Here is a 144,179-nt window from a genome sequence, read left to right as displayed (position 1 = left end):
TATATGTAACATGTCAGTTTTTACATCGCGGCAGATGATGCAGCCAGCAGCACCTGCTGCAATGTAAAAGATAGGCACGGCGAACGCCATAGAGACGGTCGCATTGTAATGCCTATCGTGGGGCTGCCACCTTCAAGGCCAGCGGTCCCATCCCGATTCGATGGAGGACGGACTGAAGTCCGCCTGCCTTCGTAATCAGCCCCTAAGTTTGCAAACTTCATGGTCTCTGCTTCATGCACAAACACTTTTAACATGTGCAGCCTTCTTTCGGGCCACTGGAGTTATGCAGCAATGGAGGACAAAATTATGTTGCAGTGTTGACTAAATGATGCAAAAAAAAAAATGCTTCAGTGTGATGCGGTGCATTTTATGATACTTTATTATTTTAACATATTTATACATACTAACAGCCTCTGCAAAGCTTTTGCCTCATTAGTACCTATGTGACATACAAATGCATAAGAGGGAAAGCTGACCAGTCAATCTTTGCAAAGAGCCCTGCACTTCACAGAACATAAGGCACATTTCTTTTAGTAATTTTTGATCCGTTTGAGCTACAAAATTGTTTTGGGTCAAATTGTTAGATTATGCAGCAGATGATGTATTATGTGGCAAATATGATACAGCCATAGTTAAGTTGAAAACATTTTTCCACCTAACTTAATTTTGCCCCAGCATTGTAGTTGATCAATTTATAAGTTCCCCAAACCCAAAAGTCGAGTTTGGGCACAATTTGCATTTTAAAAGCAGCCCTACAACAAGGGCTACTTTTAAACTGACCTCAGGCTTCAGCAGTGCACACATGCAAACGCAGAAAGGGCTACTGGCCTCTAAACTGCCATGCCCTATTATATTCTAGGGACTTAAAGGTAGTTCTAATCTCCCTGCCCTATTATGAACTAGGGCCTTATAGGAGAGGTCAAGCCAATCATAGGGATACCCTAATCCATAGTGCACCCTAGTGTATGTAGGTGTTTCACAGTATCTTTAAGTGTCTCTTTCAGAACAGCACTGGCCCTGTGCCTGTTGAGGCAGAGGCCAGGGTCAGTCAGAGTCAGGTACCACCAGTACCAGTCAGGAAAACGTTGGGGAGGGCACAGGATGGCTTTGCAACACTAAAGAAGCACAAACTCAGAATCTAAAACATAACACAATGGTTGGGGGGGTTCTCTTTAATAATCAGAATTGATTTCTATCCTAATGAACCCATTTCCAACTTTAGGATAAGGAAAGACTGGGGAAAAATCATAATGTTCTAATCTATACCTTGAAGTTTTCATGCAGCTCTTTGATGACGGTTAATAGCTCACTGTTCAATGTTAGGATTTTAACTTATAAACTGCAAATACCAAAATAATCTCTCAGACAAAAGCAGTAACTCACTGAGCAATTCACATGATATGCATTTTGTGATCTGCGTGCTACACATTCTATGCAGCAGGCATATTACTGTGTTTACCTTACCAAGAGTCAAAACTTCCACTAGACAAACCTCTGATCTCTCTCAATAATGAATATTAATCACCAATGTTATCTTCACATTTTTATTGTTGCCTGAAAATTTCTGGAGACCAGGAATGCAGCAGCAGGTACTTTTCAAATCATAATGCACTTGCAAACACGACGCCCTCAACCTAAGTCAGCGACCTATGTTTGCTTGGTGCCGCAAGATTCATATACATGGTTCTTTAACATTTGGTCTGATTACTATATGAATGTAAATAACAATAAAGCATACATGAAAACTGTGACAACATGCCTGCTTTTCTCAATATTTCACTTCGAATGTATGCGATTGTATTTGTTTAACGGGCAGTGATTTGTACAGGATCACTGGAAAGTCCACAAGGTTGTCTCTGTCCCCCCCCCAGAATTTTAGTGTCTCCTACGCCCCTGGAGACTTGCACACTTTGTACTCTATGTGCACGAAGGAATTGCACATCCGTGCGCAGTGTAGCGTTTTTTTTAAACGACCTAGGGAAGCACGGTCAAGACACCTAGCTCCCAGAGGCCTCGTGTGCCCTCTGAGGCACTAGGTGCCCGTCTGTTCATGTTGGATTTGTTTTAGTCCCAGGCACCTACTGCGCAAGAGCCTGTAATCTTCAGTGGCAGCGCTGGGGGGCACCCACCCTCCATACCTCCCCTCCACTGAGGTGTGAACATTACAGTGACCGGGGATTGGCAGCTCGCCCGACCCTCTGCAGAAGGGCCACGGCCTGGAGGGAAGCATTGGTGAGGTCACTTACCAAGGTTCAGGCGCGCAACATCCATTGGGCTGAACGGGCTTCAGCCACCCCCCCCCCCCCCCCCCCCCCCCGTCGGCATTTTCAGCCCGGCTGCCAAGATTCAGATGACAGCCCGACACACTTTCCTGATTTACAATGATGTAAAACCGTTTCTCCAGTTTAATTTGTATTGAAGGCTCCACTTTCATTCTCGGATGCTTTAGGATTGTGATTTAATGACCCCTTCTAAGAGGCCCAGAACCATCCCGAGCCAGCCGCCTCCGAAGGTTTCAGTGACCCTCCCTGCCCCCTAACTTTTGTTTTCTTCAGAGGGTTGCCACCGAGGTGATTTCCTTGCCTGAAGCAGGGATTTCACCTAAGCACGTTTGATGTGCGGGGCAGCATGGAGTGTGAAGATGTGCACAGCAGGGAGATATGACGCCAGCAGGAATTCCTTTACAAAGGAAAATCGTCACCTGCACTGGCCATCCCTTTCCCCCTGCTGTGCACATCTCTGCTCCAAGAGTCCTGCTGTGTGAGCTTGTGTTTCATGACTCGCCTCTAAAGTGAGGCCCCGCCTGCCCTGCGCATTTTGGACACAGTTTTTCGAGGAACACCTCATCTGATTTTTTTTCTCAGGAGCTGTCCTTACTTGTATCCAGTCTGTACTTGGAGCGTTGCTCAACCTGCAGATCTGCACGAGGAGAGGAGACACATTGCAATGGTAAATGTTAGAGGGCTGTGTTAAGAGCACCACACTTGCGTCCTGTGGGTCCTGTACGGGCATTCTTCATGTGACCCGCCGCTGTGCGTAAAGTACATCCCAGGTTTGCACGCATCAGTTTCCCGACTGAACACAGTGAATAGGGGCGCACGATAGTGCTGCTCATTGCGTCCTATGGCCCCTTCATTGGTTGGAAGTGATTGTTGGGGTGGAGAGGAGCTGTGAATGTGCGTAAGCACGGATATAGCACCTAGTGGGTTTTGGCATTGGTGACAGTGCTCGTGCTGGCTATGAAAGCGGCACATTGAGGTAGGGTGCATGAAGCACCTACAGTTGGTACCTGGGGTTGCACTGTCGCCAGATGCTGGCAACAGTGGCCCAACTTCTAATAGGCAGGCGCTACCAGCTGAGAAGAAAGCAACTCTAATTTAATGCTTGTCTGGTCCGTTCTATAATCAATCCGATTTTATTATTTTTAACAAATCTTGCCACTGGAGGGCGTTACTTGGTTGGAAATAACATGTTGGGCCGTGGTACCCCACAATTTTTAAGCATCGATGGATGTAGGTGCTTGGATTCGGTTTCTGCACTCCTGTGTGGGCTGTAGGGTCACATGGTGAAGTGAGAGCAGAGATCCTGCGTTGAGAATGATGGCTGTGAAGTTGTGCGACACCTGGTGTGTCCTCACCTTACACCAAAAGTGTAATGGAGGTGGTGGTCAGGAGCGCGTGCTAGGCCTCAGTTCAGCTGTGTGGGCTTGGGGCAGTGATGCCTCAGATACCTGCCCCCTTGTCTGCTGAGTGGGCTGGACAGTGGTACCATGGAAGGGAGGTACTTGCAAGTGATGCTGTAGCAAAGCAGATCGTAGCCTCATTTTCAGCAAGTGGCCTTGAGGCGGTGGTGCCCCTGGCATGTCCTTGCAAGAGATGAGATGCTGATGTGAAGAAGAACAAGTCCCCTTATCTGCTGAGTGGCCCGACCAGTGGCGCCACAGGTGGGGGTCCCTGGGATGTTGTTTGAAGCATATGGGGCCCATTTCTAATACATCCAGTCAAGGGGTAGGCTGGCCTTATTAAAGTAGTCCGGAGTACTGTAACAACAGATGATGGCCAAATATATCTACCATGTCCTTGGTTTGGATTGGTGGTATGTGTATTGTAATCAGTTTCGTAAGTTTATTTGTGGATTTTTTGTATATTTTCACTTTTTTCTTCGATTTACCCTCTATCTCAATAAAGACCGATAATACCTGCAAATCTTAAACATTCACTGTGTAGTAATTCAATTGTTACACCATCGTAATACACAATTTAAGAACATAAAAATAAATAAAACAAATTTTGTTGCATGCACTGCATCGCATTTGGCGATGCAGTGCGCGCAACGAAATTCGTTTTATTTATTTTTATGTTTACTTACCTGTATTTGGCTGTATTCCATAGTTTACTACCCCCCACCCTGCTCCTTTCCACCCCACGTCACCGCCCGGCAGCACTCCCACCACTGACCGCTACTGGTTCTTTGTAAGAATTTCCTCCATCTGGAGCCAGGCCCAATTTGTTAAGCTAATATATAACACCAGGCTTGTTCGCAGGCCATAAGTCTAGACTAGGATAATTACTTTTTCTTTGTTTCATTTCATATTTTGTTTACTAGACAATTTGACTTGGTTGTGGTCTCATTTTGTTATTTTCTTCATTCTTTAGTATTATTTGGCCATTTGTTAAACATGTACGCCTGGAGCCTCTTGGTGCTATAGATCTGAAACTGATAACAGATTCAGCTTGGTGGAAAGAATTATAGAGTGAAAATACAGTTTTTTTTGCTTTTTCCTTTATTTCAGACGGGATAGTGGTCTCTAATGGTACAGAATAATCTAACACCTTACACAAACACACAAGTACAACACCATTTGAAAGTCTTAGTTTATTAAATGCAACTTTATTCTACATAGATTCCCTTCCTTATGCATTTAGATACCTTTCATGTACTTACATATCTTTATATTGAATACTTTGCACTACCCTAGATCTCACCATATATCTCTCGCAATATATTCCCTGCCTCCACTCGGACTCATCTCAAACCTCTCTTTGCTACTCTCTCCAATGCACTGCCCTATTTCTAACCCTATACCTCTATCAGTATATTCTCTACCTACACTCTTTCATTCATCCTAAACCAATACTCTTCTCTCCTCTACCCCTCCTTCCATCATCTCATACCTCTTTTACTATTCAGATCTGCCAAACAAGCCTTTCAAAACCCTTCCCTCTGACTCTTCCACCTCCATCCCAAACCCCTTCCTACTGCTATGAACTCCCCCAAAAAGCACATTCTAGACCCTTCCTTTTTCTATCCCTCCACTATTCCTTTTCAATACAAATAAAAGACTAAGATTTCCACCACTCAGATTAATTTCATATTTCCTTATATCAGTCCCCACTAATTCTGTTTGGGTTCCAGAGTAGCGTGCTACCCACCAAAAAGGGCTTCAACACCTCATATGGGGTAGTAAGTGCTATATAAATGCAAACCTTTTCCCTCTTCTATCCCTGCGCTATCCTTCTCAATCCAAATAACAGACTAACATGTCCAGTGCTCAAATTACTTTCATATTTCATTATACTAATTCACCACTGATCCTCTATGGGTCCTAGAGTAGCGTGCTACTCACCGAAAAAGCGCTTTATCGCCTCATCAGGGTTAGTGAGCGCTATATAAATGCAATTATAATAGGAGCTGCGCAAGCCGAAGAGGTGAGGACTGGAACTTTGTGACAGGGATGCAATTACCAAGTTCTGTGTTTTTGCAGTATCAACAGCCTGGCAATTGACCTGTCTTTTGAAGAACAGCAAATGTAACATGATATTATCAAAATGTAAAGGCTTTATTATTTCTCATGCACCCTCTGAATTCCAGCATGGTGATGATGATGGGGGTGCTGCTGCACAGCATCCCACCCACCACTACTTCCACTGCCTATACATTAAAGCACCTTGCTTTAATGTCTGTGCTGCCAATAAATTAATGTTTGTTGGTGCTATAGTTTGTAACAACACTTCAAATGGACACATTGCAAAATCTCAAATTCCTTCTCTGCCTTCGCGGGGTGGACAGAGTCCCCTTTTTTGTGTGAATTATATCTGTGAACAGTCTAGGTTTTTCAGAGAGTAGCATGTTGTTCTGGGCTCTTTTGACCCAGTTTCATGGGCATTCCATTAGAAAAAAGGGTGTAATTTTAACCATCTACATAATATCGTTGTGAGACAATTTAACGTATTTGAGTGACACTTTATTGCAAGATGAACACATCCCTTGTCTGTTATATAAATGGTTCACATTACCCTCTGTTCTCCAATTGAATTCTCATAAAACTGATTGTTGTCTAGTTTTGAATGCATAATTTGCCATTTCTTTTTCTTAGCTTGGCCTGAGCATTACCCGATCCGGATTGTCTGCCATTTTATCCCCGCCCCCATTGATTAACATGTTAACCACGCCCCTTTGTATGTCATGTTAGCCCCCCCCCCCCGAACTTAAGACCTAGTTGCGCCCCTGCCAAGGTTAATGCATGCCCTGACCCCGCCCCGGGCAGAGAGACGGCTCCAGCTTCAGAGATGGAGTGAGGCCACAGAAGAGACACATTTTGGGGGCACCGGTTCGACAGTTCAACATGTCTCAGAAAAGCCCGCCCCCATAACTGAAAGGGAACTTCTTGCGGGTGCTTCATCCACACCTCTTGTGCACTGGGCTGCCGTGGAGTGACGGATTGTGCACTGCAAGCGCGTGCACCTCTCAGGTCAGTACAGTGAGAGCTACCCAGTGGCAGATCGAACAGAGGCCAGAGGGGGTCGTTTTCAGGTTACATACGCATTTGATAGGACGAGTCCTCGAATATTGATTGACATTTGTGGCATCTTCCGGGTTGAGGTGGGACTTGCTGCTGTGGAGTAGGCGCGGGCTCGGCGTCACCATCAGAGGGCCCATGCCGCATCTCACGGCATCTTTCGAGGGCAAGCGACTGGCCGTTTCTGGAGAGCAAAGGGACTTCTTTCTCGGAAGCTTTATGAGACTCAGTCAGAGAGTGAAAGCTATGCATCCGATGACCGTGTACAGGCCAAAACAAACAGCCTTTAAATCATGAAAACGTATTAATGCGCTGTTGTATTCCATTGTCTGGTCCATTCAGGCAGCCGCTCATCCATCCTCTCACTATCACTAGCCTCATAAACGCCTCGCATTCACCAGCCCATACACACGAACTTTCCATTAGCGGTACACGTAAGTCATTTCACCTGTAAGCGCTCATTCACTTGAAGCTGTTCCTTGGCACTGTAACTCAACCGCAGTGGCTGCCCTCAGAAGGATGAAAGGCTGACTCGATATTATGGGATCCTAATTTGTGACCACAGGAACACACAGTGGAAAATACTTGAGTTCACATTCACAACATGTTATAAAAAATATACAACTGGACGCTAAGAACTGTATTAAGCGTTTGGCGGCCCCCCTGTCGGCCTGCCACCGCTGCATCAACAGGTGGATCACCAAACCAGAATTGCACGTGCTCGCAGGATTACGAGTGCAATCCATGGGGTGGGCGGGCTGCGGCGGTCTCATGGAGATGATTAAGATCAGAGAAGAGCCTTACATGCAGACTGCCAGCATTAGAGCGCTGAATGCACGTCCCTGCACAGAATGGCATGCAAAGGGCTCGAGTCGGGGTACCACGCAGGTGGACGGCGCCCCCCTACTTATTTTACCGGGGGGACACCGTCCCCCCTGCCAAACAGCTGGACTTCACTCTTTGGCCTCTCTGGGACGAGGAGCTCGGCACCTTCCGTGACGTCACTTCCGGTGACAGCGTCCCCCCACGCTCCCCCCACTTCTTTTTTTACGACTTGTGCCCTGCGCATGCATTATGTTGTACATGCCACAAATGTGATAATAATTGTCCCTCTGGTCATTGCATATTTTGCCCCTAGCTCTATTATGATCAACGTGATATTTTATGAATGTATAGTTTCCCAAGATTTTTGTGTGCATTCTTGGACATGCCACACCGTGCAGGAACTGGGGCACAATTCTAGGGGGGCACAACATATGCCCCCCCTGCATGCACCCCCAAGGCCAGGAGCGGCAGGGGGCCCTGTTAGAGCACCCTTAGTTGCCTCTCCATCACCCTTTTTCATGGCGGACTCACCACCATGAAATGGGCAGTGGACAGGCAACTCACAACGTGCTCGGCAGTGCCATTGCCAGCATATTACTGCTCCTGACCACTGCACTACCATTACGGGATCTTGGATCCTGGCGGGAGTGGCAGTCCGAATGCCACTCTCAGAATACTGCGGGTGGACCCGCAGTGGCGGCACCATAAGTTTACAGCCCTTTTTTTTTGTGGACCTATTGCAGCTTTTATTGGAAGCTTGAATTGTATAATTGCTTTTCTGCAATTTATTTCCACAATATCATAGATGATTTTAAACCTTTAATTGGCTCTGAACATGCGGCTGGCTTGGAAGAACACGAACGTGTACATGCCTGGTCTGTAAATACATGTACTCCCCCTTGTGCGTTATTCACTCTGAGTTTCCATTCAATAAATGTTAACATTTTCACAAAGAATGGAAGTTTTAACTAGGAACCATACTACAAGGTAACTAGGAAGCCCGTTAGTATGATGCACACAAACTATGTGAACTCTTACGAGGAGCATTAACCCCTTCAATGCTAGGCCTTTTCCCCCGTGCCAAGCCTTTTTTGGCTATTTCGGGTAGTTCGCGCTTAGGCCCCTGTAACTTTTTGACCACATAAGGCATCCACGCCAAATTTGCGTTCTTTTCTTCCAACATCATGGGGATTCTATATTGGAAAAAAGTGCTGCAAATGAAAGTGTCTGTTTTTTCCCCTGCAAATGGTATCAACAAAGGGCTTGTAGTGCTGAAATCACCTTCTTCCCAGCTTTCAGGGACTGACATACTTTCATCAGAAAACCAGCATTACACAGTTTTGTCATTTTACTGGGACATAATCTATTTTTTCTAATGTTTGTCCTGTCAACCTTCTTCCAGTTAATGGTAGAAATGGGCATGAAAACAATAATGGATCGTGGAAAGCTATTAATTTTAGAAAAGTAGAAAAAATTCTGAATTCAGCAAGGGGTCATTTGTGTAGATCCTTCAAGGTTTCTTTATATAAAGTAACAGTTGACAATAGGGAAAATTGAATACGAGTTGAAAAAAACAGCCATTTGTGCCAACGTTTTCACCTGTAACTTCTTCTAAGTATAACACACAAGATGACGGACGGAATGTTGCACAATGGCAAAACATTCACCCCCAGTCACTGATCTGGGTTTAATCCATTGTTATTTTGCTCCCCCAAGCCACCCCAGTTCAGACATGGCCATATGCAAATCAGTCTTGACCCTGTGCCTCATGGGAACAGTCCAGCCAGAACTGCAAAGCCATGTCTTCCCTGGACCGGAATCAAGCATCCTAGGACCGGTTTCTGGCTATCAGCCGTCTTCAGCCAGGATAGCTTGACTTCAGTGGCTTAGTGAGCACGGGACCCACGTCTGGGCATACCCTTCCCACATAGGGTGAACAGCAAAACACACAAGATGATGAACAGAATGTTGCACAGTGGCAAATCTTCTAAGTATAACAGATTTTTTAAAGCAAAATACCGTTACATCCACTGAACTTTTTTGGTTGTGGGGATATATAGGACTTGTAGGTTCATCAAGAACCTGACGAACCCAGAGCCTATTACTGAGCAACGTCTTGCAATGTTTTTTTATTGTGTACCGGGTATATAGCAATTCATTTGGGAAAATTTATACAGTAAAAAATCGTGATGAAGACACCTATGTATTTCTGAAATTGGAACAAAATATAGAGTTTAGAAACAGTAGCTATTTGCATATATCCGAAATTGTGAGTACCCATACTAGCATGAGAATTATAGAACATTTTTCAAAGTGACTTCTTTTTTACACATTGTCTTTCATTTGGAAGGCAAAAATGCATCAAAAGTCAATAGGTAGTAACAGCTGCTCTACAATTCTGTGTTACCCTAAGTCTACCGAAAAAATAGTACCTCACTTGTAGTATGGCCTAGGGCCTGCTTTGCGTGCATTTTATGTTAGCATGGCTTATTAGAAGTTCAAACGCCATTTTATCTTTTGCTGCTTTTGCACACGAGACTGCATAGCTGTTTTTGTACGTTAGCCTTCGTGAAGGTCTACACATGAGAAAATGTTTGTTTTCGACATCTCTAGACTTACATAGTGCCCCTAGTCTGAACAGTGAGAGCTGAGCCATCAAGGTTATCAAAACATGTTAGCTGTTTTTCAACATGTTTGTGTAACGCTTTCTAGACACAACATTTTGATAGCTGTGAGCCAAGTAAGATTCTGCCGCCTTTATTATTCCACACTTGCCATGATTTCACACTTGGAAGATTTCCGTTTCCAGGGATGCAGAGAGCGTATGCTGATCCAGATGTAATTTACTCTTACTGAGCCTGAAGGTAATGGGGTCCCCAAAACAAGCCTAAGAGACCTTCTATAGTTTATAAGACATAGTTCCTAGATAGGGAGGGTGTTCAAACTAGGCGCTATAGACCTGTTTTCACCATCATTGTAATCTGATTTTTCCTTTTGTATTTTATGGAATTGTAACCATGCTGACCATATTATTTTTAATCATATGTCTGCTTATGTTGGCTAAGATACTGCACATATATCACGTCGTTAAAATAAATATTTTAACCTTACAGTGCCTTTTATTTACTCCTGTTGTGGACTGGTAAGAGAGTATAACAAAAGAGTGTTCTCACTTCCCACCATTCCTGAGATGGTCCTACGTCGAATGTTCTAGGTTGTCTAATCATTGGTTACTTTGCTATAGGACGAAGAGCTAATGTGACACTGATGCTAGCTGGTTGGGGGTTTTCTAGGTACTAAGGTGAGTTTCTGGTACACCACAATTCACTGATGTCCTAGGTCTCTGTGCACAGTTCTGTGTATGAGCGGGGTTCTTGCAACATGAAGCTGCCAACGAGTGTGGTCTTATTGTGAGACATTTGAGTAGTGCTTATATCAGTCTACGCCCCCCTCACTATTGTTTCCGGTTGACAGTAGTGACGGATAAAACCTACCTATAATTACATAGATCGTTTCAAGCTTGATATTTTAAAATGTTTTTCTATTGAATTACTACCCGGTTGTGCCTTAATATACTGCTTTGTACTTATCTTATACTGTGTTATTACGGCTGCGGTTGAGATCGCGGCACACAGCCGCTTGGCTGTGTGAAATCATTTGCAGGATTTCCTGGTCTCTACGGAAGGACAGGCAGTGGTTTTTGTTGTATCTGCTGACACAGCGTACCCGTTTGGCGGTTTTACTCATGGGTTACGTTTCCTGCGGTTGATGCTGATGCTGGGTTCTCTCACTCTTACACTCCGTCTGCCGTACCTCCAGTGTACGCACCATATAGAACACAGGAAGTTCAGATTTCTGCTTGGCAGCATGCAGTTTGGTTTAATGGTGCCCTCCCACACGTAATAATGGCGGTCAGACAAGGACCGTTGTCAATAGCGGGCACTTCTTGGCCTGTTTTAGCTGCTTATACCCCTCATGCTAATGTGCCGCGGTTGACAGCTCCTGAATTAAGACCCCTTTATGCCTCTGCGGTGTCAGTGATAAGGGGTCTGGTTGATTACATTACCCGCAACCTCCCGGGTGGGGCCCGGGTGGTGCAGCACATCCAGTTGAAGCGGGCGGGCTGAAGCTTTGTCCCGTCCTGGTTATTGCTGTCATGGGCAAGCGTCCACAGGATAAGAGTGAGATGCCTTTTTGGTTTGCCGAGAAATTTGACCAACTGGAAGCAATATTCCCAAATACTACTCCTGTGGAAAAACACAGGATCCTTACCATAATTTTGCAGAAAGACTTAGTGCCAGATGTAAACGACTGTACAACTTGGGGTGTAATTTTTGTGGCAGTCAATACTAGGTGCTTCGGCATCCCGTCAATGGCTGTCCTCCCCTCCGTCATTAAGTGTGTTCAGGATGAACATGGGCCGGAGGCAGCTGTGGAATTGGGAATGCGACTCGTGGGAGTGTTTGACAAGGTTCGCGATCTCGGCCTTGCTAATTTCAAGGGGGATGAGGTAAGTTTCCAGGTGTTTAATGCTTTGCGCGACATTCTCGAGGCCGAGAAACCCCATCAGTTACCGAGAATTATTACGGAGACTTATAAAACTGTTGGCCGTAATAGTTTGGGTGTTAAGCCTTTTGCTAAAAAACAAACTCAGCAGGCGTCATCTGATAAGGATGACCGCCTGAAAGTCCCGAAACACTATTGGAGTAAAAACAAAAAACAGGGGAAACAGCAGCAGAAACAGGGGTCTCGTCCTGCTTCACCTACACCTGCCTCTACTGAGCGTACATATGAGTTGCGCGACCACAGTACAATTAAGTCACCTGATAGATTTCAGGTTCCTGAACAAAGTTCTCCTCACTCTTTGCAGGAAACATCGGTCTCACCCACCGGTGGAGGAGGCGGCGGTAGAGGTTGACGTGCCTAATAGAGCCATGAGCAGCCTCGATAAGGCTGACGGAAAAGGCAAGCAAGACGAGTCACCACGACAGAGACCCCAGTTTCAAAAGAAGAAAGTTGCTGCTGTAATAGCAAGATATGTATTACGAAAGCATTCATAACAAACCGGAGGGAAAGATGTTGCAAGAAGAAACCTACAAATTTATTTCGATACAAAAACTCTATTCTTTTTAATAAATTTTCATGTTAAAATCATACATCATGTACATCAAAATTACATAAACAATAACAAAAGAAACAAATTATACAATACTAATAACATTTAATCACGCAATATTAAAAAAGAGGAAAGTGGTGATCAATACTTTCATAGTAATTTTGATGTACATGATGTATGATTTTAACATGAAAATTTATTAAAAAGAATAGAGTTTTTGTATCGAAATAAATTAGTAGGTTTCTTCTTGCAACATCTTCCCCTCCGGTTTGTTATGAATGCTTTAGTAATACACACACAGTCTTTTTCCCTGTCCTAGGAATTATTATTTCTGATCAGTGGGTCCTTGTTGTTTACACTATATGAAATAGCAAGATATGCCACAGATAGTGAGAACCCAGCTTCGGAATCAGACATGGGCGCTGACGCTGTTGGACAGCGTGGCAGAGATTACGATAGTGGGAGAGGCCCAGCGTCCACTACTGAAGGTGACAGCGACTGACACCTTCGTTGTAGTTGAGACAGCTGATGCTAGAGTGGCTCCCCCTTACAGACTTTATGATATTTTCCTTGTAATTGAAGGTGACATAGAACGTACCATAAGAGGGGTATTTTGGGAAAATCTTAGTACTACCTATGACATTTTGTTGGTGGAGGTCGACTGGCCCCCCACCTTTTGTCTTAGCTGCTCCCCAAGTGGAGGAGGTAATCATCCCTAGTTTTGCGCACACAGTGCTGAGAGAGCAGGTGCTGTATTTTGCAGAAGATTGGACCAAGGCTCATGCGCCGGCTTTGTACAGCGCTCACTGTGGATGGGACAAATGTTCCCCTCAGCATGAGATTCTTTTGCGGTCAATGCCACAGCCTCAACCCCAATGCCCCATGTGGGGAGAAGCAAAAGCTTCTGCTGCGGAAATCCTTGAACAATTAGAATATCAAGGTGTAATTGAAATGTCTGTGTCTCCGATGAATAACCCTCTTTTTACTGTGACCAAGCCAGATGGTTTGTACTGTTTGGTATTGGATTACCACCACTTAAATTCACATTGTCATACATGCGCGGTGCAGAATACTCACAGTGCTGTTCTTGTGGATAGTCTCATGCGTAAAAGGTTAAAAACCACACTTGAAAGATCCAATGGGTTTTTTGCCCACAATCTGTCCCCTCTTAGTAGTCAATGGACAGCATTTACAAGTGGTGGCAAACAGAGGCAATTTCGCCGTTTGGCTATGGGCTATAAGAACAGTCCAGGCGTCTTTGCCGCCCGCGTTGTCTCTCTCTTGGAGGGGATCGACACAGATGCATGTTCGTATGTGGATGACATCTATCTCACAGACGACGAATTAGGGCCGCATCTGTGCCGAGTTGACCCTATTGTTTGAAATTTTGTGGATTTTGGATACAAATTTAACTTTGCAAAATCTCACATTGCTGAGTACACAGTGTTGTTCCTGGGCTACGAGCTCAACAATGATGGTTGAGGTTTAGCTCCTCACTTCTTTGAGAAATGCACACTTTTCTGAGCTCCCACAACACTGAAGAAACTACAATCTTTGCTGGGATTTTTGAATTTCGGGCGTACTTACATTCCCGATAATGCCCTGCTTATCAAGCCTCTCTACGCCTTGATACAACCTTCTTTTTCCAAATCGTGCTGGCTGCCTGAGCATACAGCCATCTTGCAATCTTTGCAGGCTGATCTGCTAGAATCTAAATTCTTGCTGACCCTTGATAACCACACCCACCTGGTAATAAGAATCGTGCCAGGGGCGGTTGGTTTCACGTACCTCACTTTTAATGAGGGTGACACAGTCCCTATCGCTTACAAGTCACACTTGTATACTTTGGCGGAGTTGCGGTTTTCCACTGTGAAAAAGTTTTGACAGCAGTGCAAATGCCGATTTTAAGGAACATGCACTGTCGCAGGAAAACACATTTTGGTTGTTACTTCGTATCCTGCCTTAGAGGCAGTTACGAAAGCCAGTGTACCAAATTCCAAAGCTTTGCACCCTCAGTGGATACAATGGGCCACGTCCTTGACATCTCCGGATGTCACGTTCATTCTTGATTCCTCACTGCAGACTCAAGAGTTCTTGCAGTATGAATTTGTTTATCCTGCTCCTCTGACAATGCGCCCACTTGAGGATTTCCATTGTATAATTTACACTGACGGAAGCGCGCAAGCTGCTACGGTGTCAAAACATGCATATTCTTTGGTCTGGGCAATTGTGGATGGTACTATGGTGGATGGTGAATTCAAGTCCGATGTTGTACATACTCAGACATTAGGGGACTGTAATGCCCAATTGGCAGAGCTCTGATGCTTGCATTAGAGTACACGGACCCCAATGGGACCACTCTTATTGTAAGAGACTCTAACTACTGTGTTCAATCCTACAATGACAATCTACCCTTCTGGACTCAAAATGATTATCGCGACTCCAAGGGGCGCAAAATAAAACATAAAATGATCTGGGTTCAAAGGGCTGAGCTTAAAGAAAGGCTGCCACTTGTCTTTGTAATTCATACTCTGAGTCACCAGCGTGTTGGGGTTCACGCTGTTGGCAACTGTCTCGCGGAGAAAGCTGCGAAGACAGCAGTTGCAACATATGCAGTAGTAACGGTTACACGTTTCAGAAGTAAGATTGATGATGCCATCTTGGCAGCAATTGCCGCTACAGAGAAGGGAGGTAATTACCCTAGAGGTTTCCCTTCTAAATACTCTTATCATTTAAAGCCCTGATAAAGTTCCTTATGTGAGAATTAATGACGTTGGTGACAGGTTAATACCCAACGCTGACCGCAGACAGACTTTGATTACACCAGCCCACACTGGAATGGCCTCATCGCATGCTGGCGTGTCAGCTACTGTTTCTCTTCTCCAGCAACGATATTGGTGGCGGGGTTTGTACAAACAAACGCATGATTATGTCCTTTAATGTGGCATTTGTCAGCAAATTAAACCATCTACTGCTGCACGCCCGCCCCAAACTCAGTTGTACATACCTAATAAACCCCTGCGTGTGTTTATTTAGATTACTGCGCTCCTTTCTCATCTGATACTGCGTACATCTTAGTAGCAGTTGACTCTTGCAAGCGCTTTGTGTGGCTATAGCCTCAAAGGAGTGCTGATTTCAGAACTGTCGTAAGGGATTTGCGTGTCTTGTTGGAATTTTTGCGTGTGGTGCCTTCCATTTGGACCAGGGTCCATCGTTCGCCTCTAAGGCGTACAAGGATGCCATGGCTTAATTGGGGGTTCAGGTCAAATTTTTGTCTCCTTACCGGCCTGAGGGTAATTTGTAAATGTAAATGTAAATTGATACTTGTATAGCGCACTACTCACCCGCAAGGGTCTCAAGGCGCTTGTACGAATACCGCTGTGGAACCCATCCTGGCTTTCCCTGTGAGGCGTCCACTCCTGGGCACCCCCATGGTGGAGGCCAGGCATCCTTAGCGTTGTGGAGGCCGTTGTGGAGATTAAGCAAGCTATTGCCCAGAGTTGCAGAGTGGGACTCCATAATTGGAATAGGCACCGAGGCGAGAATTATCAGGCCCGGAAAAGTTTTGAGCCCAAGACCCGCCGAGGCGGGGAGTTGAACCCTGGTCCCGGGCTAGACTTCTTCATCAGGGTCTGCTGCTCTAATCATTGAGCCACACTTCTAATAGTGTTGTGGAACGGATGACCTGTGACTTAAAGCAATCCTTGACAGCTAAGGTATTAGGTACTGGCAGAGACTGGCTTAACACCTCAATAGCGTACAGCGTGCACTAAATAATCTCCCTAGAAGGTCTCTGGGTGGGCGGACCCCATACGAAATGCTCTTCGGCATCAAAATGTTTCTCCCGGATCTTGATGGTCTAGACATGGCAGCGGCCGCCGCATCCTTTGACCTAGATGAACATTCTAGTGTTTTGCAGAACCTACAAAGGACCAGAGACAGTCTTGCAAAGGAACACTTGCCCTCCACATCTGATGCTGCGTTGCAGATTCCGGTAGTCAGCTGGCTACCCCAAGTTGGAGAACTGGTCCGAGAGAAGAACGACAACAAGAAAGAATTCGGCCCTTCCTATCGAGCTCCAGTTGCCGTGCTTGGCGTGCATGGTACAAGAACAGCCATTTTATCTCCTCTTCCTGGTCGAAAGGGCAACAGGTACATCTCCATTGACAATGTCAAACTATACAGTGTGGCCGATTCTTCATAGTATGACGCCTGCGGTTTCATGTCCAGCAATGGTGCGACACTATGTTTTAGTTCCCGATCCTGCCATTAGGCCTGATGTTGCCATTGAGATGAGTACAGTTACGAATCCTGTATAGAATGCACCTGCTGGTGATCCTCTTAATGATACTGAATATACTTATCCAACTGACTTGTCTATGCCTGATTTGGAGACCCGTGTGGCTAGTGAATCCCGTTTTTCCTTTCACTCTGGCTCGTCCACATCTAAGTCCCCTTCAAAAGTTTTGATTTTTGCTACATGGTTTAAAAAAAAAATTTTGATTTCCCCTTGGACTTACATTTAGGTGGTACTTTTTGCAATTTTTTTATTCATGTCCATCGGATTTGTGGGGTTTTTTTTTGTGTTAATAATGGACACTACGTTCAAGAAAGAACTTCAATTAGATGAATTGATGGAACTTTGGCCCCCCACTCCTCTTCACACATCATGAAGAGGTCCAGACATTTATGAATATAACTGCTTGGCCCCTTTTAGATGGGATTGTATGGGATGCTGTAAACTTACAGATTCATGGTCCCACAGAGGTTATTAATGTTCCCAATGTACTCTGTGTTTCTATGGGGGATGTGGTTAAACAGAATATTCACTCTTATGATTGGGATGTCCAGGCCGTAGAGGCTTTGTTTTCTGATTTGAAATATTATGCTGCCTTTGATGCTGAAGATTTATAATTAGAGTCCGCAAACTATGGTGATTTGTACTGTTACCAGCATTTTGGCAATCACTTTCTGCATAAGACAAATTCATTTAGAAATGTGGTTAACTACACATAGTGGGAACACTTTCCCGCACCAGTGGAAGGCAGCTCAAAAACACTTTAGAAAAAGTTTTCTTACTTTACTGATTTTAATCAATCAAACCCTAATGCATTTTATTTTAAAATGACTGAGAAGTCCTCTTCAAAGGTTAGACTTACCCACTCTAAATTACTGTATTCGAAGTCCTTTAGTGACCAGTTGGCTATTGGGGGTGATGAATTGTGGAAAGATACTATAGATCACAAATCTGTTTGGGGTTCTAAAAGTTTGCAAGTGCAAGGCACTTAGGCTTTGCAAGTGCAAGGCACTGGGGCTTTGCACCGTGCATGTCTCATCCCAAACCATATGTTTTTTCGGAATACTACTATTTCACAAACCACCTGCTTTGGATTGGCTACTTCTAAAAAAATAAATCCTCCTTCATTTCCTGATTTGAGTGAATTTCCCCATTGGAATACTTACACCAGTAATCCCCTAAGTGATTTACAAGCCCTGTTGGGAAATTCCTCTTTTAATGTTTCCAGCATTAATCCTGAAGGCTGGTTGCTATGGCAAAAAAGTGCAGATTCCTGCCAGCACCGTTTTCTAGGTCTGACCCCTGGCTATACAGAGGTTAGAGTAGATCCCCGTTTTCAGACTCAACATTCGGTCACTACCTGTTCTGTAGGCAAATTATGCCAGAGTTGGCTTAGACATTCAACCTTGGCATCTGTTAAGCTGCATTTATCCAAACTCACTGACGCCGTCGATTTATATGATTTTGTTAAAGGTCCTGCCGCAGGCAGATCAAAAAGATGGATATATGCTGCTTACAACGAGGTTTGGAAACTGTCCCAGATTAAAGCTGCTTCTAGGCTTAGAGCTATAGATCAGGCCAATTTAGAAAAAGTGCTTGCTGTTGTAGATAATAGCATCAACACCCTTTCATCCCGCATTTACACATTGGATAATATTGTTTCATCTGTTGTTGATATTGTGCAAGAAGACATTGCAGTACTGTACCATGGGCAGAATCAATGGCGTTCAATTATGCAGTTTGCTTGTACTCTTCAAACGTTGAAAAAAGGAAAGGTGCCTTGGGATTACATGAAAACAAGTTTGTTATTTTTGCCTTTTAATTTGGCTGTTTAACAACAATTTATGTTAATGAAGGATGCCACATTTTCACTGTTGCATATTGAAAAACTGGAACCGTTACTATTTTCAGTGGCCAAGTCGAATTCTGAGGTATGGCTCATCCATGGGTTGATAACTCTATCTTTCCCCCTGTTTAAATTTGAGTCTTGCAGGCAACACCATGCCATAGGTAGATATGAACCTTTAGGTAGTGCTTATCTCCATGAAGTATGGAATCTCCCATTCACATATAGATGCTTGAGATTTCTAAGCTTAGTCTGTAGAAATCTGCAATTTTACGGTACTTTCAATGTACAGGTACCAAATCTTGTGTGTGTTTTGAAAGGCACACCCACCAAGGCTATTACACCAACTTTCACATTGCTTGCAAACCGCAGTTATTTGTTATTAAATAATGAAGATTGCTGTGGTATGCTTACTGGTATTCCTTATATCGTTACAGTTTCCCAGCGTGTAGTTTGCTGTAAGAATGTCTTGTTTCCTCCTCCACATGGGAGGCTCGATGTTTCCATCTGGCCTTCTATCCCGACCTTGAAAGCAGAGTTCAACAAGATGAGTCGAATAATAGCACTTTTGTCCCAGAAGGAGGTCTCCCTTACATCTTTACGTGAGACATTCGTCCTTCACGTTGCAAATACTCGTACTGAAGTGAATGCTTTATTAAATACAGACCTGCCCCTACATTTCGGTGCTTTGATTCACCCAATCTTTAATGCCTCGTCGACCACGGGCCTGGCACACTTTTCTAAAGGAGTATGTTCTGGCTTTGTGACCTCATATCAAACTATATTTGGTGTGATCCTTGCATTTTTTCGGTCGATTTTTTTCGAGTGTCTTCGGCGGTTTCCCATTAATTCTCGCTTTGGGGTCGGGCATACTGCTGTTAATTTGTTTACTCCAGAATGATTGCACAATCTGTGCCCCACGACGATCCGCCCCAGCTGCTCCAGCTTCGTAACCGGATGCTAGAATACTATGGATCCCTACCTCTGGCAACACTGAGTGTGGCGTATGGTTTATCTTTCTTTTTCTCATTTTTCACTTGTGTGCAGCCTGTTTTCCATTGCCTGGATGGTGGATTTGAATTGGCTCTGGATTTGTGTCTCTCCAACACGGTGTCTCCTGACCTGGATTTTAATGTAGTAATGAGTCCCTTAGTTGCTCATGAAATAGATTGTTCTAGTTTTGGGATTATGGCCTGCGCAGTGGCTCATGGGGTTCTAGGCAATTGGATCATTTGGACTGCTGCAAATGACTTTCTGGCGCGCAGTTATCTTGAAGTAAGCCCGAGTAGTCCTCTGATGGTGCTAGAGGCTCCGGCAGGTGAAGAACATGTATGTTCATTTCCATTACTTAATTGGATGGCTGAAATGTTCATGGATGATGACAACGACTACCTATTGGAGGCGGTTGCAACGTACAGTGCATATACGCTGTTGGATTGAAGTGTGACTTTTTTCCTTCATAGACACGCATTGGACTGGTGAAAGTTCTTTTTCTATGATGTCTTAATGTTTTTCTTAAATTTTTTAAGTCTTTTTCACACTATGGCCACCCGTGATTGTTTTCACTGACTTGGTTTCTTTTTTAATTCGAATTTTTACTCCCAATTATTAAGTTTGGCAAAATTCCTGAACTTGGTTTTGTCTCACTCGAACTTGAACTCTGCATTCTATGAATCTTGCCCCCTTTATTGTGCGTTACCCGATCAAGGGAGTGTGTATTATGGCCTAGGGCCTGCTTTGCAAGCATTTTATGTTAGCATGGCTTATTAGAAGTTTAAACGCCATTTTACCTTTTGCTGCTTTTGCACACAACACTGCATAGCTGTTTTTGTACGTTAGCCTTCACGAAGGTCTACACCTGAGAAAAGATTTGTTTTCGACATCTCTAGACTTACATCGTGCCCCTAGTCTGAACAGTGAGTGCTGAACCGTCAAGGTTATCAAAACATGTTAGCTGTTTTTCGACATGTCCGGTTAACGCTTTCTAGACACAACATTTTGGCATTTGTGAGCCAAATAAGATTCTGGCGCCTTTATTATTCCACACTTTCCATGATTTCACACTTGGAAGATTTCTGTTTCCAGGAATGCAGAGAACCTATGCTGTTCCAGATGTAATTTACTCTTACTGAGCGGAAAGGTAATGGGGTCCCCCAAAACAAGCTTAAGAGACCTTCTATAGTTTATAATACATAGTTCCTAGATAGGGAGGGTGTTAAAACTAGGCGCTAAAGGACCTGTTTTCACCATCATTGTAATATGATTTCTTCTTTTGTATTTTATGGAATTGTAACCATGCGGACCATATTATGTTTAATGATATGTCTGCTTATGTTGGCTAAGATACTGCACACGAGATCACGTTGTTAAAATAAATATTTCAACCTTACTGTGTCTCTTATTTACTCCTGTTGTGGACTGGTATGAGAGTATAACAAAAGAGTCTTCTCACTTCCCACCAATCCTTAGATGGTCTCAAGTCGCATGTTCTAGGTTGTCTAATGATTGGTTATTTTGCTATAGGACAAAGAGCTAATGTGACACTGATGCTAGCTGTTTGGGGTTTTTCTAGGTACTGAGGTGAGCTTCTGGTACAACACAATTCACTGATGCCCTAGGTCTCTGTGCACAGTTCTGTGTATGAGCAGGATCCTAGCAACACACTTGTGTGGGTAGGCCTAGTGCCCGCCATAGTAAATGGCTCAAAACGCAACGTGGACACTTCACATTTTTACAGTGAAAATTGACCCTTTTTTACCATGTGCCTAGCTGTGGATGTTGAACTCTAGCTCTGCCGGCACCTAGGGAAACCTAGCAAACATATACATTTTCAAAAACTAGACACCCAGGGAAATCCAGGATGGGGTGACTTGTCTGGCTCTTACCAGGTTCTGTTACCCAGAATCCCTTGCAAACCTCAAACTTTGTTAAAAAAAAAACATTTTCCTCACATTTCTGTGATGGAAAGTTCTGGAATCTGCGTGGATCCACAAAATTCCATCCACCCCGCATTCCAAAAAGTCTTCAGATAAAAATGGTACCTCACTTTTGTGGGTAGGCCTAGTGCCCGCAACAGGAAACGGTCCAAAACTCAATGTGGACTCACCACATTTTTACAGTGAAAACTGACCCTTTTTTTGCAGTGCCTGGGTGGATTTCGAACCCTAGCTCTGCCAACTCCTAGGGAAACCTAGCCAACCTATACATTTTTGAAAAACTAGACACCCAGGGGAATCCAGGACAGGGTGACTTGTCTGGCTTGCTCTCACCAGGTTATGTTACCCAGAATACCTTGCAAACCTCAAACTTCCTAAAAGAAAACACATTTTCCTCACATTTCTGTGATGGAAAGTTCTGGAATCTGCGTGGATTCACAAAATTCCACCCACCCCTCATTCACCAAAGTCTTTTGATAAAAATGGTACCTCACTTGTGTGGGTAGGCCTGCCCGCGACAGGAAATGGCCCAAAACTATGACTCACCACAGTTTTACAGTGAAAACGTACCCTTTTTTGCAAAGTGCTTAGCTATGGATTGTGTCCCTAGCTCTGCCGGCACCTAGGGAAACCTAGCAAACCTATACATTTTTGAAAACTAGATACCCTGGAGAATCTAGGATGGGGTGACTTGTCCGGCTCTCAACAGGTTCTGTTACCCAGAATACTTAGCAAACCCAAACTTTGTAAAAAAAAAAAACACACTTCCCTCACATTTCTGTGATGGAAAGTTCTGAAATCTGGGTGGATCCGCACATTTCATACCACTTAACATTCCCTCAGGACTCCTGATAAAAAATGGTACCTCACTTGCATGGGTGGGCCAAGTATCCACTACAGGCAAGGTCCCAAAACTTATTGAGGAGACATCAAAATTACCTATCACAAAAAAAACCTGTTTTTGCAAGGCGGTTCACCTGGGTTTTTGGCCCCGGGATCGCTGGCCATCCTAGGAAACCTACCAAATGTACACATTTTTGAAAACTAGACACCAGGGGAAGTCCAATCAGGTATGGCTTGCGTGGATCCCCTAACGTTTTCCTACCCAGAATCCCCTGCAAACCTCAAATCTTGCTGAAGAAAACACATTTTCACATATTTCTGTGTGTGATCACCGTGGCAATACAAATGTCCTACCCCTCAGTGCCCTGCTCACTTGTGTGGGCAGGGCAAGGACCTGTGATTGGTAAGAGCCAAAAACACAGGGATTAAGGGTATAGCACCCCAAATTCTATGCGCTATATTGCATTGGACACCCACACAAGTGAGGTATCATTTTACTCGGGAGACCTGGGGCAACGCAGGGTGGTCGGAAATTTGTGTCCGCATGGTGATTCCACAACTTTCCTACACAGACATTTGAGAAAAATTTGATTTTTTTCAGCTAAATTTGAGGTTTGCTGGGGATTCTGGGTAGGAAAACATTGGGGTGTCCATGCAAGCCATACCTTGCTGGACTCCCCCGGGTTTCTAGTTTTCAGAAATTTGTGGGTTTGGTAGTTTCCCAAGATGGCCGCCGAGCCCGGTGCCAAACACCAGGTGACTCCCCTTGCAAAACCAGGTTGTTTTGTGATAGATAATTTTGATGTCTCCTCAATACGTTTTGGGCCCTTGCTAGTCGCGGGTACTTGACCCAACCACGCGAGTAAGGTCACATTTTGAGGTTTGCATGGCATTGTTAGTAAAATAAATTGTTGGGATCCATGAGAGGCACACCACCCAGCACTCCCCATTTTTTTGGTTCACAGAAATATCTAAAGTTGGAAAAGTTTCCATAGAGACAGACTACACCTTAGCACAGAAAGACAGATGAAACAAATATGACTGCCTATCCATCTGTTTCTCAAGTACACACACATACTGGTTGGATTTGGCACGAGGGTGAGTGAAAGGTTCAAAATTTATATTTTTTTTAACAAGAGATTTCACAAAAAGGAAATGCACTGTTAATAATTAAATGGTTAAAAACCTGAACCAATGACTCACAGCGCGTGAGCTGTAAAGCCACAAAGGCACAAAGCTCTTTACAGGCCATTCACACACCTATCATAATTGACACACACTTTCACACCACCAGCTGCGGCCCCAGCACATTACAACACTCACATCCACAGACAATGTGGAGACAATTTATACCCTGGCAGAGAGAGACAGAAAAGACAAATTTTACTTCAAATTAACAAATCCTTAAGTACTCACACATACTGGTTGGATTTGGCACAAGGGTGAGTGAAGGTTCAGAATGTAAAATTCTATTAACAAGATATTTCACAAAAAGGAAATTCACTGTGAATCACCGCCTGCTGCTGGCCCAGCACATTACAACATCACTTTTATACGCCCACATGACTGACACAGCAATCACACTGGGTGGTAGTTGACATAATTGTGTGCAGTGGCATTTGACTAGCAGAGTGTGTAATGACCAGCAGCAAGTCACTAGTCACACACTGCCAGCCAAATGTCAGCCCACGCACACCGCCAGCCAAGCACCAGCCCACTCACACCGCCAGCCCACACATACCGCCAGCCAAGAACCAGCCCCCACACACTTCCAGCACACTCACACTACCAGCCAAGACCCAGGCCAGCCACACCCCCAGACCACGCACACCGCCAGCCAAGCGCCAGTCCACGCGCACCACCAGCCAAGCACCAGTCCATGCACACTGTCATCAATTTTTTTTTAACAAGAACGAAAACACAAACCAATTGGAACTAGATACAAATCTATAACTATAACTAAAAACACAACAGCAGTAACTAGACATCTAATGCCAACCGTGAAACTATATAAAACCATACAGACCAGGCAGTACCTTATTAGACTCGCGGTTGCTCCCAAAATCTCTTTTGCGTGTGATACAATCTGAAAGATGTGGGCATACACAGCCCAGAATTAGAAGGACAATCAGCACAGTGTATATTACTCTCCTTCCGCACACCTCTTCACAATCAGACTCTACATCTATTACAGGGATTGTTTTTTTGGGGTTGGGAGGAATTAAATCAGGAAAGTGGCAATTTTTTAATCTACACTCCAACTCTAGGAACACTTGCCTGTTCCACTACAACAAGGCAGCCTATCACAGACTCCTGAAAACTAAAAAAAAGTCATCTTTGATGCAAGCGAACATTCCTTGAACACAAAAAAGCATTAAAAGTTGGTAAATTGAAGAGATGAATGGCCGACTTCTTATACCAAATAACAATAATAATTCCAGCATTTGTAAAGTGTGCAGCTACCTCAGTTGAGGTGTCCCGGCACTGGGGGCCGTCGGGAAGATTAAGCCAGCTGTTGCCCAGAGTCACAAGGTCCTGGGCTAACCTGCCTCCGGCCGTGGAGATCGAACCTTGAGCCCCGTGTACTGTAGTCAGCCGTCCTGGCCGCTGCACCAAACCTCTTCCCTGAATGTAAGCCTTACGAACAGCAGTATAAGGTTCCAACCTCTGATTTACTCTATTGTCATCACCCATGTGCTTATTGTAATCTACAATGCACACAGGTTTGTGCAATTCAGCAACCTGACCCCAAACAGTCGCAGGTGAAGTACTGTCATCATGGATGGTAGTCGGCATGTTCACATCCCTCCTGTCCACAAATTTCACAGCTAGCAATTCCTCCCTACGCAAGGCAATGCACTGTTCCCTCTTGCAAATAATCTCTCATGGGTAACCTTTACAGTTAGAGCGGATTGTGCCACAAGAAAAAGTGTCCACTTTGAACAATTCCTTAAACAATTGCACAGCAGTGTAGAAGATATCAAGGTACAAATGGTGACCTTTGTTAAACAGTCCTCCAGCAAGTTCCCGCACAATTTTCTTTGAAACTCCAAAAGTGGATGGACAACCAAGGGGTCAATAGTGGAATCCCTACCTGTCCTACTCTCAGACAACATATACATCTTAATTCCATAACGTGCCCTCTTGCTAGGCATGTACTACCTAAAAGCAAACGGCCCTTGATCAGGACCAAAGACTCATCAACAGCTATTTCTTTTCCTGCAGTATAGATCTCTGAAAATCAATCTGCAAAGTGATCAAGAACAGGACGAATCTTAAAAAGATGGTCACAGTCAGGGTGATCTCTTGGCAACGCCAAACATTATCAACAAAATGCAGCATCCAAAGCAAAAGTAAATACCGATCACGACTCATAATTGCAGAAAATATGGCCGTTGCCATCAAGGGACTGGTAGACCACTATGAAGCCCGGGACGGCTTCCTTATCAAGCCCATCAAAAAAGTAAAGCCCAAAAACTTCTTCAGCTCATCTAGATTTGTGGGAGTCCACAGGGTAGCTCTAGAGCAGAGCCTGCTCAATCTGTTCAGCATACAAATTAGTCTGCTCAACAATCTTAGACAAAAATACATCATCCATAAACAGTTGAAAGAAATGTATCGGCAAAACATTTTCACAATCCACTCTATACCCTACATCATCACTAAAGGCAGGCAACACTGGCTATACCCTCTTTGGATCAACCCAGAGTCCAGCACTGAAGACTTGCAGCCCCAGGCTGCAATCCTGATGTCTCTTGCTGCACCATTGAGACATCAGTGTCCTCATCTAAAATAGGCACTTCACTGAGAGTAGCTTCATCCGCACTGAGAGAAGCTTCATCATCAGATGATTCCTCATGGACAGAAAACTCACTGGCAGAATCTTGCACTCCTTCCTCTCCCTCAGACACACTGTCAGTTTCATAATCCTGCTCAGAGGAAGATTAAAAAAACATACCAACCACCTGCTGAGCAGTAATTCTACGGTTAGTCATAATCCTTACTAATAAAGGTAACTTGTCAAACAAGTCAACGACAACACACACTTTGTAAAATAAGTAATAAACAAAATGCGGCTTTATCACAAAGACCTATTTACTCTAAAACTATACCACTCACTTGCCAGAATCAGCTAGACTCACCACCACCACCTACTCTGCACAGACACAGTTAAGATCAACAATATCCGGAGGCGTGGCCAAAAGCGTCAAGATGGCGGTCGCACCGGACCCCTCCGTCATCCGCTCTGCAATCGCCTGCCATCGGGACCCTGGTGACCTGAACATCATCCGCCTGCTTACCTGGAATTCGGAGTGTTCTGCAGAGGTGCTACCTGACTGCTACAGGCGACTCCACAACCTCGAACCTGCACCACCGCCTTCTGAATATGGTGGCCATCACCACATTTGCTGGATCTCTGCCCGGCCCTGGGCTTTGACTGTTCTGCCCGGAGTGTGCTGGGGCTGCTGGCCTGTCGGGGCTGCCTTGCAGGATTGTGACTCTGCCTCCCGTTGCTGCCTGCCATTCGACTCCGACGTGGCGGTGACCTGGGAGGCCCCTTGCCCTGTTCCGGTGTGCTTCTGCCCGCGGGGGTTCCCGGGGCCTGAGCGTTAACGCTGCCGGCCCCCACACTGCTGCCTGACAGGACCGTGGGCAGGGCCGGACTGAGATCAGCAACCAGCCCTGGCAGGTTGCTTCTCCACCGGCCCTGGTAACGGGAGGGGAGGGGGTTGTTACCCGCTAGGCACTGCTCCCGCTTTTCTTACCGAGGGCCGATTTTGCAGCGCTGCTACAAAACCGGCACCTTGTAAGAAAAGCGGCCCGCTGGGACCACAAAACCGGCCCCCACCCCTCCAGCCCACCGGGGAAATGCCCGGTGCCCTCAACGGCCAGTCCGGCCCTGACCGTGGGCCCGTCTCCCTGCACCTGATTGCCACCTGGCTCCGCTGCGGATGGGACCTGGGTGAGCTCCTCCCGCTGGTGAGGCCGGGGGCCTGTCCAACGTTCAGTCAGAAGTGGAAGAGCTACCGTAGTCCCTGCAGCGCTACGCTACAGGAGCTGTGACCGCAGGATTGATTCCGCCTGCCTGCCCGCTGCGGAGACCTCCCAGGGCCTTGATCCGCTTTGGTTTGGTGTCTGCAGGTTCCCAGACCCCCTGGGCATCCTTCCATGTGCATCTGCACAGAGGTGAGGGGGAGTGTGTATGCAATGCCGGCCCGCTGGGTGCTTACTTGTAGGGGGTGTAGCGGCTGTAGATCGGACAGCGGCGGGTAGTGATGCCCCCCTGTGCAGATAACTTGCGACCCCTTGGGGCTGTCCCGTGCTGTGCCTGCCCCCTCCCACCCCACACCCCCCGGGGCCGCAGTGGTACCGGCGCACCTCAACTGCCATTTTGGGCAGTGGCGCTCCTGGTGTCTGGTGGAGACCAGTGGACGCGACCCCCTGGGAGCCTGTGACCGGAACTGCGGCTCTGCTCTCGCCATGAAGAGACCTTCTATTTATCTGGCCACCTGGAACCGCCCTAATTGCTTGGCTCACTTGGCTGGGGTGACGATCCTGGGCTGGGGGCCACTGCCTGGGGGACAGAATCGGCCGCACTGACCAGGCGATGTGGGGTCCTAGGGTGTGGGCCCTATCGACCCTGCATTGTCCTGCAAACACCTTGGGCCTCTGCCTGAAGGGACCCGTATCTCCAACGTGGAGGACGATGTGCAGCAGCTCAAGGGCACGTGGCCCGCCTTCAGTCACACACACAGGAGCTGCACCGCCAGGCCGAAGATGCGGAAAGCATATCCCGGCGCCATAATCTTCGCTTGGTGGGCTTCCCGGAGGGGCGAAGCAGGGAAGCACGGCAGAATTTCTGGAGAAATGGCTCAAGTCGTGGGTCCCTGAGGGCTCCCTCTCTCCCTGGTTCCATCGATCCCTGGCCCCTAAGCCCCCTCCGGGTGCAGCCCCACGACCAATCATAATGCGGGTCCCTAATTTCAAAGACTGGGATGCCATCCTGTCTGAGGCCCGCAAACAGCAAAGGCTCTTACACGAAAATGACGTCATCATGATTTTCCCGGATTACACCCTCAAGGTCCAGAGCCAGCGCCGCGCCTTAAGACGACGTTAAACAAAAGTTGAGGGCGCCCAATATCCAATACCGGCTCCTCTTCCCTGCTCGTCTGCGTGTGATATTCGCCAATAAGATCTTGTTCTTCGATGACCCGATAGCAGCATGGACCTGGGCATCGGAGGACCGCCCGTTGCACACTGATGATCGAACTCCACACCGGGGAGGGCTGGAGGTGGACCATCTCGCCTCTTGTCTCCCGCTCCCCGACCCCAATGTAACCTCTCATGCAGGTGCCGTGGCAGAGACGCATAGGATCATCTGACTACTTGGCCCAGGGGGGCGCTTCGCCCCTACCCTCCCTGCATGTTCTCCCGGACACAGACCTCTCTTGCAGCCCGGTGCTTTTAAAAGAACCAGCTTGAACTCACCTCTGCCCGCCGGGCCTGACTCCGCGGCTGTGCGATGCATCTGTCGCCCGAACAACAAACCAGAGTGAACAACCAAACTAAAAAGCTTGGGAATGGGAAAGCGTGGAGGACCCCTCCTCTTTTGAGGATGTACATAAAGGAGTCCATCAGGAAGGAAAGGAATAAGGTAAGACCAGGCACACCCTCCAGCCGCGGAGTCAGGCCTGAAGTGTAGGGTGTGGGTTGGGGGTGGGAGGGGTGGGACCGTTGTCCGAGTTTTTTCCTAATTTTTTGTTGTTGTTATTTTTTAGTTCTACCACACCAGTACTCAAGAAGCACCCTGACATATACCCACAAGACCGGCAGATCTGACCTCCACTTTCAGGCTTGGGGCCCCACCAATATCCCACTCACCATGTCCGATGCACCATTACTAAACGCCCCCCTACACATCATGTCCTGGAACGTCATCGGCCTACTAGATCGCTTTAAGCGCATGGCTGTCCTCAGATACGCGCAGCGCCTGGGGCCGGACGTCTTACTCTTACAGGAAACCCACCTGCTGGGTAATCACTGGGTCTTCTTAACGCGGTACGGCTACTATAGGGTGTGGCACTCTGGGTTTGCGAGGGTTTCCCCAGGGGTGGCAATCCTGGTGAGACGCTCCCTCCCTCTGGTGATTGTCCAAGCCTTTTTTGATGCCCAGGGCACTTTTGTGGCCCTCAGCGGCACACTAAACGGCAACCTGCTCAACCTGGTGTCCCTTTACTCTCCCCCTCGATGCTGACGACGACCCTAGCTAAGTCAGTGGACCTCCTGGCATCTCTGCCCCCTGGTCCCACTTTCCTTGGGGCGACTTTAACGCAGTCTCCTCACCTGACCTCGACACGACAGGCCCTCCGTCCCATGGCAGAATTGCACAAGCCAAGCAACGGAGGTCTTGGTCCGCATCTCTGGGCTTGTGCGATGCCTGGCGGTTATGGCACCCTCACTCTAAACAATTCACACATACCTCAGCGGCACACCAGACACAGGCATGCATTGACGCCATCTTCGTCCCTTCAACGGATTGTCTTTTGATTCAGGACGTCTCGCTTCTCCCGAGGGGTATCTCTGACCACTTGCCAGTGCTGCTCCGTACAGCCCCCCCGCCTCTGTCCGGCAAACATTGAGGTTAAATGCCTCGTTTCTTCAGGACAAAGATTTCAAGAAGGCGGTGAATTGGGAATTATAACAATACTTTCTCTCTAACGAGGGCTACGTGTCCTCCCAGGCACACTATGGGAGGCGGGCAAGGCCACGTTCAGGGGTGTCGCCAAGGGCAAACTAAGCTCCAGCGACAAACCCAACTGGAACAGATTACCTCACAGGAGGCGCCTTGAGCGTGTTTCGGCCAGATCCCCGGATGCTTCCGACACAAGACTACTGACCTGGCTTCGTCGGAGATCAAGCAGCTGTCGCTGGACACGGCCAAACTCCTTTGGCGCTTCTCTGTGGCCAGGGTGTATGGATGGGGAGACAAAAATGGCTTGCTACTTCACCGCCTGGCCACGTACCCAAGGGCAAACCGCATAATACCTGAAATAGTGGCACCAGATGGATCACTATGCCGTGTCCCCATGGAGATGGCCCAGGCGTTTGCCGCCTACTACCGCAGGCTATACGAGGCCCGAGCCCCAACCCTGTCCCTTACGGACCTGATGGACAATCGCTCATGTTTCGTCTGGCAAGACACTGGGCCCAGATGGCTTGCCTCAAGAATACTATGCTCACTATCGGGAGGTTCTCATCCCCCACCCAGATGCACTGTTTTGCGAAGCTGTGGAGAAGGGCTCCTTCCCTCAGGAAACGGACATAGCCACTAGTGTGGCCCTTCCGAAGTACCAACCCCCTCGCCACAGTGCTCTGAGTACCGCCCCATCTCCCTCATAAACACAGATGTCAAACGGTTTGCCATCCTCCTGGCCCAGCGACTCAAAACCACTTAACTACGTTGGTCCACCCTGATCAATGTTGGTTTATGTCCTCTCGCGGCACCAGTCACTGTCTTCGCAGATTGCACTCTGCCTTGGCCCATCACCACTTCCTCATGCTTCTCCTGGTAGACTTTGAGAAGGTCTTCGACTCTGTGGACTGGGGCTTCCTTCAGGATATTCTTGATATGATGGTACTTGGTCCCCGCTTTCGGGCCATCGTCAAGGTTCTGTACACCCTCCCGAGGGCTTGTGTTCTCGTGAACGGTTTCCTGTCGGAACCCTTCCCGGTCTGCAGAGGGACGAGGCAGGGCTGTCCCCTTTCCCCCTTTGCTTTACTGTTGGAGCCTTTGGCGTCCTTGATGCGGTCTTGCGATCAGGTGTGGGGATGGGAATGGCCCAGCGCCGAACCGGATAAAATCGCCCTCTACACAGACGACGTCCTCATCTACTTGGCAGACCCCACCCTGTCTGGCCCACATTGTCTTCGTATCTTGCAGTCCTTCGAACAGGCCTCAGGCCTCCGCTTGAACCCTAACAAATCGGTCCTGGTTCCCCTTCATCTCTCTCTGGAATGCTTTGACTGGCAATCCGAAATACCTCTACGTCGTCAATCATTTAAGTATCTGGGGATCTGGGTGGCCTTGCTGCCCGAGCTCAGCTGGGCCCTTAATGTCACTCCACTGGTGAAGCGTGCCAAAGTGGACCTCCAGCAGTGGCAGTCGTTGCCCCTCAACCCCATGGGGAGGATGGCCCTCTTTAGGCTGATGGTGCTCCCCCGCTTTCTTTACACGCAGAACACCATTGTGTGCTTTCCCAGGGCCTGGTTCCATGAGCTCGACGGCTTGGCCGGCAGGTTCTTATGGGGGAAGGGTAGGTACAGGCTGGCACTCAGTACTTGCAGGATCCCTTTAGGCTCGAACTGGGAGAGTTGGGCCTTGACAGAATCCAATCCTATCTATATGGGACCCCGATCCCCTCCCGTCTTCTGGAGGTGACGCGCTCGTGTTACTGACCTGGCGGGCAGCGTTGCGGCACACCAACTGGACACATACACTGACCCACTGTACACCCCTGTGGCATGGGACCTGGCTAAAAGAAGTGACTGGGCTTCGGGGCTTTGAAACTTAGGACCTCATATGTATTACGCAGTTGGGGACATTTGGGTGGGGGATCACATGCTCTCCTTTGACGATATCCAAAACAAATACTCACTGAACCGTTCGCAATTCTTTCGCTACCTTCAGCTACGGCATGCCCTACGTTCACACCTCACAACAGGCACGCGGCTGCCAGATCACTGCCCGCCCGAGGCCCAGTTTATGTTTGGGGACCTGGGGAAGGGTGGCATTTCCCACATTTACCGTGCACTGATTACCAACACCCCGAAATCCTTGGACCGACTAAGGGCTCAGTGGGAGGACTGGGTGGGCCCCTTAGAAGAAGAAGATTGGTGTGACGCTCTTATGGCCCCCAGTACGGTCACCGCCTCCGCCAGGCTGCGCTTGGTGCAGCTCTATTACCTACATGTTGCATATCTCACCCCGTACGCCTTCATTGTGCGGGGCTTAGTCCGTCCTCAGCCTGTAACAGGTGTGGCTGACTTCCTTCACATGGTTTGGGCCTGCCCCCTCCTGGTGGGGTTTTGGAGGGGCATCGAAGAAGAACTCACAGAGGTTCTCGGGTGGGGGGTTCCGCACGACCCTAAGCACACGATCCTAGGCATCACTAATGGACTGTATGGGTCTCGCAATAAGTAACTGTTCTTCACTACAGCTATGGGGTAGCTAAAAGAGAAATTGCGGCCTCCTTGAAATGCCCTGAACCCCCAAGTGTAGGGCCCTGAACCCCCAAGTGTAGGGCATTCGCTGAATGGAGTTGACTGGTGTGCCACACAGGAGAAAGTTATGTATGTGGCACGTGGTTGCCCTAAGAAATACCATAGAATTTGGGGGAAGTGGTTGGGGGTGGGATCTAATCATGTGGGGTCTGACTGTCTCCTTCTCATTTTTGTTTCATTAACGTCTGTACATTGGGTAACGGGTTTTGATGACTGTAATTCTCGACTATTGAAACAAGGTGTTGACTGGCTGGTGCTTTTCTTTTGTAAACTGAATAAAAATGTGTTTATCAAAAAAGATCAACAATATCCCACTAACAAAGAAATGAAAATTACACATAAGACAACGCAAAACACATCACAAAGAATTTCATGCTTAAAACACTAACTAAATATGCTGCCATTGTGACACCACTTAAAAAAATTCATTCATGCATGACAATAATACTCATTTGGAGTAAACACAGCAAAAATGTTTTTCTTACCAAATAAATGCAACTACGCAAAACTGCAGAATAACCACTGCCGAAACCGCAAACAAGAATCAACATTTTTGCAATAGAATAAAAAGGAAGAATAAAACATTACAATCACAAGACCACTGACGCATTGTCAATGTAATTGATCTCCCTCCCTCGCAGCTCCACCATTAAGTGAGGCCTTCCCCCGAGCCCCTGCACTCTCGAGTGTTGGTGTTCGAGGCCCTCCTCCTCCCGTAGGTTTCACCTGCACCTCATCCCTGGTGGTCCAGTGGACCTCTGTCTCCATTCTCTTGCTACGCTTTTTCTCTCCTTTTTTATTCGTTTTTTCCCTCACTTCTGTCTCCCCTCTTCACTCTCCTTCTGGGTCTTAACCTCCATTTTCTGTCATTTTCCCCTCATTTCAAGCTCCCCCTTCACTCTCCTGTGTCTTTCCTCCGTTTTTCACTTGTTTTTCACCCTCATCTCAATCTCCCCCTTTCACTCTCCTGTGTCCTCTGTGTCTTTCCTCCACTCTTTCTTGCACTATTGCTTCCTTTTTTGTACTTTTCTCTCTTTTTGCCTTTTTTCCATTCCCTTTTTTAGCCTGTTTTTCCCCGTCGCTGCTGCCCCCGCGTCTCCTCCCCCCAGCATGACCAGTGCGACCGGCCCAATCCAGCTCCCCTCCTTGCCTCCCAGCTGGCAAGCCCTCCCTGACCCTTACTTAATGGTGGCCGCACGGCGGCCGCGCCACCGGGGCAAGCCCGTCCACGACCCGAATGAGACCAGCGCCAGAAAACCCGAATCTCTGCACCGCCATCGGCACTCCACGCTCTCAACCCAGGCCGCAACAACAACTGCAAGCTAGCATCACCAGCCAACACCCACGGACCCTTCAGCTGTCACCGCTGCCGGCACACCTGCAGCAGTGCCAAGACCACTGACCCAGCACAATCTGCCCGCAAGAACACAACCGAACCGAAGACCCTAAAATGCATTCTCCTCAACGTCCGATCCCTCCAAAAACACACCACCGAAATCTGGGACCTCCTCGACAGCACTACCCCAGACGTAGCATTCTTTACCGAAACCTGGACCAACACCACCTCGGGACTGGACATCGCCATTGCCTTTCCCCAAGGATACAAGATCTCTAGGAAGGACCGCCCCTCCCGCCCTGGTGGAAGAATCGTCATCGTCCACAAATCCACCCTCCGCCTGAGCACACTCCCCGACGAGCCCACATACCTGATGGAACACCTTCACTTCAAGATACTGGCCAGCCCTACCTCCACCCTCCGTGGATCCCTCATCTACCGACCGCCTGGACCCCGCGGACTTTTCACCAACTCCATCACGGACATCATCTCCCCGTATGCCATCGTGACCCCAAACTACACCCGACTGGGAGACCTCAACTTCCACCTCGACAACCAACTGGACTCCAGCACCACATCCCTCCTGGACAACCTCCACAACATTGGACTCCGCCAGATCGTGACTGAACCCACACACTAAGCAGGACATACCCTCGACCCCCTCTTCACAACCGGAAACTCCATCACCTTCAGCCACACCACCGAACTCCCATGGACTAACCATCGATGCTTCCACTTCACCTTTAGAACACCCACCATATACAGACACCAGCACCTGCTCCCATGAAGAAACTGTACCAGAATCATCGACGGCCAGCTAACCTCATCACTCAGCAACTCCACCCCAACCATTGCGGAAAACGACAACGCCAACCCCGCAGCCGGAACCCTACACAGATGGATCTCCGACAACGCCAACACCATAGCTCCCTCAAGAAAAACAACATCCATGCCAAGAAAGCTAAATGGCTCACCACTGAACTTCGAGAGTCCAGACGCCCTTGCAGCCGCCTCGAAAAGGCCTGGAGGAACTCCAAATCCACAGAAGCCCACAACAACTTCAGAGCCGCCTCCAAAGCCCATCACCAACTCATCAGAAAAACGAGGAAAAAAGCGATTGAAGATAGAATCTCTACTCATGCACACAACAGCAAAGAACTCTTCAACATCATGAAGGAGTTTGCCCAACCCACCAGCGAGTCCACTGACATCCCTCCCTCACAAGACCTCTACGACAAACTTAGCACCTTTTTCCACCACAAAATCAAGAGCATCTACGACAACTTCGACGAAGACAACCAACAAACTGAACCCTCACCAACCATCCCGACACCCTGAAGCCAGCGATCGACAACTGGACAGCCTTCACCACCGAAGACACACTGAAGACGATGTAGTCAATCCACTCCGGGGCCCCCAAGGACCCCTTCCCCACCACAGTTTCAACAGAGCCGCCAACACCATCGCTCCCATGCTCTGCCACACCATCAACTGCTCCCTGGCAACCGCCTTGTTCCCTGATGACTGGAAACACGCTGAGATCAACCCCCTCCTGAAAAAACCCTCGGCAGACCCCACCGACCTCAAAAACTACAGACCCATCTCCCTGCTCCCGTTCCCAGCAAAAGTCATTGAGAAAGCCATCAACAGCCAACTCACCACATTCATCGAAGAGCACAACAGCCTCGACTCCTCCCAATCCAACTTCAGAAAAAAAAAAAGTACGGAAACCACCCCCCTTGCTGCAACAGACAGCATCCGTACCTTACTGGACAAAGGAGAAATAGCAGCCCTCATCCTCTTCGACCTCTCAGCGGCGTTCGACACAGTCTCTTACTGCAACCTAATACGCAGACTCCACGGCGCAGGGATCCAAGACAAGGCCCTCGACTGGATCCGCTCCTTCCCTTCCGGCAGAACGCAGTGGGTCAGACTCCCCCCTTTCCTCTCAGACCCTACACCTACCACCTGCAGAGTCCCCCAGGGGTCCTCCCTCAGCCCTTCGCTCTTCAACAAATACATGGGTCCGCTCGCCTCCAACGTCAGAACCTACGGACTCAACATTGCGTCATATGCAAACAACACCCAGCTCATCCTCTCCCTATCCAACAAACCCAGCAACGCCAGACACAACTTTCGAGAAGGCATGGAAGCGGTTGCCAAATGGAAGAAAAACAGCTGCCTACAACTAAACACAAATAAAATGAAAGTACTCATCATGGGCCAAAACCCAGATGCCTGGAACGACACCTGGTAGCCCCCTGCCCACGGAAGCCCACCCACCCCCACGGACCACACAAGCAACCTAGGAATCATTCTGGACTCAAAATGGACTGCCAGATCAACTCCATCTCGTCCTCCTGCTTCCACACCCTCCACCTCCTACCTAAGACCTTCAAATGGATCCCCCTCGAACACAGAAAGACCGTCACTCACGCTGTGGTCACCAGCAGGCTCGACTACGGCTACACACACACTCTATGCCAGAATAAACAAAAACCTTACCCGCAAGCTACAGAACATTCAAAACGCCGCCGCAAGACTGGTTCTCAACCTGCCAAGCCACTGCCACATCTCCCAGTACCTGCGCGCACTCCACTGTCTCCCCATCGAAGCTAGAGTCACCTTCAAGATGCTAACCCACACTCACAAGGCCCTCCATGACACCGGACCAGCATACCTGAACAGCCGACTCAAATTCCACGCACCCCAAAGGACCCTACGATCAGCCCAGCTCTCCTACGCCGTGGTCCCCCGCACCAGAAAGACCAGATCGGGAGGCCGCTCCTTCTACTTCCCCGCGGCCAGTGCCTGGAACGACCCTCCGATCCTTCTCAGACAGATAACATTGCTCCCCATCTTCGCAAGAAACCTCAAAACCTGGCTCTTCAACAGACCCCCTTTATGGACTAGAACCTGCGAACTCCCCCCCATGCCCGTAGCGCCTTGAGACCCTTACGGGTGAGTAGTTGCGCTTAACTAACACCTGATATATGCAAATAATGCACCAGTCCACACACAATCCACCAGCCAAGCTAATGGTTAGGTGGGCTTAAGAGTATAAGGCTGATCTTCCCCCAAGGGTGGCAGAAACAGCCAAAATATTCACCCCCCCCATAAAAGGGGAGCATCCCTTGCCAAAGAGGACACTCCCCAACACCAACATTTAAAAAACCCTGGTGTCTATTGGCTTCTGCCCCCCATGGGGACAGATGGGCCTAAAAACCTATGGCTGATCTTCCCCAAAGAGGGCAGAAATGGCCTCAATCACCCCCTTAAAGGGGAGCGACCCTTGCCTAAGAGGCCAGTCCCCAACAACATTAAAAAAATCTCTGGTGTCTAGTAGCTTCTGAACCTCTTTGGGACGAATAGGCCTGAAAACATATGGCCGGTCTGCCCCCAAAGGGGGCAGAAACAGCCACAAGAATTACCCCATAAAGGGGAGCGACCCTTGCCCAAGGGCCCGCTCCCTAGTATTCAAAAACAAAAAAACAGAAATCCTTGGTGGCCTAGTGGGCCACATAAAGTCTTTAAAAATCAGCCAACCTGCCCCCCAGGGGCACAGAAACAGCCAAAATGATGCTCCACAAGGGGAGCTACCCTTGCCCAAGGGGCCTATTCCCACTAGTGGCCCGATTATTAAAAAAAAAAATGGCAAGATCTTCCCCTCAGGGGGGCAGACACAGCCAAAAAAATTGCCCCCAAAGGGGAGCAACCCTTGCTTAAGGGGTCCCTACCAGCAAACAGTTAATTCATTACAAATTGTTTTTAAAATTCAGCAAAAATGCTCAAAAGAGGTGTTGGAGGAAACGAAAACCCTTTCCTTTCTCCCAATGCCTCTTTTGTTAAAATCCCCCCTCCCCGAGGAGAAACTCACCTCTTCTTTGCTGGACCCGTTGGAAGCAAATGGCTTCCAGTGCGTCCAGTATCATGTAATGACATCAGAGAGCGAGGTGCTCTGACGTCATTAGATGATGTGCGGGGGGGGAGGCAGGGGAAGGGATACCCTTGTCTTCCCCGGTGGGGCAACATAAAGGGCGGCCAATGGGGGTGCGCCAGCGCTTACCCGGTGGGTGGGTTCTAGGACAGCCGGGAGCCGTCCGATGCACACGCCCATCGTGACATTCGACGGCTCCTGGCAGTCTGACTCATTGAGAGGGTTAATGCAGGTCACAGCTCTCAGAAATTGCTCGAAAAGTCAAACAGCTTAAAAAAAACAGGAACCCCAGGATTTCACACTTTTTCCATACCATCAGACTGGTGGCTCCTGGCCCCACATACAAGCTACAGTCAGTATGGTGTCACAGGGGACATCGGAACTGACACACCAGGGTACTTATCCAATATCTGCCACTACAGCCGCCCGCCCACATTTTGGAGAGGAGGGATTGACTTTAGTGGGCATTGTAGTGACTGACTGGTCACTACTACACTCTGGGCCCGATTACGGGTTTGAGGGGCAGCAGCGGGACCGCACTGCCAAACCCATGTGAGGACCGGCCACCCTATAATGACTTTTTTAAACATTGGCGGGCATTTAGTTTGCCGTTCCCATGGCGGTGCCTTTAAAATAGACACTGTTAACGGGAACGTCAAAGTAAGTTCCAGCACAGCATGGACTGAAAAGTGAACTTCTGTTGTGCCCCTCTGTGTGCATACATAATGCGTGAGGCACAACGGTGCGCTGCAGGGTCCTCTTTCTTTCTTCACCAACACTGTTCTCATTGAGACCTCCATGAAATCAGTGGCTGTGATGAAAGTCGTATTATGCTTGGCTGGACCTCGGGGGTCCCACCAAGCATATAGATGCCTCTGGACCGCTGCGCCACCGCCAGGGAATGGCAGAGTCGGCTGTCCTAGGGCAACACGACCACTATGGGCGTAGTATTCACAAGCCCGCCACGCCACCACGAGTCTGACGGTTCTCAGACTGCCAGACTCTTAATCAGGCCCTATGTGTTTCTACCTACCACTCTTCGAGGGCCGTCTTGCACACTCACCCCTCACCCATCCAGCACAGGTGTCACGAGTCAGGTGACCCTTCTGATAAAGGAGGCAGGGCGCACATGTCCTGGGCCAGTTCCAGATCCAATAATGCAGCGTTGTGGCCCGAATTCTTACAATGGCGAGGAGCGGGTTGACCAGCAGGTTCAGCGGCCCTGAAGTTTGGCGAGGGAGAAGGAGCCTGCGCCTCAGGCACCTCTGACAGCATGCTACCACCTGATCAGAGAGAACAATGGCGATCGCATGGCTGATGCTTCCTGCACTCACAATATTAAACGGCCCTGCAGGTGGGGACCCAGCATAGGAGGAGATAAGCGCAGCCCTGCTCTGAGGAAGGTGCCTGCCATCGTGAGGGTGCCAGGGGTTGGGCCATGAAAATCTTTGCCTAGGCAGGAGGTCGGAGGTGGGTGCAGCACGTGTGCGAGTCACACAGTGTTTGGAAATAGTACTGGCCCCTACTGTAACAAGCATTTACAATGCAATGGTCTTGCCATTCTTAAAGTTAGAGCTATTGGCATTGCTCATGACATTATTTTTATATATGTTTTTTGTTTTTAAAACATAAATAAATGGCATTGTAATTTACAATGCCAATAGCTTAATCGCTCGCAAATGCGAGACCTATTGCATTTGCACCCACACAGAGCCACACACACAAAGCCAGCCACACACACATACAGAGCCACCCACACAGAGTCATTCACATAGAGCCACCCACACAGAGCCACCCACACACAGAGCCACCCACACACAAACAGAGCCACCCACACACAGAGCCACCCACCCACCCACAGAGCCACCCACCCGCACACACACACACAGCCACCCACACACACACAGAGCTCCACACACAGAGCCCCACATACCGAGCCACACACACACAGAGCCACACACACACAGCCACACACACACACACACAGACACACACACACAGACACACACACACACACACACACACACACACAGAGCCACACACACACACAGACACAGACAGGGAACAGAGGCCTGAAAAAACGCTCACAATGAGGGAACAAGGGGCAGGAAAGCCAGCACAACCAGGGGGCAGGAGAGCAAGCACAAACAGGGGCCATGAGAGCAAGCACAGCCAGGGGGCAGGAGAGCAAGCACAGCCAGGGGGCAGGAGAGCAAGCACAACGAACGAGGGGGCAGGAGAGCAAGCACAAAGAACGAGGGTGCAGGAGAGCAAGCACAAAGAACGAGGGGGTAGGAGAGCAAGCACAAAGAACGAGGGGGCAGGAAAGCAAGAACAACGAGGGGGCAGACGCCAGAAAACGGACACAATCAGGGAACAGAGGCAAGAAAAGCGAGCACTCACCGGAGGACTCAGCAGCTTCTCTACTTCTTCCGGCAGCGGTCCAGCAGAAATGGCTCCCGAAAATGCCCCGACATTTTAGGACTGGGGGGCGTGTTTTTCATTCTCTCCTCTTCCCATTGGCTGGAATGTAAAATTCCAGCCAATTGGAAGAGGAGAGAAAGAAAATGGAAAGAACATAAAAAACACACCCCCAAATCCGGGCTTGAACGGAGTGATGCCCCTCTACTCCAATGGCTGGCCTCCGTTTAGGAAGCCAGCCAATGGAGAAGAGGGGCGGGTTCAATCCCCCATACTGTAAAACAAAATGTCTCACCAGCGAGACTGCGCAAGCGCGGCCTACGCAGGCAGAGACCTAAAAACGGTCAGTCCATGATCTAGTGCACTCACATCAGAAAATTGTTACTCTAAATTGCTGATTTAATCCTGCCTGCAAAGTGAACATGGCTCCCATCAATCGTTATTAACTCGCCTTATTGAAAACGTACTTATCCTGCTCCCTTCATAGACCTTAACAGATATCTGGTCCTCTTAGGACTAGATCCAATCCAATCCAATCCAAAAATTCTTTATTTCGGCCATATAGACCATAAAAGATGCAGTACAAAATACAATACATACATTTAAAATACAATTTTTTTTATTTTAAATACATTATATAGGAATCTCTTCTCATCCAGCGAGGAATAGGGAGTGGCATAACAGTACCATGGTTCAGAGGACTAGACTACAGCAATATTACTGAGCATACAACAGTTTCAGAGATACAGACTCAAGTGGCTAGCATATACATTAACTGAATTAACATATACACTCAACCACTACCTTGATGTTAAACGATTGTAGAACCTGCACAAGACCTTCTAGGGCAATTATCTTCAAAACCTTAATACATTAGCACCAATAATTTGAGATCAAGTACAATTGCTCAGATCAACTACAGTGAACTCTGATAAAAAAAAAAATATAGGAACGGGGCCAGCCACTAGTCATTCACTTCATGACATGCTTAATCAAACATTGAGAACACAACGAATTTACCAAATGTTCAAGAATTACCTGAAATGGAATGAGCCCTATTTAGACAGGTTCTGCCTACTACACTGTCACAGAGGTATTACCCACCCCTCCTTCATACCCCTCCAATGGCAGGACTGATTATCCTTCTTGCATCTGGTTTATCAAGCTAAACTCATGCCACCAAGCACATAACCCACCCAAGAGAAGTTCAAGTCATCCACTAGACACTAATTCAGCGATCCTATGGATCTTACAGTGCTCCAATTATTGTGAATGTTAACTGGCAGTTGTATACCACACAATATGCTGCTATAGTGGCATCTCTGTGCCCTTTGCTAGGCTAAAGAGAGACTGTGAAAATATTTAGACTGTAGACAAGCAACTACTCTGGTTTTGTGGACACTGCAAATCTCAAAAATCTCAAATGCTCATTAGAGCAAAGGAAGGACATGTACATCTCTCTCCTATTTTTCAAAATAAATACTTACAAAATTAGAGAAAGACACTCACTGTATTCCATAGAATTTCCTTACAAAAGTGTCCAAATATTGATACTGTAATCACAGATGGGAAAGCCTCAGGAACCTGAGCTCTAATTTTGTATAAACTAAATTGTCAAAATCTGGCTGCATGGTAAAGTTCCAGATTAACATGAATATGAAAATGTCTTTCCAAATACAGAAGGCAACAATGACCCAGCAACTGATCCAGAGGTCAGAGATATGACAACTATTAAGGAGTGACTAGGAAATAGACAACAATCTCTAAATGTTGGACTAAAAACAAAATGGCTGTATTAATTCATACTTGAAATTATACCATTTAGACAAGGCTCCAAAACACCAGCGAGTGGTTTAAAAAGGCACCATAGTGTGTTTTGGACCATACATGGGTGAAAAACAGCAGATTGTAAACATACATCTGGATCCTCCACAACAGAGTGAAAATGTATCACATAAGCATACTCTATTTCTCCCATTAACAATGACCGACAAAGAAGCTGCTCATTTCATTGCTGCTCATGTCCCTGCAGTTGAGAGGATGATGGGAACGAAGTTTAGGCGAAACCCCAATTTAGCTAAATAATAAGGGCTGCATGTCACGAAGGGGTTGACTATAATAGCTGATTTCAAAATGATTCGAAGTCACAGCAATATAAATTTGACTTGATATGACAAGCCTGAGAACAACTGGGGTTGGCTCTTAGTCAGTAAGGCTGAGCCGAAATCAATAATCAACAAAAAAAAAGTGCCAATACTGAACGTGTCTTTTTAGGAAAAGTTCAAACACCAGAACAAAGGCAATCCATCAAAGCTGGGATATACTAATTAATAGCTTTTTATTATTCAAACTGGGTTTTCCAGAAAGTATATTTATTTTAGTCATATACTGTTAAACAAAACATTTTTTATAATAAGCACAAAAACAATTTCGGACAAAAAAACGGTGAAACATTAAAATCAGACAAGCATTCCATACTCAATCATATCTCAATCATACCTTCCATTCATACACAAGATACATACAAGTGCATACAAATACTATACCCTATTGAATACGTATAAACAAAAGGGTAGAGTATGAGGTCTGCTGCAAATATATACAATTATATACAAACAATTTGTACAATGAATTCATATATGTAAGTCTGAATCAATATAAATTATCAGAATCGGATGATATTGTCAAACAAAGTATATAAAGCAATTCTGAACCAATAGTGTGGCAGTGTAGTCACACTTAAGGAAAAAGAAACAAAGGAGCAGACACTAGACATAAAGGGGCCTACGCGTTTCGAATCCCTAAGGATTGGAAGGGATTCTCATCAGGGCCAGGTAACTCTGTAAAAAGAAAGGGAAAAGAACTCAGTGTATATCTATAGAAAAAAGGGAAGAATCTAAAGGGCGAGTGCCACCCAAATTGTCCCATGCTTACCACTATGGAGAATATCCAGAAAGTAGATCACACCTGTGTCAATGACAGAAAAATAATAATAAACAGGTAAATATGGGGGAGTGTATATATAGCCTCCTATCCTCCATTGTTTATGGAGTCAGCACCGGCAAGAAAAAGGGGGGCGTTTTTACCTTGGGAGTGAGAAGAAGCCAAGCCTGTCTGGATTCAGGTGGGGGAAGCTGGGTGGCCTGCAAGAAAATTATGTAATTAAGAGTCTAAACGGTCAAGCCTGAGCCCTAAGTTATTTAACCCAGGGGACATTGTTCTTACCGGAGGATTGTAAAAGGTGGCGTCCAGGCACAAGGATCGCTGGGAAATTAGTTCGAGAAACTGAATTTCCGCCTCTGTAGGAGGAAGGGGAGCAGACTGTTAGGCCGGCGGTCGCGAGGCAGGAGAATGTCAGTCTCAAGAGTTTACACGGTCCGGACGGGGGCTTACCGGTAGAGGGGCAGAGTTGTTCAGGACAAAGTCGCCGGCGTCTCCAGGAGCGCTAGTCTCTCGCGCATGCGTAGAGTCTCGTCAGGCTTGGAAGGCTTCTCGGTATATGAAGCGGAATGGCGCATGCGTGTTGTGCATCTGCTGATGTTGTATCGAGGGTGCATCACTAGTTTCTTGCGCATGCGTAGAGTATAATCAGGCTTTTTAATGCTTGTATGGGTGGAGCGTGGTAGTGCTAGTATGTCGCATGTCGGCTGCTGTACCTACAATGTTACATGGAGATATTGAGCATCTAAAACCATAAGTGTGACACAGGCAAAAGGATATCTCTAATCTGATGGCAAGAACGAACAGTTGGTCACATTATGTGATAGAACAGAATTAAAGTTTGTATATCTCTGATATCTCATTAACCGCCATATTCATGAAAATCGGCATTTGCGATTCTGAAATAGCGAAAAATAGCGAATCGCTATTCAGAAATCGCAAATCCGAATTCATGAATAATTGCGATAAAAAAAAGCGATTCGCACGCGATCGCAAAATTCGATAGCGATCCGATTGAAATTGCGATTAATCGCAGATTAATCGCAATTTCGGCCTACCCGCGGCTGGACTGCGATCTCACAAATAGCGATATCGCTATTAGCGATATCGCTATTTGCGAGATCGCAAACTCGCGAGATCGGGAAAACGGGAAGTCGCATTTCGAGTCCAGTGATGACATCACAACCAGGAAGCTGCCGGTTCCCAGCACCATTTTGCACATTGAGGCACAGAGACAGGGAGCACATAGGAGAGCTGCTGCACATCTTGGCTAGTAGAGTGATCCACAGATCCACAACCCATACCATGGCTGAGGAAGCTGCACCTGGGACCAGCAGCTCGTCTGGGAGAAAGCGAAAGCTCAAATTCTCCGAGCAGGAGCTGGAGCACCTAATCGAGGGTGTTGTGGCTAACCACGACCAACTGTTCGGTGCCAATTCGCGGAGGGTCCCAGAAATGGAGAAGAGGCGCATATGGCAGGGGATAGCCTCAGCAGTGAACTCGGTGGGAGTGGCGTCCAGGTCCCTGGAAGAACTTAAAAAGCGGTGGTACGACCTCCGAGGCGGTGCCAAGGAGAAGGTGGCGGCGCGCCTTGGGGAGTCCTCGGGCACAGGAGGAGGAGGTCCAACAGTACCACCAAACACCGCCCTGGAGGACCAGGTTGAGAACACCCTGGAGAGGGAGGCCTGTGTGGGTTTCACCACACTGGACTCATCCCGCCCCACACAAGACACCCAAGGTAAGTGGCATGCGACTGCGACCCTGCCCCCTATGGATGTCCATGACCAAATAGGCTCCCCCAATGTCCCATAGGCATGTCATAGTTGCACATCAAGGAATGTCCTGAAGCATTGTGGGAGATGTAGTCTGGCCACAATGTTGTAGTACCACAATGCAGCCAGTCAGGTCCCAATGCACACAAAGCCACTGCCATTCAGGGAATGTCACCCAGCATGCATGTAGCAACTGCACGTCTGCCAGATGCATGCAACTAATGGTCCACCACTTACCCCCACAGGTGGCGATACCAGTGACAGTGACAGGCTGGAGATCGACGAGGGCGTCCCGGAGGTGGAGGTGCAAACACCTACCCAGGCACCAGCCCCTGCCGCTGCATCACCAGCAACTACCACCAGCAGCGTCCCACCTGCAACTGGTGCAGCGCCCACATCCGCTGCCATGGCAGCCCCCATTGTGCCTCCTGCCACCGCTGCTCCTCCCAGAGCCGCAGCCAGGTCAGTCACTCCTGTGGCCCCTGCTTCAACTGCTACTGCCACACCAGCAGGCACACCCCCTGCGACTAGCCCACCTGCAACACCGGCGGCCTTACCCCCAGCAGCTGTCGCCTCAACATCCGGGGCTGCGCCACAGTCCACTCAGCCACCAGCCTCACAATCAGGCCAGCAGGGCAGGCGTGGCAGGTCACGCCAGCGCTCCACAGCTGCTACCAGGCGGGCCAATGCTGATGGACTGGCGCGGCTCAGCATCGAGAGACGGATGCTGCGCATACACCAGCGCCAGGCTCAGCAGCAGGGAGCAATTCAGCTCCAACTACACAACATTGGCCGCAACGTGGCATCTGTTGCTACCCACATTGAAGGCATGAGGGCCGACCTGGCCGGTGTGGGTGTTGGAATGGCCCGCATTGCTGCAGCCGTGGAGGCCAACACCCGTGCCATGTATAGAATGCGCGGTGGCCAACGCCGGCACCACCGCCAACTATTGACCCAGCTTGGCACCTACAGCAGGGCAAGCTATGTGTCGGCAAATGCCACATCTCTTTTGGCGCGGCGCTGTCTCACCCAGCAGCACACTATCATCCAGTGCAGTGTGGACATGACGAGGGTGCTGGAGACCCTCACTACGGCCGTCGTGGCTCTTCACCCTCCACCTATTCCATCTGTTGTGGGGGGTGATGATGCGAGTGAGGGGGCGTCCAGCCTGAGCTCACAATCAGCCTCACAGGCCCCACTACCCACCCGCAGCACCAGGACCCCCCCATTGCCTGAAGCCCCAGAGGAGGAAGCCCCTCAGAGGCGTTATGGAGGAACACGCTCTAGGCACACCTAGAGAACTGTACGTCACCACTGCCACAGGCTGAGGTCAAGCCTGCCATGCACAGCAGTATGGCGTAATACTGTTTGTTGGACTAATTTGGCACAGGACCTTATTTTCATTTTGTGAATTTAACACGTACTTTTATTTTGCAATTTGGCACAGAACCTTATTTTCATTTTGTGAAGTTAACACGTACTTTTATTTTGCAATTTGGCACAGACCCTTATGTTTCATTTTGTGAATTTAACAAATACATTTTTTTTCCTACACACATTAGCGTTGTGTCATCATTACATTTTGCATGCATTGTTGATTTGTGGGGTGATGGCTGTGGTTGTACTAGAAACTGTTCACTGTGATGTGGTTGCGACGTCTGTGCCCTTCTGCTGGGTTCTCCCCTTGTGCATGGCGCGCATGTGCAGGTGGCCGGTTGTCCCCCTCAGATTCACTGCCAGAGATGTCAACAGGTATCCGGCGCTTGGTTGAAATGTTATGTAGTATTGCGCAGACAGCCACTATGCGGCAGCACTTTTCAGGACTGTAATACATGGCCCCACCTGTCTTGTGCAGTATGCGGAACCTGCTCTTGAGCAGGCCAAATGTCCTTTCTATGCAATTCCTTGTCTGTATGTGTGCAATATTGTAGCGCCGTTGCTGGGGTGTTGCAGGGTTGAGGTATGGGGTCAGGAGGTATTCACGGAGGGCGTAGCCACTGTCACCTGAATGAGAGGAGCGGATGGTGATTGCCTGTGCTGCGCTGTTACATCTTTGCAATGTGACTTTTCAATCAAAGTGTACTTACCAAGTAGGTGTCCTTCCCCAAACTCTCCCCTGACCAGTCGTGTGTGGAGTCCGCTGTGCCGGAAAATGAAGGAGTCATGGGTACTCCCTGGGTACCGTGCGACGATGTCAGTGATGTATGTCTTGGCATTGCAGACCATCTGGATGTTGAGGGAGTGGTAGCACTTTCTATTGCGGAACATATACTCCATGCCAGCTGGTGGGCAGATGGCGACGTGGGTACAGTCTATACATCCGAGCACATGTGGAAAATGTGCTACATTGTAGAATTGTAGCTTTGTCATGTCCAATTCCTGTTGGCTGGCGGGGAATTTGATGTGACGGTGTAGCTGGGTGAGCATGGCGTCAACAAAAGTGTGGAGGCAGCGTGACATGGTGGGCTGGGATATTCCCCCAGCAGCTGCTACTACCCCCTGGAAACTTCCGGAGGCCAGGAGGTGCAGGCTACACAATACCTGCACATGTGTAGGCACAGCATTGGTACGGCTTGTTGGGTGCTGCATCAGGGGGTCAAGGTCCTGTATTAGCTGCATTATCATTTCCCCATTCAGCCTGTATTTCGCATATATCTGCTTCCTGGTTTGGCCCAGCAAGGTGACCCGCTGGCGGAATATCCTGTCCTGGATCCTGCGTCTCCTCCGTGCTAATCGCTGTAGCCTGCGACGCCTCACCACCATGTACATTCCTGGCATTGTGGGACTCCTAATGCTGCTGCTGCTGATGGTCCTTATGTGTGATTGGTCAGGCCAGTACCTGTTGGTGATAGGACAACGTTTTTTGAAAGTTTTTTTTCAATGGCTTTCATGGTTACCACCTGCTTTGAGTTGTCCTTATTTTGCGCCGTGCAAAAAGCGATTTTTGGGTTTTTCGCTAATTGCGAATTTTCTTGAATGCCGATAGCGATTTTTTTTTGCGATTTCGCTATTATTTTCGCAGATTCCGTGGTGTGTCGCTATTTCCGATTCGCTAATGCTCAGCGGCAGGGATTCTGCGAATATATTAGCGAATTCGCAAATATGTGTTAGCGAATTCGCTATTTTGTTGTTGAATGCCGATTACGGAAATTGCACCCGCAATTGCGTTTTCGCAGCGATTGCGGGCGCAATTTCACTTCATGAATCAGGCTGTAAGTCCCCTAACAGCTGTGTCAAATTTTACAATCAGATAAGCTTCTCTCTTTGACAGTTTTTGGTCCATATCTCCACCTCGTGGATCTTTTTCAATGCGAGAAATAACAGTCCATTTGATATCACTTATAAGATGTTTACAGCGTTTCCAATGATTAACCAATGGAGCAGTTTCAATCCCAGTTTTTATTCTGGATTTATGTTGGGTGATTCGGATGCAAATTTCTTGATTGGTCTTTCCTATATATAGGAGTCCACAAGAACAAACAATGCCGTAGACTACATACTTTGTTTTACAATTGCTGAAAGTTTCATGTTTCCTTGAGATGCCGCGATGTTGAAACAATGATCCTTCTATTGTCAATTCACAGCATAGGCATGTCCCACATTTGTGGTGGCCGACAATTGGGGACAGTCCCAACATCTTTCTCAAGGACGGTTGTGCCTCTTTTTGTATTCCTGCTCTTATCACGTAGTTGGCCACACTATTCTCCTTTTTAAAGGCAAAAAGCGGGGGGGCTTGAAGGCCTTTGTCCAGATTTTTTACGAGATGCCAATTTTGATTGATGATTTTTTTGAGGTTATTGGCGTTTGGGCAGTAGGTGGTTACACAAACTTGCCTGTTGGGATTGGATTTGGTTTTTCGTTCAAGGAGACTGTCCCTCGGGGTCCATCTAGCCCTTTTCATTGAATTGCGGACCAATTTTTTGGGGTATCCCCTGTCACATAACTTGGAAACTAAGTTTTCAGCATGAAATTGGTAGTCCTCATTCGAAGAACAATTTCTACGAATTCGCAGAAATTGCCCAAAAGGCAAATTTTCTTTTAAACTCCGCGGGTGGTTGCTGGAAAAAAGTAATGCCTTGTTGCGATCGGTCGGCTTTGTGACCAGAGAAGTTGCTAATTTTCCTGATTTTGTTGATTATTGATATGACAAGAACCTTCTTAATATATTCCAATACGAATTGTGCAACTGCCCTCAAGTACAGAAAATAAATATGCATTTTAGGAAGTGATGCAATTGCTACTCCTGCAGCACAAAATATAAAAATATAACTTCCATAAATTGTGTTTTATTATCATTTTATCCTACATTACAATTGAGGTACATGCTCAAACAAGACACCTCAGCAGTATTTCTGAAGCAGAAACCCGTCTAGTCAATTTCTGTATATTCTGTAGTTTTTCTAATCCGCTCTCCCTGTGGTTGAGCAAAATCGAATTGCCTCTCACATTTTCAGCCAGCTCTGTGAAGGTGATAATAGAGCTGCTCCCTGCTGTCATGAGGCAGAAAATGGCATATGGGGCTAGAAAGAAATAATACAAGCATTTGCAATGCGATAGGTGTCGCATTTACGCTACTTTGAGCTATTGGTATTGTAAATGACAATGCCCTTTATTTATGTTTTTAAAACCAAAACATAAATAAAAGGCATTGTCATTTAAAATGCCAATAGCTCAAACTTGCGTAAATGCGAAACCAATTGCATTGCAGATGCTTGTGATCTGGTGGTTTCCAGACAGACTATCGGTGCCTGCCACGAAATGCCTCTTCTACCACTTCTCCCCTCCAGATCAGTAAGAATGCAAGATATGTGGGATGGGGGTGTCTCCTCCCCCTCCCCCTCACTTTCGTCAGCCCTCACAGTTCCTTGACAGGAGTGCCCTGGTCCTTGGAGCGCTCCCCTCCCACCTGCACTATCTGAGCCCCACACCAGTAAATCACCAACTCCCTAACAATACAAAACGGAGCCACTGAGCTCATGTGTGACCCGAGGCACAATGCCCACCTCACACTCCTGATAATGCTCCACTGTCGTCGGATTAGAAGAAAGTTTCAATTGAGAGCATGACGAATGTGCTGAGTGAGGGCAGGAAGCGATGTACAAATACCTGACCCCTCCTCAAAGTCTTGCACGGCCACGCTCCAGGGTAAATGTCCAAAAGCTACCGCCCCTCCAAAAGGCAGAGTTTGCCTTCTTAGAGCCAACTCACCACATGACTGTCCAGGTGCAGGCGACCCACTGCAGGGTTGTGTTGCAGCTGCTTCACACGGGAGCCCATCACACAATATTCATCAGGCGCTTGTCAGAATCCTTTCCCAAGTGCATTCTGGTACTTGCGGTTCAACATGGTTTTCCTAGTGGTAGTTTGCCTGGCAGTCACTGAATGCTTGGGCCGCATCAGTTACCAGCACTTGATAAACATTGTTTGAGGAGGCTTCATGCCAGGGGGCACCTCCTGCTTCAGTGATGTGAATCTACCTGCAGCGTCAGAGCAGCACGACTGGCGCCATCTTGATAAAGGTAAAGAGATGTGTGCTGATGCACACCAAGGGTTGTGCACCTCTGGTGTGGAGACACTACTGCAAAGTCAAGAATGAAAAGTACAACTGTGGAAAATAGTAAACGGCACCGCCCGGGATGCACTGAGAGCACATACATGACGGTGGAAAGAGAGGACCATACACATGACAACAACGATCCTGGTGATGTCACACGCACAGAACAGGGAATGTCGAACGTGAACTACACCAGGACGCCTCCCTCTCCAATCGTATTGGATCACGGCGCATGCGCAAGCACTGTGCTTTAACAGCACGACGGATGAGGTGCGCTCGCTAAATTACAGGTTTCTAAATAAAAAAGCACTATCCGTCCACGCTTGTGCTGTCATTCTAGGCATGCTTCTGGTCATCGGCTGACCACGCTCCACACGTCAATGGTTGTGCTTTTTGGTCAGGTTGGTGCAACTGTGGAAATGGTAATGCCGGCGCGAAAGCAGTGGCAGCGCACGTCGCCGTGAGCGTGCACATCGGATCGCCGGAGAAGACACGCCGACCTCCGAGGCTGCCTGCTGCCTACACTGACCCGCTGCAGAGGGAGATGGACACGCAGGAAAGAGCCAGGTGAGTGGGTGGGGGGCAGAGGGTGTGTGTGTGTGTGTGTGTGTGCGTGTGCACGCGCGCGTGCTTCCGTGTGGCTGTGTGCGTGCGTGATTGTGATGTGCACGGCTGGGGGGGGGTGCTGGCTGGCTGGGCATGCGCGTTCACGATGTGCAATCGGCGCTCGTGCACTAGTCGATCTCCCTTGAGGAGCATCTCCGCGACAATAGGTCGAGAGAGCTCGACCTAAAAAGGGCAGAGGAGAGGCTGCAGAAGTGCCTAGAACTAAACTCACCGTCATCGTGGTGAGGTAGGCTGAATCTGCGGAGCATCTGGAGAGGTGCACGAGAGCCACTGCGCAGCCCTCAGCTCAGACGAGGGAGGCGTGGTGTGCAAGCCCTGCCGCACCTGCAGTACATGATCTGGGCAGTGTCTTCTGTTAAAGTCCCAGCGCAGTCCCCAGGTACAGAATGACTGACACAAGCCCGGGAAGAGAATGCCAATCAGCTGCCTCCCTCCCCCCCTCGGGAATAGGTGCATGCTCCAGTCATTACTCACCCGGTCCAGGTGAGAGGTGAGCCGGCGTGAAGAGGTGCTGCTACCTTGCTGGAGGTCTCCCGCTGCTTGTGTCTAATTTCAGACCTGGGGACCCTAAACCCAGGGTCCTGCCTCTTAATTTTATTATTAAATGGAGGGAGGCTTTTTTGTTGTTGAAAGGATTGAGGCCCCGCAGGCTTCCTACCGGGCTGAATTTTCGGGCCAGGCCTCTATTTTGGGTGTCCTGATCCCATCCAGGGCGCCCACTCTTATCTGTTGGGGACCGCGTGGGTAGCCTCAAGGCTCCCCGCAGTCCCTGCCTGCTCCGCGTGTCCTGCAGGAGCCGGCATTGCTTTTGGACAGAGGAGAGCTGCTAACAGTCAGCTCCCTCTGTCCGAAAGCACTTCTGCTCCGCTTTTAGCAAGCAAGAGCATTTATGACAGTGCTGGCGGCAGAGGCAACGATCGCCCGTGGGCGCCCAGCGGCGGCGCAAAAATTGAGACCCCGGCTCCGGGCCTGCGCGGCGGTACGCCGGAGTTTAGGTGCGGATCCGGAGCAGCGAGGAAGGGGTGGCCGCCGATCTCTGGCCACGGGGTCCCACCGCGGGGTAGCAGCAAATAAAGGGAACAACCAGCGTGAGAGCCGAGGCCCGGAGCAGGAAGGTGGGTCCCGGTAAACAGAGTATCGGGCCGTTGGTGGAAGCAGCGGCCATCAGTGGCCTACAGCGACTGAAGAAGTGCGGTCCTGCTGCGGCCCTGGGGATAGTGGTGGCCTGTTGGTCGGGCCCCACACAGCAAAAGGGTCCGGGGCTGGCCTGCATCGCTCACTGATCGGGCAGACGGTCTCCAGAGAGAACTGAGATCGACACTGACGGCGCCGAAAGAAACGGACACTGAGGACTGGGCTGGTGGAACGTGGGACACAACAAATCAGGTACCCCGAGGGAACCTCCCCGTCCGGTGTTTGGGACATTGGCCACCCAAGGGTTTACGCTGCTCGGGAGGAGGGCCAGCACCGGAGGGGTGAAGAGAGGCACAAAGAGAACGTGAGTGCCTGGCCGCCCTACTGAGGAGGCAGCAGGCGGGAGAAAGGGCGGCCGCTGAGCTCCGGCGGAGGACACAGCAGGGACCCTGTCGCAGGCCACATGTGGAGCAGCGGGGGACATCAGAGTAACCTGGAACACAGAGAGTGGAGGTGGGTGCAGCGCGAACCACGAGGGGAAGACGGTAGGGGCCCAGGAACACCTCGTGGGGACCACGGTATTGGAGGGCCCGGTGTCAGACCTACGGGAAGCAGCTTGGTGGGCAGCACAACGCCACTGACATTTCTGATGGCACATTCAAGACATTCAAGCAGGCCCCCACACCCAACTCCGACACAGCGGTGGCGACGTAGTGCCCCTGGGAGACAGCGCACGGGGTGCTCATGAGCCAGCACAGGTGACTTAACCCTGCACAATACTCTGGGCCCGGGCTCTGGAGCCTGCGGCGTGGCAGCTGCTGGAAGAACTCAGTGACAACAAGCAGCATAAGAGGCCCGGTTTCCAAAGAGGGACACTCAGGGACGGTGGAGAGGGCCCTCCATTGTAGTCACACAGGATACGACAAGAGCACAGATGAAGGGGTGACCCGCCCTGCCACTTGGGGAGGCGCTGTGGGTCGCCACAGACTCGACCCAGAGGAGTCCGAGGTCGTGATGGCCAACATGGGGCGTAAGGGGGCCCGCATGATCCCGGACATGCTTACTAAGGGTGCTGCCAAAGGAGACAAAATCCAATCCTCCCCAGTGTCAGCAAACGGCACGAGGCAGGAAGATAGCGAGGCGCCCATCACCAAGTCCTTCCTTGAATCCCTCTTCAACTCCCTCAGGGAGGATTTTCAGACCCTGAAGCAAGACCTGTCCGGGGAGCAACGCGAACTCCACCGAGATGTAGATGCCCTAGGAGAAAGAATAGCGACGGTGGAGGAGGCGGACCAGGCATGGAGCGAGGAGGTGGAACTTCTCGTGCAGGAGGTCACCCGTCTCCTGGAGCAGCAGGTGGACCTTCAGGCACACGGAAGATCTTGAGAACCGCTCCCGGAGGAACAACATCCGCGTCCGGGGAGTGCCATCTAAAGCGGAAGGGAACAGCGTGACCACATATTTGCAGGGATTGTTCAGAGACATTTTAGGGGAAACTGCCGACTTTGAGATCCGCATAGACAGAGCACACAGAGTTGGCCCGGCGCTGCGTGCATCTGCTCCCTCGCCAGATATCCTAGCTTTCCTGCCTGATTTTCCCCTAAAGGAAAGGATCCTGCAAGAAGCCCGGAGGAAACAACCCCTCCACTTCCAGGGTCACCCGGTGGCCTTGTACCACGACCTTTCCGCCATCACCCTGCAAAAGCGGAGAGCATTTAGTGTAGCCACGACATTCCTGCAGGACAATGGGATCCCCTATTCCTGGGGCCACCCCTTCCGGCTCGACTTCAAATGGAAAGGGTCCTTGCACCAACTTCGCTCCCTCCGAGACACCTGCACATTTCTGGGAATCGACCCTGGGGAGGACGAGAAAGAGGGCACCTCGTCGCCACGGGACACGCAAGACAGACCCAGTCGGAGGTCTGGAGGAGAATGGCAACGAGTTGGGCGCCGACGGTCCCCCAAGGCGGAAATGAAATTAGACCCGACGACGGTTGCCCTAGAACAGGCGGCGGCCATACAAGAAGTATCCAAGGACACGACAAACGCGCATTGAAGCAGCATCAAAATGGGGTTTTCATTAATCGCTCCATGCCCACACAGGCGGGGGGGACGAGCGGGGGGGCCAGCGGGGTCGCCACTGCCACCCTACCCTCTGGACGTTTTCACCACAGGCCTGAACTGGTATCGAAAGGCCTGGGACTATGGTTTGCATTTTGGGGTTTCTAATTGGGGTTAGGGCGAGAGGGGAGGTGGTGGGGAAGTATGGGGGGGAGTAGGAAGGTTGGGAGGGGTGGAGTTTAGAGATTGGGAGGGGGGCGGGGAAGGTGGTTGTTCAGTTGCTATCTGCAGGAGGGGAAGGGCAAGGGGGAGGGTGGGTTGTCCAGTGCTCCATTCCGGTCACTCTAGTCTAGGTCACACTCCAGCGTCTCACACCTCCCCGGGTGTGGGGACTAGCAGGTCTGATCCCAGTGTTAACCATGCCGCCTACAACCCTTAGGACCTTAACCCTTAACGTTAACCCTTAACCTTAACCCTTAACCCTTAACGATAGCTAGGCAGTGGGGCCTTACTTTGGTCTCATATGCCGACGACACACAGCTGGCGGTTACTCTCAGCGGGGACGCGGAGCACGATACCCCCAGGTTCCAGGATGGACTGAAGGCGATGGCAAGCTGGTTGACGGGGAACTGTCTCCAGCTCAATGCCACTAAAACGGAGGTAATGATTGTCGGAAGGGGAGTGGAGCTGTGGGGAGACCAATGGTGGCCTCTACCCCGACGTCGGAGTTGAAAAATCTGGGGGTCTGGCTGGATGCTGGCCTTACCTTTGTAGGACATACCAAAAAAACTGCAGCCTGTTGTTTTGGTCTATTGAGAGGTTTAAGACCAGTACTCAAATTCTTTGATGTCCCAACCAGACAGCTGGTAATCCAGGCAACTATCATCTCTCGCCTGGATTACGCTAGCTCTCTTCTGGCCGGGGCCAACGAGGCTGAGCTAACTCGCCTGCAACGGGTGCAAAATGCTGCGGCTAGAGCGATTGTCGGCCTGCCCAGATTTTGCCCGGTGGCGAGTGTTCTTCGCTCCCTACACTGGCTTCCAGTGAGGAAGCGTACTCTCTTTAAGGTCCTTTGTTTGACCTTTAAGATCTTGAGAGGCATAGGCCCTGAAATCTTGTCCAATTGTCTTTCTTTCTATGTCCCCACTCGCACCCTCCGCTCTCAAGGTCAGGCCCTTGCTGTAGTCCCGAGATTTAGACTCAGCCATATGGGGGGTCGTTCCTTCAGCGTAAAAGCTGCACTAACCTGGAATTCTCTCCCGGTTAAAATCCGTTTGCTGGAGGACCTTTTGGCTTTCCGGAGAGCAATAAAAACCTTTCTGTTTTAGCTGCCCTTTTTAGTCTTATTCTCCCTGTTGTGTTATGTTCCTCCTTGTCTATGCGCCGGGACGCTCCTTGGCTGGAGTAGCTGTGCTCACAATAAATTATAATAACATAACATAACATAACGTAGGGCGGTTAAATAACCCTGTTAAGCGGCGTGCGATTTTGTCCCTATTAGAGAAGCCCGGGCAGACATCTGCTTATTACAGGAAACCCACCTGATGGCCCGCGACTGTCCTAGGCTCCGCTTCCGCAAGTTCCCAACTCAATTCTTTTCCCCAGGCCCCAATAATACTGCTGGGGTGGCGATCTTGGTGGCACGGTCATTTAAAGGGGAGGTTCTACATAAATGCGCAGAACAGAGAGGGAGACTATTAGCGTACCGTTTTGCCCTAGGGGGACTCCTGTTTACAATTGGGTCCATATACAGTCCTAACGAAGGCCAGGAACGCTTTCTACAGTCAGCCCTTACTGATATCACAGCACACCAGATAGGCACATCATAATGGGGGGATATTTCAACATGGTGTTTGACACGGTCCTGGATAGGTCTGCACAATGCACCCCCCAAACCAGAGAGTTCGCCTCCAGCTCCACAGACCGGATGGCAGAGCTGGATCTCCACGATCTGTGACGCCGCACACATCCGCACGACAGGGAATACTCTTACTATTCCAATGCACACAAAACTTACGCCAGGCTAGACCATCTCTTGGTCACTAGCCCGGTCTGCTCTCTGTCCACCTCGACGGAGATAGGGTTGCTCTTGCTCTCGGACCATGCACCAGTTACCACCACCCTCACCCTACCGCCTGCCTCGTGTCCCCCCAGGGTCTGGCGTCTTTGGGATACTTTACTGCACAGGAAGGATGTGGTGAAACACATTCAGGACACTATCCAAGACTACCTGACCCACAACGCTAACAATGACACGACGCAGGCGATACAGTGGGCGGCTATGAAGGCGGTTATCCGATGGGAATCTATGGCTCTCTCTTCCGCGGAGAATAGGGACAGACAACGCAAGCGGGGTGAGCTCACAAAACGGGTGCAGGAGCTGGAACGAATACACCAGCGAACTGGGGCTCCTAGAATATGGAAACAACTATAAGTAGCAAGACACCTCCTGACAGCGCTAGATATGGACCGGGCGGAATATGCAGCCCTGCGGCTGCGACATGCATATTACACTGGAGGGGACAGATGTGGCCGACTATTGGCTAGTAGGCTCCGAGTCGCGCGCCAACAACAGATAGTGAAAGAACTCTCCTGCCCCGACGGGTCCACAGTCACAGACGACGCCGAGATTGCAGAAATTTTCCACGGATTTTATGCGACTCTTTATACCAGTGACCCCCTAGATGGCCAGGCTGCGGCCGAGTACCTGGACTCTATCACCCTTCCCTCTCTAGCACCTTCACAGTCGGAATACCTTGACAGGGATATCCGCATTGAGGAAGTGATCTCCGCCATTGCCAAACTTAAGCAGGGGAAGGCTCCGGGGCCAGATGGCTTCACAGCCCTTTTTTACAAAACATTCTGCACAATATAAGCACTGATTGTCACGCGTCTCTTTAACACCTTTTCAGAACCCAGCGCCATCCCCCTTGACCTTCTGCATGCGTCCCTCACGGTCATCCCCAAGCCTGGAAAGGACAGGACCAAATGCGGATCGTACAGGCCCATATCACTACTTAACGTGGACCTTAAATTATACACAAGCATCCTAGCAGCCCGAATGAGCCCCCACTTGCCGGGCCTTATACACCCGGACCAGGCGGGTTTCATCCCAGACCGCCAAACGGTGGATCACACCAAGAGGGTTGCCCACCTCATAGAAAAAATCACCTGAATCCCTGGAGAGAGTATGATGCTGGCGGTTGACGCCGAAAAGGCATTCGACCGAGCTCACTGGCCGTACCTGGAGATGGTCCTGGCGAATGTCGGTATCGGAGAGAAGTTTCGCACCTTCATTTTTAATTGTTATAAATTCCCTACGGTAGTGGTGCGAGTAAATGGCTATAGATCGCGGAGCTTTGGCATCGAGAGAGGCACAAGGCAGGGGGGCCCGCTATCGCCCCTGCTCTTTGCTCTGTATATGGAGCCATTCGCTCAGAGGATCCGCCAAAACAAGGCAGCAACGGGGATAAAGTTTGGTGGCTTTACACACACCATTAGTCTCTACGCAGGCGATGTCTTGCTCTCGATTGATAACCCGCGGACAGCCCTGCCTGCGTGCATCGCAGAGGTGGATACCTTTGCGGAGGCGGCCGGGTTTAAAATGAACACGGACAAATCGATGGCCCTCGATCTGTCCCTATCTCCCTCCACAAAAGCCTACTTACAGACCCTCTTTCCCCTCCAATGGTCGGCGGACACGGTGCCGTATCTAGGGATTCAGTTGACCCCCACGCTCACGACTATGACGACAGCCAACTACGGTATGCTTCAAGGGAAGATACGCAAGGAGCTGGGACGATGGAAACGCCTCCCCCTATCTTGGCTGGGCAGAATCGCGGCGGTCCAAATGACCGTTTTGTCCCAAATCCTCTACCTCTTTAGAGCGCTACCGCTACAGCCACCTGCAGGTTGGAGTCGGCAAACACAGGCTGACCTTGCCCTCTTCATTTGACAGGGTCGGAAGCCGAGAATGAAGAGGGCATTGTCTACGTTAGCTCCGGAGGCGGGGGACTGGGGATACCGGATTTGCACAAATACTTCCAGGCAGCGCAACTACGTTATTTGGTGGAATAGAGTAAATGGGAGTCAGAAAAACACTGGCTATTCCAAGATCAAGCAGTGGCAGGGCGCCCGCTCCAGGAGATCCCCTTTCTCTGCAAGGCCTTCCGACCGGCTAATCTTTATGCTCATTTATCACGCGGGTTCCACTAAAGGTGTGGGACGCTACTAACACCGTACATGAACTTACCACCTTCCCCTCGCCGCTTACGCCCTTGGTCGATAATCCAGACTTCACTCCGGGCATAGCTAAAGGAGCCTATGCCCACTGGTGACCGGCGGGATGCCGATGCCTCTGTCACATCTATGGCCCAGACGGTGTACTCACCTTTCCACTCTTCAAGCAGGAATATAACTTCCCCGAGACGGAGCGGATGCGATATCTACAAGTCCGCCATTGGGCACTGCAGCCACAGATAGGAAACTTCAGCCGTATGAAAGATGGCTGCTATCCCGCACCTCTGACACCAAATTAATTTCTGATCTCTACAAATTTCTACAACCACCAACAGCACATCTCTATAATCCGGGCAGGGAACGTTGGCAACGGGAGCTAGGCAGGACTCTTAGCCACAAGGAATGGGACCAGATCTCCTATAGGGCACGCCATTTGGCATACCACACCGTGCTTACAGACGCTAACCAAGATATCTACATACTGGTACTACACCCCGGAGCGGATACATGAGATGGATCGCAGCAAAGACAAAAATTGCTGGAGGGGGTGCGGAGGCACAGGCACACTTTTGCACCTCTTGTGGGACACTTTTGCACCTCTTGTGGGACTGTCCCCTTCTACATTCATACTGGACGCAGGTGATAGACAAAATTGATACTCACTTTCAAATAGAATTACCCTGTTTCCCCGCCCACACCATACTGGGGCTCCCTAACCCCTTGATATACTAGAGGACGCCAGATGGCCATCGCCCTAGGCTCTGCAGTACAGAACATCCTTATGCACTGGCGCACCACTACGGTCCCTTCCACTACGGGTTGGTTGCATAGGAAGTGGTGTGTTTTGGGGATGTAGAAGTTGTCACTTACCTTAGCCGGGGATATAGAGCTATATGATGAACTCTGGCAGCTGTTCCGCTCACTGTTGGTTAATGAATTCAGAGAACTTACCTGCCCGAGATATCTCCGCTTGTTACGACTCACAGGACCCAAAGAGGAGGTCTCCTAAAGGGGTTGTGGATGACGAATACATCATGACCTAACAGGGCGAGGCGGGGGGGGGGGAACGGATGTGAGCACTAGACGGGTGGACGAGGGGAGGGGATGGAACGGGGAGTTTGAGGGGTGGGAGGTGGGGTTTCCAATTGGACGGGATTTCGTAGCACCTTTTGTATATCTGTGTCGTCACGGGTCGGACTGGTATTGGACTGCTATGCCCACCCTATTTAGGGTTATATGTGCCTTTCAAATGTTGTTATTATTAGACGTAAAGCATTTGCAATGACTAACTTGTTTTCGAGGGGCAGATTTCAAATAAAAAGATTTGAACCTAAATGCTTTGCATAGAATAGGTTTTGAGGGTCACAAAAAAGAAAACATAAGAAGGATGATAACAGATTTTAGTTACAATATAAGTCATTGGTTCATGGTACCATACTACTTTTAGGAGTTGCGGTGTGTTCTAAGGTAATTTTACGTTGTGAAAAAGCCTTCGGCTGAGATTTCATCAGTCATTTTGAGAGAAAACTGTTTTCTCGTGATTTTGTCATAGAGGTTATGGAAGGTGCTCCAGAAGCTAAAACAACAGCATATTTTCTGTGAATTCTATATCAGGACCGGAGGCTCTGATTATGCTTCTCTTTTCTTTACCACTTTATTTTTCAGCAGCCAATCACAAGAAACTTTGAAAAAACACTGCATATTCCATGATACTCTAATCACTTGATCAACCATTGAGTAGTGTCCTTTATAACACCTATCTAACATAAACGTATCCTCTTTCTTTGCTGCTTTGCAGCCAGTTAAGTGGACTTCAACTTTATGACCTTTTGTTACGTAATGCCTTATAGCGTTGTTTAATAATGTTCTTTAAGGTATTGCTTATATTTATGCAAATGTATGATGGCTTTTGTTAGATCCTTGTCAGGTAGAACCCTTCCGCGTTCATTTCACGCATCATGGGGCTGCGCTGAGTGACCTCAAGGGAGCGATTAGCAGCCCCCGCTTGACTGGAGTTGAGCGGGAGTTAGGGAGCGAGGCTGCGCGTCTGCCAGATGCGCGGTCCTCTTATTATTACTGCCACATGCTGGGCAGCCCACGCATGCGCAGTGGTCATTTTAAATGCCTCAAGTCTTGAGAGGCTTAAACTGAAGGCGCGAGGAGACACGTATAAATTGCTCCTGGTCCCTGGCCCGCATGATTGCTCCCTGCTGACGTCCTGTAGCTAAAACTGCTCAGGGTTGGAAAATTGTAACAGGCTTGGCCAAGAACAGTGTAAGCAGGCACTCCCTCCACAAATATACTTAGGTAAATAATCCTTGCCTGCTTTAGCTGTATATATTAACTGCTCCCTCTTTACTGTTTCTCTGTTTGGCAGCACTGAGTATAATGGCAAAATATTATGAGGAAAATATTTACTATGATGACCCTACTGAGTCACTGGAGCAAGACCTGGTTGAGGCACTAGATATGGCGGTACAACACTCAGTCACAGGGCACTGGTTAAAGCCATTGGACCCCTAAAATGCCACCTCTGTGGCTACGCAGAGCAACAAGGGTGGTTGCCAACCCCCCTCCCGCCCCCCCGGTGATGACCAAGTCTTGGTAGCAAGCCCCCCAATGGCCCCCACACTGCGGACTTTGCGAAACTGACCGATTAACTGGACTCTGCACACACATAGAGTGTCCCTAGTGAACCTTTTGTGCTAGGCCCCTTGCAGGAGGATGAAGCCACATCTTCATCTAAGCAAGATTCAGACCAGGAGGATACCCCTGGACCCAGCAAAACCTGCCTCACTGAGCCCCGCCCACAACCGAAGCTGCTCACGTTTGAGCCCCCCGACATTATGCATCCTAAATACTCAGCCTTGCTTCCGCCTCAGGAGGTGGCGGACTATGTGCAGGCCCATTTGCACCAGGCCTTCGATAAAGATTGACGGGCGAGGCTTGCTCGGAGTGTCCCAGACCTGATTTACCAAAGAAAGTCACAGAGACCCGCGAGGTAGACCCTACCCTGGTCACATATCTAAAAATTCACAAAGAGGCCAAAAAAGGGGTTTGCAGGGCCTGGGGCTCCTGCCAAAACAAGCTACTGGATAAGTCTGGGCCGCTGATGAAAATCCTGGAGCTAGAATTCTGCGTGAAGGAATCAACCAGGAGTGAATATTAATGTAGGCAAGTAGCTGCTAGTGAACTGTCACGGTGAACCTTTGTTTTAAATCTATTTTTTTTTATCTTAAACTTATATTGCCAGCTTTAATTCATTGCTGTCTGCTTTGCTCGTTGAGCTGCCCTTCTCGCCTCGCTCTCTGGTCCATCACGGCTTTGCCGATTGTTGTGGAGAGAGCGGGCAAATTCCTCCTCACTTCCGCGACCTGGGGGTTAACGCACTAGCTGCCTTATACAATTTCCTATACTTAGGAGATGGCGGCGTGCATCCCCCCCGTAATGTCTTTTTTCAGTCACAAGTAAGATTTTATCTCCTCTGAGGTTCAAACCCTCATACAAAATGGGGCGTTGGTTAGTACAGACCCTCATCCTCATGGATTTCTCAGTTGTGTCTTCCTGGTGGAGAAGAAAGGGGGTGACTCACGATTGGTACTAAATCTAAAGGAATTCCATGGCTGGGTGGTATAGCGTCAATTCAATTTAGAGGGCATCCATCTGTTGCAGCATCTTCTCCAACAGGGAGATTGGATGGTCCGGCTGAATCTGAAGGACGTATATCTTTCCGTCCCCATTTTCCCACCCCACCGACGCTTTCTGCAGCTTATGTGGCAAGACGTCTGCTACGAATGCAAAGTCCTCCCCTTCGGCCTTTCCTCCGATCCGTGGTGCTTCACAAAGCTCCTATGCCCGGTAGTAGTGCAGTTGAGGGTTCGGGTGTCCGGTTAATTGTTTACCTGGATAACATCATCATCATGGCACAATGCCCCATCTAGTGGTCACTCGCCTGCAATGGCCGATCCTCCTGCTCCAGGAATTGGGCTTCCTTGTAAACGCACAGAAATTGGTTCTGACCCCTGCCCAAAACATAGAGTTTCTGGGATTTTAGATCAAGTCAAGTCAAATGATCTTTATTCGGATTGTAAAACATCCATAAAAGTACAGCATAAAATCCAACAATAATATAAAACACAGATTCCGTCCCACTTATACAAACTCATAACAACATACAATTTAATCATGTGCAAAAGTACAATTCCCAGTGCTAAGTATGCGTTGTGCAATAAGCAGATGTGCAAGAAATAAGCATAGTGCAAATATTTTAGTTAATTAGCAGAGAAGCACGTGATCGTACAGCTGCTTTAAGAAAGCTGCTCACTCTGAGGATGGCCTCATCCGTCTTTAACATTAAAATATCTTTAAAAGCTAGATTAAAATCGGTCAGAGCGTTTTTCCTACAGTACGGCATTATAAAGTGCAAAGTGTGCATTCTGTAAAAACCGTAAAAGAAAATGAAATGGAGCAGACTTTGTGTACCACCAAGATTGCAGGGACATTTTAAGTTTTCCACACATTTGTTAAAACCTAACGGAAAACAGAGTAAGTTTATAATGCTTCCGTCCCTGAATCGGAATAGTAGACTCCTATTCCATCTTAGAAAATAACAGACCAAGATAAGGGAAAGTGCAAGTGCATTTTAAAATATCATCCCCTGATTGAATGTGGCTTATTTTGTAACTTTTAGGGCCGCAAGACATTATAAATGACTTTTTAAAGTTAGTACAAAGGCCCAGGTCTGCCATGAATTTAACAAAGCCAGAAATTAAAATTCGCAAAGCATTAGGGGTGCGGCCCATAAGGACCGCATCGTCCGCATACAGTAATGCGGGAACAGGATTGCCGTTAACTTGCGGAACATCATTAGTTAATTTGCTCAGACAAACACTCAGATCATTTATATACAGAATAAAAAGTAGGGGGGCCAGAACACAACCTTGTCTGACCCCCCTGACGATTAAAATGTCATTAGAGACTTCACCATCATTATTTATACGAACACGAGCTTTCAAATCGCTATGATGGTGTGCCAGAAAATAAACTAAAGATTCGTCTAAACCATAATTTAACAGAACTGACCATAAACTGGAGCGATTAACAAAATCAAACGCAGAACTTAAATCCATAAAACCAAAATATATGGGTGATTTTTTGGCAATCGTATATTTAGCCATAAGTAGGTTAAGGTTCAAACACTGTTCCACCGTACCCACTTTACTCCTGAACACTAGCTGGCAGGGATGTAAGATGGTATGTTCTTCCGCCCAAGTGCTAATTCTATTAAAAAGAACCCTGCCTAAGACTTTTAAAGTATTATCAATTAATGATATTGGGCGATAACAGCCAGGGTCAAGTCTGTTGCCTTTTTTAAATATGGGTACGATGGTACTACAAGACCATGTTTTCGGGGCAGCAGTGGTGGATAAATTATTGAAGACATTGCATAACAAGGGTGCCCAAAAGTCAGGTTCAGATTTGATTTAATCGATGGATAAACCATCTGGGCCAGGAGCTTTGTTGCCAGCACTTTCAGTGATTGCGTCCTCAACCTCAGACAACAGAATATTTAAAGGCTGTGTAGCAGGGATAGTTATAATTGGGTTGCCAATCGCAGAGGCGTCATAGATCTTAGAAAAATGGTCAACCCACGCATCCCCTGTGATATTGCAATTAATGGGACAGATGTTAGAGCCCAGTGACCTAAGATTCTTGACAGCCCTCCAGAATCCTCCAACGTCTCGTAGGGCTGCGGTATGGACAAGGGAATCCCAGTGATCTTTTAATAGTTCGTCTGATCTAGTTTTTAGACAAAGTTTGTATCTGAGTCTCAAGGTCCTTACCAGAGACGAGTCTCGTGGTACTGCAGTAAGGGCAGCCCTGAGTTCCCGGTTGGCTTTGGAGCAAGAAGGAGGGAAGGCGATTAACCCCGGAGCGTATTCATGCTATTTCACAGATGTCTACCTACCACACAGAGAGAAGTGTGCGCCTTTTTGGGCATCACTTCCTACTGTAGACAATGGATTCCCAATTTTTCACTTTTGGCGAAACCATTGGTGGCACTAACATTGAAAGATACACCCCATCCGCTCCCTTGGACGAATGAATGTCAGAAAGGTTTTGTTGACTTACGTACTGCTCTGTGTTCTGCTCCAGTGTTGGGAACCCCGGATTACAGTAAGTCCTTTATACTGTACGGTCACGAGAGAGAAGGTTGCGCGTTGTCAGTTCTGACACAGCAATTTGGAGATAAGCAGAGGCCATGTGCCTATTTCTCCCCTACACTAGACCCAGTAGCTAAAGCTTTGCCCAGTTGTGTCAGAGCTACGGCAGCTGCGGCAATTTCTATTAGACAGTCTGCTGGATTAGTGTTGGATAACACACTCATTGTTATGGTTCCACATGCAGTGGATACTTTGCTGAATAGAACCAAGACGCAGCATCTCACGAGTGCTCGTTTGTCTGGTTACGAGCTGACAATTCTAGCGAGCCATGTACACATTAAAAGATGTAACATGTTAAATCCAGCTACACTGTTGCCACTCCCAGATGATAAAGACGATCAGGAAAAGCATGATTGTTTTCTTCGAACAGAAGAAGAAACAAAGGGTAGGATTGATTTAAAGGACACCTATGTGTTACCGGTCGTGACTATGGCTCATGGTCCAGCTCACATTAGTGCAAAAGGCATATGTAAGCTTTTAGCTCCTGTGTGGCAGAATGAATGAATTCCGAAATGTGCAGAAAATGTGGTTAAGCATTGTATTGTTTGTTTAATGCATAACCCAGGAAAGGGTACCCCAACCCCAGCAGGTCATTTTGCTCCCCGTCATAACCTTTTGAAGTGTTGCAGATCGATTACATTCATATGGATCGCTGCAACGACCTTAAGTATGTTCTGGTGGTGGTATGTGCCTTTTCCCGCTGGATAGAGGCCTACCCCTTGAAAGATAACACTGCTCTGTTGACTGCTAAAGTATTGATTAAGGAGTTCTTCCCCAGATTTGGTTTGCCGCGCATTGTTTGGAGTGACAATGGAAGTGAATTTGTGGGCCAGATTATGCAGAAAGTATGTTCTGGTCTTGGTATTAGACAGAAATTCCATGCGGCAAATCATCCACAATCAGCGGGCTTGGTTGAGTGTTATAATGGTACACTCAAGCTTAAACTAGACAAGGTTCAAGCTAGCACAGGTCTTGCCTGGCCTGATGCCTTGCCCCTAGCTCTTTTGTCTAACAGAACTACTGTTCACTCTCGTATGGGACTTAGCCCATATGAGGTGGTATTTGGACATCCGGCTAATGTTTGGGGCGTCCCCCGTCCCAAAATATATTCAGACATACCATACCCTCTGCTTTGTAAATGCAACAGGAGAGATCGCATGTCCAGTCACCTAAAGGCGTTCCACTGGCTAAAAATCGACAACAGGGTCAAATTTGAAACTCTCAGCCTCATGCATAGGATAAAGTGGGGTTGTAGGAAGGTGGACATCTGACTATGGTTACCCCCAAACTTTTTACCTGGTGTTTAGCTGGTTTTTGACATAGTTGGCCTGGGATCCTGCTATTCAGGGCCCCAGGCTGATTGCTCTCTCCTTAAAATGGACTCCATGTACCTTAGGTGCATACACAATTGGAACTGGTTCACCTTATTGGCCCCTGTAACAGTGTACCCTAGGTACCCAGGGTATAGGTGTTTCCAAGGCCTACCAGGGGCTGCAGCATGTATTGTGCCACCCCTGGCCTGGCCTCCATATTTGACACAACTGGCCGATCACTCAGCTGGGGTAAGTTGGTGTAATCACCTCTTACTTAGACCTTAACTGGACACATGTGTTCCTATCAGCCACTCCTATGGAAGGCCTCATCAATCATGGAGGCAGAGTGCTTGGAAATATGTGAGATTGTGCTCTAGCATGAGCTGAGCCTGTCTGCAGCTGTCGGGAACCATTCCCTTAGCTGTTCCGGGATATTGCCATACCATATACTCTTAAGTGCATTATAATCCTCGCGGTTATATGCTAACTTGGGTTTGGCTTTATCAAAACATGTCGAGTAAGGTGTCATTACATTTTGGAATACTATCCCCTCGACAGTTCTGTCGACGGGGATAGCATTCCACCCTTCTAGAGGGACACAACATGTACATAGCCTTAACCCCGGTTAAAGTTAACCAGAGCCTCAGCATCACAAAATGGACGCTGCCACCACAGACACAAGTCTGACCTCCTGCTGTGGGAGTCCTTCCAGCGAGGGAGGCTTGGACAAAGGGTTTCCTGCCTTGGGAGGTGCGAGCACCACCCCAGACAGGATTTTGTGTATTGGGTAGGACAGGGCTGAATAGATTGAGACATGCCCGGGGCACACAAGGTGTCCCCGTGCATAAGCCAGTCCAAACCGGTCCTGGGACTTTCCAGACCCAGGCCTGGCGAGGAGCTGGACAAAGGAAAGGGGGTGTAACCGCCCCCCTTCCTGGTCCCACCCAGAGGAGGGACCTAGCAGGTGATCCACCCCTCAGATTGGGAATAAGAATGGGAGCAGTGGCAGAGCACCTCAGATCATCCTGAATCAACTTTAAACGAAGAAGACGACTGGACTTCGACATTCTGCTGCACAGAAGACTGAAGAGAATCTCCCTTGTGGCCTAGGAGTGGCCACCCTGTGAACACAGGTACCAACCAGCGAATCGATGTCTGCTTTGCCGCCACCTCCCACCGGAGCCAGAGCCCAGAGCCTGACAAGACCCAGACTCCCAGACTTCTCACAGCCTGATCCACAGTCCCTGCAAAGAAGGGACCCGTGGAGGCACCGAGAGACGTGGGACCGGACATCCTGGAAGACACCCAAAGAGCTGACTGCGCAGCATCAGAGGCACCCTTGACGTTGTGCTTTGGGGGTTGAGAACCCCCACCACCGAGCAGCCCTTGCACTGAAGATCAGCCCCCCAGCATCTCCACGATCTGCGTGGGGCCCTTTTGCATTGTGCCACTCGACGCGCCATCCCGGCCACTAGCCACGTGGTCAGCGGCCATCTTGGCGACGAAACCGAAGAACTACACTGCGGGTCTGGTTGCTCCAGACTTGCCCTCGCTCCTGTAAAAGGGAGCACCCGCTCTGACCTTGCTGGTCCGAGTGGTAAGCCTTTTTTGATTCCTGCGTGGCTTGCATTAGCCAAGGCCTGTTTGCTCCGATCAAGTTGCCGACACCGCCAACAGCGAGAAGCCTGCGTGGGACAGCTTGTGACCAACTCCTGGACGTCCTCAACCCCCGGTGTCCACGTGGCTGCAGAGAGAAGCTACACCTCAACGCCTGTTTGCACCCGACATCGCCTGGTTCCAATCTGGTTCCACGGTAGTCACTGGCTAGTGACTTTGAACATTGTCCCCTCTGCTTTCAGGTCTTCACATCTTCAGATCCACCCTTGGATCCACCGGAACTCTTCACATCGAGCCGCCTGCAGCATCTTCAGCTCCAAGCACCATCGACCAGCGTGAAGAAACCCGACACTACTTCGACCCTATGCACCCGCTTCCTGTGGGTGAGGTAACTCAGCAACGCCGGTGTTCCCACACTGGTACACACCTCTAGGGCCTGTGTCTCTCGTTTCAGCTTTCTAGGTCACTCGGAAGGTTCCTAACTATCTAACTTTCTAACTTTTATGCCCCATAGACTTTGTATTGGTGAGTGCGTGCACTTTAAACACTGCACCCGAGTCCCGCGGGCCTTTCCCGACTTAGTCACTGCTAGTCCCGAACAGCTCCAGCGATTCCCAAGGCCCTAGGCCTGTTTCATTTTCGATTGGTATCTCTTATACCACTTTCTTAGTATATGGTTTAGGTGGCCCCTAGGGCTCATCCATATTGTGCAACTTTTGTGTATTTTAAACTGTGTTTTGTTTAACGCTTGTGCTTCTGTGCTCATAAAGAGTTGAGGGGATATGTGTAGTTCATAAATATATATATATTTTCAATATATATCTGTGTGGTGTCCTTTCATTTGGTATTCAAGGGGGTTGTGTATGGTAATACAGCTGGCTTCACATGCCTTTCAGAGTTTAGCCTAAGACTGCTTTGTCCACATTACCACTAGGATAACTGGTCTATAAGGTTGACTTACAGCCAATCATCATAAGGGTTGCTTGGCATGGTACAAGGTGATCACTAGAACTAGTGAGCATCATATACCAGGCCAACTTCTCACAGGGGTAATGCACCCAGATATCTTCAAACCCTCGCACACACCTACACGCTTGCCCAATGCCTGAGATCTGCCCACTCAAGGTCTTTTTTGTGTCCCTAAAACATACCGTGCGAGGATGGGAGGTAGATCCTTCTCTCTCTAGGCCCGAAGCTTTGGAACTCCCTCCCGCAATCTCTCCGTCTAGAAACTCGGTACACCCATTTCCGTAAAGCCATTAAGACCTGGCTTTTCAACCAGTGACCTGTTCCGGTTTTCCTCCTGTAACTCTTTCCTGCCTCTCTGGTTCAGTTTCTGTTATAGCGCCGGGAAACCCTTTTTGGATAGCTGTCGCGCTCAACAAGCCCAATAAATAAATAAAAATAAATAAATTGACTATTTGCATGATTTGACTACTAAATTAAGTGTTATTCGCCAACAGGTACAAAGTGTTTTGCCGGAGGCCTCCACAGATCCAGGTCACACCATCCTGCCCGGTGACTGGGTCTGTATCAAGAATTTTCAACGGACTAAGAATTTGGAGCCTCGCTGGTCTACGCAAGTTCTGCTCGTCACTCGCACGGCTGTGGAAGTGGTTGGCAAGTGTAACTGGGTGCGTTGCGTGCACTGTCAAAAGGTGCCTCTGCCATTACCCTTCGACCAGTGGATTTGCAGTGGTGTAAGGGAATTGGACACTGCAGCGGTTCCTTGTTTTGTTCCTTTCGGTGATGCTCAAATTTATGGGACTCAGTCTGAGAAAGCAGATGACGATATTCTTCAAGCCGCTGTGCCTGTGCATCGTCGAATAGACACTACCAATCCAGAAACACTATTTAAAGACCAGACCGTGCCGAGCAAAACACTTTACAACTTAAGACCTAGCGAGGAGAACTGAATATTTTGAACATTTCTTTTTATTACTTAAAGACATTCCTTTTTGGGTCCTTTGTTTTTGCTTCCTTATTCTTTGATGTGATAGTAGTATTAGATGTGACATCTGTCTCCGTCGCAGGGTCACGGTAGGAGACTCAGACTGTAACCTGATTTTTGTTCTTTTAGTAAGTGGCTAGTGGCTCAGGATATACAGAAGTGAGTAGCTGAGTAATTAAGGAAGAATGCTGTGAGTGACATTTTTTTTAGATAAAGATGGATGGTACAACAATTGTAGGTAGGGAAAATAGGAAGCAGGAAATGAGATCAAAATATTGTAAATTATTGCGTAGTCGATTTGGCGTAACTTTGTGTGTTCGTATGTTTTTGTGTATTTTATTAGCTTGTACAGGATGGATCGTACATATTTTGCAATCAAGAAATGTTGCTAATTCTACAACTTCTTTGCCCTCTCGTCTTTCTGTTTTTTCTCACAAAATGCATACTCTACCCCCTCATGAACAGATAAGGAGAGCCAAATATATGAATAATAATTTATTCAGTTGTTGCACCAACATCAGTTGGCTATTAATATGACTGATTGTTGGGTGTGCGGACTCATGCAACACAACACACAAAAGGGAATGCCATATCTGGTTCTTCCTTTCTCATACGAAGGTTCTGCTTGGGCCTATTTGACTATGTTTTCAGCCGCATACCACAATAGACTCAGAAGCCCTGTAAGAACTTCTAGGAATGGATTAGACTTCAGTCACAGCTTCTTGATTAAAGGTACAGTGGTAATGGCTAAAATTATAGAGAAGAATAAGATTCCATTAGATGAGAAGAGAGCTTATGACGGATGGAATGTTACCCACTATGTTTCTATCCTTGGAGACAAAACTAAGAAGGGTGAGTCTTTTCCAGTATGGACTGTGCCCCATCAAGGTAATTTTTGTCTCCAAGTCAACAGCAAGAAAACTGACATCAAGCAGAAATGTTTATATAGGTACATTTTCTCGTCTCCTGATTTCCCTCCGTTAGTTCCCTCTCAAGGAACATATTTTGTCTGCTACGACCGAGCGTATACTTGTCTCCCTTCTAACTTTTCTGGAACTTGTTACATAGCTTTTCTCCTTCCCCCCACATATACGGCTCCGTCAGACCACCACAGAGTTAGACATAGTAGAGGTGTATTCGATGCCAAAGACACAGCAGAACAAGAGGGAGGAGATTTCCTTAAAGGATTCCTTCCCTTTTGGGGCCCGATGGTCAACAGCAGACACATCAGGCAACTGGTTCGAGTGGTTGAGACCACTATCAATGTTACTGCAGGTGCGATAGGTAACGTTACAGCAGAGCTTCAGGCCGATCGTCTTATGACGTTGCAAAATCGGATTGCGCTAGATGTGATCTTAGCAGACCGAGGAGGTGTCTGTAGATTGATCGGATCTAGTTGCTGCATTTATATTCCAGATGACGCTCCGGCAGTATACCAAGCCATTTCCAAGTTGCACACGGTCTCCGAGTCGATTCATCAGGACGAAGGAGATTGGTCTTTTATGGGATGGTTTTTGGGAATATTTTCAACCTGGGGATGGAAGATCCTAACATTCCTTGGAGCAATTTTGGCCAGCATATTCTCTTGTTGTTTGTGCGTCCAATGTGGTCCTGCAGTATGTGGCCTGCTGGCTACTTTATGTGTTCCACAATCTGCGACTCAGAAGACAGAGAATATTAGAATGATGGTGCAGCAACAGCTTGAGGATTTCATGAACATCAGTGTTGATTCCGACTCAGATTAGCATGAGTTGGTTTGTTATTGCCTGAGTAATGGCAAAAGGGGGGTTTGAGGTTCTGTAAATGACGAATTTGTTCGTGCTCAGCCTCCATTTTGTGATCGCGGCCATTTTATGTTGCCTTCACTCAGGCAGCTCGGTGAACGCGAAGTTTTTGTCATTTCTGCCTTTGCGTGTCAGGTGGCTTCCTCGCCTATGTTTACTAACGAGTGTCAGGGTTTGGCTGAGTTCACTAATTCCTGTCTGAGCTGATTAATCCCCGTCCGGACTACATGTCGTTTCACACCATTGTTTCCTTTAAGTTATCTTATCTGCTGTACTTCACTACATGTCTCATGCATTCTCCTGTTTCACAACTGTCCTTCTATAACACGCAGCTGTGTTTTCTCTACTTGTATATCGAATTGTGTGGATTCATTTGTAATTTACTTAAGGGGTCGAGTGACAAACAGAACCGGGAATTTGAGTTGCTTTGGTCTTAAAGCATTGTCTATAACGTTTGCCTATACCTCATGCTCTTGTGTGATTGCATTTTGCATTGTATTGTATCGTATATAAGCCTGTGCGCCACGGAGTTGAGTGGCAGTCTCTTTTGAACCTCGTTATACTGACGACTTCTAAGACCACTGTACTAGCTGCAGCTAATAAATACCATCTTCTACCCCAGACGAAGAGTCCGTGTCTCTGTTTTTGACAATGCAAACACAACAGGTGATGGACCGAATGTGGATCAATGTCACACACTCACCCCAGTCCAAATATCTGGGTCCAAATCCATCGTTTGTTTGCACTCCACACCACCCTGGGTTAGAAAATGGCGATATGCAAATCAGCTCTGACCCTGTGCCCCATGGGAACAGTCCAGTCCAAACTACAAAAGCCATGTCCTTCCCAGAACGGAATCAAGCATCCGAGGACCGGACCGGTTTCGAGGTAACACCTCTCATCAGCCCGGCTAGCTTGACTCCAGTGGTGTGGAGTGCCTGGGACCCACGTCTGGGCATCCCCAGCGCACTTAGGGCGGAATATGCAAACACAACAGGTGATGGACCGAATGTGGATCAATGTCACACACTCACCCCAGTCCAAAGATCTGGGCCCAAACCCATCGTTTTTTTGCACTCCACACCACCCTAGGTTAGACAATGGCGATATGCAAATCAGCTCTGACCCTGTGCCCCGTGGGAACAGTCCAGTCCGAACTACAAAAGCCATGTCCTTCCCAGAACGGAATCAAGCATCCGAGGACCGGACCGGTTTCGAGGTAACACCTCTCATCAGCCCGGCTAGCTTGACTTCAGTGGTGTGGAGTGCCTGGGACCCCCGTCACTTAGGGCGGAATATGCAAACACAACAGGTGATGGACCGAATGTGGATCAATGTCACACACTCACCCCAGTCCAAAGATCTGGGCCCAAATCCATCGTTTTTTTGCACTCCACACCACCCTGGGTTAGACAATGGCGATATGCAAATCAGCTCTGACCCTGTGCCCCATGGGAACAGTCCAGTCCGAACTACAAAAGCCATGTCCTTCCCAGAACGGAATCAAGCATCCGAGGACCGGACCGGTTTCGAGGTAACACCTCTCATCAGCCCGGCTAGCTTGACTCCAGTGGTGTGGAGTGCCTGAGACCCACGTCTGGGCATCCCCAGCGCACTTAGGGCGGAATATGCAAACACAACAGGTGATGGACCGAATGTGGATCAATGTCACACACTCACCCCAGTCCAAAGATCTGTGCCCAAATCCATTGTTTTTTTGCACTCCACACCACCCTGGGTTAGACAATGGCGATATGCAAATCAGCTCTGACCCTGTGCCCCATGGGAACAGTCCAGTCCGAACTACAAAAGCCATGTCCTTCCCAGAACGGAATCAAGCATCCGAGGACCGGACCGGTTTCGTGGTAAACCTCTCATCAGCCCGGCTAGCTTGACTCCAGTGGTGTGGAGTGCCTGGGACCCACGTCTGGGCATCCCCAGCGCACTTAGGGCGGAATATGCAAACCCAGGGTGGTGTGGAGTGCAAAAAAACGATGGATTTGGGCCCAGATCTTTTTACTGGGGTGAGTGTGTGACATTGATCCACATTCGGTCCATCACCTGTTGTGTTTGCATATTCCGCCCTAAGTGCGCTGGGGATGCCCAGACGTGGGTCCCAGGCACTCCACACCACTGGAGTCAAGCTAGCCGGGCTGATGAGAGGTGTTACCTCGAAACCGGTCCGGTCCTCGGATGCTTGATTCCGTTCTGGGAAGGACATGGCTTTTGTAGTTCGGACTGGACTGTTCCCATGGGGCACAGGGTCAGAGCTGATTTGCACATCACCATTGTCTAACCCAGGGTGGTGTGGAGTGCAAAAAAAGATGGATTTGGGCCCAGATCTTTGGCATGCGGTGAGTGTGTGACATTGATCCACATTCGGTCCATCACCTGTTGTGTTTGCATATTCCGCCCTAAGTGACGGGGGTCCCAGGCACTCCACACCACTGAAGTCAAGCTAGCCGGGCTGATGAGAGGTGTTACCTCGAAACCGGTCCGGTCCTCGGATGCTTGATTCCGTTCTGGGAAGGACATGGCTTTTGTAGTTCGGACTGGACTGTTCCCATGGGGCACAGGGTCAGAGCTGATTTGCATATCGCCATTGTCTAACCCAGGGTGGTGTGGAGTGCAAAAAAACTATGGATTTGGGCCCAGATGTTTGGACTGGGGTGAATGTGTGACATTGATCCACATTCTGTCCATCACCTGTTTTGTTTGCAATTGCCGCCATAAGTGCGCTGGGGATGCTCAGACGTGGGTCCCAGGCACTCCACACCACTGGAGTCAAGCTAGCCGGTCTGATGAGAGGTGTTACCTCGAAACCGGTCCGGTCCTCGGATGCTTGATTCCGTTCTGGGAAGGACATGGCTTTTGTAGTTCGGACTGGACTGTTCCCATGGGACACTGGGTCAGAGCTGATTTGCATATCGCCATTGTCTAACCCAGGGTGGTGTGGAGTGCAAAAAAACGATGGATTTGGGCCCAGATCTTTGGACTTGGGTGAATGTGTGACATAGATCCACATTCTGTCCATCACCTGTTTTGTCTGTTTTTGACAAGGCAGGCGAATCCCGGGGATTTCAGGCGTACCCTGCGCCGCCGGTCCTTAAGGCTGCGGTTCTCCACCCCATGGTTCGTGGCGGTCGCCTCCTTGGTAACTGCAGCTGGTATATGGTTGGTGATTCAGCTGTTGATCGTTTTTATGCGTGTGCTGAGCCCACCCGAGCCGACTATAGTATCGTGGTCCTCCGGATTGCTTCAGGGCTTCAGTTTTCAGGTCCCCTCTGTGTGTCCCAATCTCCGGCATCCACCCCAGAGGTATCACCACATACAGAAGGATGGCGGCCGCCCACTGCGACTGCCAGGCAGGGGAGGCCTTCAGTGTGGATGCACCCAGGGTTCACGGCGTTTGGATACCTGCGTCTGGGCCCCAGCAACTGGCATGGTCACCAGTCTTACCCCACCTTGTAAATATGTCCCCCTACGCTGCAGTCCTCTGTCGCAAAGGGGCATGCAATGGGTGTTGCTGTGGGCAATCCACCACAACACCCATTGCTTTTTGACGCTTCCTCAGATTTACAAGTAGGTGTAAATCTGTGGCAGCGCCAAAAACTAATGCCATGCATGAGCAGGAGTTAGAATGATGCACAAGAAGAAATACTTTTATTTCTCCTTGTTTTGGCTTTTTCTTTGTGTGCTGAATTCTTCATTCAGAGGAAAAAACCCTTAATGATTGTTTATGTGCAGGAAGGGACACCTTTTCCCACATAAACAATCATTAAATAATGATTGTGTGCTACTTCTATGTGTGCTGCATAATGCAGCACACATAGAAGTAACAGATGGCCATTATGGATTGTTTATGTGCAGAAAGAGACACCTTCCTGCACATAAACAATAATTCCCTGCAACACAGACACCGGCGTTGGCGCTAGGCTGCTAATTTTAGCACCAGCACTAGCGAAAACACAGGGGTGCCCCGTATTGTTGTAATTTCGGCACATGCCTGCATTTTTAAAATGTCGGAGTGTGGTGCTGTCAGATTTGGCGTTGCTCCGCACTCCAACATTTTCTAGTAAATATGCTCCAGAATCTCTCTGAGTAAGTGCATGAAATGCCGACAGCTCAAGTTGGAAATAGTGATATGGGATGGTCTCTCACTCTTTTCAACTTGCTGTGTCTGAAGATAGTGCATTAATCTGGGGGTTATCTGTATGAATATTAGACACTTCAAAAGCAAAAAACAGGGGCTTGGCTCTGCACTGAGCTATCACAACTCTACATTATACGGCCTTTGTAGTTTTCTTTGCACAATTGTAATTATAGATGTACAAATCCGGGCACATGAAGTGCTGTTGTACAGAATTCTATAACTGGCAAATGGTGTCACACTTGACACAGAGCAACTGCGCAGTATTGACTGCAATGCAGAAGTGCAGGTACTCTCATTTAAAACAAATGAAGTGCAGGTGCTCAGTACCAGACAGTACCTGCCCAATAAACGTATATTTTTGTCTGGTGCTCGCACCAACTGGTCCTGAGGCAGCAGTTGTAAACACTTTTTACCATGGTATTGTGAAAGTCGATTTCTGTAGGTAGTAATGGGTGACAAATAAATGTGTGTGTATGTAAGCAGACAGGCTCACAATACAATATTATATTAAACACACCATAGTAACATTTCCCATGGCATAGGCAACATCAATGTATTTCATTTCATCCAAGAGTTCCATATCTGTTGATCAGGTTAAATAATTCAATTTTAAGAACAAAGGATGTATGAACCATGCAAAGTATGTTTTAGAAGAGGCCACAGTCCGACAAAATATGAGTCCACATTAAGTGCAAGAGGTGGAATGTTTCTTTGTCTTGTTTAAGAGTCGAGTCCTGATGGGGACAGGGATGTCCTTCCAGATCTCGATAAATGGAAAAGACTTGTGTTGTATCGTGATTTCTCTCTTTCTTTCTTTAAATTGATATTCCCTTTTCTGTTCAGCCCGAATGACTGTAGAATGTAGAATGAATTCACAGAATCTTTGAGTGCCTTGCCTTGGTCAGAGTGTCAGTTGGAAGATTGCAGGCTGAGCAGAAGGGAGGCTCCTCCTGGTGGTGCTACACTACCATCTTACTACATCTGAAACACAATAAAGGAACTACTTGGAACTTACAATTTGCCTGCATATGGATTTTCACACTTCAACATTTTGGCGACGATTTGGACTTCAAACCTGCGAGTGTTGTTACCTTTCTTTTTTTGTTTACGCTTCTTCAGTATGATGCTGCCCTGGCTGCAGCCTTCCTAGAGGCCCCTCGCATGATTATTTTGGCCTGTGTTGTTCCTGATCTTTATGAGTGACTCTTGCAGGCTAAATGAATATGGTAACTGTTCTATGAGATATAAGATTGCGCGCAGGGCTTAATTTGAGCTGGTGGTTTCTGGAGGGACCCATCTTCAGTTATGTTTCTTCATCATATATCAACCATGAACAAGAGATGGAAAAACACAGGCAGGGAAAGAAGGGGAAGATAAAGATGGTGAAATCAGATCAAAGGGATAAAGCAGGGGCTGCAAGTAGGAGATAAAGGGGCAAGTAGTGTTTGGTAGTGGACTATAGAAGCCTGAAGAGAATTCAATGCTATGCTGCTTTGACGTTCAGAGCACCGGCCTTTAATAGCACCACCTGAGCAGAGCTCTGGGCCCCGGCAATCCGGGGCCTATTTACAAGCCCCCTGCGCTCCCGCAGAGTCACTTTTCGTGATGCTCCGGCAGCGCAGATTGCTAAATCATGCCTATGAGGTCATGTAAAGCCACCATGTGTGGCTTTGATGGCCTCATAAATATGGAGTAAGGCAAATCAGCGCAAGTCGCCGCGTTGCCTTACTCAGAGATTGGGAGGCGTTCCATGGGCGTTGTGGTGGGTTTTCCCATGCAACACCATGGATTTTGACGCGGCCCCAGATTTACAAGATCATGTAAACCTGGGGAAGCACCTCATCGTTATGCCTCCCAAGGTGAAGCATAACAAGGAGAAATGTCTTTACTTCTCCCCATATTTTCCTCTTTCTAGGTGTGTGTTGTACGTGCTGCTCAGCCAGTGTGAACGGGGTGTGGAATGTTGGTTTGTGGTGATGCTGTGGAACATGGAGGTTTGAGAGAGTCAGACAACTTAAGAAATCATCTTAAATGACCTACACTTGGATTGTATAAAGATGGTTTATTAGTCTTAGTTGCTGGTAAGTAATAAGTTCCAATAGTAAGCTTCAAATATAAGCCAGATGTTACGCCGCACCAGGAGCAGCCTCCCTGCTACTCAGCCCATCCTCCAACTGACACTCAGCACCTCAAATACACCCACACCTTCCAATGCATAACCATACACCAACATTCCACGCAGGACACTCTTACTGGCTGAGCAGCAGGTTATGACAGTGTGCTGCACTCAGCAGCACCCCTAGAAAGAGGAAAACGCTTCTTTGGATTGTTTTTGGCAGGAAGGTGCCCCTTCCGGCACAAAACAACCCTGCCTGCAATGGAGGCACCCTTGCACCTTAGAGCAAGGGTGCCTGGGTTGGTGCTACTGCCCTTTCACTTTGGCATAGCGCACAGCAGGAAGATGATTTGCTGTGCTGCCCTATGACAAATCCACCTAAATAAGAACTTTGGGGGATATTTACAAAGAAGTGGCAGAGTGATGCGTTAGCCGTCATGACTTAACGCCTCACTCCGCCACTTCTGAAACTCAAGGCTGCCCCATATTTACAAGGATATGGTGCAGCCCTGCATTTCCCCCTGTGCTGGCGCCACACTTAGCAGTGTAGCGCCAACGCAGGCACCCTTGCACCATAGTTCAAGGGTGTCTGCATGCAGGGGAATATTGTTTATGTACAAAAGGTCCCTCTTCCTGCACATTAACAATCTTGAAATGCCATTTAGTCACTTCTCTGTGTGCTGCTTATTGCTGCACACATGGAAGTTACAAAATGTCATTTTTTTAAAGAATTGTTTATGTGCAGGAAGGGCCACCTTCCTACACATAAACAATCCATGGCATTTTGCTTTTTCCATGTGTGCTGCACAAGGCAGCACACATGGAAAAAGCAAAAAAGAGGAGAAATAAAGCATTTCTCTTCGTTTCGCTAAGTTAAGACCAGGTTTTTCCCTGGTCGTAATTTTGGCACTGCCTCCTAATTACACTGCCCTTTTAAATAGGGGCCATCGTCAAAATCAACGGGTGTGGCGGTGGAACGCCCACTGTAACATCCACTGCACCACCCCTTTCACGCCAAGCATAGAGTGAAAGGGGGCCTTATTTACAAGGTGGCATTACGCTATCTTGTAAAAAAGGCAATCACCGCGGACATATCACAAAAAGTGATGCAATTGTGGCGATAGGGATTGTACATATGCTCCTCATTCTCTTACAAATTAAGCACTGCTTGTGCTGCTCGTGCTGCTGCCTGCTCTGAATCCATTGTGTGTGTGAAGGAAGCTTGCACTGCTGTTGGCAGTTCTGTGTATGCTCGCTGTGCGAGAGAAGCTTGCTGTGTCACCGTGCATGCTGACCCAGTGCTCCAATAACTGGATGCTTTAATATTCAGAACAAGGGAGCATATTACCAACTACTAGCGATAATTATCGCTATGTTGGCTTAGCGGCAATATTATTATCGCCGAGCTCCGCCGATTTTTATCGCAGATAAACCTCGCTATTATTGAGGTTTATCTCAAAAGCGATAAAAATCAGCCGAAATACATGAATATCGCTGAAAGTCAGCGATATTCATGCATTACCGAGCTAATGCTCTTAGCCATGTTATCCACCTACCATTGGATAACATGGCTAAGAACTGCTCTGGGCAGGCGTTAGCTTTTGGAGATATTCGCGCTTAGCCCGAATATTTCCAAAAGTAGGTAATAGTAGATAGCGATGTTAGCGACTGTTTCCAGTCGCTAACATCTTGGCACGCCCACTTTGCATGTCATTAGCGATAATTATCGCTGACATGCAAAGTGGGCCCCAAGATGATCGCTATCTCCTACTAGCTGTCGCTAACTGGTGTTAGCGACAGCTAGGTAATAGGGTGATAAAATTATCGCCGCTTTAGCGGGGAAAAAATCCCGCTAAATCGGCGATAAGGCCCTTGGTAATATGCCCCACCCAATATGTGGGATTTGTTTAAAGGACTTTTAAGAATGAAGCCCAAATAGCGAAACAAGAAGCTCTATGTTTATGCTCAGCAATTTTTAGAATGTAAAATGCGCGGAATGTCCATATCTTAGACGGCTTCTGTGCTGCTGCTCCATCCGGGCCAACGTCTGGATTCAGGTATCTCTTGAAAAGTGGCAAAATACACGAACTACTTAATTCATCAGAGTAAACTATGCAATTGCAGGAGCTCGACTGCACTTTCTTTCATGGACACTAGAGAGCACTGCAGGCCTGGATTTGTATGGAATATTTGCTGCACTATGGATCACATCGATAGGGAATGCATTTATTATTTCTGCATCCCTGTTCACAGATGGTTGTTAATTATGATAGACAGGGAATATATTGGCCGATTTTCACAATATTTGAACAGTATTGTTTTAAGAACCACAGGTTCATTTCACTAAAGCCGAAATGAGAGAGAGATGGTGGGGGGACGGGGTGCAGTGTATGAGTGTGTTTACAGTGGCGAGGTAGTGTTTTTATTTGTTATTTGTACAGGTTGATAAATATTACCCTTATTAGCATCACTTTTCAGATTGTGAAAGTGCAAAACTTTTTTGCAATATCCTTATTTTTTTACGCCCCGACTTAACCAAGATCTTTTGATTTTAGTAAAATTGTGTTTATTACCCATTGACGGTCGCCACTGGGTAGATATAGTTAGGTCAGCTTTTCCATAGACAAGGCGTATTTTGGTTTGCTAATAACTTTGGTGTCGTTTGACGAATTTTCATGAAACTTTAAAAATAAAAAAAGGAAGCAAATTCCCTTCAACTCTTTCCTAGGAAGTTTCGAGGTGACCCATCAAGCGAAGGCCGAGAAAAAAGTGGGTCCCAGAACCAATTTCCCCATGTATTATCCATTGACTTCTTTAGGCAGCGCTACGGCAAATACTGCTGAACGGAATTACATCAAATTTGTCAGGAAGCTAGAGCTGGTAAACAGATTGTGCTTTTTGTAACTTGGTGTAAATCTGTTCAGTAGTTTTTGAAAAATGAAGGTACAAAAACATATTTGTTGATCTGGGCGGTTGGTTCTGAGGGACTCTCTTGAGAGTCTTGCAGGAGCTTAAATTAATACATGAAGAAATGTTACAATACGAGAGCATACCATTAGGAAAAAAGTGGAAAATGTAGTGAAAGTGAAATGTTGGCACTTGGAAAACCATATTTCTTTGAAACCATCTACATTGCAAAATCATTGCAAACATTTGTTCTTCACTGAACCAGGACAAAACCCTGGAACATTTGTCGATTTCAGTGACCCCTCAGGTCGCTCAGCAACTATTTTCTCGCACATATTCAGCTTTGGTCACCATTCACGTTCCTTCTATTCATCCACTCCCTGGTCAAACGTGTAGGAGCGACTCTGCCTCTTAAAGGGAAAAAGGTGATACCCCTGTGCTAACATGAGGGGTGGTTCTCATGGCGCACAGCATTTTCTTGACATCTTTCTCTGATTTAGACTAATAGTCAGGGACAACTGAAGTTGGCCTTTCACTTCACAACTGACCCTTTCAACAAGACCATTGCAGTGGGATGATACAATGATGTTCTTATGTGTTTAATTCCCCACACTTTAAAGAAGTCACACATTTCCGTGGAGACCAATTGACTACCGTTGTCTGTTACCAATTCTTCCTGAAAGTTTTCTCTAATGGAGATATCTTGGAAAAAATCAAAAACTACTTTCAAATTAACATTATCTACGAATTTTATCTCCGTTCACTTGGACATGTAGTCGATTAATACCAAGGCATATTTAGGCGAACTGCCCAAAATGCCAAAAGGACCGGACAAAATAATCACTAATTTGTGCCATGGCACCCTACTGCTGACCTCAGGAGTAACAGAAGATGGTATGGTGATCTGTGACTAATCACTCAAAATACATCCACTCACACAGTGTTTAACTGCTCTGTTCGTTCAAGGCCACCAATAATCCTTTCTGACCAGGCGTTTCATTGCACACATGCTTCATGTGTCAACTCGAGGGCCTTCTATCTATTTTCCCCTGGAACCTCCAAACGTTCTCATATTAATAAAATGCCATTCGTGATGGACAACTCGTTGGCAATTCTCTGAAACTGAACCAGCTCCTCATTCATGCAACGTGCACTGGGCCATCAATCAGTCACACACTTCATCACTTCCTGCAACATCTTATCCTTGCCTTACAGCCACCCGACACTCTACCTCATAAAGTACTCCAGATTTATTTATTTATTTGCGGGGTTATATCGCGCTTGAATCAACTCCAGAAGGAGTATCTCTGTGCCCTAAAAACACCACCAGCACAATCAGGGAGAACATTTAAGAAGAGTTAGTATTGAAACAGGAAAGTTTTAAGCTTTTTCCTGAACAGCAGATGTTCCGGGCATTGCCTGAGCGCCTAGGGGAGTTTGTTCCATAACGTGGGACCGACCACTGATAGAGCCTTACCTCCCTGTCTTTCTTTGCACGAGGCACACGCAATAGAAGCTGGTTTGTAGACCTGAGGGAGCGAACAGGAATATAGGGTACAAATTTGTCTCTCAGATATGAGGGACCTAGTCCGTTGAGACTCTTGTGAATTAGACAACACGTCTTAAACTTTATCCTTTTATTGAACCGACAACCAATGTAGCTTGTCCAAAAGAGGTTTGGTTGAAGATCTGGGGGGGGGCGTTCTAAACTAGCCTGGCAGCAGTATTCTGCACAACTTGGAGTTTGGCTAATTTTCCCTCATTTGCCGATAACAACAGCCCATTACAATAGTCAAGACGACTAAGGACGAGAGCCTGCACCAATGTTTTCCTGGTAGAGTCAGGAAGCAAGGGAAACACTTTGCGTAAAAGGCCTATTACGTGAAAACAGAAGCCCACAATGTGGTTACCATGCAGCAGATGTAACCACAATCACTGCAAATACAACTTCCACATCATAATCTCCTCGTTCCTCATTGTCTTCATCCTCCATCATAGTTTATCTGGAAAGACAGACAGCAGCAAAGTCACAAACTCCTGGAACATACTGCAACCTGCATTGGTATTCTTGCATTCAGGTTTGCCATTTCGTAATAAATGGGGTAGCCCTTCTACCGTTGACAGTATAAAATAATTCTACTAAAGTTTATGATCAGTGCAAATAATGAATTGGCTACCCCAAACAAAATAAAGTACTGCACACCCCATCATAAACCAAGAGCCACTTTCTCAATGGTGGTATAGATTGGTTCTGCCCCCATGAAGAGCTCTGGATGCAAATGCAGTGATTTCTTCCTTGCGCTCATCGCTCTTTGCATCAAGACTGCACCAAGAGCATGGTTGCTATTGTCAGTCGTGATGATGTACTGATCATGAGTGCTGATTGATTTGCTGGATCTGTCTCCTACAATGTCCATTTTAATCGACTCAAACAACGTGTCACACTTGTCACTCCACACATACTTCAAATTCTTTTTTATAAATCTCATAAACATGTTTTTTTAAAGCAAAATTCTTCCCAAATTTACCATAGTACTCAATCACTCCCAGGAAAGACCTGAGCTTATCCTTGTTGCTGGGCGCACATGCCTCCTCAATGGTTGTATGTTGCAACAACGAGTTCCTCAACAATGACTACCTTAACAACGAGGTCTCTACAATGACTGCGACTTAACCACAATTTTTTTTTACCATGAATTTTCATGGTAAACGCCTGCATGGTAAACTGCCATCCGTGGCTAATGTTACGACCACACTCCCAGTCCCCTTGAACCCTAAATACACCATCCAACCACTTTAAAACTCCCGTGGTTGCCCTTACCCACAAAAAACTACCAGAGCCCCCCACCCCCTATAAACTAGCCCAAACCACCACCCCATAAAAACTACCCCAAGCCCTCTACCTTCTTACAACTAATCCAAACCCATCCCACCCCTAAAAAACTACTCCAAATCCCTCCCAGCTCCTAAAAACTATCCCATACCCATCACACTCCCTAGAAACTACCCAGAACCTCCCTCAACACCTAAAAACTAACTCTAAACCCTCCCACCCCCTAACAACTAACCCAAACCCCTCCCATCCTGTAAAAACTACCCCGTACCTCCCAACCCCTAAAAACGATCCCGAACCGCTTAAAACTACCCCAAACTCCACCACCTCCTAAAACCTATACCATACCTCTCCCACCCCCTAAAAACGACAGCAAACCCATCACCCCCTAAAAAACTACCCTGAACCCCTCCCATACCCATAAAACTACCCCAAACCCCCACCCCATAAAGCTACCCCAAAGCCCTCTTACCTGTCCTGTTCCTATCCTTTGCTCTCATCCCACTCATCCCTAACACTCGACCGACTTAACCTTAATCACGCACATGCGTGGTTAAGGCTAAGTCGTTGTTAGGGCAAGTTGTTTGTTTGGCTTGCGTGACTCCAGAACTAGTTGTTCCGGAGTCGTTGTTTCTGATGTTTCCCCTCCTCCATAGTTTTCTGGATTTTCATTTTTGGTTTGACACCTTTCTCGATACATAGTGCCCCAAATAATCTACACCCTCACAGTGAAACCGGCACTTCCCTTTCTTCAAAGTCAAAACTGACCTACTGGAGATTCCCAACACTCTCTCAAGTCAGTCATTATGTTCACACCCATTCCTCATACATCAAAATGTCATCCTGTAAACATGACACACCAGGCGCTATAGTATTTCCACTTCTGGGCTCACTTTGGTTCTCCCTTGCTTACTCGTATTAGCATCTTTACGCTGCTTTTGCTTTGTACAGCCACACATAATACATTTGTTTTTGTAACATGGTATTATTCTAGAAATATGCGGTGCATATTATTTGTTATTTAGTGACTCTTCTAGGGTTTTATTCTGGGCATTTCGGACAAGGTTGAACAACATGGTGTACTGTTTTTCTGTGCCTGGTCAACAACATCTCCTATTATTTTTAAACACTACACAGTAGGACGGCTGCAGTCTTTCTAACACAACAGTTTGCATTGTATAAACTATATCTCAGCCCGTATGAGGTTAGAGGAGAGAATCACGGCAGAGAGACCAGTCTTGGAATGGAGGCTGCAGCCTTGCGTAAACTAAGTTTACACCCAGTGTGTGGACCACCTAACCACACATGCCAGGTATGGGTTTCGGCACTAATTCCAAAGATCACTAATATATCCCTGTGCTCACATAGTGAGGGTAGGCCTAGATAGATATATTAGTTGTCAAGGTCGGGTTGTTCATTGTTTACAGCCTGTTAGTAATGTTTACTACTTTTCTCAGTTGTATTTACTAATCACAGCAAACTCTATGTGGCTTTTCCTGACCTCGTCGATACCGAATAAGACAAAGCAGTCAAGTCACTGCGTTGCATTATTCTGCGTCAAAGAGCCGTCCCATGGGCATTGCGGTGGGTATTCCCACATAACAATCAAGGATTTTGACACATTCCCAGATTTACAAGGACTTGTGAACCTGCGTCAAAAGCCTACGCCTCCCCAGGTGAGGCGTAGCAAGGAGAAATATCGTTATATCATTCTCCAGCACACATTAAAGGAGGAAAACGCCGCCATTGATTGTTTTTGTGCAGGAAGGTGTTCCTTTCTGCCCAAAAGCAATCATTCCTACAATGCAGACACCCTGGCACCATGGTGCAAGGGTGCTTGCATTGGCCCTTGGTCAGCCGATTGTGCGCCAACGCAGAGGACAGGGATGCGGCGTATTGCCGTAAATACGATGCAGCCCTGCACTTTTCTTTTGGTGCAACAAAGCTGGCTTGCTGTGCCGCATTGCATCTGTCTGTAGTAAATATGCCCCTAAATTTACACAGGCATTCAGTGTTACTGAAATCTATATAGAGTGCAAATGAAAATGTGTGGAAATCAAGTTTCAGGCAATAGTTATCATTTGTGCATCTCCAAGTAAAATATCTTGATTTGCGTTTATCCCATTAAATCTTTAAACTGTACCCTATCATTTTTTTAAATGTGCGGCGTTTGTGCTTTACTAACTGGTTTAAATTTGAAATATTTGTACAGCTCATTTACAGGTATTTAAATTGCATCATCGTAAATTTTAGGCATCCACAGCATGTAGCTACTGTTCTGCTTAGGGCTGCCTCTTTACCAACTACAGATGATTTTATAAGTGCGCGCCCCCTTGGGTTCTTCTACAATCACCTTAGTAACAGCTCCAAACCACAAGCTGTTCAACAGAACCCATTAACAACTTCATCGATGCTGGGCTCTGTGCCACGTCCCCATTTTGGCTATCCAAACCCTATGCCATCAGATTCTTATTGTTATAGTTTGTGCAAGCCAAACTTTCACTCTGAACAAATTCTCCCATTGTTCAATCGGTTTACCCCCTTGGCCTCCCTGGAGGAAAACGATTGACTGGTAAACAAACCACGGACTAACTCACAATCGTGTAGAATTATGACCTGGAACGTAGCCGGGATTAGGGGTAAAGGCGAGAATGAAATATGGATTGACTTTTTGAAAGCTTTTGACATTTTGGCATTTCAGGAGACCTGGGATCTATCGAACAGCTTTTCCTTAGATGGATTTTATTTATTTATTTATTTATTTTGTATAGCGCAGACAGCTACCCAACAAAGGGTTTCCCGGCGCTGTGATTCAGTAGTAGTTGATCGGACGACTGACTTAGATGTTGAATAGCCAGGTTTTTAAGGCCTCTCTGAATTTAATATAATTCACCTCTGAACGCAAAGCTTGTGGCATAGTGTTCCACAATGAGGGTCCAAGGTAGGCGAAGGATTTGCCGCCCATACGTGATAGTTTTATTTTAGGAACAACAAACTTATTAGCTGTTGCAGATCTCAGAGTCCTAGATGGGTGGTAACAATGTACCAGATTTTGTAGATACTTTGTAGAGATCTTATGCATGAAGCATAAGGACTTGAATTTAATTCTGTTCTCTATTTTTAGCCAGTGCAGCTCACGTATAAATTTGGTGGTGGATGAATGGATAGGAATTTTACCTAGCAGTCTCGCGGCTGCATTCTGCAGAGTTTGCAGTTTACGGACTGTGGCTTTGTTAGCCCCCAAATATAGTGCATTAGCGTAATCTAACCTTGATGTTATTAAGGCATTAATGACAGTTTTTTTTGTATGATCTGGTAGCATCCAACAAATTTTCTTTAACCACTTCAAGATGACAAAGCAGGTGGCCGATGTTTTAACAGCTTGCTGGTGCATACTCAGTGTGTCATTGACAATAGAGCCTAGATTACGGGCCTGAGTAGTCGGAGTTGGAGGAGAGCCCATTACAAAAGGCCAGTGCTGGGGTCCCCGGAGTTCTTTATTTTTTCCCAAAATGATTAGTTCGGTTTTTTCACCGTTTAGTTTCAGGAAATTCTTTTGCATCCACCCTGCAATTTTCACTAATCCTAAATTTAATGTGGAGGTATTGTTGTTTCCTGATGATGGAAGGGAAAAAAGAAGCTGAGAATCATCAGCGTAGGAAAACATCATTAAGCCGGTTTCCTCAACTATTTTTGCGAGCGGGCTCATATATAGATTAAAAATAGGCATGGGCGGATTTTGCGAATTCGCAATCCGCGAATTTGCGGATTTGCGAATTTGCGGATTGCGAAAATCTGCAAAATCCGCGAATTCTCGCGGATTTTTTTTTTTTGTGTTCGCACGGGTTTCTGCAAGTTCGCGAGGGTTTCGTACAATTTCGCAAATTGCGAACTTACTTGTCGGGTCGCCAGTTTTGCGAACTTGTTGTTTCTACGTGCCCAGCCTGTTTGCAAGCCTTTCTTCATCACTGCCACCCTCTGTCAGCACTGGCACTCTCTTTGTTCACCCATGCCACCCTCTGGCTCACCCATGTCACCCTCTGTGTCATCACAGCACCCTCTGGTTCACCAGTGTACATTATTGGGGGAAAGCAAAGCACTGCCATCCTCTGTCAACACTGGCACTCTGGTTCACCCATGCCACCCTCTGGCTGGCACACCCATGCCACCCTCGGTGTCATCACAGCACCCTCTGGTTGACCAGTGAGTGTACATTATTGTGGCAAAGCAAAGCACACCTGCTAAGTGCTTTAAGTTTTGCAAAATTAAATTACAACAACACCTGCCCTGCCCCAACTGACATTAATGAAGGCTGGCACCTGTTTGTCTGCTCCCTTTACTTTGTGTTGCAATGTAAAAATTTTTTAACAGGATCTTTGTTGGCAATGGCATACTTGTAACTATTCTGTGACTGTCAGAGCAGGGTCATACAATAGTTGCAAGTAGGCAACCGAATTCTGGAGGGCCCCTTCAGGAAGCACTACAGGGAATGGTTACAAATGATGAGGTTGAACTTTTGCACCTGCTCATTGCTTTTGCAAAAATCGTTTTTCGGTAATTTCGCGCTATTCGCGAGGCGCGGCGTCGTGCGAAATCGACTGTGGAAGCAGCGAACTCGTGCGAACTACCCCAAGGTCGAGTATGGGCGCCGCCATTTTGTTTGCGTGACGTATTTCCGTTTCCGCCCGCTATGTGTAATCTCGCGGAATAAGCGCCTTGCGAATACAAGTTCGCACGAGTTCGCGAGAGAAATCGCGTGCGAACTTACTTACGCGCACGTGATCGGGCCGCCATCTTGTTTTTCATTCATTCCTATGTGTCTGGGCATGGTGTTTCTATCCTCTCTATATCTCTGCCATCCTTTGCTTGTTTTAATATGTTTTGAATCTATTTAAATTATTATCTATCCCTCTAGTTTTCTAGCTATATATTTTTGTGTTTTTGGCTACTTTTGTTCACTTTTCAACTACTTTTTTAAACTTTTATTTTCTTCTTCCCTAGTCTTATTCTTTTTCATTTTTTCTCCTTGTTGCTACCACGTGCCCAGACCATGGTGAAGCCAGCTGTCAAGCTGCCCAAGACGGGCCCCGCAGCCCGTGCCCGGCTCCCGTGTGGCCGTTTGAGGGCGGAAATGGTGGTGCCCAGGGACATCTTCAGCCCTGAGGAGGTGGGCACACTGGTCTACTATGTACAGCGCCGCCTCCCCAGGACCATCGCGGCAGGCGGCAGGATCGCTGCTATCTACAACAACCGCCAGGAGCGACCGAAGCGGTGGGAGCAGGTGTGCCGGGCCCTGTTTGACATCTCGGGGGTCCAGCGCACCTACAACCAGGTGACCCACCGCTGGACGGATATCCTGGACAGGGAGCGCGACCTGCTCGACCTGCTGGGAGTGGAGGTCCCCGGGCTTGGTGAGTAGTAGTAGCAATTTTTTCATCACTCACTACTCTGTTTTTTCTCCTGCTCTGTGTGTTATATTGCAAATGTTTGTTTTAACTTTTTTACAAAGAGCAATAATGCTGCCGATTACATTGATAGTAGAGGTAAATTAATATTTCAAAATCTTCTGTGCATTTCAGGTGCACTGCTCTCCTTCTCTGCGGCGGTGCCACTGCTTATTTGTTTTCTATTTTGTGTTCATTTAATTGGGCCGAGTAATGTATGAGTGTACTTTACAGAACTGCGTAATGCTAGACACAAAGGGACAGATTCACAAGCCCCTTGCGCCACGTTTACGCTGCCTTACCTGACGCAACAGCGACGTAAACGTGGCGCATCCCTGCGAGTCATGTAGGGAGATGCGCCACGTTAAGGCCTGGGCCTGCGCCACAATGGGTGCGTTCCCACGCAGGGGGGGGGGGCGGTCAGGCAGCTGTGCGCCTCGCAAAAGTGCCTGCGTGAAATCTACAAGATTTAACGCAGGCACTTCCGCGACGCTGCTACGTCAATTCTTTATGCCTGCTTGCTTGAAGCAGGCGTAAGGACTGATGCGGTATGTTGAGTATTGGGCAGCCCTGAGCATTGCTAGAGTTGCATCGCACCTGCGACGCGACTCTAGAGATGCGCCCCTCTTTCGTCACGAGATGCGTCACGCATCTACCTACCCTTGCGCCAGGATGTGCCGCATTGTAATTGCGGCGCATCTGCCGTGATGCAAGGTTAGTTTTGCGTTACGCATTTGTTCTGGCGCACCTCTGGAGGTGTGCAGCCCAGAACTCGTAAGTATGCCCCTAAGTGTCAGATTTGCAATTACCTGCGCATCCCTGCAAAGTGTGCGGCACGCCAGCACCACCCATGGTGCGCCGTATTTACAATGCGGCACACCATGGTCCCAAAACGTCACCGAAGTGTTACGCATCGGTGCCGTAAAGGCGGCTCATTGATGGAGTTGCGTCGCAACGATGGCGCAGCTCCAGCAATGCTGCGTCAAGCCGTACGTCTGCTTCATGCAGGCGCAGGGTTTGAGGGACGCATCATTGTCCTAAATGACTGATTGAAATTTTATATATTCCCCATAGCCACTTTTAGCATGCGTTCCTGTGCAGGAACGCCCTCCCTTGCGCTGGAACGCTCCCTTATGGCGTAGGGCTTTAGAATGGGATGCATCTCCCATATGCGTCACGTTGTTAATATACGCCACAACATGGCGCCTCTCTTGTTGTGGCGCTGCGTCACAAAAGTGACGCAAGAACGGAGCAAAAGAGCTGCAAGGGGCTTGTAAATCTGCCCCTAGAGTAGAGGCTCAGGTGCAGTCCTTCCTTTGTAGCCCTCTTTTTGGCTGAAATAGTTGGTTCTTGTTCTTTCTAAATGTTTGATTTGGTTGACAAGGACATCGACAAGCAGCAATCATCAATGTTTTCTGTTCTTTCTTTCATGTTGTACGGCAGGTCCCCCCAGGGGCAAGCGGACGGAACAGGAGGATGCTGTGGCTCCAAAGGAGGAGGATGCAGGCCAGGGCGGCGAGTGCTCCTTTGCTGGCCCTAGTAAGTTTTCATTTAAATATAGAGGACCTATTTTAATTTTTTGAAATAGTGTTTAGATAGGAGCACAATCCATAATACTACTGTTGCAGGGACAATTCTCCACAAACCGAACTATGGACACTAAACACCAGAGTAATAATATTTCAGAGTGGCGTGTTTGGCGCACTGTATAAACCTGGTAGTGTCAGAGGCACGGACAACTCCTTGTAAAAATTGCAAAACCTTTCGCTCAGTCACTGTAGTCTGGAGGACCAAAAACCACAGAGTCTATTCAAGTTTAAAAGCTTTATTAAAAGTAAACACATATATTAAAATTAAGTTAGCTGGAAATGGAAAAGTGCTTGGTGCTGAGTTGATGAGTAATGGAACACATTTCTTGTGGTCGAGCCGAGCTTTCACCTGGTTTGAAGTTGATGTTGCTCTTGTCCTTAGAACTAGAAGTCCAGCTTCTGTCTGTTCAGAGAAAAATGGTGTGTGTTAAAATTAAGCAAGCATTCATCAATTGTGACAAAAAAGTGCAGCAAGACAACAGCCTTCCCTGGAAGGAGGGACATTTTTAATTTAGAGTAGACAGTCAATTACTTTTTCTGTTGTTTTCACATTTCTTCATTCCTAGACCAAATACTAGTGAGTGGTGTAATCTAACATTCTTAAATCTACTTTGTAGGTGGAACATCTGGTGGCGGGGCCAGCTCGGATGTGGTGGTGGTGGTCGACTCCGAGGACAACTCTGGGGAAGAGGTGGCGCAAGTGGCCCAAGCAGATACTGTGAGGAAGCAGACAGTGGTGGTGGCGGGTAGAGGTAAGCTAAAAATGCCAGAAAAAAACAATTCTAAATCAGGAGGATGTGGTTATAGAGTATGGGTCCCCACAAACTTTCTCTCGGGGCCAAATTGACAGTGTGGTTTGTGGCCAAGGGCCGCACCGATGGGGGCAGGGTCAGTGGGGGAGGGGGGTGGATCTAGAGCAACAAAAAAAACTATGACCACTGAGCCACCAGACCTGGCATACACACATCTTTCTTTCTCTCTCTCTCTGTCTCTCTCCCTCCCTCTCTCTCTGTCTCCCTCCCTTTCTCTCTGTCTCCCTCCCTCTCTCTCTGTCTCCCTCCCTCTCTCTCTGTCTCCCTCCCTCTCTCTGTTTCCCTCTCTCTCTCTCTCTGTCTCCCTCTTTCTGTCTCCCTGTGTCTCCCTCTACCTCGCTGTCTCTCTCTCTCTGTCTCCCTCCCTCTCCCTCCCTCTGTCACCCTCTGGCTCCCTCCCTCTCTCTCTCTCCTTCTGTCTCCCTCTCCGTCTTCCTCTCTGTCTGTCCCTGTCTCTGCCCCTATCTGTCAGTCTGTCCCTGTCGCTATCTGTCCCTGTTTCCCTCCCTCTGTCTCCCTCTCTGTCTCTCTGTCTGTCTCTGCCTGTCTGCCCCTTTCCCTGTCTCTGTCTCCATCTGTCTCTGTCTGTGTCTCTCTGTCTGTCTCTGTCTCCCTCCCTCCCTCTCTCTCTCTGTCTCCCTCCCTCTCTGCCTGTCTCCCTCTCCTGCTCTCTCTTCCCCTCTCTCTCTTCCTCTGTCTCACTCACTCTGTCCGTCTCCCTCCGTCTCCGTCTCTGTGTCTCCCTCTGTCTCCGTCTCTCTGTCTCCCTCTGTCTCCGTCTCTCTGTCTCCCTCCCTCTGTCACCCTCAGTCTCAATCCCTCTCTCTCTCCCTCTGTCTCCCTCTCCATCTCCCTCTCTATCTCTCTGTCCCTGTCTCTGCCTCTATCTGTCTGTCGGTCCCAGCCTGTTGTAATTACCATATTGTCACTGGGCCAGCACTGGATGGACCTGCGATCCAGGGGGGGGGCAAGCGCCCCCCCTTGCCCCTCCCTGCGGACGCCCATGACCTGCCTCAATAGTTTTGTACTGCGCTGGCTAGTTGGTAGTTGTACTGTGACACAACTTTCTGCTGAATCATTTTGTGTTAATCATATTCTCAAAGAGCATTGGTTACAGATTATGTCTTTCTTTCTTCATATAGTTGGTCGTACAAAAACATCCAAACCATCCCGGAGTATGCAGGCTCTACTGGCCCGGCAACGGAGGCTGGATGCCACTGTTGCCGAATATCGGCGGCTGGTGGAACTGGAGTGGGAGGACACGCAGTCCAGTACATCTTCTGGGACACCGGCATCCTCCTCCGCGCCCCCACGTTCTGCCGGTCAGCACAGTGCTCCGGCGGTACGGAGCCGGGCTGGCAGACGCCACCGCCGAGCAGCAAAGGCTGCCCCTCACAGTACTCTGAAGGCTCGCTTGCGCCGTGCAACCCACAGAGTGTCCGACCTGGAGGCGGAGGTCCGCAAGTTGAAGGGAAATCAAATTTTGTCGGAGGGCCTCCGCTTAGACCACGCCATCCTCCGGGAGTAGTACGATGCCCTGGCCCTAAGGCATGATGCCCTGGAGGCCAAAGTCCACAGCATGCATCCCTAGAGTGTCCCTTGCCCCTTTTTTAGAGACTTTTGGGGGGTGGGAATTGGGAGTTGGGGTTTTTGGGAACTTTTGAAGGACTATTTATTTGTTGGGGTTAGGGAGGGTCTTGCGGGAGATTATTTTGTTAGGGATATAAAAATATACTTTTTCAAACTTTATCTGAGCATACCTGTTTTTTACTACTTTTGAGCCTGGTGGGTGGTGGTTTTGCAGTAAGTTTGTTTTACTGAACACTGTCATCGTGTTGGTTCACGTGTAATTGGCCAAATGTTTTCCAAAGTAAATGCCTGTCACAGAGTAAGTTAATTCAAGAGTCCTAGGACTTCACTAGTACCACTGTCACTCTCTCTCCACTCCTAATACTCCATTATACTACCTCCCATCCAAACGCTTATCTTACCTGTAATTTGTGTTTGAGGGCTGGCTCCATCTGGAATTCACAGTGTCCTAAAGCGTTCTGCAGCAGGGCCCCGACTGGAGTTTCCCGGCGTGGATTTGCTGCAAAACAAAAGCAATCAACATTAGAAATGTGGCAGCGGTACTCACAGACCCCAAAACCCACACCCAAAAACCTAGAAGCCCCACAGACAGCAACCCTATGACAGGCAAGCGAGCAATAACGCCTAAACGACGTTCACGTTTAATTGGCCAAATGTTTTCCGAAGTAAATGCCTGTCACAGAGTAAGTTAATTCAAGAGTCCTAGGACTTCACTAGTATCACTGTCACTCTCTCGCCTCTCCTAATACTCCATTGTACTACCTCCCATCCAAACGCTTATCTTACCTGTAATTTGTGTTTGAGGGCTGGCTCCACCTGGAATTCACAGTGTCCTAAAGCGTTCTGCAGCAGGGCCCCGACTGGAGTTTCCCGGCGTGGATTTGCTACAAAACAAAAGCAATCAACATTAGAAATGTGGCAGCGGTGCTCACAGACCCCAAAACCCACACCCAAAAACCTAGAAGCCCCACAGACAGCAACCCTATGACAGGCAAGCGAGCAATAACGCCTAAACGTTTTCACCTCCCATTTCCTCCTAACCAATTTCATCCCTTAATAGACCTTGCCAGCAATGGCCCAGCCAAGACCCGTAAACCCAGGCGCAAACAAGTTTGACACCCCCAAACAGCCAAAAAGCAAATCCGGGAAAAAAGCCACACTTAGTAAAATGTATTTAAATGAGGACTCACTACTTCCAGTCCCTCTTTAGGTGACTTGTCAACGTAAGTTTCTTCATTGTGCGGAATCCAGGCATCAGCATTACGGGAAATGGATAGGGTGAGTCTGGAGGAGGAGGATAGATGACCAGGACTGAGTTCTTGTCAACTTGGGAACCTGAGGAATGCTGCGGCATCAAAATCAAGACAGTTCTGCTGATGGGCTTTTTGTTGTGATTGGGTGATTACAGTTTTGTTGTGAATGTGATCAAGCACTTGCTAAACAAAGAACGACAGACACAGGAATAAAAGTGAATAAGGACGAAAAATAAAGTTAGTGATTCATTGACTCATTTTCAGAACTCGCTGTCAGGGAAGCAGAACTCGTCCTCAAACTCTGCAAATTGAGTCGGTAGTACTTCTGGTAACTGAGGAACACTTCCCTCAGGTAGGTCGGTGTCCTCTTCTTCCTGCGTGCATTCTCGTACTTTGTAATCTGGTGGTATGAAGTGCTGGTTCATCTTTATCATGGTGAGCCGCTCCACATTTGCGGGCAAGAGGCGGGACCTTTTGGAAGTCACAATGCCATCAGCAGAACTAAAAACACGTTCTGAAGACACGCTTGCGAGTGGGCAAGACAAGTAATTGATAGCCAGGTTGGTGAGCTCTCGCCATATGTTTCTTTTCCCATGCCAATACGCCAATGGGTCCTCAGTAATATTGACCGCTGTTGAGTCATCCAGATAGGCCTGCACCATTGAAACAATGTTCTCCCGGATTCCTGTACTTTGCACTTCTGTGTCCTTTCTGGGACAAGGAAACCCTAGCTGACTTAGCCAATCCTCTTCAGACATATCGCCTGGGCCTGGTGCAGATGATACGGTTGCTGGTGTGGTTAACAGCTCAGAGGAAAAGTCACTCACTTCTGCCACAGGCACAGATGCAGAAGTGCTTTTTTGGGACGCCTGATGGCCTGCTGATTCACTAGTAGTACTGTCTTCTCCTACAGTTTCCTTCCGCTCTCTTTCAAAACGAATGGCTGACTGAGCTAGCCAACCTTTGTACTCTGTAACATCTGATGTTTCAAAAGGAATTAATACTTTGCCAAACAATGGCTTTTTGTAACGTGGATCCAGAATAGTAGCACAAATGTAGTGCGGTTGTTTCTTGATATTTACAAGCCATTCATTGCTAACTAGGCGTTGTAATAATCTCTGCGCCAACTCATATGCTTCATTTGTTCGAGCATCCTTTAATTTTGAAGACACCGCCTTGACTTGGTGCTCGAGCTTCAGCAACAATGGGATAGCTTTTCCCAAATTACAGTCCTCCCTGCTGACTTCACGCGTGAAGACCTCAAAAGGACGAAGCATGTCTGTCAGGCTTTTAACTAGCTGCCATTGCTCCACCGCTAGCATCATTTCTGTCGTAGCACCACCCAGGTTGTAGACATACTCATTGACTACTGGAAACAGCTCATGCATACGCTCAAGCATGTAGAAGGTTGAGTTCCAACGTGTTGCCACCTCCTGGATAAGTGCTTTCACTGGCATTCTACGTTCATTTTGCTTGCGCCTAAGCTCCTTCCGGGCCTTAAAAGAATGGTTGAAATGTGTGCATATTCTTCTGCAGATGGTCAGTATTTTGTCGACTGCAAGTTCTTTTTTCAAGAACTTTTGCACGACCAGGTTTATACAGTGCGTGAACACCGTCCTCCATGGCCTTAACTACATTGCTGCCATTATCAGTGGCAACATAACCAACCTTGCATTTTCTTGGGGGCAGCCATTGCGAGACCTTTTTGTTAAAGTCATCCAAAATGTTGTCTGCAGTATGACTTTTCTCCAAGCCAAACATGGCTAATGTTGCATGTTTACGAGCACCCTTAAAAATCTCGACCAAGTCACCACCTGCATTTATCTGTTTTGCAACCCCTGAAAAAGAGACCCAGTGTGCAGTGATGCACATGTAATCAAGGGCTTGGCAACTGGTCCACATGTCTGTTGTCAGGTGTATAGTGTGAACAGCACTCTTCTGCAAAGCTTCCCCAATCAACTCAAGCACCTCTTTATGTAGTGCTGGAACAGCAACCCTGGCAAAATAGAACCGGCTAGGAAGCTTCCATTTAGGGGCCAGTGTTGCCACGAGTTCAAGAAAACCCACACCTTCGACAAACGAAAAAGGGAGAAGGTCCACCGCTAGCATTTTAGCCAGCTTAGTGTTATACAGGCGCACAATTGGGTGGTTGCGTTGAAATGGCGCATCTGAGGAGAACATGGCTGTAATGGTGCGCTGGACAAATTTACTGGATGATGCTGATGACTTCTTCGACCCAGTTCTGCTCAGTGTTGACATTTTCCTCATTGGTGTGTCTCCCAGACTCTCAGTGTGCCTCCTATGTGTTGCGGAGGGTGTAGTGCTGCCAGGGGTACTGGGTGCAACCGGACAATTGTCTGACGCTTCTACCTCCCCGTCATCTTCAGATGAAACATCTAGTACGGGTTTATTTTGGCCACTTGCCCTTTGGGATTGCTTTCCCTCGATGTTTGGTAGGTGCGCAAACCATTCGATAGCGTGCCTTCTTTTAAGATGACCTATCTGGCCTCCGGTACCATAGTTGGTACCAGTCTTACCACGGCTAACTCTAGTCTTACAAATGAAACAAATGGCTAAGTAATCATGCTTTGCATGGACACTAAAAAAGTTCCAAACTGGGGACTGGAAACTTCTGGTTTTGCCGCACGAGGTGATACTGTCAATGCCAGATGAAGCAGTGGTGGATGAGCCTTGCAGACAGTAGCGGTCGGCAGTGGGTGTTTCTATAGGGCGGTGACGTGGGCAGGAGGAGGGGCAGGGTGGGGGGAAATAATGTATGGATTACGGAGTTTTACAGGTAAGTAAACATTTAAATACATAAAACGAATTTCGTTGCGCACACTGCATCACCAAATGTGATGCAGTGCGCGCAACGAAATTCGTTTTATGTATTTAAATGTTTACTTACCTGTAAAACTCCGTAATCCATACATTATTTCCCCCCACCCTGCCCCTCCTCCTGCCCACGTCACCGCCCTATAGAAAGACCTACTGCCGACCGCTACTGCTTGCAGACATCTACTGGGTTGTGCAATTATTGCAGCAACCCTACTTGAGGGAGTCGAGCTGGATGGAGGTCCCCTCTGGGGAGAAAATATGGGAGCTGTAGGTTTTGTTGAACTTGTTGTACTACGTGCCGCGTCGCCTGGGTCGCATGACGTCGGGATAGGGTATAAATGTCTGTCTGCTGCATGGCCGGTGTGGCTGGAATGACGTGTGTGATGACTAGGTCATTGCTGTCATCCTGTTCATCAACATCAGAATGCACCACTTCATCAAGTCCGACGTTCGGATCCATAAGTATGAGCTTTCCGGGGCCCTTCCTTTTAACATTTGATACCTTTCTCAGCTCATGGTGTGCCTCCCTCTCAGACGTCGGAGATGGTTGCCAATCTAGATCCAAATCATCTGATGGACCGGGGCTTGAAGAGGAACTTCTACACACCCTCCTTGATCTTTTCCTTGCTGGGGAGCTGGGAGAAAATGAATCATCAGGAGGAGTGGCTTCGTCTTCCTGACATGATACCCCGGCTCCAAAGTCAATTTCCTCCTGTGCCCCTACTTCTGGAAGAACAACCATTGTGGGCACTTGCACCACTCCATGCGCCGCTACATGGGCCTCTTCACTGACCTCTACTTGCAACTCTCCATGGACCTCTCCTTCTCGGCCTTCTCCTTCTCGGCCTTCTCCTTCTCAGCCTTCTCCTTCTCGGCCAGCTCCTTCTCGGCTAGCTCCTTCTCAGACAGCTCCTTCTCGGCCAGCTCCTTCTCGGCCAGCTCCTTCTCGGCCAGCTCCTTCTCGGCCAGCTCCTTCTCGGCCAGCTCCTTCTTGGCCAGCTCCTTCTTGGCCAGCTCCTTCTCAGCCAGCTCCTTCTCGGACAGCTCCTTGGACAGCTCCTTGCGCATGTACTTGTGCTTGTACTAGTAGCCCATGCAGTTGTTGTTGCAGCTTTGGTTGTTGAATAGTACTTGTGAGATGAGTTACAACCTGTGTTGATTGTGTGCTGCTACTTTCTTGCGATGAGCCAACATCATTGGTCGTTGGTGATTGAACCACTAAACAGGCTACCTGTGCAGCACTCATGGAGGACTTTTGTTCTTTTTTCCACAAAAATGTAGTGGTCGAGGCACCAGTCTCCTTGGTAAGTGGTGCCACTTGCTTCTTCTTCTCCTTAGTAGAGACATCTTTCTTGCAAGAGGAGCTACGGGCACCTCTTTTCGGACCCATCTTCTTCAGATGTCGGAACAGCAGGCCGCAGCAGGACTTCTTCCTGGCACTGATGCTCAACGATGATGCGGAGTTCTTGACTTTGTGCACCTAAAAGCAAACGAAGACAGAGGAACATCAGTTAAATATATGTTGCATATGTAGCACTTCAATTAATAGTTTGCAAGTAGGCATTTATGAATACACATGTGCACACCACAATATGGAAATATCAAAAATAAGAATTGCTAAATTTTTGGGAAACAGGAATTTAACATTGATCCAAGAGAGCCCACATAAAGGGTTGTAGTTTCATGTACCACTGACTCCCCCTGGGCACAATGGGTGAAAGCAAGGCAAAATGGGTGCAGGCCTATGGCACAAAGCTCACTGCCTGGCTTCAAAATGGCGGCTTGACCCCCATCCACATGGCCAGGACCATGCCTCAAAATGGCCTCCACCAACATAGCCAGCCCCCAACCCCTACTCCAAAAAGTCAAAAAACACAACACAAATCACCACAATCCAATGCCATCCATCAAGTTTCAGAAGGTTTATGCTGCCTGCTGGTGGTTTTCTGGTGCAGAATTGCAATTTTTGCAATTTCGCGAGTGCGAGATTGTTGCTTCACGACGCGAACGTGGCGAAAGACCCGCAAAATACGCGAACAAACGGATTCTGGGCCCCCTGGGCATAATGAATGAAATCAGAGCACACTGGGTGCAGGCCTATGGCACAAAGCACACAACCTGGCTTCAAAATGGCCGCTTGACCCCCATCCACATGGCCAGGACCATGCCTCAAAATGGCCCCCACCAACATAGCCAGCCCCCAACCCCTACTCCAAAAAGTCAAAAAACACAACACAAATCACCACAATCCAATGCCATCCATCAAGTTTCAGAAGGTTTATGCTGCCTGCTGGTGGTTTTCTGGTGCAGAATTGCAATTTTTGCAATTTCGCGAGTGCGAGATTGTTGCTTCACGACGCGAACGTGGCGAAAGACCCGCAAAATACGCGAACAGACGGATTCTGGGCCCCCTGGGCATAATGAATGAAATCAGAGCACACTGGGTCAGGCCTATGGCACAAAGCACACAACCTGGCTTCAAAATGGCCGCTTGACCCCCATCCACATGGCCAGGACCATGCCTCAAAATGGCCCCCACCAACATAGCCAGCCCCCAACCCCTACTCCAAAAAGTCAAAAAACACAACACAAATCACCACAATCCAATGCCATCCATCAAGTTTCAGAAGGTTTATGCTGCCTGCTGGTGGTTTTCTGGTGCAGAATTGCAATTTTTGCAATTTCGCGAGTGCGAGATTGTTGCTTCACGACGCGAACGTGGCGAAAGACCCGCAAAATACGCGAACAAACAGATTCTGGGCCCCCTGGGCATAATGAATGAAATCAGAGCACACTGGGTGCAGGCACTGCAGGCCTATTGCACAAAGCACACAACCTGGCTTCAAAATGGCCGCTTGACCCCCATCCACATGGGCAGAACCTGCAGGACCATGCCTCAAAATGGCTCCCCACCAACATAGCCAGCCCCCAACACCACCCCAAAAAGTCGAAAAACACACACAAAAATCACCACAAACAAACAAAATCAACTTATCAACGCACTTGTGAAATCAAATTTCGAATCCAAAAGTAATCCAAAAGGCCTCAAATCCAAATATCCAGCAGCATCCACAAAAAGTAATCCTTCCCAGTCAAGATCGAAATCAAAGTGGCCAGGAAATGGACTAAGCAATGGGAGGAGCTTGCTGGACAGGAACAGGAAGTTGGAGACTGGGGCACTTCCTTCACCCCACCCCAATGGGAGGAGCTTGCTGGACAGGAACAGGAAGTTGGAGACTGGGGCACTTCCTTCACCCCACCCCAATGGGAGGAGCTTGCTGGACAGGAACAGGAAGATGGAGACTGGGCCACTTCCTTCACCCCTCCACAATTGTAATTTTTGTAATTTCGCGAGTGCGAGATTGTTGCTGCCCGCGCCGCGGGCCGCGAGCAGTGCGAACACAAGCAAAAAATCCGCAGCGCGCGGATTTGCGGATTTTGTGGGAAATTCGCGGATTGCGGATTTACCGAAAATCCGCAACATCCGCGAGCGGAACGGATTTTACGCCCATGCTTAATTCAAAAGTAACAGGCTTAAAATTGAGCCCTGTGGAACTCCGTGTTTGAAGGTAAGGGTTTCAGAACAAGCAGATTGGGAAAAAACTTGAAATACAGACATTGGATACAGACATTTTTTTATTCCGGCCACAAGTAGTGTGGCAGGAAGACCAAAAGGAGGCTTATTAAGTTTGTTTAAAGTTGATCTAAAAGGAGTGTTAGCCCAGCTTGACTCAGGTTGCCAAAATTGTCTTATTGTTGAATTGAATCCCCCCGATTCATCTAATATCTTGTTTATTAATTTGTATAACGCTAACGCTAATGAAAGCACCAGACATAATCTGGATTATTTGGATAATTCTTTGTCAGTCTATAGAACCAAGGTAAATTGCTTTGAGATAATTCTTCTAGGCAATTTTAATATTCACCCTTGTAATTTGCCCTGTGCCAAATCAGTAGAAGAGGGCCCACCTTGTTCTACAGTTACGCATTTTGAACACTCAAAAAGAAGGGAGGCCCTTGAGGATTTTTGGGCCGTGTGGAATCTGTATGAATCCGGATGTGGTGAGGGTGAACATAAGGTCCCTACTTTTAAGGGACCTGGCGATGGTACAATTATTGATTTTATTTTTATGTCTTGTTATATATTAGGTAAAGTGTTAAGGTATAAAACAATGGTCTCAGTTTTTAGCGATCACAACCCGGTGCTAGTAGAGGTATTGTCTAGGGACTTTTTAACCTCGAAATCAGTGTCGCATAGGGGAGGCCAAAATGTGATCTCCATTGACCAAGGTCGAAGGTTAAAGTGGTCGAATATAAATCCTGAAACTGTTGTACAGGACATTTTGGTTAGGGTGGAGGATGATGTAGCCATTTGCCTAGACACAGGGGCAGTAAGTACACAAGTAGTTATAGCATTTGATAACATCTGCAAACAGATTAACCAAAGTTTAACTGGGGCAAAAGGAACCCCTAAACAACATGTAAAGAGATGGTTTGATCATTCATGCTCAAGGGCACATGCCAATTTACTTAAGGCTCTAAAGACTAGCCCAAAAGACTGTGCCCTGATAGCCAAGTTAAGAGTATGTTATAAAAAAAAAATACAAACTAGGAAGACTGAGCTAAAAGAAAAGGCTTGGTTACAGCTACTTGAACCAGAGACTTTAAAAAACAGCAGTCAGTTCTGGGAAGTAGTAAACCAGCCACTCTTCTCAAATGAGGAGAATCGCCCTCTTGAGTCCAATATTCCCGATGAAACATGGATTAAACATTTCGGGAACATATATTCTAATACCGCCCTGCAGAACCCTTTAAATGTCACCACCTACAGTTTGAAAGGTCCCTGTGTTACTTTTGAGGTTTCAGAAGTGGAAAGGGCGATAGACCAGACTCTGAAAAATAAGGCGCCTGGCCCCGATGGGGTCCCTGCCGATATTTTTAAATATGCCCCAAAATTGTGGTCGAAGATTCTGTGTAAGGTCTTTAATGCATTAAATCATAATAACATCCCAGCATCCTGGAAAGAATCTATTATTATTCCAGTTTTTAAAAAGGGGGACCGGGTAGACCCAGCATGTTACTGTCCGATTTCCTTAATAGATTTTTCGGTTAAAATTTTGGGACGGGTCATTTTGTACAAATTACAGGAGTGGCTTGATGACAAAGGGATACTGTCCAATGTACAATATGGATTTAGATCCAAAAGAAGCACTTTGGATCAGTGCCTTAATCTACAATTGCTGGTGGATAAATACACAAAGGCCAAGGATGGGTCATTATATCTGGGGCTCATGGACCTGTCCTCGGCCTTTGACCTTGTAAATCGCACAAAACTTTGGCACATTTTAACCGATTTAGGTCTTGACCACGCCCTGGTAAATTTTTTTGCGGACCTCTTGGCTTCTGTCAGGGTGAACCCAGAGGGGCGGTGTACTAGTCACTTTAAATCAGAAAGGGGGGTCAGGCAGGGGTGCATTATGGCCCCCCTTCTGTTTTCAGTCTATATAAATGCACTCGAACCTGCTCTTAAGGAGGCCACGCTTGACATACCGCATATAGGAAACTTGGCATACCGGTTCTCCTGTATGCGGAAGACGCAGTCCTTATATCACGGACCGGGGTCGGGCTTCAACAGTTGTTGGACGGTTTTGGCCTTTTCATGACCTCCCTGGACCTTAAAATAAATGTAAAGAAATCTCAAATCATGATTATGGAAGGGGTTCAAGAAAGAAAAATTTGAAAACATTTCTCTGTTGTGGGGAGGAACTGAGCAGAGTCCCTATATTCCCGTACTTGGGAATTATCTTCGAGGAGAAGGGGAACTGGGGACCGCAGATCAAAAATAGAAATGCTGCCTTTGCCAGAACCTCCTCTGCAATTATGGGCTTTAGCAAAAAACTGGGGGCTAGGCTCTTAGTAGCCCTGCTGAACATCTATAAAGCCAAATGTTTGGTGGTAGCCACATATGGCTGCTCATTATGGGGTTATAGTGCCATAGACTGTCTTCAAGTCACTGAAAATAAATTTATGAGATCGATTTTATCAGTGCCACAGTCTACCCATCATACACGATTCACTCAGAGCTAGGGACTGGTTTTATTACAGACATGATAAGAGTGGCCCCCATAATATCCTGGCTGAAGACCTGGTTGAATGGTGAACTTTCCCTGAATCATGTTATTCTTAAAGATTGCCTTCTATTAGATAATGTAAATAAAATTAAGTGGCTATCTTATGTTAAACAGTGGCTTCTTAAACTTGGGAGACTGGAGCTCTTTTTCTCACCAGAAAAAATAACTCGTAAGGACATAGCACTGACAAAGGGGGCCATGATACAGATGTTGTCCCTAAACAGAGAGGAAATAGAGCTCAGAAAATATACTGTAAGGGCTAACCTTCTTGTTGCCAATCCCCCAGGTCCTGAACTTTACCTTGTTTTAGTTAATCGTTCTTACCACAGGTTTCTTTTAACACGTTTTCGTCTAAACATGATCCATTTGAATTTAGGTCACTTCCCTGAATGGAGTACTCCTGAACAGGCACTACCGTGTTCCTGTGATAATTTTTCTAAACAGGACACAATGCATTTTTTGATGTTTTGTGATTTCTACACGGCTGTAAGGACGAAGTTTCTGGTTCCCATCCTTAAGGAGGCAGGGTTTATTCAAGTCAAGCCCGCTCTCCTTTATTTACAACTACTAAACAGCCCTAGGTTTATTTTTAATGTTGCCAGTTATTTGGTGAGTAATGTTAGGGTTAGGAACAAGAGAATGATAAATTGTAATTAATTGCATTTCGATAAAGCTGGATTTTTCTGTATAGTAAATATTTTAAAAGTTGTAAATGTAACATGGCAGCTAAATCTTTTGTGACATGATTTTTAACATTTATGAAATTTGTGGGATATTTTTAAATATAATAATTGTAACTGTTTTTAATGCGTTTTTTGAATGTATATTATGTATCATCGTCTTTTTATGATATTGAATTATCGAAATAAAGTATTTTGACTGACTGACTGACATCAGTTATCAGTTCATTAGTCTTTATTTCGAATAAAATTCATAAAAGACGACATACAATACATACTATTTAAAAGCTACAACAAACAAACATGCCCCAAGTTTTAGAAAAAGAATGTATCAACAATCAGCATACAAACATTTTATGACAGTTAATTTAAAAGGGTTTTCAATTTCATTGTACGGATCAGCCACACCCACCCCAGAAATTTGGCTACACAGATCACAGACATTTCAGTTCGTATATCGCGTAATTTCAGCAGGGCTTCACGATGTCCCCCACAATTCAAGGTTATACATATGGGTTTCAGCCATTTCAATCGAGGAGATCGATATGCTGGGCATGCAAAAAACAGATGACCAATATCTACCTGGTCGGGACAAAAAAAACACTTATTACTTGCTTTCTTCGTCCACTTCGCAGTAAAAGAGTTGATGGGCAGTGTACCTACCCGAAACTGATGATACAGTTTACGGTCTAGGGTCTTGCAGATCAAGTCCCAATAGGGCTCAAGGGACGGTGTTATCTTATTTGTTAGGAATAGTCCCGTTAAACTATTGTCCGAAGAATGAGTGACCAGTGAGGATTTTTTTGTAGCCCAGAAAAAATCCTTAAACTCTTGTTTAGAAGGAAACCTAGAGCATTCAGGATGTGACCACAGCTCAGAGAGGCCCATTGAATACAATGTTTGTTTTACTTCCCGGAGCCATGGAATTTTATGAGCACCCCACAATGATTTGACCTCATCCAGTTCGCGGGCGAAGAGGCTAAGCTCTGGAGTCGTCCAGAGGCGGCGCCAGAGTGCCACGAGACGAAACTGTGCCATCTCGTCCAGAGGTCTACAACCTAGATCTAAGAGCAGTGGTTTTATTGGTGATGATTGTGGAAGCCCGACTAGGTTCCGTAGAAACCTATTCTGCGCTGTGGTCAATGCTGACAAGTCCTTATAACCCCATATGTCAGCTCCATACAGGGTAGCAGCATTAGCCTTGGCCTCATAAATTTTTACCGCTGGTATAATGCGTTTGGTCAGGGATTTTTTTTGTTCCTGCAATAAGCATCCTGTAAGGCGAACAAATTTTAGCTTTAGAGCCTCCAACTGGGGGTTCCAACTAAGTTGGTGATCAAGAGTAACGCCCAAATATGTCATGACCTTGACCTGTTCAATTGGGGCACCGTTCAGGGTAACCGAACTTATGATTGGTTTGTTTTTGTTAAAAACCATAAATTTGGTTTTGTCAGCGTTGATCTGCAGATCATTGTTCGTACAAAACTCAGCAAACCTATTCAGGGCTGCCTGTAACCCGCTCCGGGTCTTAGAAAGGAGCAGGGTGTCGTCGGCGAATATTAACATAGGATATTTTAATCCGCCCAGGGTAGGTGCATCTGTTTGTGTATTAGTAAAGAATGCAACTACCTGGTTGATGAACAGGAGAAACAGGGTAGGGGCCAACACGCAGCCCTGGCGCACCCCTCGTTGGACAGGAAAGCCGTTGGTCACCTGACCCTGTCTCCCCCACCTTACCTGGGCAAAATTATCCTTGTGTAAGCGCCTGACTAATTCCAAAAGTTCAAGGGGCAAACCCATAAGTCTGAGGGCTTCCCATAGTTTTGCCCTAGGAACTAAGTCGAAAGCCGACCTAAGATCAACGAAGGCGGCATAGATGACACCACCGCCCAAGAAAACCACCTTCCAATACAGCATGGTAAGTCGGAACACCTGATCTAAGGTGCTGGTGCCTGATCTAAACCCTGCCTGCATAGGGGAGAGTATATTATTCTGCTCAATCCACCCCTGAATTCTTGCCAGGGCCATTCTTGATACAATTTTTTGAACAGAGTCGATCAGGCTTATGGGGCGATAGTTGTTAGGTAATGATCGATCCCCTTTCTTATATACCGGAAGTATCTCAGCACCTTTCCAGGATTGCGGTACCCTAGCCCCTGCTGCAATCGAATTTGCTAGTGTTGTGATGTATGGAACCCATAAATCAAGGTTCAATTTAAAAAGGTCCGCTGGTATGGCATCTAAACCTGGGGCTTTACCAGACTGGACAGAACCAAGGGCATGTACTGTTTCTGAAGTGGAAAATGTGAGCCTATCCCCATGAGACATTGGTATTATCCCTACTGCTGGCTCGGTTGCCAGTTCCTGATCAGCGTTTGAATCTTTAAATTGGGCAGAGAAAAATTTCACCCAATCCTGAGCAGAAACATGGTTTACGGGGATTTGGGAGTCCGAGTCCCTACCCCATCTAACTATCTCCCAAAATTTTACTTGGTTAGACGACTCACAGGCTTTAAGGAGATCTGACCAGTAAGAATCGTCCCAGTCCCTCTTAGCCTTTACTTTCAGACTCTGTGTACCCCAGATAGATTGACACATGGTTAACTTTTCAAAATCCTCTCACTTTGAAGGCAGTAAAAGAAAAGTAAATACCATCGTCATGTTAAAATAATAAGCAGCAATTTGTGAGAAGACATAGCCTGACATTGGACCTCTGTCTTAGAATGCAGAGCAAATATGACAAGATAAAAACAAAATGTAAAGGCAGCTCTATTGCTCATTCACCCTTTGAACTCCAGCATTGTTATTTTAAGGGTGCGGCAGCGCCCCCCTCGCCCCTCCTACCAGCACCTGAGGTCTACGGGTTGCTCCTGTGCTATTTATTGTGTTCAGGGGGATGGCACCTCGAGAAAGTGATCCCCAGGTTGTCACGCAGTGTGACCCTCAGCAAATGACTGCATCCCCAGCACATCATTGTCTGTATTGGTCTAACTGCTGCGCACACAGGCACAGTGCAGTTGTCAGATTTAGAAACACTGCCCATTTGCAAAGCCACTGGCGGATTCTTGGGCGGTGTCTTTTGTTTTTTACTTTGAACACGCAGGTTTCCTTGAACTCTGACTATGTCGCGCTGTAATACAGGTCTGGAGAAACCCTCCGGTCTTAAATTTCAGCACCGGGAGGATGAAAGGTTGGTTGCTCTTGTCAGGGAGCGACTGGTTGATCCTCAGGTCACGACAGATGTCAGCAGCGAGCAGTTAACTCATCCGATCACTCGAGGCTGCAAAAGTGACTTTTATTTTTGGAAGTTTTATGTCAAGCAAGGGCACTTTCTAGTGCCAACGAAACGACACGGGCCATCTCCAAGCAGTTGTCTTATATATCTGCTTTAAGCTGTTTTCACTTAAATAACGCTCGTACCTTACCGTATGCAATCTACGTGCTGGCTGGCAATAATTTCAAGCTCCTGTAAGTGGCATGTGAGCGCTATAAAAACAGCATTTTCAATACATGAATGAACAAGGGAATTTACCATTGAAGGTAGAAGGTGGACAGCTAAAATGGTATTCAGAAGAGTTTATTGTTCTTTTTTTTGTGATCATTTCGTGGTCGTCAAAATGACAAAATGTGCCCAGCATTCCCTGCATTCCAGCTGGATTTCTTCCAGGGGAGTCCTATTACGTGCATGCCTGCTTACATTACTGGAGATACAGCCGCCTACCTAAAGTCCTTAGAAGCCTCCACCAGGATGGGAAACACTATATTAGTGAATGCACTAAAGTTCCTGGACACCAGATCTCGGCTGTAGGGAAGGGTGAAGGGGGTTAAGCCAGGGGCAGGGTTCTCACCCACTCACTGCACCAGAGTCGTGTTGTCAATGGGGTGCAAGCATGCCAGAGATGACACTGGCACATCACTCTTTCAAGGTTGATTCACTTCAGTGATGTGATGGTTTTTATTCAATCCACAATAAAATAAAATATCTGAATTTGGTTCACTTCTGATTTGATTCCCTACCTGAGTGTCAAGTACTCCATGTTAGCTGCTCTTCCTAGGGCGTGTCCTGTAACATAAACCCCACCCTGGTTTTGTCATAATACACTTTTGTGTCATGATAGGTCAAATAAACAGGATAACTCTGTCAAGCCTCGCTGCAGAGCACACTGTGCTGTCCTGTGCATAACACCGCTTACTGTACATGGCATGGCCACCGGAACTATGCGATTCTGGGCTGCAGCGTTTTTTGCATGATTTTGGATGTGCCGATTTGCTACATAATCCGTCATCTGCTGTATAGTCTTGCAGATTTTAACAAAAAAAAAATAGTTTCTAGCTCAAACAGTTCAAAAGTTACTAAAGACGTGGCAACATGTGGTCGCACGCACTGGAAGGCCTTTTGTAAAGGTAAACCGGTCTTCTTTCAGTTGCTTATTTCAGTATTTAGTTGTTAATTTGACACTAACATGGTGAAATGTTTGCCAAGACAATATTTCAATGTGAAAAAATTACAAAGTAACAAAGTTATACTATCAAAATTTGTGCCACATTATGCCGCAGAATTTGCCTATTACTACCGCATAATTTAGGGGCATATTACCAAGTAATACCGATAATTATCGCTATTGCTTGGTTAGAGACATAAAATTTACCGCTACGCTGCGGCGATTTTTATCGCAAATAAACCTTGGAATTACCAAGGTTTATCGCAAATGCGATAAAAATCGTCCGCAATGCATGAATATCGCTGAAAAGTCAGCGATATTCATGCATTACCGACCTAATGCTCTTAGCCATGTTATCCACCTCCCATTGGATAACATGGCTAAGAACTGCTCAGGGCAGGTGTTAGCTTTTGGAGATATTCGCGCTTAGCGCGAATATCTCCAAAAGTTGGTAATAGGAGATAGCGATGTTAGCGACTGTTTCCAGTCGCTAACATCTTGGCACGCCCACTTTGCATGTCATTAGTGATAAATATCACTGACATGCAAAGTGGGGCCCAAGATGGTCGCTATCTCCTACTAGCTGTCGCTAACTGGTGTTAGCGACAGCTAGGTAATAAGGAGATAATTTTACCTCCGCTTTCTTGGCTTTTAAAGCCAAAAAAGCGGAGATAAACCTCCTTGATAATATGCCCCCTGGTCCTCTGTCGCATCATTTCAGTGGTGAAAGATTGTAGTGCACATGGATGCAATCAGCAGCACTCAGACCATGGGCATATCTCAGCCGGGGGCGGGTCCTCCGCTATGGCGTACGAGTGTCGCCCTACTGGCAAAATACCAGCACACAGAAGAAAAATAAAATGAGAATAAAACTTTTTTATTTTTGTACTTTTAGTCTGCAACCGCAAGTCTGGCGCTGGGCGGGGCCATGTCTCCGCATCATCAGGCGGGCAGTGGTAGTAGTAGGCACTGAAAACACTCATGTGGGTTTTGCCAGCTGTCCATGGCTGGCCTAACCTACATGCGCACTTTGATATCTCCAGGCTGTTCCTGGGCGATTTAAGCAGCGCTCAGGTCCCAGACTCACAGTCTCCACAGAGTGTTAACTAGCCCGCTCCACCCAATCCCAGCGCCCCCCTACATTTCACTTTACCAAGTGGCAGTGTAGTGCCTGACACGTAGTGCAGTGAAATGCACAACATGCTCCTTTCAACATCACAGCGGTGCTGCTGTAAGTGTTAAAGGTGCAGAATACGACCACAGCTGTGGCGGTTTCATCATAATTGAATGGGCGGGACCGCATGCGGCGGTCGGTCCCAATCATCGCTGCGGTGGCAGGCAGATCACATCTGCCCACCATCGTAATCAGCCCCTTACTGTTTTTGTCTGGACACCCAGGGATAAAAAGCAAAACTAATCAATCATACATTTCCTTCTCTAGCTTAGTTCGCAAGACTTCAGCCCAACATTCACTTTTTTATAGAGATCAGATTGGTTCTTCAGGCTCTTCCTCAAAAATGAACTGACTGCAATTTGTCAAATTATTGACTTCCACATATGGTTCTTCGTGTGAAGAAACTGATACTAAAGATGTCCATTCAGGTCATGTATAATTTCTGGTCTGCACGTTTGCTCTTTTTTTCCACAGTATTTCTTTATTAATTTTCATTATGCATGACAGTGCCATTACTCTTCAACATCCCCTCCTAACGAGAAGATAACAACAGTCATAATAATAATATAATGCAGCTGAATCCACCCGGGCAAGTTCCTCGAGTTTTACAGATTATGCAAGAGATATAACATTCCAACAGAAGACATAAAGTCTTTGAATGAGACCCACTTGGAAGCAGGACAAGATTACACAGCTCTATACAATGGTCATGACTTATATGGCAATATACTTAAGAAACATATTATAATCACTACTGGCAACAACACCATGTTTCTAAGTATATTGCAGTTGCAAGCATTGGCAGCCCATCCACCATTTGCCAAGGCGCCGGACGGGTATCAAGGTGGTCTTTCATCCATCTTTTCCTCCACAAATATATCCCAGTGTAATCCACTTCTTTGGTCTCTAAGCCATGTCCCCACCAGAGGTGCAGAGGGGGATTTTCAAGAAATAGCAATATTCATTTTGGTGAGTTTTAAAGCAATATCTACAAATCTATTAATATTGTTAGTCTTTTGTGTACGTGATGTCAGGCCCAGCAAACAATGTGAAAGCACTTTACGTATCTGTCTGCCTGAAATGTCAGAGGAATACAGCAGCACCTCATCCCAATACCTACCAATGGTCGTACATAGGCACACCACATGGTAAAGATCGGCCTCTCCCGGAGTGAATCTTAGGCACTAGGGAGACGCACTAAGGAGCATTTGACCAATCTTCTCTGGTGTCAAGTAAGTCCAGTGCAGATAATTAAACTACACATATTTAGTTGTGTATTCATAAAAATGCCAAGAAGTCAGTCTCCTAGATATCATCAAATGTCCTAAGCATTTCTTCAGCAAACAATTAATAGATACTTAATAGTGCCAAACTGTGTGGTAGGGAAGTAGTAGGTAGTGTCACTCACACTACCACAAACCACTCACACCCACTCACAGACCCATGCAACCACTCACACACCCATACAACCACTAAAATACCTACTCACACAACCATTCACTCACCCATACAGTCACTCACACAGCCACTCACTCACTCATACAGCTAAACACAGCTCATGCTTCAACTCACTCACCAATACAGCCACGTATACATCCATTCACTCATTTACAAAGCCACTTACACTCCTATTCATACATCAATATAAGTACTCACATGCTCACTCACTCGCCTATACAGTCACTCACAGAGATACATACTGTGCAACATAGCCACTCACACACCCACTCACATACCCATACACCCACTAAAACAGCCACTCTTTTACCCATACATCCGTTTACACAACCAGACATTTACCCATAGAGCCATTCACACAGCCATTCACACACACACACTTACTCACCCAGTGAGCAAATCACACAGACATTCAGTCACGGATATACCCACTTGCACACACACTTACCCGCCATATATCCACTCACATAGTGGTAACCTTCACTCACCTGAAATCCAGGTTGTTCAACTTGAGAGATGAGACACAAATTCTCTTCTGCCCCTGAAAACCTATACTAGCCCAACTGGATGTACAACTCAGTTTGGCAAGAATAGATTCCCAGGGGAAGGGGGAAAGATGGGATAAAATAATAAACAAAAAAGAAACACTCCTCTGGTTATGGCTTACGTTAATTAGACTTCACTCCTTTCTAGCTTAAAATCCTTCAGCAAGTCTTAGTTCTGGGAGTTGACAAGTACATCTAAAACATAAGCGAATATGTTATCACGCTTCTCTTATAACAACCATGTCTTGTCTTTTTCTCTATATGTTTATAACATTAGACAAGAAGATACCTTTGTATAAACCGTGATTCTGATTCACCATAAGGAGTTTTTATGACAAAATGCTATTATCCTTATCTTTATATCTGTGGAACTAAAATGACAACAATCACTGACCTGCACTATTATTCCAGTACACTATATAGTATGACCTTCGCACTAACTTACTGAATAACAACTTCCAAAAACATACGAATAATATTCACAATGTTCACTGAGTCTTAATGTGCTCTCAATAAAGTTATTTTCCTCCTCTTGTGATTTCTTTTTATGCTCAGATTTGTGATCGTGTCGACAGAAGAGTCCCGGATTATGCTCAGGGGTTTAAATGTAAGTCATCGGAAGTTTCATTAAGCACAAATATCTGTTCTTTCAGTTTTGTAATTCTTTTGTTATTACCAAAGTCTTGATTCTGTAAACAATGTTCGGAAAATCAAAGAATACACACTCGCAAAAACAAATGGAGTTGGAAATTACCTTTTTTCCTTTATGCGTGCTTCTCTCTATGCGAGCGTTTTCAAAGATCTTACTTGATTTATGATTTCTATTTCTTTTATTGTATATCGGACAGGTTTCCCCTTAGGACCGGAAAGGAAGATTTGCTGCGTTGTGTCAGCATGGAAACCCTGCAGAAGCAGGATCACTGCCGAAATACTTCTTGCGCTAGGAAGGTGCCTTGAAGACTGCAGAGGGATGTATGACATCACAACGCATGCTTTTACATCGCATGCTTTTACATCGCAAGTTTTACAACGCATGCCTTTACATCGCATAGTGTTGAGGGGTGCTGGACAGTGAATAGTTTAATTTACTATTCCAACTCCAGTCCCCGTGGATAGTAGGGAAGGTGTTGGATAGTAAAATTAAATCTATTCCCTATCCTAGAGCGCCCCCCAGCACAATGCGTTGTAATGGTTTGCATTGTAAAAGTTGCGATGTAAAAGCACTGCGTGGTAAATGTTGCGTTGTAAAGGATGTTTCCCCTGCAGGGGAACACACAGGACTAGAGCTGCTCTGGAAATCAGGTGAGGAAGAGGATTCAACGAGCATAAGCGAGTTCTGTTGTAATGTGGGGCCTTTTATACTGTTTCTTTGGGTGGGGTTCCCCAGTTAGGGTATGGTTAGAAAAACATGGGAAGCATGCTTCAACTGCTATTAAGGCAATGTGCTGAGTATGCAAATGAGCCCCAGAGCTCAGACTGAATATCCAGTTTATTCCTGCATCAGGTTGTACAAAAAATGTCACTTTGGCCTATACTTGTGGAAAAGGAGCCAACTTGAAAACCCCTCATAGTAAAATATAAAACAAGGAACATTATTCATGACAAAGTAAAAACACAAGACACACAGGGCCAATCCTCATTACACAGTATGGGGCTGGGCTGTGTTCTTAGTACAAACCCAAACACATAGTCACTCACCAATCCATACAGCCACTCACACATCCACTCACTCACCACTACAGCCACTCACACATCCACTAACTCACCCATACAGCTACTCACACACCCACTTATTCACTCATAGAGCCACTCATACACACAAACACACACCTATACAGCCACTGAGATACCCACTACCACACTGATATAGAGTCACAGTGCCACTTACATCACATATATTAGAAACAGTACCACTCATTAGTAATACAAAAAGAATAGCTATTTAACTCATGCAATAGCTTAGTATATAGCTTTAACTCTGAAACATTTATGAAACACATACTCACTGGATGAAGTAATCAGTGGGGTCATTTGAGATGACATCAGTGATGTCACTGACCATGTAATGAGTGATGTAATATGTGAAGTCATAAGCAGTGCATTCCATGGGTGTAAGTTATAGTTAGCTCAGTAGCTATAACTGGTAAATTTCAATGGTTTTGTACGAGTGAAAGCTGAGCCTAACTATAACGTCCCTGTAACCTTTGGTTATTTCAGTGCATTTCTAAGGTTTTAAAAAAATATTTTCCTATATATAATGTCCCTGTAGCCTTTTTTTTCAGTGAATTTCTACGTTTTTTTAAATGTGTGAATTTCAAAGGTTTTTTAAATTTTATTTCCTAAATGTAGCCTGTAACCTTTGAGAGGTTATGTGTGAGTGACTGAGTGGGTCTGTGAGTGGGCACATGAATGTGTGAGTAGGTCTTTGAGTGTGTGAGTGGGCCTGTGAATGGGTCCATCAGTGATTTTGTGAGTAGGAGCATGAGTCTCTGAGTGGGTGTGAGAGTGTGTCTGTGAGTGGGTGTGTGAGTGTTTGTGTGAGTCTTTGAGTGGGTGCTAGAGTCTCCGAATGGGTCTGTGAGTGATTGCACGAGTCTATGAGTGGGCCAGTGAATGCATGAGTCTATGTGTTGGTCTGTGAAAGAGTGCACAAGTCTCTGAGTGGGTCTGTCAGTGGGTGTGTGCGTTTCTGATTGGGTCTCGGAATGGGTGTATGAATGTCTGAGTGGGTCTTTGATTGAGTGCATGAGTCTCTGAGAAGATCTGAGAGTTGGTGCTTGAGTGTCTGACTGGGTCTGTGAGTGTGTGCATGAGTCTCTGAGTAGGTCTGTGAGTGGATGCATGAGTTTCTGAGTGGGTCTGTGAGTGGGTGCATGAGTCTCTGTGTGGGTCTGTCAGTGTATGCATGAGTGTTTGACTGGATCTCTGAGTAGGTGCATGAATACCTGAGTGGGTCTGTGAATGGATGAGTGAGTGTCTGAGTGGGTCTGTCAGTGGATGCATAAGTCTCTCAGTGGGTCTGTGAGTGTGTGCTTGAATGTCAGAGTGGGTCTCTGAGTGGGCATGGGAGTCTGAGTGGGTCTCTGCGTGGGTGCATAAATGTCTGAATGGGTCTGTGAGTGGGTGCATGAGTCTCTGAGTGGATCATCATCATTCAACCTTATTTCACACTTCATTAACATGCATAAAAGTTTACATATAAAAAGATGTCATTGAAAGATACATTAAAATTAGACAGGTAATAAATTCGAAATCGAAAAGCAATACCAAGCCCACAATAATATCCTTTACATAATATAGATTAGATCTAAAAGTACATTCACATAATATAAAAAGGCAAAATATGATGGTGAGATAATTAATCTTAAAGTGCTATAAGTGAAGTGCTAAAGGCCTTGCAAGTTCTTTAAACAGACAGTAAAAAGGAGGCTAGTGCAAAACAGACTAAAGGGGTATCTAATGAGTCGAATAAAGAGAGAGCTGAGGCTACAGTTCGTGTTGAGAATTTTCGTAAAAACGAGACAATAAAATCCTTTTTCTTTTTTTAGATATAATGGGCAAAAAAGGAGGAGGTGTAAAGTCAATTGGGCTGTCTTACTGTCACATGGGCAAGGCGGTAAGTTCTTAAGAACAAATTGATTGTTTGGATAACCAAGCATTAACGGAATAAGGTTCAGTCAGAATCTAGTCAGAATGAATCAATGCTGGTTATTCTCAAATATCCGTAAGTATGAGTGTGACTGATTTAATATCTGCAGTATAGATTCATGCAACTTTACAGGTTGGTGTCCTTTGTGGGTATTCCACCTATCCTTGATTTAGAAAGATCGCCTTTAGTCTTGATTTGAGGATGTTTGCAAAGATTTGGGGTATCATGCAAAAAACGATGACACAAAGAAATAAGTGTTTCTCTGACATATGGAATCCTGGGGATTCTGTGGGCATGGTTCAAATTCAGGACATCTTTGAACATTTTTTGGTTTAAAGCCATTTCCAAACAGATAGCCAGAGAGAAAGTGGTGCTAATCTTATGGGATCCGTAATAAAAGGCATACCGGCCTCTTTATGGGTTATAAAATTATTGCTTGATTGTGGAATTGACAACAGTCTTTTAATGAATTTATCTTCTAGTACTTGGAGTGGTGTTACATCAGTGATACCCCATATATTGCTGCCCCGTAGGTGGCCATTGGGACAGTTTTTGCCATATAGATAGTAGACTTTTCCAGTATCAGCTTATGGCCTAGTTTTCTGGAAAATCTGAATCAGGCTGTGTTATTTTGAATCATTACATTGACTCGATTTTGCATCATATCCTTCACTGTTTGTTATCAAAAACAACCCCATAATAATTAAAACAATGTACCTACTCTATTATTTCCCATCTAATATATTTCATTTTCTTCTTTTTGTCACTGCCTATTGCCATGACGTAGGATTTATCTTTATTAATGTGCAGATCCAGTTTATGCATAAAATCTGTATAGTGTGTGATAAGATTTTGTAATGCCATGGGTGTCCTTGCTAGCAGGACAGCACCGTCTGCGTAGAGGAGGATAGGGAGCGCAGAAGATGAAACTAGAGAGTATCTTTCGAACTCTTGGTCAAGACATCATTTAATTTATTTGTATAGAGAGCAAACAAAAAGGGTGCCTGGACACAGCCTTGCCTGACACCTCTTTCAATTTTAAATGGTTTGGTGCATTCGCCATTTTTCCTGTATCGTACCATAGCAGTAGCATCCAGATATAGCTCCCTAATAAAGTTAATAATAGCCTCAGCCACTCCCATCTCCTTTAGCATTTCCCATAACTTGCTGCGAACCACGCAGTCGAAGGCCTTAGATAAGTACATGAATGGCAGAAAAATTTGGGCATTTTTTGCTCTCTTGTATTTACCAATTGTGAGAGTCAAGTTGAGACATTGGTGATCTATGAGTTGGTGCATGAGAGTCTCAGTGGGTCTGTGAGAGCATGTGAAAGTTTTTTATTTAGAATTTTGTGGCGATATTCGCCAGCTTGTTGCTGTCTTACACTGACGCTGAGCGTCACGACAAATTCACAAAGGTTGCACATGGGGGAAAATACCTGTTTTTACTTATTTTGCATATAATCTCTGAAACACCCCTATATTGCAGCCTTGGGGTCCTGGTACATCTACCCTGACCCCTTATACCACTTTTCATGTTTAGTTTCAGCCCCAGGGATCGTGTCCCTTTACTTAAAATGGTGGAAGTAACTTTCTACACAGGTTGAAGTCAGCCAATCGTGGCATTCCTGTTGGTGGACACATTCGCGTTTCATCGCAAAATAGTTGCAAATTATTTGCACACATAGATCTACAAATTTGGATTTTCTTTAATAACTCCAAACTACTGAAGGGATTTACACCCAAAATTAAAGGCATATAAGCGGTAAACCAACCCATACATAGATAATAGTTGGTAATATTCGATCCTGATTAGTAATCCGCTACGATAGCTGATAATAGCCTCAATCCCGCAAGTCAGCCAATGTATAAGGAGTAAAGATGCGTACATATCCAAAAGTTTGCATTTGTAGTTTGTACGACGCACAGAGGTAATCACTGGTTCAATCCCCAGATAAGGAAATGCACATTGTATGTGCAATTGATCTGTTCAATCGTGCAAATAAACCATTAAAGTGTAAAGATAGAAAGTGCTGAGGTGCAAATACAATAAAAAGATGTCCAAAAGATAGGTAGACTGAGCTCAGTCATACCTAGCCTACGTTGACCAGACTAAACATTGTCCAAATTGGATCCTATTAGATTATGGTCACAGTACCATCATTGTCGCACAATATAATAAAGTGATATAAACTAAATCACAACTTGTTCTCGAGGTTAATGAATGCGAAGTAGGTAAAAAACAGGATTAACCAACAAATTTGGTAGGCCAGTATGACTCGAAGGAAGCAAAAAATCGCAATATCCAATAGACTGGTCATATGTTCCCTATACTGACCACTGGGTGTCTGTATCCAGTCCTTACATAGCTCACTAGACAACTATACGCCTGGGAGTTGGTATCAATAAAGAATGTATGTAATAGGACAATTCCAAATTAAAACAATAAATAATTATCAAAATAGTAAAAACCATTCTAAAATAATGCCTACTGTAATATAGTATTGATTCTTGGATAGTGTAAACAAAGATCCAAGTAATTTACTAATACAAACATGTGTGTAAATCCTACGTAAGGTTGAAGCCGCCTGGCTGTTTTGTGTCAAGTCGCAGTATATATTTGGTTTCCAATTTACGTAGCTTGGATTCCCTAGTTCCTCCCCGTCTACTAGCACAGACTTCATCAATAACATAATATTTTAGCCCTTTGTTGTCGCTTTGGTGATGCTCTCTAAAGTGCCTTGCAACCGGGTCTTGATTGACAATAGCTCTCAGATGTTGTAGGATAGGCTTGTGAACTGCGTGTTTTGTACTACCTACATATCTGAGTGAGCATGGGCTTCTAGGATGTAGATGGCAAATTCTGTCTTGCAGGTAAGGACATTATTGATCTGAATTTCTTTACTGCTGAACCAATCCAAATATGTTTTTTTATTAATCCCATGAGTACACGATTTGCAGGTCTTACACTTGAAAAAAACACTGTTCGTTTGCAGCCAAGTGGTTTTTTCAATTACTTCTGGGCTAGTATTGACCAACGTATCCCTCATCGAGGTGGCTCTGCTGAATGTAATAGATGCTTTTTTGGGGCGTATACTGCCTATGACAGGATCATTTAGAACAATTGGTCAATTGTTGTTAATGATCTGATGTAGCTCCTTGTGTTGTTTGTTATACCCGACTATAATCCTAAAAGGATTAGATGGAGATTCATGCTGACTGTTGGTTCCAACAAGATCAGATGACTCTGGAATGGTAATCTCAATTGCGGTATCATATTTACTGAGCAATTCCTGTCGCCTGACCAACATGGATTTTGATCTAGCTTTTTCAATGACCTGACTAGTATAACCCCTTTCCAGGAACCTGGTCTTACTTGCTTTCTGGGCCAAATATAGGTCATTGTCATTGCTGCAAACCCTTCTCAGGCAAAGCATTTCGCCATACGGTATACTCATAATCAAATGAGATGGGTGTGCACTACCCGCATGGAGGATGGTATTTCCAGTGGTAGTCTTCCTGAAAAGTCTAGTCTCAAGTTTGTTATTGCAGACATAAACTTCAGTGTCCAAAAAGGACACATTTGTTTGGCTCAGTGTTGCAATAAATTTGAGATTATATTGATTTTCATTGATTTCGGACACAAAATCTACTGCTTCCTCCTGGCTGCCTCTCCACATTACAAATAAATCATCAATAAAATGGTACCATGCTACCACGTTGGACTCAATGACTTCATATTCGGCTTTGAGGACCAGTTCCTCCCAAGCGCCCATATGCAGACAGGCATGACTTGGGGAGAAACTGACCCCCATTACCACTCCTTGCAATTGTCTGTACAGTAAATTGTTGTACATGAATACATTATTCTCTAGGCAAGACTTGAGCATTTGTTCCAACATTATATTTTGGTCCTTGAAGAGTGCACTTCTCCGCGATAAATAGGAGTTGACAGCACCTACTCCATCCAAATTCTTTATACTGGTATACCGTACTGTTACATCCAATGCTATCAGCCAGTAGTTCTCTTGCCACTCAATTCTTTGCAACTTGAATAAAAAATCACCAGTATCCTAAATATAGGAGTCCAATGCTCTGACATACCCCTGCAAGAAATAATCAGTGTATATCGAGGTATTTTCAAGTAACCCCCCTCTGGCAGATATTATAGGTCTTCCAAGGTTTTTTTTTAAATCTATGTGTACCTTTGGTAAAAAAATATATTAGGGGCGTCACAGGTTTGTCCGTTTTTAGATACCTATATTCTGCTTCTGACAATAATATTTTGCTTCTCCATTTTGTCAGTTTTTGATGAAATTTAAGCTGCATAGTTTTTAGTTGGGCCATATTCACTCTTTCATAGTGTTGCCTATCATTCAGTTGTTTATAGGCTTCGTTGTCATAGTCAATTGGGGTAATAATACAACATTTCCTCCTTTGTCACTTGGTTGAATATATATATAAATATATATAAATACTTTCTACTTACGTCAAACCCCAACGTTCAATTAGAGGAGGCACTTTGGTTTTGGGATTGCCAAACATCATCAACAGTGCTTGATGATCAGTAACTACAGTGAAAAGCTTTCGTACAAGGAACCATGGAAATATTCACAAGCCCAGACCACTAACAAACTTTCTTTCTCAGGTTGTGAGTTAGCATGTTCTTTTTGTGACAGGCTTTTACTGGTATATGTAACGATATGTCCCAGGGCATTTGGCTGTCCACTGTGCTGTGCAAGGATTGTGTCCAACCTGATAGGGCTAGCATTAACTACAATCTCTATATGTAGTCTGGGATCAAATTAGACCATTTTAGTGTTACTCTCAATGGCTTGCTTGATGTGTTGGTAGCTCTTATCACGTGACCAATGAAAAGATACATTCTTTTTCTTTAATTCTCATAATGGTGCACTGACCATAGCAGACTCTTGTACGTATTTTGAACATTAACTTGCCAGTCCAATAAAGGATAGTAACATAGAAGTTTCTTGTGGGGATTTGCAGTAGACAATGCTTGCACTTTTGCTGAATCTGGCTTCATACCCCCATCAGATAAGACATGGCCAAAGAATTTCAAGCTTTTCTTGTGTAATTCCCATTTTTCAGCCTTCAGAATTAAGCCTGCATTGGGCAACAAATTACATACTTGCATGAGAGCTTTCTCATGTTCTTTCTAAGTGGCTCCGTAAACTAATATGTCATCACTATAGTTAAATGCATTTGCTATATGCTGTATGATACAGTGAATGACGTTGTGGCAAAGTTCTGCAGCAGAGGAAACACCAATACCTAATTGCTTATAGCGAAACAGTCCAATATGCGCAGAAAAGGTTGTAATGTACCTGGATTTTTCTTCTAGCTCTATTTGGTGATATCCTTTATTTAAGTCAAGTTGAGAGAAGAACTTTGGACCATTCATTTGAGTTGTCATGTCCGCAATGTGCGGATTGGGATGACTCTCTCTTTCAATTGCCTTGTTGGCTTGAAACATGTCAATGCATATGCATACAGCTCCTTCACTGTTTCTTTTGGCACTACTACAATGAAAGAAACTAATGGTGTTGGACCAGTGGAGCATTCAATGATGTCATGTTTAAGCTACGAATTAAGTTTGTTTTCAACAGCATCTTGCAAGTGAAATGCAATTTGTCTGTGTCTTTGAGCAACTGGATGATGTGTAACTTTTATTTAATTGTTTTGAGTTTTTCTAGCCCTTGAAATAATGAAGGAAACTGACTTACAATTACATGATGAGCATTTATATTGTAGTTCACTAATATGAATCCTTTATCAGCAGTAGTATTAAACCTAAGCAAACAGGCACTTAAAGCTGTTCCTTAAAGTACATGAATAGGTGCTTGTACCACATTTTTCTTGTATTTCATTTTTGGCTACAAAGGATCCTTCACTCTTTAAAGCATTGAAGCAGCCCATGTGTATACTTTCGTTCTTGACTTAGTAAGTTGTGCTAACAGAGACAGATCTTGATACTCCTCCTCAGGCATGATATTTATTGACGCATCTCTGTCAATTATGAATGGTATTGAACACCCATTTATTTTTAGAGTAACCTTCAGACAACGTTTGAATGTGTTTAGTGTTTTTTCATGTTGATTTTTCTTCACTTTGAGTTTTTTCTCACATTCAACCAATCTCACATGTGCATGCCTTTCTGAGGTAAACTTCGACATCACACAATTATCATTTTCACTTCCACTAGAAACTGAGACTGAGGAACTCTTTGTCGATGATTTAGATGATGATTCTTTTGGTGTTGATTTGCCTTAGTTAGTATGAACACTTGGCCTTGTGGGAGCACTTTGAAGGTCCGGGAGGTAGCTTTTGGTTGGCCATTTTGTCTTCGCGCTGTGACACACTTACTTTTCTCTTCGCCCTGCAAGTCGTCATGAAATGGTTTGCTTTACCACAGCCAAGGAAAATTTGTCTATTCGAGGGACATTTACCTTTGTTTAGAAAGGACAATCCACATATGTAACACGTTCACTTTCACTGTGGAGACATTGCCTTGTGTCCCTCAGCCTTGTACCTTGACTTACTTTTCATGCTCATGACTGACACACTTTGGGCACCTCTGGCCTCCATGTCAGTCACTCGATGATCAGCACACTCTTTAGCGCATGCAACCTTGAAGACTTGTTCTAAACTGTCGCATTCTTCATCAAAGGGAATCTGACAGACACGTCTCTATTACTCTGAGGCAAGTAGCTTCCTCATCATTAAATTAATTGAATTTACATTGCTTCACCAGAACATCCAGTCTCTCCACAAACTCATTGATGATTTCACCTGGTCTCTAGCACTCTTGACAGAATACCTATCTTTCATAATCCATATTAGGCAATGAATTACACTTGACATTCAAGACTGTTTTGATTTGACCGTATGTCAATTCATCTTCTTGTGGTATCTTTTTCATGGCTTCTTACACTCCGTCATCAGCCATGTTCTACAGATAGTTTATACACTTTTATCATCTTTTTTAAACTTTCGCATCTATGAAATCTTCAAATGTCTCTATCCATGCAAACCATCTATGGCCAATATTGTGTTCTTTGGCAGTATCAAAGGCAGTTGGCAGTTTTAAGTACGCAGCAGCCGTATATACATTGGTGGACAGTAATGGTCTCTTAGGTGCTTCTTGTAGGACAGAGCTTTTCTAGCACCTTCTGACATGCTGGCTGCAGGGTCAGCCTTACCGACTTTTGAAGGTTGGATCTTGTCCTTGCTTTTCATTGGAGTTCCATACTTGATCAGTGTCTGGAGAGGTGTTCTCGGTTCCTGTGTGGCAGCATTGGTGGTGGACCACTTAGTTTGGGGACAACTCCGCATGCACAACTCCTGACTCTCCTTCAGGGGGCGCTTCGCAGCACGTTGTGGCACAAGGATTCGTTAATGGTTTTAGTGAGTAGATAGACCTTGTATTCTACTAGTCCATGAAAGCAGATAATGTTATGATTTTTGGTGGGCTTTGTACTTAAATGTTTCTTCACAACTACCTGGTTAATCTCTACTTTGTAGCAGATAAATTTCAATTTACCAATGTAACCTGGTTGTATCTACCTTTAGCGTTCTTACTCCGCATAGCAAACGGCGTTAATTTGTGTATTGTGTTTCATTCAGTTCCTGGCCACTGACACATAGCTTTCTTTGTCTTCAAGCATTTTATACAGGTTGGCGTTGCGCTGAGACTACACCTGTGCCAGCGTCGATTCTACACTTCAACTGCAACACACAAGCAGTTTGCTGGACCATGGCAAACTCTCTGGAAGAGCGGCTTCGGATCCACAATCTTGTTGCCAGTTGTGTCCTACCAGTCTAGGCACTCGTCAATAACTATGCCACACACGGAAAGTAATTTTACAAGAATTTATTCCGCTGGTTGTAAGCCAGAACTCCACATTATAAGCCTGCCTTCAACTCATCCCTCCCAATGAGATTTAGCTGCTTTCGAGGTGTCCACCGCAGGTGCAGAAGGTTCATATCTAGGGGCCAGATGTATGACCCTAAACTGCTTGCACAAACAGGTTTGCGACCTGTTTGCGCATGCAAAATGCCCCAGTGCCACGTACATTTCCTAAATAGCGAGTCGCAATTTATTTGAGACTCCCAGAACAATGTACGAATGTTTTACTTTTTATGACCTTCAAGAGGGTGGTAATGCAGTTGCAATTTGGAAGGGGTCCCTATGGGACTCCTTCCATTGTGTGACTGTCTCCAAAAACATTTTTTTAAGGGCAGGCAGTGGTCCCAAATTAAACGAAAATGTTTCATTTCTTTTGAAATGCATCCCATTTTCCTTTAAGGAAAACGGGCTGCATTTTAAAAAAAACTGCTTTATTTAAAAGCAGTCCAAGACATGGTAGTCTGCTGAGCTTGTCATTCCCAATGGGCTCACTAATTGCGAGAGGCTCATTAATTTTAATCAGCCTATCAATTTGCGACCCTATTGGGAATCGCAAACAGTGTTAAACACTTTGTTGTACATGGCAAATTGCACCTCGCACATTGTGACTCGCAAATGAGTCGCAATTTGGAAGGCACAATTTTGCTGGTCGTACATCTGGCCCTAGGTTTTCATGATATCCATATAAAAAACAAGATTTGCATACCGTGAATCTAAGTAAAAATCCTTTGCAAAGTGGTTATTATGAGGAAAATATGGCGTGATCCAGGCCCTCTTGGCATGGGTCTACGCTGGATGGTAGTTACACTCTTAATTCTACAATGGCTTTTTTTATTGCTTTTTAAATGTGTCCATGGCATAAAAAATGGTGAATGTTTATTAATAGTGCAACTCCTTACTTTGCGGTTCATTATTGTCAGAGCATGCCATAACCACATCATATAACAAGTTCTGAACAGAAAACATTATGTGTGTGAAAAGGACGAACTGCAATGAGCATCAAGCAATCCATCACAGCAAAAGCGAGAAGACACTAGTGACTAACGGCGGTGGGCGTGCAGGCTCCACAGGGGACCTCAAACCTCAGCGGCTTAACACTGGCCGCTTACACACTCCATGAGGGAGCCTGCACTGTGGCCTATCACGCTTACCACTACACCTCCTCATCCAGGCCAGATGATCCTCCGATCCTCTGGTTTTCTCTTGTCTTGCTGTACCCAAGGCCTGCTAAGTGACTATGGGACGCGGGGCCCCCAATGGGGGTTGGAACCAGAGGCTGCACAATGCCTGCTCATTGCCTGCAGCAGCTGTTGCGAGCCTGCCTCACACCTCTCCAACCTGGCCTCACTCAAGAAGAGTAGACTTGTTAAAATATTGCAGAAGGTGCAAAACCTTGCTTGGCCACAAGATTGATTTTATACTTTGGCAGAATCGAACCAGTAACAACCCACCTCACAATGGGGTGGGTGGTAAACTCCGCCATGTGGCGGTTAGTGGAGTTTTTTGCCAAACTCTGCACTCCAAGCGGAATGCAGAGTGGGCAAAACTCTATAAACTCAGCCGCCGTAGAGGAGTTTACCTCCCACCACAAATATTAACTTCATTTCTCAATGTAGGTTGGGTGAGTTTCATGTGACTGATACAGGTAATAATGTCTGTAGTAGGTCATTTGTTTTGGAACGGACATTCACTATTTTTAAGAACATGACTTTCTGTTATACAGATTGAACACTGTACTCAATGAGGATTTCCTATATATCTGTGGTTGATTTTTAATGTGAACCATGCTAGCTGTAAAGTGTAATGCATAAGCTCAATGTTACACATAATGCATGCTTTCCAAACCTAAGGGAGTTGTGTCTGTGACAGCAGTAATGATGGCTAATATTCCCCTTTTATGCTATGTTATTTGAATTTATTGAGTGCACGAATACCCTGAGGTATCTTGGCGCTAAAGCTCAGAGCACATCACCACTAGACCCGCGGCTTAGATCTGAAAAAGCCTGGTTTTAAGGCCCTTCCTAAAGGAAGACAAGGAATGCGAGGATCTGATATGCAAAGGAAGAGTGTTCCAGAATTTTGCTGTTCCATAACTCAGGCTGCGACCACCCCAGTTGGTTTTCTTGAAATCTGGGAAGTCATATACTTAGCTTCGGTGGACCGAAACAGTTTGCTAGGATGATACCAATTGAAAATGTTTTTAAGAAAATCGAGTCCTCTATTGTTTAAAGCTTTATAGTCCAGAAACAAGGCCTTGCCCTTAATACGGCTTCCCACTGGAAGCCAGTGCAGTTTCCAAATTTCTTTGGAAACCGATTGATACTTGGGCCGATCCTGTATTTTGCATGAGATGTATTTTTTTTAGATGTTGACCTTGCATATTTAGGTACAAACCATTACAACATTTAATTTAGATAAAACAAGTCCAGTTACCACAGTCCTCATGGAATTGGCTAGCAGATAAGGAAGAATTGTCTTTATTTTCCTAATTGTGAGAAATGAGGAAGAAACCGTGGTGTTTATTTGGTTCACATAGGTTAATTTATTATCCAATACAATTCCCAAATATTTTACCTTGATTACTAGTTTGGGAAGCTCCGCTGGTTCAACTGGCCACCAAGTGTCATCCCATGTTGGTGAAAGACTGCCAAAGATCATTATCTCAGTTTTATCTAAATAGAGCTTTAAACAATGTTTGCTCATCCAGGTACTTATTCCCGGATGCACTGTTGAAAGCGGGGTGAGATAGTTGGTTCATTTTTAAAAGCCGCCACCACAATTTGTGTGTCATCTTCGTAAGATGTCAAACTAAATCCAAATTGTTGAATCAAGGGTGCCAGTTCCGACACATATATGTTAAATAATGTCAGGCTGAGGGAAGAACCCTTTGGGACACCACAAGGCAGCACAAAAGGCACTGAGTTAAAGTGATCCGATGCAACCGACTGAGTTCTATCCGCCAGAAACGAAGAAACCAAAGAGTGCAGAATCATTAATGCCCAAGGTCTTTAGAAGCAGTTCCAACAAGCTATGATCTACTGTGTCAAAAGCTGCCGATAAATCGAGGAGTATTAGGGCAGCAGACCCACCTTTATCCATCACTACCCTTATCTCCTCGGTGGGTTTGATTAATGATTAATCCAGTCTTGGTGCTGTGTTCTGAATGGAACCCAAATTGAGTAGGGTCCAATAAATGGTTCTCCTGAGTGAATTGGGCCAATTGTTGGTTCATCAGTTTCTCAACTTGTTTAGCAGGCAAACGCAAACGGGAAATGAGGCGATAGTTTCTAGGATTAGAAGCATCTTTCCATAAGGTAGGGAAAATTCTGACCGTAAACATGGCATTGAAGAATTAGCTGTTCACAGGTGACCGGATAAAAGCAAGAAAACATATTGTGTCCCAAGCTGAGAGCAGGACTTTCCTCATTCAGGTCATTAGTGATTGCACCCTCAAATTGTGCATATATATTATTAACTTTCTCCCTAAAAGTACTTGCGATTTTATCTCAGAAAGCTTGGCTGCTCGTTTTAGTAGTTTTACTATGCAGGGTGGTAAGTTTGTTTACTACCTGAAATAGTTATTTGGAGGAGTTTTTGGCCTTTTCAATTTTTTTTGTATAAAAAAGCCCCCTTTTCAGTTATTAACAGGGTTTTATATGTAGCCAGTGCTAGTTTGGAATTCTCTTTTCCCAAGTCATCATACTGTGACCTCCATTGTCTCTTTAATCTTTTACAGTTTTGTTTTTCTAATCTCAAGGCCTCTGAGAACTGGGGCACATAGGGCGTCTTTCAGTTACCTGAACCCTTTGAGGTGGTTCTGTCTCATAGAAAGCAGAATTCAGCCAATCTGTATATTCTTTAACTGCTATCTCAGGATTGGAACCAAGATAAGGTTGGGATTCATTAAGGTGTAGTAGTATTCTGTACTTTTATTCCATACTCTGTAAATTGTCGGGTGCAACCTAGAATGTTCAACTGAGGAACCCTCTGAGGGCTTTAATTAAAACAAGATGGCTGAATGTCGCGTCCAAGATAATGGTAGAACCTCTGCAACCATAATGGTTGGGTCAGATGTGAAAATTCCATCTAAAGTATGTCCTGTATTGTGAGTTGTATTGTTAACCCTTTGTGAAAGACCTAGAGTCCCTAGTATGTCTGACAGGGCTACTATGTCATTGTCTGAATCATCTTCTAAGTAGAAATTAAAGTCACCCATAATGGTGAAATTATTCGAGCATGATTCATATTCTAAGAAGGAGTGAATGTTACTAGTGAAAGTACTCATAGGGCCAGTAGGGTGGTATAGGAGAAGGCCCTTCAAGGTTTTTTTAGGCTTACATTCTAACGAAAAATTAAGCACTTCACATTGTGGATTAGAAGCCAGTGTAAATTTGGCTCCAAAGTTTTCTCGATAAATAATGGCCAACCCTCCTCCTCCTTTAAGGGATCTGTCTAACCTAAAAGAAAAGAACCCTGTCACAAAATCAGGGTCATATGCGCTGTCTGCCCAAGTCTCAGTGAGAAATAGTAGGTCCAGTTTGTGATTAATGATTAGGTCTGCAACTTAATATTTGTGTTTGACCAAAGATCTAACATTAGTGGGAGCACAGCAAACCTCCATAGTCATTGTAACGGCTGTCCTTCTCTCAGCCGGCCTCATGCTTGAGGCGCGGCATAATTTTGCCTTCTGCACTTCTGGCAGCTGAAAACCGCATTCCAGCGATAGAGATGTTGTCAACAGGCACTGTCTGGATTAAAGTGGCTGCAGTTACTGCTCAGGACATTACTATTAAGATCTAGGAGTTCCTTGCCTGAATACTTTCTGAAATCGCTCCTCTCTGAACCAAGGGTCCTGACGCTAGGCGTGTTCCGGCAGACGGATGCAGATGGGCTTTCCTTTGGCACGCTTTCAGCGCACCAGTAACGCGCCTGCTGCGGGCATCTGCATTGGCAGGCCCATTAAGTACTCTCCCTCCTCCCCCTCCCTTCAGGTTTCTGTTATGGTTCAGCGCCGGGACGCCTCGTTGCTGGGGCAGCTGTTTGCGCTTAATAAAATATTAACATAACACATAACATAACACTAGAATGCTGCAGCACCAAAAATGGTGGCTCAAAGCGGGCCTTCTTCCTCCCGGAAGGGGAGGGGCAACTAAGTGCCAGGTGCAGGGAAAAGAAAAAATCGCTACGGAACATCCACAACAACTCAGATTTAGATAACAGTCACAATTAACAGAGTCTTCAGTCAAATTCAGTTCCCCCCAACAATGCTTAAAAAAGTGTATCTTTTTAAAAAGGAATCCAAATTAAAATGTAGAATCGTGCAACAATATTCAAAACAGATGCAGTATGACATGCAGCCTAACCTTTGCTGTCTCCTGAGCTATTTTGTACTTCCTGTCAGGCCTCTAATGCCATAGTAATTTATAGATCAATATGCGGGAAAACAAATCTTGGATGATGTCATCAGTATTGTCATCAATGATGTCATTTTAGATGTCATGAGTGATGTCATAGAACAAGTCATGAGTGATGTCATATGTGGCATTTTAAGCAGTGCATAGCGAATACACAACTGGTGAATGTCTGTGGTTTTATTAGTTCAGAACGTTAATGTTGCACTGACAAATTCACCTAACTATAATGTTACTTTAACTTTTTTTTTTTTTGTTAATTTCTAGTTTTTTTTTTTTTTTAAAGAACATCATTTTATCACACTTAATTATAAAGTTACTTTAACTTTTGTTTTTGTCAGTGAATGTTTTTTTTTAAGTGCATGTATGCTAGAAAAACGGAATAATATATCCACTGTGCAGAAATTTTTCTGAAAGGGAATAGCTTTTGCATTGTAACTTAACAGGAATGGATGCACACTTTATAAAAGTTTCTAAAAAATGATGTTTGAGTATAATACAGAGTAATACAACAATAGTTGTGTTCAAATCGTAGATCTCCTCAGTTCTTCTGACTCTCATATTGAGAGGTTTCCCAGCAAGTTCATTAATATTGTAATCTTTTCATAGCCTTTGTATGTGTTTTTACATTGAAGTCATAATTATAATCTGTTTCCTAAATATTGTATAGTATTAAGTTTCACTATGTAAATCTATTTTTTAAGTGCGTGATTACTCACTAGAGATTTATATTTTGTTTTACTCTACTGTTTGAAGCTCCTTTTCATATGTTCAGTTATTGTTTAATGTTAATCTAGAAAAAGAGAGTCATTAAAATATGGTTGTAATATTCATTTTTTTTACAGGTGGTGACTCTGGCCAGAAACTTGCGGGAGTCAAACACACAATCCTATGCATGGACTCCAAGGGGAATATGTAAATAAAATTATATTTTTCCGATCCCGCTCACGGGAGTTGAACACACAATCCCCTGCGTGGACTCTGAGTGGGCTGTACTTTCTGTCCAGCACTCGTGATCTACCCGTGAGATCGTACATTTGGAATTAAGTTAATTACAATGGTTTCCTGTAATTCTGAAAAATTAAGACATTAGAGATTTTTTTTAGCATGGAGAAATTGTTTAAGAATTGTTTCTGGAAATACATAAAGCAATAATATTGTAATGATCTAGCAAAATGCTCACCTGTTTCTCACGAGAGGCCCAGGTGAGGAACTACAGGAAGGAAGGATTGTGATTGGTTCATATGGATGTCTTTATTTAGAAGAAGACGATTCCATCCTTTTCGCTTTATTTCACTATTGGATTTTGGTGGGAGTAGATATATTTGGCTTGCTCTCCTTTCGTGTTTGCCTTTCTTCACAAAATTGTCTTCATCAGATTCTGATGAGCATACAAGGGCAGCTGCACCAGCTCAGCCATCTCAGCGTCCTTAAGGAATCTGTGGTCTGGCATTTCTTTGAAAAGAGGCCAGGTTGGAAGAACATTTTTGAGAAGTATGTTACCTGTAAACTTTGCAGCAAAAAATTCAGCCAGGAGAGCAGAAATAAACAATTTTATCATGAGTACAACAGGATGTGGAGACACCTGAGGTCTATGCATCCACAAAGGCTTGCACAGGCAGAGTTGGCTGGTGCTGCAGAGCTAGACAGATCTACAGAGATCTACTGGACCTTCAACATTATTTGCTCCAGGAGATATTGTGCCTGTGCAGGCTTTAATCACACATGTGGACAGTAACCCTGCATTTTTTTAATAAAAGGCAATTTTGCTGCTTGTGTAAGCAGGTCATTTTTTATTAGAGAAAAGCCATCTCCCCAGGAGAAGCTTGTCCAAGAGCACAAGTGCCACCCAAGGCAGTAGTTTTTTCAAACAGTTTTGTGTAACTTTTTCTCCTTTTTGTTTTTAAAGAGAGATGCTGCTGGTGTTTGTTTAACAGTTCAAGTTGTATGTTTTTGTCGTACCCTTTAACCTCTTCAGCATGGCGCGAATTTTCGCGCTGTGCTGAAGATTCGAAAAACGGGTGTGGTCATGACGGAACGGTTCCGTCATCAGCACAGCCCAACCGACGCTGATGACGGAACCGTTCCGTCATTAGCATCGAAGGGGTTAGAAAAATGTTTATAATAAAATGAAAACTGTTTGAAAACACAAACTTTTTTATAGTTATTAAACACTATTAACAAAACTGGCTCTTTTTAGGGCTACGCTATGATGGATGTGTGTAGTATTGAGTGGAGAGGGACTGCCCTTTCCTCTCAGACCTCTCTGAAATCAGGGATAAGCATAGTAGTGAGTTGAGAGGGACTGGCCTCTCCTGTCAAATCTCTGTCTCATGTGACAAATGTGCATATTAGGGTGTAGGGAGGGACTGCCTTCTGTCAGGCCTCTCTCTCAGATGATGGATGTGCATATTAGGGTGTGGGCATAGAACGGCCTCTCCTGTCAGACCTCTCTCTCAGATGACGGATGTGTGTAGTAGGGTGTGGGTAGGGAGTCCCCTCTCAATTCAGACCTCTCTCAGATGACAGGTGTGAGTGGTAGTATGTGGAGAGGGACTGCCCTCTCCTGTCAGACCTCTCTCTCAGATGACGGATTTGCATAGTAGGGTGTGGGGACGGACTGGCATCGCCTTTCATATCTCTCTCTCTCAGGTGACAGCTATGTACAGGAGGTTGTGTAGAGAGAGACTGGCCTTACTGCTGAGATCTCTCTCTCAGACGATGTGTGTGGATAGTAGGGTGAGTGGACAAGCCTTAACTCTACTCACAACTCTTCCTAAACCAATGAGCATAAATAGTAGATTCTGATAAATACCATCTCCAGTAAGACTCCTTCCTACAGTAGCAAGTGTGCGTAGCAGAGTGTATTCAAATGTCATCTACACCAACCTGCTTTTGACATAAAAAAAGAATGAACCTTCTACTCATCACAGTCCTTATCTATTACACACTTCTTCTCAAAAAGAAGGACCACAGTATGCATCCCCACTAGTATAGTGTATTAAGAACTCATCTATTCCTTATTAGTATTCACGATTCTACGAGAGTCCAGCAAAATCCTAAAAATTAGTTAAAACAATATACATTTATTTTCTTCACAGTAGTTATCCCTTTGACACCTCCTCTCTATATCTCGGGGGACAGCATGCCTTTCTGCTGCCCCCTTATATAACTTATTTACTTCTTTCCATAAAACCTCAAATTTTTCACAGTAAACAGTAATGGTGGCCATTTCATTTCTAACATTTCAACAGCCAACCAATTAGAACACTCGCTTTCGGGGGACTCAAGGGAACTGCTCACTTCCATGAGAGCAAGAAGGCTTACAGGAAAAACAGGCCTCTGGATCAATCACAGGGCGAGCCCAACTACCAAAATATACAATTATTTTTCACCCTAATTTCTCAAAAACTACTGAATAGATTTAGACCACATCACAAAAACCTACATCTGTGGATGCAGATCTAGCTTCCTGCTGAATTTGTGTAATTCCGTTCAGCAGTTTTTGCTGTAACCCTGCCTAAAGAAGTCAATGGAAAATGCTGGGATTTTAGGTTTTGGGACCACCCTTTATTCTCAGCCCCTGCTTGACAGATCAGCCTGAAACGTCCCAGAAAGTAGCTGTGGTGGGTGAAAGTCAAACGGGGTTAAAGTTATCAACAAACCAACAAACACTTAGCCTATGGAAAAGCAGACCTATCTGTAACTACTTAGGGGCCGGTTACGATCTCGCCGGAAAGCATTCCGACCGATTCGGTTCTGAATGCTTTCCGAACGACTCGGATCGGGTGGAGTCCACCCAAGCGATTTGAATGCATCCGGATGCTTCTGGTTACGATTCTGTTGGACTCCAACTGACTCCAATGGGAACCTGTGTTCCGAACGTAAACACAGGCTCCCATTGAAGAATGGGGTGGCTGGGGAAAATGTTGTACCCTGTAGTAGACATCCCATAGTGCCTGCCACACTGTGCATGGTTGGGAAGAGGAGGACCCATACGTATCCCAACGGCCCGAGTCGGAGGGCCCCTGGTGAAAGGGGGCCTGCTAGGGCCTGCAAACACAGATTACGACAGCCATTTAGTTTCGGGCAAACCGAATCAGAACGGCTGTCCGAATCTGTCATCACGATCACTTGCTCGGAAACCGTGTCCATAGAGCTGTAAAAATCAGCTCTGAAAGGCTCAACATGTCCAAATGTTTTTCGGAACCGATTTGGACAGCCCTAACGGTTTCCGGGTTTCCTAATCGGTCGTTCGGGACTGTGTACGATTCGGTCGGAAACAAAGGTTCCAAATTGGATCCAGCAAACCCAAATCCGATTCAGAGCCCTTTCCGAAAGGGATCGTAATTGACCCCTTAGAGGCTACTACCACTAGGTAATATCGATAGATGGATAGATAGATAGATAAATTAATGTTTAAAAAATCATTTAAGATAAGACTAAGATTCTTCTGTTCCGAAAGTCAAATCTGTTTTCCCCAATGATGTGGTGGCCGGACTCGGTACCCCCTCTTCCTGCCACAGTAGAAGTGGCAAACAATCTGGGAGTCATATTTGTTAATGCACTCTCTTTCCACCTACAAGCACTATCAGTGGCCGGTACTTGCTTTTCATTGATGAAATCTTTAAATAAATTATTTGACTTCCTCCATCTGCCCCCAAGGAATACTGTTGCTTTTGCTTTAAGTGCACAGGGTCAAGACTGATTTGCATATGGCTGGGTTCAAACTGGAATGGCATGGTGGGCAAAAAAACAATGGATTTAGGCCCAGATCTCTGTACTGGAGTGAATGTATGACATTGTTGTGCATTCTGCCCATCAATAGTTTTTTTTGCATTTGGCACCCCGACTGGGGCGGGTTTGCCCAGACGTAGGCCCGTGCTTTCCATGCCACTGGAATCAAGCTATCCTGGCTGATGAGGGCTAAAACCCCGAAACCGGTCCTGGGATGCTTTTTTCCAGTCCAGTGAGGACCTGGTCTGGCAGTTCGGGCTGGACTGTTCCCATGGGGCACATGGTCAAGACTGATTTGCATATGGCTGAGTTCAAACTGGAATGGCATGGTGAGCAAAAAAACGATGGAGTTAGGCCTAGATCTCTGTACTGAGGTGAATGCATTCTGTTCATCAATTGTTCTTGTTGCTTTTGCTCTAATAACATCAAGGATGGATTGCTGTAAAAGCCTTTATGCAGGCAGTTGCGCCACAAAATCTAGATGGTTCAAAATTCAGGTGAAAGGCTGGTGCTTAAACTCCCCAGAGGTCTGCGTCCGAAGCACTCTGATGGACTCCTGGAGGCAATTAAAAATGAAAAGGAAGAAAGTGAGACTTGGCAGTTCTTCAAGTCATCATCATCATTATCATCATCATCACCAACACAATATTATATAAATTAATAACATGTAAAAAAAATACCCAGGCCTCTATAATGCAATAGGAATGCTGTCCCTGTCTGTGCCACAGCACACTTACAAACTGGCCCACCAGGCACAAACACGGACAGTGCACCCTATTACATGTAATGTGCTTCACCCAGGGCATCCGCAAATGTGTGCTGCTCCAAGGGCAATGCATTACTGACATAAGGAGCAGATGTTTGAATCAGCTTCTCCACCTTTCTTTGAGCAGGCGGCACCTACCTACACTTTAAAGAAGTGACTTGGAGCCCCCTACAGATAGGTGCAGTGGGTGACTGCACCCCCCTGTAAGGAGACTTCCGGTTGAATACATTTATTATAAAACTACCTGATATCATTCCAGGACCCATGGGACCCTCATGGAAGGAGGAAGAGGCAGGCAAAAATCAAATACATTATTAAAAAACAAACCTGGTGTCACTCCAGGGTAAATGGCGCCTCTATTGGAGGAAGAAAAAAATTAATTACATTAATTAAAAACAACAACGGTGTACTACAGACTACTGTAACCAGCCACAAGCATCAACAAATACAACAGGAAAATATATTAGGAGAAACAAAAAATGAAGAAAAGGAATATGGGGTAAATAGGCATAACAATTAATGCTCCGAGAGAAACGTGGAATAAAATGATTACTGTTCAGAAACACCTACTGGCTACATAAAATGGTGGTTACCACGTGGCCAGGAAAGAAGGAGGCAGGAGAACAAAGACACCACTGCCACCTATGAAACACACATATACACTGACTTCAGAAAATGGTGATCATCACATGGCCAGCAAAGATGGGCATGGAGAATAAAGACAAAATGCCACCTATCGCTCTATCTCTCACATGTGAATGCACACATACACGTGAACGCACGCACACACACACACATGCGCACACACATGCTGGCTCCAATGCTCCATAAATTGTAGGGCACCACACGGCACAAAGAAGGAGGAATGGAAAACAAAGATAAAATGATTTTCCTACTTTTACTCTTCTGTTTTCCACGGGTAGCCGGGCGTACATAGTGTGAGAAGAATAAATAACAACAGCCAAGAACACAGTGTAATTAAACAACAATACATAATTAAACCAATGAATGGGTTTGCATGAGACAGAATATCAAATATTAAATATGGAGAGGTCTGTAAGTGTGGAGTTAGGAATAGAATGTCTATATTTCCCTAGGTGCACTCACCTTTTGATTCTTTGTCCCTTGATATTCTGTCCACCATATTGGTATGCCATGAGATTGTTGGGCTTCATATTCAGCAGTGTAATCTAATTAATGATAATGCATTGGCGGTAGTCTCTGTCAAAGCGGTAAGGGCAACAGGATATGTAGTCTCATTTGTAAAATGGTTTACAATATTTGTTATCGTAATCCTATTTATGTATTTATCTATATTTTATTCTGTAGGCCTTACTATGTCTTTACAAATACATGGTATTTCACACTAGACTTAAGTTAAACTTACAAACAAGTGTTTTCACTAAAAAAGATTAAGAACCCCAATAACGACATTTATTGTCCAATAGTTTGCTTGACATTTTGTTTTTGCAGAACATTCAGTTTATTATCAGTAACGCATTTCCCTTGAAATAAAATTGGTGAGCAGCTCCCTCACCCCACATGACCTGCGCTCTCCAGGATTTGGACCATTTCCAGTTGAGGCTGTTCCTTCTAGGAATAGATTTAATGATAGGTCATTGTATTTCCTCGTTCTTTCCAGGTACAGAGTTTGCAGGTTCACCCGAGTCCAAGTTGACATCTAAGTTCTTACATTCAGGTGTCCTTGCTTTGTCAGGAGGGGCCCAGATAGACCCCTTCGCAGCTGCAATGCACATTTATAGACACTCACAACGTGGATCTTTTCCAGCTCAAACCCTAGTAATTTACCTGTGGTCTGATCACAGGAGCGACGTGGATTAATAATATCTAAGTGGCATCCTCTCCCAAAACCTTACATTTTTCTTTCCATGTCATCAGCCTCTTTCCGTCCGCGTGATTTGTTTCTGACCAGTGTTATCACCCAATTTATTAAAGGGAGACGTGGAAAAAACCATGAGCGTCTAGAATGGTATTTTTAGGATCTTTTTGTAATAACCTGTGACGCCTTCATACAAGTGGCTTTAAGAAACAAATAACACATGTATTTTTATGTCGTTGTATATTAAGTATAAAACTTGCAAAAATTGATTATGTCTTCAACTTCAAAGTGTCCAAAAGTGAATGGTACTCATGCTGGCCGTGCACTCTGGGGAGCACTTATTAAAGACTGGTAGAAGAGCAAATGTGTAGAATGTGCATATTTGAAATTATCCAAATGCACTCGTGTGCGCACCAGCACATGGTCTGGTGCAAGAGTCATGTAGGCTGGGTTTGAACATTTGTGAAAAAGGGGACTCTTTGGGGCTGCCCTGCTTTTCCCGGATACTGGCACATTTCTTATCAGTAGCGGCTGGTGTTGTGTTTGAGTGGTGGAATGGGGAGTGGCGGGGCGCAGGGATTGGCGGGAGGACAACAAAATATAAATAAATAAAAAAATGTACCTGCACCCAGCCGCGTCCCGCTCTTATGCTTCTCTTCTCGCAGGCACAGCACCCAGACTCCACTGCGACCAATCCTGACGCGGCTTTCATGCGATGAGGGTGGCGTCAGGATTGGCCTGAGTACTCTGGATTTGCACTCCCATGATGACTGTGAGCCAGTGCCTGCTCTCTCCAGCCCGGCAATGCAGCTGGGTTTGGAGACAGCTTCAGTGCGCATGACGGTTTTGCCGGCTTTAGGCAGCCAGCCAGAAAGTCAGGCACACTGATCACAGCGCACTACCTCTCCTCCTGTGCCTGTGGTCCCCCATGGCCCACCCCCAAATACTCATCAGGAAAGGGAATATAAAACAATAATAAAATGTGTTTATCGTTTTTATTTTTCCTTTCCTGACATTTTGAGGTAGCTGGTGGGGGCGGTGAGGCAAAGCTCTTTCGCCTTAGCGGAGGAGCAGAGGCTGTTTCTTATTCACAATGGAATAAAATGCTCTCAGCCAACTTCCAGTGGTGCCTGTAGTATCCTGATGGACACGTTCTAGTGTCTCATCATGTACAAATTTACCAGCCACTCCCTTGAGCGCTGGCCCACACACCTACCCACACCCGTCCATCACAGGCGTCACTGGTCAGGTGACCCTGCCAATAAGAGAGCCGAAGTGCACGTGCTTGTGGCCAGTTTAGCAATGAAACACACGGGCCCAATTCCGATCCAGTAAAATTACCGTCCGTACGAATTGCATCCAGAGCCATCTCCGTACGACTCGTACACACACCGTACGACCCGACGAGTACGATCCAGACCGGGGTTTCAGGACGCGAGTCGTACGGTCCACATCAGGTAAAGGCGATTCGTATGGAAAAGTGCACAATCACATACACACCGTACCTCCAGGGTACATGGGGTACGCGCCATATACCCAGCATACATGGGGTAGAGTGTGTACCCCATGTACCCGACACGTATGGTACTTTCTGGTTCGTATTAACCAGCGGCGAACCGTACAGATGTCGCGTACAGCGGGTTTACGAGTGAGACTCGTACGGAGATTTGATTCGTATGGTCTTTGTACGATTCATACGGAGTCCAGCTCCTGGTACGAATTGTACTTCGTCGTACGTACGAGGGACGTTGCAGGGTACGATTCGTACGGGAAAAGCGCTTCGAACGGCTATTCGGAGAGCTTTTTACCGGATCGGAATTGGCCTCACATTGTCTGCAGCACTCATTCCCAATTATAATCAACCAAACCCCAATTATGCAGCTATTCAGTTTTCCTTAAGCTGATTGCATAATTTTCACACACTCAACCACCGGTGTATACACTTGCACAGGCTGTAATTTTCACATTGATTGTGTGTCTTAAACGTGAAGATTTCAACGTTTCACACTGATTGTGCGTGTTACAAATGAAGATAAAGTTACACATTTCTCCCACTCACAGTTTTTGCCCTTGGGTACTGCCAGGAGTACCTCAGTCATATGCCAGGGTCCTGGAGGCGCCGAGGCTGCCCGCATGCGCTAGAAATGTCACAAGTGCAGGGGTGCCGCAGTCATATGCCAGGGCTCCTGGAGGCTCCGGGGCTGCCCGCATGTGCTAGAAATGTCACAAGTGCAGGGGTCCCGCAGTCATATGCCATGGTTCCTGGAGGCGCCGAGGCTGCCCGCATGCGCTAGAAATGTCACAAGTGCAAGGGTGCCGCAGTCATATGCCAGGGCTCCTGGAGGCACCGGGGCTGCCTTCATGCGCTAGAAATGTCACAAGTGCAGGGGTGCCGCAGTCATATGCCAGGGCTCCTGGAGGCACCGGGGCTGCCTTCATGTGCTAGAAATACCACAAGTGCAGGGGTACCGCAGTCATATGCCAGGGATACTGAAGGCGCTGGGGCTGCCTTCGTGCGCTAGAAATATCACAAGTACAGCGGTCCCGCAGTCATATGCCAGGGCTCCTGGAGGCGCCGGGGCTGCCCACATGCGCTAGAAATGGCACAAGTGCAGAGGTGCTGCAGTCATATGCCAGGGCTCCTGGAGTCGCCGGGGCTGCCCGCATGCGCTAGAAATGTCACGAGTGCAGGGGTGCCCCAGTCATATGCCAGGGCTCCTGGAGGCACCGGGGCTGCCTTCATGCGCTAGAAATGTCACAAGTGCAGGGGTGCCGCAGTCATATGCCAGGGCTCCTGGAGGCACCGGGGCTGCCTTCATGCGCTAGAAATGTCACAAGTGCAGGGGTGCTGCAGTCATATGCCAGGGCTCCTGGAGGCACCGGGACTGCCTTCATGTGCTAGAAATACCACAAGTGCAGGGGTACCGCAGTCATATGCCAGGGATCCTGAAGGCGCTGGGGCTGCCTTTGTGCGCTAGAAATATCACAAGTACAGCGGTCCCGCAGTCATATGCCAGGGCTCCTGGAGGCGCCGGGGCTGCCCACATGCGCTAGAAATGGCACAAGTGCAGAGGTGCTGCAGTCATATGCCAGGGCTCCTGGAGTCGCTGGGGCTGCCCGCATGCGCTAGAAATGTCACAAGTGCAGGGGTGCCCCAGTCATATGCCAGGGCTCCTGGAGGCACCGGGGCTGCCTTCATGCGCTAGAAATGTCACAAGTGCAGGGGTGCCGCAGTCATATGCCAGGGCTCCTGGAGGCACCGGGGCTGCCTTCATGTGCTAGAAATACCACAAGTGCAGGGGTACCGCAGTCATATGCCAGGGATCCTGAAGGCGCTGGGGCTGCCTTCGTGCGCTAGAAATATCACAAGTACAGCGGTGCCGCAGTCATATGCCAGGGCTCCTGGAGGCGCCGGGGCTGCCCACATGCGCTAGAAATGGCACAAGTGCAGAGGTGCTGCAGTCATATGCCAGGGCTCCTGGAGTCGCCGGGGCTGCCCGCATGCGCTAGAAATGTCACAAGTGCAGGGGTGCCGCAGTCATATGCCAGGGCTCTGGGAGGCGCCGGGGCTGCCCGCATGCGCTAGAAATGTCACTAGTGCAGAGCTGCCGCAGTCATATGCCAGGGCTCCTGGAGGCACCGGGGCTGCCTTCATGCGCTAGAAATGTCACAAGTGCAGGGGTGCCGCAGTCATATGCCAGGGCTCCTGGAGGCACCAGGGCTGCCTTCATGCGCTAGAAATGTCACAAGTGCAGGGGTGCCGCAGTCATATGCCAGGGCTCCTGGAGGCACCGGGGCTGCCTTCATGCGCTAAAAATGTCACAAGTGCAGGGGTGCCGCAGTCATATGCCAGGGCTCCTGGAGGCGCTGGGGCTGCCCGCATGCGCTAGAAATGTCACAAGTACAGGGGTGCTGCGGTCATATGCCAGGGCTCCTGTAGTCGCCGGGGCTGCCCGCATGCGTTAGAAATGTCACAAGTGCAGGGGTGCCGCAGTCATATGCCAGGGCTCTGGGAGGCGCCGGGGCTGCCCGCATGCGCTAGAAATGTCACAAGTGCAGGGGTGCCCCAGTCATATGCCAGGGCTCCTGGAGGCACCGGGGCTGCCTTCATGCGCTAGAAATGTCACAAGTGCACCGGTGCTGCAGTCATATGCCAGGGCTCCTGGAGGCTCCGGGGCTGCCTTCATGGTCTAGAAATGCCACAAGTGCAGGGGTGCCGCAGTCATATGCCAGGGCTCCTGGAGGTGCCGTGGCTGCCCACATGCGCTAGAAATGTCACAAGTGCAGGGGTGCCGCAGTCATATGCCAGGGCTCCTGGATGTGCTGTGGCTGCCTTCATGCACTAGAAATGTCACAAGTGCAGGGGTGCTGGAGTCATATGCCAGGGCTCCTGGAGGCACCGGGGCTGCCTTCATGTGCTAGAAATGTCACAAGTGCTGGGGTGCCGCAGTCATATGCCAGGGCTCCTGGAGGCACCAGGGCTGCCTTCATGCGCTAGAAATGTCACAAGTGCAGGGGTGCCGCAGTCATATGCCAGGGCTCCTGGAGGCACCGGGGCTTCCTTCATGCGCTAGAAATGTCACAAGTGCAGGGGTGCCGCAGTCATATGCCAGGGCTCCTGGAGGCACCGGGGCTGCCTTCATGCGCTAAAAATGTCACAAGTGCAGGGGTGCCGCAGTCATATGCCAGGGCTCCTGGAGGCACCGGGGCTGCCTTCATGTGCTAGAAATGTCACAAGTGCAGGGGTGCCGCAGTCATATGCCAGGGCTCCTGGAGGCACCAGGGCTGCCTTCATGCGCTAGAAATGTCACAAGTGCAGGGGTGCCGCAGTCATATGCCAGGGCTCCTGGAGACACCGGGGCTTCCTTCAGGCACTAAAAATATCACAAGTGCAGGGGTGCCGCAGTCATATGCCAGGGCTCCTGGAGGCGCCGGGGCTGCCCGCATGCGCTAGAAATGTCACAAGTACAGGGGTGCTGCGGTCATATGCCAGGGCTCCTGGAGTCGCCGGGGCTGCCCGCATGCGTTAGAAATGTCACAAGTGCAGGGGTGCCGCAGTCATATGCCAGGGCTCTGGGAGGCGCCGGGGCTGCCCGCATGTGCTAGAAATGTCACAAGTGCAGGGGTGCCCCAGTCATATGCCAGGGATCCTGGAGGCACCGGGGCTGCCTTCATGCGCTAGAAATGTCACAAGTGCACCGGTGCCGCAGTCATATGCCAGGGCTCCTGGAGGCTCCGGGGCTGCCTTCATGGTCTAGAAATGCCACAAGTGCAGGGGTGCCGCAGTCATATGCCAGGGCTCCTGGAGGCGCCGTGGCTGCCCACATGCGCTAGAAATGTCACAAGTGCAGGGGTGCCGCAGTCATATGCCAGGGCTCCTGGATGCGCTGTGGCTGCCTTCATGCACTAGAAATGTCACAAGTGCAGGGGTGCTGGAGTCATATGCCAGGGCTCCTGGAGGCACCGGGGCTGCCTTCATGTGCTAGAAATGTCACAAGTGCTGGGGTGCCGCAGTCATATGCCAGGGCTCTGGGAGGCGCCGGGGCTGCCTTCATGCGCTAGAAATGTCATAAGTGCAGGGGTGCCGCAGTCATATGCCAGGGCTCCTGGAGGCACCGGGGCTGCCTTCATGCGCTAGAAATGTCACAAGTGCAGGGGTGCCGCAGTCATATGCCAGGGCTCCTGGAGGCACCGGGGCTGCCTTCATGCGCTAGAAATGTCACAAGTGCAGGGGTGCCGCAGTCATATGCCAGGGCTCCTGGAGGCGCCGGGGCTGCCCGCATGCGCTAGAAATGTCACAAGTACAGGGGTGCTGCGGTCATATGCCAGGGCTCCTGGAGTCGCTGGGGCTGCCTTCATGTGCTAGAAATGTCACAAGTGCTGGGGTGCCGCAGTCATATGCCAGGGCTCTGGGAGGCGCCGGGGCTGCCTTCATGCGCTAGAAATGTCATAAGTGCAGGGGTGCCGCAGTCATATGCCAGGGCTCCTGGAGGCACCGGGGCTGCCTTCAAGCGCTAGAAATGTCACAAGTACAGCGGTCCCGCAGTCATATGCCAGGGCTCCTGGAGGCGCCGGGGCTGCCCACATGCGCTAGAAATGGCACAAGTGCAGAGGTGCTGCAGTCATATGCCAGGGCTCCTGGAGTCGCCGGGGCTGCCCGCATGCGCTAGAAATGTCACGAGTGCAGGGGTGCCCCAGTCATATGCCAGGGCTCCTGGAGGCACCGGGGCTGCCTTCATGCGCTAGAAATGTCACAAGTGCAGGGGTGCCGCAGTCATATGCCAGGGCTCCTGGAGGCACCGGGGCTGCCTTCATGCGCTAGAAATGTCACAAGTGCAGGGGTGCTGCAGTCATATGCCAGGGCTCCTGGAGGCACCGGGACTGCCTTCATGTGCTAGAAATACCACAAGTGCAGGGGTACCGCAGTCATATGCCAGGGATCCTGAAGGCGCTGGGGCTGCCTTTGTGCGCTAGAAATATCACAAGTACAGCGGTCCCGCAGTCATATGCCAGGGCTCCTGGAGGCGCCGGGGCTGCCCACATGCGCTAGAAATGGCACAAGTGCAGAGGTGCTGCAGTCATATGCCAGGGCTCCTGGAGTCGCTGGGGCTGCCCGCATGCGCTAGAAATGTCACAAGTGCAGGGGTGCCCCAGTCATATGCCAGGGCTCCTGGAGGCACCGGGGCTGCCTTCATGCGCTAGAAATGTCACAAGTGCAGGGGTGCCGCAGTCATATGCCAGGGCTCCTGGAGGCACCGGGGCTGCCTTCATGTGCTAGAAATACCACAAGTGCAGGGGTACCGCAGTCATATGCCAGGGATCCTGAAGGCGCTGGGGCTGCCTTCGTGCGCTAGAAATATCACAAGTACAGCGGTGCCGCAGTCATATGCCAGGGCTCCTGGAGGCGCCGGGGCTGCCCACATGCGCTAGAAATGGCACAAGTGCAGAGGTGCTGCAGTCATATGCCAGGGCTCCTGGAGTCGCCGGGGCTGCCCGCATGCGCTAGAAATGTCACAAGTGCAGGGGTGCCGCAGTCATATGCCAGGGCTCTGGGAGGCGCCGGGGCTGCCCGCATGCGCTAGAAATGTCACTAGTGCAGAGCTGCCGCAGTCATATGCCAGGGCTCCTGGAGGCACCGGGGCTGCCTTCATGCGCTAGAAATGTCACAAGTGCAGGGGTGCCGCAGTCATATGCCAGGGCTCCTGGAGGCACCAGGGCTGCCTTCATGCGCTAGAAATGTCACAAGTGCAGGGGTGCCGCAGTCATATGCCAGGGCTCCTGGAGGCACCGGGGCTGCCTTCATGCGCTAAAAATGTCACAAGTGCAGGGGTGCCGCAGTCATATGCCAGGGCTCCTGGAGGCGCTGGGGCTGCCCGCATGCGCTAGAAATGTCACAAGTACAGGGGTGCTGCGGTCATATGCCAGGGCTCCTGTAGTCGCCGGGGCTGCCCGCATGCGTTAGAAATGTCACAAGTGCAGGGGTGCCGCAGTCATATGCCAGGGCTCTGGGAGGCGCCGGGGCTGCCCGCATGCGCTAGAAATGTCACAAGTGCAGGGGTGCCCCAGTCATATGCCAGGGCTCCTGGAGGCACCGGGGCTGCCTTCATGCGCTAGAAATGTCACAAGTGCACCGGTGCTGCAGTCATATGCCAGGGCTCCTGGAGGCTCCGGGGCTGCCTTCATGGTCTAGAAATGCCACAAGTGCAGGGGTGCCGCAGTCATATGCCAGGGCTCCTGGAGGTGCCGTGGCTGCCCACATGCGCTAGAAATGTCACAAGTGCAGGGGTGCCGCAGTCATATGCCAGGGCTCCTGGATGTGCTGTGGCTGCCTTCATGCACTAGAAATGTCACAAGTGCAGGGGTGCTGGAGTCATATGCCAGGGCTCCTGGAGGCACCGGGGCTGCCTTCATGTGCTAGAAATGTCACAAGTGCTGGGGTGCCGCAGTCATATGCCAGGGCTCCTGGAGGCACCAGGGCTGCCTTCATGCGCTAGAAATGTCACAAGTGCAGGGGTGCCGCAGTCATATGCCA

The sequence above is a fragment of the Lissotriton vulgaris genome, chromosome 2_1, assembly GCF_964263255.1.
Source record: "Lissotriton vulgaris chromosome 2_1, aLisVul1.2, whole genome shotgun sequence".
In the NCBI taxonomy this organism is placed as follows: Eukaryota; Metazoa; Chordata; class Amphibia; order Caudata; family Salamandridae; genus Lissotriton; species Lissotriton vulgaris.
The sequence above is the reverse complement of the archived record's forward strand: the minus strand, read 5'-3'. Positions refer to the sequence as shown.